Here is a 144,179-nt window from a genome sequence, read left to right on the forward strand (position 1 = left end):
TATATATATATATATACACATATATATGTATATATATATATATATAATCCAAATGAGGATTTTTAGGAAATCATTTATAATGTTTGTTGAGGAGGATTATGACATGCTTTTCTGAAGGGTGGGAAGAGTTTGATAACCCTGATGGTGCAGTTATTTGTGACTTAGCTAGTTTCCCTCTCCAGGAAACCACAGAGGAAGAGTGCAGTGTCAGGGAACTTGGGTATCTCCCAGGAAGAACTTGGCAAAAACTTCTATTGTAACAATTTTAACACAAAACTTAAAAAAACAAATGCAAATATTTCAGTTTCCATTAACATCTCCCTTTCTGAAGATCCCTGATTCTCTGAAAAATGTCTTTTTGCAAATAAATATATTAATAAATGTTTTGGGAATTTTAATTGGTGCACTGTTCAATTTCCATCTGAACCTGAAAGTTTAAAATAGTAAAATTATTTCATGACTTCTGGACCAGAAAAACATTTTTAACATCTATTTCCTTAAGTAAATAATACAGATGTTAACAAATTCAGAGTATAAAAGGATTTACAGTGAAAGTAAGTCTCCTTTCCACTCACGACTCACCATCCTCAAGTCCTTCCCCAGACCCTTCCTGTAAAGGATAAAGAGTCCTCCTGTGTCTACTCCTGATACCCTCTGAATCCTCTGCTTTACTTCTGACACTTCTAGTCACCAAAAGTCATTGAGGGTGGTGGGGATTGGGATGGTTCCCTCCCATCAAGCAATTTTCAGATTCTCCAGACACCAGCTGGGTGTTCTATAATTTAATTCAATTGTGACACTATCTACTTGGAGATAGCATCAGATCGTACAGGTTAGGGGCTCAGCTCCACAAGACCGGTTCCCTAAGCCCTCACTTCAGATCCAATCACAAGTCCAGGTTGTTACTGTTACCAAACAAAATTTGGGTCCACATGCCCGCAGTGCAACAAAGCCAATCTACTGACACCAGGTTGTGGTGAAGGAAAGTACAGCATTTATTTGCAGGGTGCCAAGCAAGGAGAACAGGCAGCTCATGCTTAAAAGACCCAAACTCCCTGATGGCTTCCAGGAAGGTTTTTAAAAGCAACATCTGGGTTGAGGGTTGCAGCTCGTGAACTTTAATCTGACTGGTGGTGAGGTAACAGGATGATGTTTCAGGAATCTTATTCATCAACCTTCTGGTTGCAACGAGTCTGAGGTTCACTGCTTGTGGTCAGCATGTAGTCACCATTTTCCACCTGGGTGAGGGTCTTAGTTTCTGCAGAACAACTCAAAGATATGCATCAGATGGTTATGTGTATCCCTTGAGTATGAAATATGACTCTGTTTTATCATTGAACTATTTGCTTTTCCTTTGTTTCTGTATTCCCTCACTTCCCTAATTAGTAATTGCTTGAGTCTACAAAGTGGAACTCAGAGAAGGCCGGGAGACTAAAGCCTTTTTCTATAAACAAGGAACAGGGGCACAGAGAGGCTTTTGTACCCAGGAGGGCCTCATTGGGTTAGGTGTTAAATCTAGGTTTGGTATCATGGGCTTTAGCATAAGTGACACTGTTTGGGGCCTGTGGTTTTTCCCTTTAACAGCAACAAGTTCAATATTATTTTTAAAACACCAAATAGGCTAACACAAGCCAAACAAAACAGGTCAGGGGGATGAATTTAGACCAATGGTGGCATTTTGATTACACAATATTCTGCCCCTTTATTCTCATGTGATACTATATATTGGAAATTGTTCCTTATCAGGACAAAGAGATCTAACTCATAGATTTTCATGGCTAGTATGAATATAATTTATTTAACTATTTCTATTTCTGGCTATTTTTCTTATTAAATTAATTAACAGAAAGGTCATTAGACAAGATGGTTCTAATGTCTTGGCAGTGTCGAGGAGGAAGAAATTTTCCTCTACCCTTCTAGGTTCTTCTGTCTGGCCTTGAAATGGAGCAGGACGCTGTGGGGCGCTCCTTGTACAAAAGCCTTTCTATATCCCCCATTTCTTGTTTGTAGGAAAAAAACTTCAGCCTCCTAGACCTCCTGAGTTCCAAGTGGCAGATTCAAACAGTTTCTAATTAGAGAAGGAAGGGAATGCAGAAACAAAGAAGGAGCAATCAAGAGACAAGAGTGCAGCCATAAAGCAAGGTCCTGGTTCCTCCTCAAGGGATATACATAACTTTGAGTTCTTCTGTAGAAACTAAGGCCCCCACTCAGGTGGAGAACGGTAATTACAGGCTGAGTACAAGATTCCTGGAACAGGGTCCTGTTACCTCACCACCAACCAATCAGAAAAAAGTCATATATCCTGCAGCCTTCATCCTAAATCTTGTTTATAAAACTTCTTCCTCCAAAACCATCTGGGAGTTTGGGTTTTCTGAGCACAAGCTGCCCATTCTCCTTTCATGGCCCTTTCAAGAAACCTTTCTCTACTCCAAACCTCTAGGTTTGTTTGGCATCACTGTGTGTTGGGCACGTGAACTTGTGCTCAGCAATAGTCTAATAATTAAGTTGACATGAGACAATCAAACAAAAGTTTAATAACATGTATACATGGGAGAGACCCGGAAAAACTGTGAATCGCCAAAATGACTGAAGCCTTACCTTAAATATCAGTACCATCCTCAGCTAAAGACAAAAGAAGATGTTGGGGATAGGGGCTTGGGACTTCAAAGGGGAGAAAGGAAATTCACATGGAATTGGAAAAGTAAATATTTCCTAAATAAATGCTGGGCCATTCAGAGACAATTGGATGGAGAGTGGATTCTGATCACTAAGAGTTTTCCCCCACTGCACTTAGTCCATATCTTTTACAGATATCTCTGGTGATAGCTCTGTTCCTACAACAGGGCCTCTGTCTAAATTCCTTAGGCAGCTAAGGGGGAGGTAAAAAGAAACACTTCCTAAGTCTTCTGTTTCTTAAAAATAATCCACTTAAATTAACCTCATGCCAAAGAGAAACATTTTGTGATGGCAAATTTTGTTCCCCTATAGCAGCCTACTAAGCAAAACAAAACCTAAGCCTCAAGGTTAAGAAATCAAAACCTAAAACAACCAATCAGAAACAGCCAACTAGGCTTTCCCAAATAAGGTAACCACTTAAAGTACAGCCAACCAAATAATTTCCTTTCTTCACTTCTGTGTCTTCTCCATAAAAGTGTCAATGGATGGATCACTTCTAACCAATTCTAGCTTTGTTACCGAATCCAATCTCACTCTGCTCGCCACAGGACAGGCCAATAAATTGGGAGACGAGGTGTTGAGGCAAGGAATAACGACTTTATTCGGAAAGCTGGCAGGCTGAGAAGATGGCGGACTAGGGTCCCCAAAAACCATCTTATCGGGGTCTGGATGCCAGTCTCTTTTATAGAATCAGAGAGGGAGAGGCGGTGAGGAAGTAAAGTAAAAAGGGCCATGAGTCTTGCAAAACATCTCCCATGGCCTGCATTGAGGAGGGGATATGTTAATTTCTTCTTTCTGCAGCCATTCACAGGTGGGCAGGGTCAGATTGTCTCCCTGTGAGCTGAACAAAGAAAGGCACTTTAGTTTAACATTCAGGCAGAGGGGCAGGGTTCCCTGAGGCAGGCCATCATGTATGATTATAATAACAAAGGCAATGAAAAGCAAAGGTTAAAGTCAAAGAAACAGATCCAGCATGGAGTCAAAATTGGCTCTTCCCTGTTACAGCTCGGTACTGCTTGATTTGAATAATTTTTGATCAAGTAAACTCTTAAAATTTTTATTAAGTCAGTTTATCTTTTAATGATGTTGATTCCGATCTTTTGCTATTTCATACAATGCAGAAAGAAACAGCATGTATACATCTTTGCATGACTTGTAAGCAGATGAAGTAGAGGGCCTGGAGAAAGAAAACTACGTATGGCTTTCATGGCATTAGAGAAGGCATTTTGGGCCAAAGCCATTGTGTGAGCTCAGCCTGGCCACAATGCTTCCCCTCAGGTCTCAGTAATTAACGATCTTAAGGTAACAAAAGAATACAGAAACAAACAACTGTTATCAGGCAAGAGAAGCAACAGTAGCAAAGAGAATGTATCAGTTGTAAAGACTCCCAGTTCTGTTTCACTGGTAAAGATTAGCCTGAAGCCTCAACCACCAGATCAACTGGCACCTAAGGGATGATGATGTTGACCTTTTCTGACCTGTGTGACTCCAATCAACTCAAGCTTGGACTCTGTTGACGGCCCAACCCCTTCATGAACATGCACGTTCCCTTAGCTTGCAACTTCCCAAATTTTGCTGTTGGAGGAATCACTGCTTTGGGAGATTCCCAGTTTTCTCCTCACTTGCTGCAAGGAATAAATCCTTTCTTCTCCTGAACTTTGGCTTAGTTGTGTCTTTTGGCTTGACACGCACCAAGAGGAGAACCCAGTTTTTCGGAGAACAGATTCAGTAGGCTAAATGCCTAGAAGTAGAATCACAAAACAAGGACTTTGTAAGATGTAAAGATAACCCATATATGAAAGGAGTTGCCATTATTTGGTTTCCACTTTTTTTCCCATAAAACAACTGGAATTAACAGTAACAAAGGAATTTTTGCATAAATCTACAATCCTGGGAAACCTACATTTTGTACAGATCAGTATAGCAAGTTCCCATTTGTACTTGCCATTAAAACAGTCACCACACTAAATATAATAAAGAAAATCCCAGAGTCCTGCATTTGGGAAGTTTACTACCATAGGCTGGGTCTATATTTGGTGTTACTGTGAATGGATGCACACTGACTTATGAGTCTGATGATTACGGGGAAAGGAATTTTGTGTGTAGCATGTGCCGGGGGTGGAGTTCTTAAAATGAAGGGGGCATACCCGGCTCTCTGATATTGGGCCACTAATTGACTTCACTACCTTCCACAGGTCACATCCCTTGTATGGGCCCGTTTCCACATAAAACATAAAATGATAAGAGTTGGAATGGGAAAAGGGCATTTAAAGTCATAGAACTGACTTAGAGTACTTAGAGAGATAATGAAGACAGAGAAGAGAAGGGGTCCAGGATCTCAAGAGATCCTACGTTGAGAGGCTGGGAGGAGGAAATGGCAAAGGAGACGGGGGAGTAGCAGGTCCTTGAGAAAAGGTGAATGTGATGTCCTGAAAGCCAGGAGAGGGAAGCCGATTAAGGAGTGTGCTGAGATCCAATATTCTGAGCTGAACGCGGAGCGGTCCAGTGACCACTGGCAATATGGAGTTGTTGGAGGCTTTGACAACAGCAATTTCAACAAATTAGTGTGATTAAAAGCCAGATGAAAGCCGGTTAAGGAGTAAATGAACAAAATCATTTTTGACGCCTTTATAAACTGCACAAGCTTGTACCAAGCTCTTAGGTCTCCTAATTCATGACCCCTCTTAGATCTGACCTTCAGAGATTCTAAAGCATTTAACTTGTCCAGTACTTCTCCAGCCTCCGGAGATTGCTCTAAGGATATGAAAGTACTTCGTAAACAAAGAGGCCAAACAAAGGAGAAGGGCAAAGGGGCAGCCGTGGGTTTTCATTACTCTATTCTATTACTCTATCTGTGTACTGTATTCATTTTGTATTCCCTAGCCGCCTCTATGCTCCTGCAATACCAAATTTTCTAAAAGGTAGCCACCCAGTAAGAATTTATCACTCCGTATTTCTCGCCCTTCAGCCCCTGGCCCCGCACCTCGACCCCTCCCCTCCCCAAGTCTTTAACCAGAGAGGCACGAGTTCACCATGCCACTCTGGAAACAAAAAGGGAGGGGCGGGGCGGGGTGGGGAGAGGGGAGGGGAGGGGAAAATACTGTGGTTTCTACAGAGGCTTTGAGCGCATGCGTGAGTCCTCCCCCGGACCGTTTGTGCTGCCCTCCTAGGAAGGGGCGGGGGGTGAAGGTTTGCCGGACGGACCGAGTACGGGTGCCGAGCAGGCTCTCACGGAAGTCCATTCGCCATTGGGAGGTCCGCAGTGGGTGCTCTGTGCCCTTGTTGCCGAGGGCCTCTTCTTGGGTCATTCCTGGAGTAGGAGCCGGACTGGGGCTGAACCGGAGCTCCCCCCTGGCCGCCTCGGCGCCTGTGTGACCTCCTCGCCGGCGGGATGTGGCGACTACGCCGGGCTGCCGTGGCCTGGTAAGTGCGGGCTCCGACCTGGCCCCGTTATTTCTGGGGCCTCCAGAAAACGAGGTTGTCCCATCACTACATCCAGAATGTGCAGGTAACTCTCAGGCCAAGCAGAGAGCAGTTGGAGGATTCCGGGATATTTTTGAGGACCCGGAGTGACAAGAGCCCTGACTAGGCTTACCTAGGTGCTGGCCCCCGTACTGGCCCCTGTCCGTGTTCCTATGCCCCTCGGAAGATTCTGGGCGCTTTTCAGTCTTGGCCTTTTCTATGTCCTTTTGTGCCTGCCCCTTTCACCCTTCTATCCTCGCTGTTATCTCTGTCTCTGGTGGCTTCTTCTGTCCGGGCTCTATGACTCTAACCATGTGTCACCCTTGCCGCGTCTCTTAATTCTCACTGTCTTTTTCTTCTACCTGCACGCCAGCTTACATTGCTTTTGCAGGTACCTGAGCTCTTCTCTCGGGGTGAAGGGGACTCTGCCTCTTTCCTTAGTACGCTGAGTGAACATGATTTGGAGTCAGATCTGGAGCGGTGACGCATACATGTAGTGTCAGAGATGGTGATCAGAGATGGTGATTAGAGATATTCTCTTAATAGCAGCTCTTTTCAGTGTTTAGGAAGGGAGACTTGCTTTTTGGATGTGAGGTGGTGAATGTAGCACCATCTTTCTAATCACTGTGTTATTGTTGCCCTGGTCTGTGTTAATCCTAAACCGAAAATCATAGAAGTATTTACATTTCTATGGGTTACTATGTGCATTTTAATGAAATTAAATTTGACTTTAATCTTTACACGTAGCTGTGTTCTAGTATCCTTAGATATCTTCAGGTTTAACTCATTGTTGCAGGCATTTGATGAGAAGTAACATGCATCAAGCAAGGTTGGAAAAACTTGGTTTTCCTGAATTAACTCAGTCTCTAAACACCTGTCTTGAATTTTTTTCGGAATGTTTTAAGTGGTGTAATTTATAGTGTTTATAAGTGATGGGATCCATTTGTTTTATGAAGGTTAATTTGAGTCTAAATTTAGAACTGAATGGCATACAATAGTTGAAGTTTCAGTCCATTAGAATAATTGAATAAGTTACTTCTAATGTCATGGAATTTTAATTTCTGAGTAAATCCCCAGCCCTTGGTACTGAACTAAGTTATTTACAACCTTTTTATTTCTACTCAGTATTTACTGGGGAAATATATCTAATTTTCTTTAAATAAGAAAAGACTTTGCAGAAAATAGCGTACTTTGTTGGAGCAATTAAGATATGTAGGAAAAACTTTAAAAATTGAGTTTCCAATCGACTAATTATCAACTGATAATTGTTTATTCAATTGGATGCTGTCAGCTAAATTGTTTCTAAAGTTACTGTTGACTCTGTAGTCATGGCTTAAAATGTCTTATGTTGATAGCACAGTTTAGCTGCCTGCAGAAGTAGAGATGCGGACGGTCAGGTGCCCCAAGTTCTGGAGTTTGTCTTTTGATGTAGCTCCTATGCATGTTATGAAGGAGTACATTTAAATTCTTACTCTTTAATAAATAAACATTCTTTGACATATATATCTAAATATGTGCTCATAGACATGTCAGAAAACCAATGACCAACATTTATTTAGGTGCAATAAATATTTGCATAAAATTGTTGAAAAAATAATAACATGCTAGGAAACAGTACATAGGTTAAAAGCAGATGATGGATGAGTGTGAATAGATGATTTCTGGGGTTGGGGTCGGGGAGCCTTGTTTTGCATCACATTTGATTTTTAGTTTGGCCTAATATAGAAGTATATATTCAAATTCCTTTTCCACCATTCACTAGTCATTCTACCTTAGGCAAGACACAGTTAAAAAAAGCAAGTTGGTAAAATAAGGATACTTACCTTACTGGGTTTTTCTGAGAGTTAACAGTAGCATTTGTGTAAACATCTGACATAATGCCTGGCAGTTAGATACCCCTTTCCCCTCACTGTCGTTCGTCACAACATTATTTCAATGTTCCTTGATTCCTATTCCTTAAGATATTTCTACTCCCGTGTAATTAAATGAATTACAAATTTATTCTTTAGTATGGGGCCTGGCCCATAGTAAGCACTATGACTGTGTGTTGAATAAGATAATCAGGCGTATGTTTGTTGGTAGGAGACTTTCATTCTCTGCCAGGAAGGACAGGAGGAAAGAGCTCAGATAGTAACATGTGCATTTAGATTTTTTTCTCTTTGGGGTGTTTTCCCCCCCCCTTTCTTTCTTTCTTTTTCTGGGGAGCCATGAGGTGTTAATAATTTTTCCTTGATTTCCATTCCTGGACCGTCTCAGGATTGTGAAACATAGATGAGAGGGCAAAGAATAGATGTTATAAGCTACTGGAACTTTTGTGCTTAAAAGTAAAAGTTTACACGCCTTTTTTTGTATAGGTGCATCCATAATTCACATTTATTTTCATACCACCATTTTAGCCTAACATTACATGAAATCTTTTCGTACATCTACATGGTCTTCGTATTTATCACTTTAATGGCTATACACAGTATTCTCTTTTGTTTATGTACCATAGTTTATAAATTTATGTTCTTAATGTTAGATATTTAAGTGGTAACATTTTTTGCTATTACAGCACATCTTTTTTTAACAGTTTTATTGAGGTATAATTGACATACAGCACTGTATAGGTTTAAGGCGTACAGCATAGTGATTTGACTTATATGCATCATGAAATGATGACCACAGTAAGGTTAGTGAACAGCCATCGTCTCACATAGATACAAAATTAAAGAAATAGAAAAAAATATTTTTTATGATGCGAATTCTTAGGATTTACTGTCTTAACAACTTTCATATATAACATACAGCCTGTTAATTGTATTTATCATATTGTACATTACAGTCTTAGTATTTATTTCTCTTAGAACTCTAAATTTGTACCTTTTGACTGCCTTCATTCAATTCCCCCTTCTGCCACCCCCTTCCTCTGGTAACCACAAATCTGATCTTTTTTCTATGTGTGTTTGTTTGTTTGTTTGTTTGTGAAGTATAATTGACCTACAACACTGTGTTAGTTCCTATTACACAACATGGTGATTTGGTATTTCTGTACCATTTCAAAATGATTACCATGATGAGTTTAGTTCGGATATGTCACTCTACAAAGATATTTTGTTTTCAACTTTACTGACAGCAAATAGCTGTCAGTAGTTAATAAAATAAGTCTCTACCTTTTTTGTTTTCAGTTTTGATTTCTTGGACCAGGATCATAGCCCACATATAGTAAATTAGGGGACAGGCTCTGGAGTCCCACTGCCTAGGTTTGAATCCCTCCTTTACTCCTTATGTCAGTGGGGACTTCAGCAACTTACTTATGTCTGTCCGCCTTTTCCTCGTTGGTAAAATGGGGACGATACTAGTACTTTTATCATAGGATTATCAGCAGGATCAAATGAGTTAGTTCCTGCTGCAGGAGTGCCTGGCACACAGTAAATGGTTAGTAACTGTGGGCTATCGTAAGGCACAGTGTGATTGGTCATGTGTGCCTGTGTGTTTTCACTTTTGCATATTGCTCTTTTATATCGTTTCCTTTGCATTGTTTCCCCATCTGATCTTTCTCCCACACCTATTTTTCTTTCAGTGAGGTCTGCCAGTCCTTAGTGAAACACAGCTCTGGAACAAAAGGAAGCTTACCACTACAAAAACTGCATCTGGTTTCACGAAGTATTTATTATTCGCATCATCCTATCTTAAAGCTTCAAAGACCCCACTTCAGGACCTCATTTCAGCAGTTCTCCTCTCTAACTAACCTTCCTTTACGTAAACTGAAACTTTCTCCAATTAAATATGGTTACCAGCCCCGCAGAAATTTTTGGCCAGCGAGATTAGCTGCAAGACTCTTAAAACTTCGGTATCTCATACTCGGATCTGCTGTTGGGGGTGGCTATACCGCCAAAAAGGTGAGTTTAACTTTCCTACTGCTTTTCCAATTATTCCAGCATGATTGTTTTAAGGTTTCTTAGCATATGTCATTTTTCTTTAGTGCAGTAGAATGTAATTAGATGTTTAAACATTTATTGTGTGCCTCTATTATGTGCTAAATTGTTTTAATGGTGCTAATAGGAAAACGCTCTCTGAATCTTAGTTATTATAAGAGATGAAAATGGCCTAGTGGAAGGAGCACTGGTCTGGGAGTAAGAACACTTAGGTTTGATTTTCAGCTTTGCCATTTAGTAGCACAGGCAGGGAAGTAAGTGGCATGCTCATGCAACTACTTCGTAGCAGCTCTGGGACCAAAGGTGGGGTATCCTGATCCCTGGTCTGTCTTCCTTGTATTCCTCAGTGTTGTTTAAAGCCAAATCATGAAACCCATTTGAAATAGGAGTACATTTTGAATTTTTCCATTTTCTGTATTTAGTAGAGGAACATTTACATGTTTTATATGCTTGTCTGCTAATTTACTTTCAGAAGAGCAGAGACCACTTTGTTTCTAAAAATTTTGAACATAATACATTGCTCTTAGTAGCTTAGCATGTTTTAACAAAATAAATTTAAATAGTTTTTTTTATCTTTTATATGGCATTCAGATCATTTGATTGGCATACTTTCTTATCTTTCAGACTTTTGATCAGTGGAAAGATATGATACCTGACCTTAGTGACTATAAATGGATTGTGCCCGACATTGTATGGGAGATTGATGAGTATATCGATTTGGGTTTGTATCAACATTAAAATACTTTTCTTGGTTGTATCTTTAGGAAAGAGAAATAGTTGTACTGAGATAGCTCCTTAACTCTAAGTTTAAGATTGTGGCAGTTGTTTGTTTGTTTTTTTGACATCTTTATTGGAGTATAATTGCTTTACAATGGTGTGTTAGTTTCTGCTGTATAACAAAGTGAATCCTGTGTACGTATACATATATCCCCATATCTCCTCCCTCTTAAGTCTCCCTCCCACCCTCCCTATCCCACCCCTCCAGGTGGTCACAAAGCAGCGAGCTGATCTCCCTGTGCTATGCAGCTGCTTCCCACTAGCTATCTGTTTTACATTTGGTAGTGTATATATGTTAGTACTACTCTCTCACTTCGTCCCAGCGTACCATTCCCCCTCCCCGTGTCCTCAAGTCCATTCTCTACATCTGCGTCTTTATTCCTGTCCTGCCTCTAGGTTCATTAGAAGCTTTTTTTTTTTTTTTTTAGATTCCATATATATGTATTAGCATACAGTATTTGTTTTTCTCTTTCTGACTTACTTCACTGTGTATGACAGACTCTAGGTCCATCCACCTCACTACAAATAACTAGTTTCATTTCTTTTTATGGCTGAGTAATATTCCATTGTATATATGTGCCACATCTTCTTTATCCATTCATCTGTCGATGGACACTTAGGTTGCTTCCATGTCCTGGCTATTGTAAATAGAGCTGCAATGAACATTGTGGTACATGACTCTTTTTGAATTATGGTTTTCTCAGGGTATATGTCCAGTAGTGGGATTGCTGGGTCATATGGTAATTCTATTTTTAGTTTTTTAAGGAACCTCTATACTGTTCTCCATAGTGGCTGTATCAATTTACATTCCCACAAACAGTACAAGAGGGTTCCCTTTTCTCCACACCCTCTCCAGCATTTATTGTTTGTAGATTTTTTTTTTTTATACAGCAGGTTCTTATTAGTTATCCATTTTATACGCATTAGTGTATATATGTCAATCCCAATCTCCCAATTCATCACACCACCATGTTTGTAGATTTTTTGATGATGGCCTGTTGTAGCAGTTTTATTTTAATGATAAAAGTAATAGAATAGCAGAAAAAAAATAGGTAAGAAAAAAAATTATCCACTAGTTCATCAGTTTAACACAGCTGCCACGATCCTTAGGGATCAGTTTCTTTTAATTGTACCTATTTTGTGTATGTGGTTAATATTTTACTTTCCTTTTTAAGAATTATATAGTCATAGTGAACATACACTTTGCTATCTTGTCTTTTGCTACCTAACACATTTGTCAGCATTTTCTACTCTACTGAGCAGCCTTCTTGAATATCATTTTCAATGTTGTATGATGTTACCCAGAACAGATGCACTGTACTTCACCTAACTAGCTCCCTTTGATTGAGTACCTTGTTTACCTCTACTTTTTGTAACCAGGTTCCTTAAAAGCCTGCTAGTGTCCAGAGTAATTTCTCCTGTTAGTCTTTCATTGTTCCCTTTTTCAAATAATAGATGAGAAAAAAAGTATATTTGATAGTTATGATTGCCAGTAACTCATGGTGATCTTTAGAAAAAGATTTTTTCTGATGAAATTATTTTCCTCAGGTCTCTTTTTTTAAGACTTTGTGTAGACATTTTTTAGACTTTAGCTTAGGTGTATACGGGGGTGGATTTAATCTCTGCATGCACTATTCACAGCACTGTCTTAAAGATAAAATTGTTACATAGACAAAGATATTTACAGGAAAAGCACTCCTTCAAATTATTTTTCTAACGTTTATGAGAAGAGCTTTTAACGTTATGCATTCACTAGTCCCACGCTGTAGTGACTGCAAGCCTGGGTTCTGAAGCTAGACTGTCTAGGCTTAAACCTGACTCCCCCACTTTGCTGTATGTGCAGGTCCTGTTACTTAACCTCTGTGCCTCATTCCTTGTCTGTAAAATGGGGTTGATGAGAACTGTTTTGTAGCATTGACATGAAGATTAAACAAGTTAATGCTTTTATAGCACTTAGAATAAGACCTAATACATATTCTTATTTTGAGAAACTTTGTGTTTTATCTTCTCCAGAGAAAATTAGAAAAGCCCTTCCTAATTCAGAAGACACTGTAAAGTTGTACCAAACTTTGACAAAATTGTTGAGTATTTGTAAACAAAAATAAATACTTGATCACTTTATAAATAAAGCTAGCAATAATAAAGTAATGGCTTGTCTTGGGTTCAGAGACAGTTTTTTTGAAGTGGTAACAAGTGTAAGTCTTCTTAGGGAATACAAAAGGAGAGAGAAAAGTAATGGAATTCTGTTCTTAAACTTGAACTGGGATTTCATCACTTTTTTTTGAATTCAGGTCAGGTGCTACGAAAGATATTTTTTCTTTCTTCTTTGATTCATTGCCTTTCTGCTGTGACTTCCTCCCAAAAAATACTTCTAATTCCAATCCAGTGTTAACATTTATACAGTGCTTCTGTCTCAAGGCATTTAACTTATAAATCAAAGTTAACCCTCTAAACCATATGTTTGGTGAGTCTTTTTTAAAAATTTTCATGGCTTGTAGAAGATCATCAGAATAACACATTGTTTCAGATATACGTAGCAGTTGTAGTTGGAATAGGGAGAAAAATGGAAAAATATTTAAATTTAAGTTTATATATGATTTTTTAAATTGTATGAATGTTTCAATAGTCAAATTCTTATTTTGAGACTATTTCTTTTCTCTTCTCCAGAGAAAATTAGAAAAGCCCTTCCTGATTCAGAGGACCTTGCAAAATTGGCACCCGACTTTGACAAGATTGTTGAAAGCCTCAGCTTATTGAAGGACTTTTTCACCACAGGTAAGGAAGGACGTGTGTTTGATCTCGTTTAAAATGTCGGGAAACACAGAGGAAAAATACTTAAAATGTATTCATTTGTTTATTTCCATCTTTTGTTTATTTATTTATTATTTTAAATTAACATTTTTTAAAATAAATTTATTTATTTTGTTTATTTATTTTTGGCTGCGTTGGGTCTTCATTGCTGCACGCGGGCTTCCTCTAGTTGCGGCAAGCGGGGGCTACTCTTCCTTGCAGCAGGCGGGCTTTTCATTGCGCTGGCTTCTTTTGTTGCGGAGCACAGGCTCTAGGCACGCGGGCTTCAGTAGTTGTGGCACGTGGGCTCAGTAGTTGTGGCTCGCGGGCTCTAGAGCGTAGGCTCAGTAGTTGTGGCTCACGGGCTTAGTTGCTCCACGGCATGTGGGATCTTCCTGGATCAGGGCTTGAACCTGTGTCCCCTGCATTGGTAGGCAGATTCTCAGCCACTGCACCACCAGGGAAGTCCCTATTTCCATCTTTTAAATGAAGATATTTAGTACAAATAAAAGCCAGGTTTTTGATAAAAGGATAAACACGTTTTGTTGCTCTGTGGTTTTACTATTTTTTTAATTTATTTTTATTTTTTGGCCGCGCCATGCGGCACACGGGATCTTAGTTCCCTGACCAGGGATCGAACCTGTGCCCCCTGCAGTGGAAGCACAGAGTCTTAACCACTGGACCACCAGGGAAGTCCCCGTGGTTTTAATTTTTGTTTAGCCCAACAAAATGAAAATTTGCAAGAACTTAAACATGCTTGGCTTTAGTCAGTGAGGGAAAAATAAATCACTTGTTCTTGACAGGTAGATGATACTTCCTATGTGTTTGCTGTTCATAATTGCTTAGAGACGATTTGGTGATTTTAAAACATTTAATTATAACGGACCATAATGAGTAGAATTTACTAAGGTTAGTCCTGGTGTATTTGCCCAATTCTGCCCTATCATGATATAAATCTGAGGTCTCAGACATCTTTGTTTGCTCATTGTTAAATTTTACATTTCTATTTCCCCCTTTGCTGATTTTTCACAGGTCACAAATTGGTTAGTGAAGTCATAGAAGCTTCTGACCTACTTCTCTTGTTAGGTGTGTAAACAGATATTTTTGCTGATCTTAACATGCCTTTTAAATGCATCTAATAAACTAGCTGCAAATAAAATTGCAGACCAAATTTATAATATTGCTTATGCTGAATTTTAAAATGTCAGAATTATATTGGGCAAATTCATTATCCTTTAGGTGGAAATAATAAAATAATTTTTTGTGGTAAAACTAAAATTCCTAAATATGTATGTCTATATTATAAGATTAAAGCTATTAAAAAGAAAATTTGCTTAACCAAAATATTTTCTTGAACCTGATCTGATTGCTTCTGATAATTGAAACGAAAGTCATTTTAGTTTGTCTCATCTGTCTTGTCACAGTTGACATTTTTAATTTAATTTTTTTACTGTATATGGTCTGTAATGGCAGTAGTGTATGGCTGAACTGTAAGTACTCTCATGTAAAATAATCCTTATCAAAGACTGCCTTATTTTTTATTGTAATTTTCAGTGATATTTTAAAAAATCAGTTAAACATGTCCTATAATGGTTTTGAAAATTTTTTTCTTAGGTTACCACTGCATTCCTTAAAATAAGAATAGCTTCCCAAAAAGTGATTTTTGCTCTAAAAATCCTTTTATCTTTCAACCGACTAAACATAATTTGGAATTTAGTTTAGGCTATTGACTTCACTGGAGAATTTAAAGGACTGCATATTTATCTTTAAGGTTCACCTGGAGAAACGGCATTTAGAGCGACAGATCCCGGGTCTGAAAGTGACAAGCGTTATAGAAAGGTACGTATAAAGGAGCATTCTTCACATAGATAGTCTTGAAAGGTTTTTAAAAGTTTTTACCTACCCTGGAAGATCTGAAAATGGTAACATCCAAGAAGCAAACATAAAAGCATCCAGTGGAGGTACTGTTATTATTCTTGGTACAAAATGCAAGGTATTATTCAGCAGTTCTGGAAATATAATTGGAGAAGCCAGTTTCCCTCAAATATGTCTGTGAAATATTAGTTTCCAGGGTTGTCCCCAACAAAGGGTTTTGTTGTTAAATATGTGTGGGGGAAAGCTGGTATAAATAAAACAAGCAGGCTTCTTTTCTTTTCTCTAGGATTTCTCAGACCTTAATATATGCATGTGCATTGTGAATCTCTAAGAGAAGTCAAAGTGTGCAGGGTTTTCCAGATTTATTTAGCAACAAAACCCTTTTTCCATGAATACCTTTTAGGGACTAATGTTTCACGATATACAGTTAGGGGAAATATTAAGGGAATAGCAAGTTTGTTACTAAGGGATAAATAGACTTCTGTTACATTGATAGTCAACAGAATTACGTATGGGGTTATTTAGGATATGTTAATTTCAATTCATGCATTAAAACCCATATGAAACTTTTAGGAGAATTGCTGATGTAGAATAACATGCATTGTTGTGTATTTATATTCATATGTTAACCTGATATTGTCTTACTCTTCACTTTTTTCATCTTTTGAAATTAGTAAGATAACTGATTCCTTGGAAGTTTTTTTTTTTTTTAATAATAACCTAGATAAATAAATATCTGGAAGAAATACTCCATGAACATTTAAAAATTCAATATGAACATTTAAAAATTAAATGATGAAGGTTATTATGGTTTTAAATCATTGAGGTAAATAATTTTATGTTTTTTGGGGAAGCAGGAAGAAAGTAATTCCTATGTGTAGATTTCCATCTTGTTTCCTGTCCTTCAACTTTGAGCTTTTTACATGATATTCCAAGTTTTAATTATATTTCAAAAGATTTTTTTTCTTTTGTCTTTTAACTTGATCTTTTGGAGAAAACATTTTTCAAAATGTGTGTATATATGTGTGTGTGTGTTTGCCTTTTAACTTGATCATTTTTGATACCTTTTCCACTGGCATTATTTTAACCAAGAGATACCCTTGACTATACATGCTACTGGGAAGAAAAATTTGAATAGAAATTAGCCTATGATGCACAGCTTATTTTGAGCCAAGGCCTTGGCCCTTAATGCAGATAGACTTAATGTGCAGAGAAAAGCTAATCTAACTGGGGAGAAGGAACCCCTGTTACAAGTATGGTAGTATGGTTTTTGAGCGACAGGATATCTTGTTGCCTAGATTGGTTAGGGGAGGCTTGCATCTCTGTTCTTTTCTGATATGGCCTAGGATTGTTTTGGTAAATGAGAATCCTGTTTAGGACCTGACAGATAATTCCCTTAAAATCCTGTTAAGGTGATAAATGAGTAGTAACTGATAAATGATCAAGAGCTCTGCAGTATAGAAGAAACAAGAGAACTGATCTCTGGGAATTTATTTATATTTACAGATTTTATTTTATACAGTAGACATGAGAGCAAATTTATTGCTTTATTTTATAATTTACTTTGCTTGAAGACAAGTGCTGTTGTAGACTATTTCTTCTTAACTTTTCCATAATTTATGGTGATTATCTTGCCCATTAAAAACGCACCAATTATTTACAACTATTTGTTATAAATTAAGCCGTTTTCATTATAGGTTAAATCAGATAGTATTAAATGCTAGTCTAAATGTTTACTATACAGAAAAAGTATTTTCAACCTCAACTAGTGGTTTTAAATTTTATTAATATGCAGCATTATGTTTTCAAGGCTTGACTGTTACCTGTGATATTTGAAAATAATGAACTACTCAGACAAGACGCAGATAAACTGACTGTAAGAGGCTTGTCTGTAAATTGATGGTTGAATGTAAGCATGGAAAGGGAGACCTTAGCAGAAGCCTTTTTGAAATTATTCTAAAGCATCAAGTTTGAAAATTTGGGCAATAATCAGAGGTGGTAGGATGGCATCCAGAGTTCAGGTGATACCTTTTTGATTGGTTCAGTCTGGTGTCTGAGAGCCCCAAGATTTAAAATGGTGCTCATGCCTTAGCTTAATGATTGTTGGGTTTATACCAAAGTTTCTGGCTAGACTTCTATTAGAAATGTAAAAGTAAATGTGAATCAGATTTTTTTTTATGTGGTAATAAATTAAAAACATTTCGACTAGAAGTAAAAAGAAAAACTTGTTCTTTCTAATAAGAGAACACATCTGGAAAAGTGCTGGCAAGTAGAGGGACAATTAGGAACCTTTCTAAGTCAACTGAAGTGAAAGTGACAGGGAGTTGCAGGAACACAGATGCCAGATTGACTTGAGTCAGGCAGAATGAACCACACAATAGACATTACCTGCGGTTCGCAGTCTGGGGTCACTAGACTTTTAGGTGTTCTGGAAAGTTGTGATTGAGGTCTTCAAGAAGTCAAAAAGCATGTATTCCCACATAATGCTACACAGGCTAACTAAACATCAAGTTTCTTTGATTTTGCCTGGATTTATATCTGTTCAGTTTGTGGACAGTAGTTATGTTTATCAAAAGTTCTTGTACGTATTTTTGATAAATAAAAAAGGGAAAAATACTGAAACCACATTTTAGTAAATGCTTTTAGTTAATCAAAAATTTTTAAACTTGTGTTCACTATAGAAAAATATTAGAAAGAGCCCTTAGTGTGACCTGAATAATATTCTTGAGACCTGGAGACCTTTAGAACTACCTGAAGACAAATTCGGAATTGGAGTGGCAAGCCTTTTTTAGTGAATTAATGGACTCACCTGGTTTGTAAGTCAGTAGATTTCTGTATATCGGTCATAGTATATATAGGTGACAGGACCACTTAGTGTATCTCCTTTTTTTAGATTCAGTAGCATTGTTGTGTTCTAATGAAAATTAATTTGCTAAATGAGACATTATCTGTGCTTTTGTTCTATCATGTTTCTGATTTCTCATAAACTTCTCATAGAAGTAAGGAGTATGGTCATTCTGAAGGTTACAAGCCCATTTATAATTTATAGAAAATATTTGAAGTCCAAATCATAAAAAGTATTGTTACTCTTTAAAAATAATCATTAAATAGTAATGCTCTTCCTTTCCACGTTACTGTAATTCTTATTTGTGTGGCTTTACTTATTTTATACCTACCCTCTGAAATATCTCTCTTCCCTTTTCTCTGCCTAATTTCCACTCATCCTGAAAGCCCAGTTCAGTTGTCACCTTTGTGAAGCCTTCCATAACCATTTTAGTCCCAATAATTATTCTCTTAACAATTTAAAACATTTGACAGATGAAACAGTATTTACTTTGGCTTTCATTCTTACTGTTTAATAGGCTATTTCTATCACAAAATCTCTGTTCTCAGAGCACCTAGGATAATGCTGAACTCTTAACACAATTTGTCCGTTGATTTAACTCAGTAAAAGTCTAATTTAAAGTAAGCAAATTTGATTAATGCTAACAAGAGTGGGCCCAAAGATTTTATGTAATGTGTCTTTTTTGCTCTGATTACCTTTGAATTTCTCCTGGCCTTCAATATTTGACAACTGTTGAGGAGAGCAAGAATGTGAAGGTAGCACTTATACTCAGAATTCTGAGTTGTAACAAAGCAGTGTTGCTTAAGTAGGACTTACATTTCTGGGATTCCTCATGCAACAAATAATGTAAACTGTGGCAAAATGAAATTCTCACAACCAGCACCATGAAGTAGCCGCAGATTCAGGAAACTTAGGTTTCCTGAGCAACTAACAATTGGCAACTATACTTGGTTAGATACTTGTTTTATTCCTTAATAATAAGCATATTGCATTTTTATGTCATTTAAAAAACATTTAATATATACTGTGTACATAACATTGTTTTTAGGCAATAATTTAGAACAAAGGGGATTTGGTAGAAATTGTAATATCGCTAAAAACTATTGGTAATAGACTGATTTGTTCATCTCTTAAAATTATTATTTTTAGAAATTGTCCAAATAGTAAAATAGGATACGATATTTCTCAATTGGAGCAAATTAAACAATTCAAGTAGAAGGACATACTTCTTTCTGATATCCAATAATAAACATATTTTAGTTGGCTCTAAATATCTTGAGCTGAATTATATATTACTGGGAGGGAGAAAAATAGATCTTTTTAGCTAATGAAATAGAACTATTCAAACTTTGAAAAGTAGTTTAGTGCCTAGGAATTTTTTTTTTTTTTTTTTTTTTTTACACTTTAAGATTTATTTGTTGATTGATTGATTGCTATGTTGAGTCTTAGTTTCTGTGCGAGGGCTTTCTCTAGTTGCGGCAAGCGGGGGCCATTCTTCATCGCGGTGCGCGGACCCCTCACTATCGCGGCCTCTCTTATTGCGGAGCACAGGCTCCAGACGCGCAGGCTCAGTAGTTGTGGCGCACGGGATTAGTTGCTCCGTGGCATGTGGGATCTTCCCAGACCAGGGCTCGAACCTGTGTACCCTGCATTGGCAGGCAGACTCTCAACCACTGCGCCACCAGGGAAGCCCCATAGAAATATTTATTTTTTTTTAATTTTTTTAATTTTTTTTAAAATAGATTCCATCCTAATTGTGATTTTTTTTAAAAAATTTATTTATTTATTTATGGCTGTGTTGGGTCTTCGTTTCTGTGCGAGGGCTTTCTCTAGTTGCGGCAAGCGGGGGCCACTCTTCATCGCGGTGCGCGCAGGCCTCTCACTACCGCGGCCTCTCTTGTTGTGGAGCACAGGCTCCAGATGCGCAGGCTCAGTAATTGTGGCTCACGGGCCCAGTCGCTCCGCGGCATGTGGGATCCTCCCCGACCAGGGCTCAAACCCGTGTCCCCTGCATTGGCAGGCAGATTCTCAACCACTGTGCCACCAGGGAAGCCCAGAAATATTTTTTAAATGGAAGGGGAAAGAAGTCTTCACTTTCATGAAGTTCTTTTCTGGCCCCAAGTTACTTCTAAAACTAATAAAGCAGGAGTTGGCAAGCTTTTCCTTAGAGGCCAGATGGTAAATATTTTAGGTTTGCAAGCCCTATGGTCTCTAGGACTACTCAAGTAGCCCACTGTACTTTGTCAACTCCTTCTCTAAAGAGTAATTTACATTTGCCCTCCAAAATATTGTAGTTTTACCATTTTCCTCATTTAAATGTAAGTTGAACGTGAGGGATCAAAGGCACTTTGAAAATAGTGAGACTGTAGAGCTAACAGGTATCAGGTGCAGACTTTGGAGTCACACTGCCTGTATTCAGACTCTCTCCTTCCTATTTTCTGAGCTGTGTGACCTTGGATAAGTTCCTTAGCTTCTCTGAATTTCTGGTTTCCTCTTCAGTAATAGAGGGAACCCTACCTGATAAGGGTTATTGTGAGCATTTCGTAAAGCCCTTTAGCACAAGATCTTGGCACATGATAAAACTAAATAAATATTAATATGATGATAATAACAATGATGATTATTACCATCTAACACTTTGAATTATTCCATGAGTTAGCATATTAACATTATTTGATTAATTTCCTCCCCTTTTCTTAATTCCTGTTGAATCTGTTCTGGGAATTGTGATAAGTGGGAAAATGGACTGTAGGGTTGATGTGTAGCTTATTTACAGAATAGGCAATTTTTAGGAAACCCAATTTAGATTTTATGCTGTAAACTCTGTATGCATTTTTAGGTAAAATTAGGTTATCATTTAATTCATTCAAGCAGCAGACATGGGCCAAGCCCTATCCTAGATGCTGGCCGTAACACATCTAACGTGTCAGGCCTTATTCTGTGTGCTAGGTATAAAAACAAACAAGGTATGGACCCTTTAGAATACTGTTAAAAATATAGTATTGGGTTGGCCAAAAAGTTCGTTTGGGTTTTTCCATATCTTACAGAAAAACCCAAACAAACTTTTTGGCCAACCCAATATTTTATTTTATTTTATTTTATTTTATTTTATTTTATTTTATTTTATTTTTTTGGCCATGCCTCCCAGGTTGCGGGATCTTAGTTCCCCAACCAAGGATCGAACCCAGGGCCCCAGCAGTGAGAGCGCCAAGTGCCAACCACTGGACTGCCAGGGAATTCCCAAAAATATAGCATTTTAAATGTATTCACATAAGAATGAGTCATAATTTCAAGATTTAAAAAAATATTTTCTAACAAGCTTATCAACTTCTAGAGGTATTTGCAGCATTTTTAGTTGATATTTTGGTTTCTGGAGTTATCACTGATTTTCTTGGTCTGACATTATACTTTTTTAAAAACCCGAGAACACTGTACATGATATATGGGACTATGAGAGCTGCAGTGTCAAATTGACAGTAACCAGGAGATGTATAGAGAGTATTCATCTGTGGTTGTTTACAATAACTATTGTTAAAGACCACAATTAGTACATTTTTAATGTAATATATATCATTTAAAAAACAATTATGTGCTATTTCTTGAGAGAAGAATGTCTGAGCTTGGGAAAATATTCATTGAGTAAAAGTGTTCTGTTCATGTAAGGAGGCATGAACAAATGCCTCATCTTGCACAGGAGGCACACACATTTTTCCCTTCCTTATTCCACAAGCCTTAGCTTTAAAAGCTAATCCAGCTGTGCTTAGGGTGAGATTTGATGCCTAAAATTGGATAAAGGTAACCTTTTTTAGTATAGTGTATATAGCTTTTTCTGTGTCTAATTCTTGTTTTCTTCCTACTTTTTTCAGGAGGTAACAGTTAATTTCAACTACCTTCACATAAAAGTGCTTCAGTAACAGACATGGAAGGAAAGTGAGGTGTCACTAGAAAGAGAGGGTGTTTTTCTTGTAATAGATATTAGATATTTACCATACAATTTTTATGTACATATAAGCAGTGGATGAAGAGGGGTGTTTAAGCTATGAATAAACAAGAATCCTGTGCCTGATAGACCAGCACAGTTAAGAAATGTGGAATATTTTCTCACTGCTTTGGCATTTTATAACTTATACTACTGGATGTTATGTTAATTAAAGCACAGGTACACTAATGTGTAAGCCAACATGGGAAGCCTTCTTTAAAAGGGAACTGTTCTGAGAAGTCTAAACACTTGGATGAGGAGAAGAAGTGATTATGATAAATGACTAAATGAATAAAAATGAGTTGGATTACTTTTCTTTCTGCTTGATGAAAGGCAGTGATAAAAAAAATGAAAAAAAAGGACATAAAAAATTATGGGAATGATGAGGGTAGTGAGTTGGCATTGCATTTCTTTGATAGATTTATCAATGACCATAAAAGTATTTATTTAAAAGATAACCACAGATTTTTATAAATATATTTTGTACTATTGAATTTGGAAACAAGTGTTGACATTTCAGTTATGTTACTTGCCACTTTGATGTTCTCTTACTTTTCATGAAGAAATATCAACTAGTTTCATCCTTTGATTTATATAGTAAGTCAACCAGTTTCATTATGTTGGTATAACTTAATGTATTAAAACTAAGAATCAAACAAAATAAAAATCCCCCTAATTGTTTGCAAATATTTCCCTTAATTTAAAGTGCTTTACTGTAATACAGCTTTTCTATTTGTATTTATTTCTTTTCCGGTAAACTTTTTTATTTATATAAATCTTTGGATTATATAAACTAAGTTATTAAACCTCCAGGTGAGTCTACTAATTAAAATTTGAATGTAATGTTAACCAATATTTCATTTTAAGAAACTTTATAATTGTACTATACAAAATAAAATATTTTTGGCAGTTATTTTGTAAAGCTGTGAAGCTATTTGAAACTCCTAATTTAGATTATTTTAATGAGTATTAGTTTTCCTAATTCTTTTTATAATAATTTTTACAACTTGGTAAAAATTGTTCTCCCAGGTAAACTATTCTTGTGCAAGTTAAAGAGTGACCTCATTCATTGGAACTTTGCCTTTTTAGGGTTTCTAACTGAGAAAATATAAGGTTCCTGACATTGTCAATTCCTAGTTGTTTTTTCTCCTACATTTCTTGAGGTTGATTATCTAATAGACAGCAATTAAAAACACTGTACAGAAAATGACATGTATTTTAGTTTCATGTCACAAGTGAATATATTATATCAGATGAACATTTCATGATTATTAAATGGAATGAATTTTAAACATAGAAATGATGATTATTTTGTGCATAGGTCCAAACTGGGTTTTGTTTTATTTTTATTTTCATAGTAACTATATTATCTCCATATCTTAATTATGTTATTTTATTGAACTTGTGCTTTAGTAATTGATATATCCTTGGTTATATTCTCAGAGGCCATTTTTAATTAATGTCAAAACAGCTCATAAAAAGCGAAAATTCAGTCAGACTACTTATTTGATGTTGTATAAAGCTAAAACAGTACCTCAAAAAATTATTTTTTAATTTGCAAAAAAAAAAAAAAACCCTTAAATTTTAATCAAGTAAGATTCTGTGCGTAGACATGTAAAACTATGAATTCGTGTAAAACCTTGATTAACTTGATGCTCAAAACTACGTTTTGAAGGATCTTTATTTATTTACTTTTTGGCCATGCCACGTGGCATGTGGGATCTTAGTTCCCAGACCAGGGGTCAAACCCACGCCCCCTGCAGTGGGAGCTTGGAGTTTTAACTACTGGACCTCCAGGGAAGTCCCTTGAGGGGTCTTTAATTGAAGACATCAGATGTCAAGGAAAACTGAAGAATAATAATAAGTGATTAAGCTATTATGTATTCTCCATTTAGTCTTATGAAACTTATGGTTGAGAATTAGAAGATTCAGACCTTTGAAATCAACACTGTTCAAAAATCAGTTTTGTTTTTTCCCCCATATGTATCAAGTCAGGAGCATACACTAGTTCGTATTGGCAATTCAAAAATAAGGGTTGAAGTATTTGTTTTCTCAATTTTTCTGTTACTAGGACATTTAGTTAACTATAGTGCCACCTTCCTTGAGCATTCCAGTTAGTCTCGGTTTTATTGTATGTTGATATTATATATCTGGCTCGTTTTATTCAGCAAACAGTCACTTATTACATTTTCCTTTTCACTTATTAAACTATGCTGTTTTATATTTCTGAGACATAATTTTACTGAGGAGAAAAATGGAAATGTAGTACAGAACCCAGTTATATTGTGGCTCTAAAGGTGCATAACTGAGTTTCCATTTTTGTTATAAGCTATCCGTTCCTCTCTGACTTACATCTGTTCCTTTCTTGTGCCCTTTGGTTTAACATTGTTCTCCTCCCCAATTTTCCTCTTCTCCTCGTTGTAAACTCATGGCAGGGTCTGCTTGGTGAGCTCATTCTCTTACAACAGCAAATTCAAGAGCATGAAGAGGAAGCACGCAGAGCCGCAGGCCAATATAGCACGAGCCATGCCCAACAGAAGCGCAAGGTGATGGATGGTTTAAGGGGGCTACTGATATGTTCACACTAATCAGCCGTTTCTACCAGGATCATGTCACCTTAATCCATTCATGGACTCCAATTATGAGAAATTATTTTTGACAAAGTAAAAATATGAAAGATAAAAGAGATATGCAATTTTCCTAGAGTAGGTAAATCCAAAATATTAAACATAGGAATTTATTTTCTGAAAATTAGATTATCTGTGAGGGTTCATGGATTTGTACTTAGATAAGAATTATGAATTGTAGTTTCCTTGGTCCAGTTATTGAGTCACCTTAAATTTGTAGCCAACTTGTCTATTCTCCAAGTTTTCATTTGTAAAATGAAAAGGGTTACTGTGAATGACCATGTTAAATTAAAGAATGAAATGTATTTGTTTTAGTTAAAATGAATCAACAGAGAATTCTTATTTCTTACAGAAGGAAACTATTTTGACTTAACTTTGGGGCAAAGTTATTCTTAGATACTTTGATAAATTTGTATAAAGACTTTCCACATTTATTAATAAAGTCAGCACAAATTTTCACCTTGTCCACTGAAGGATTGAACATTGGAAATTTGATACAATTCTGGTCAATAAAACACAGATTCTGATAAAACTCAGCATAACAGTATACAAATGTTTGGTTATAGGTGCAACCAAGGAATCCTTAAAGATATACTTTTGGCTGTTAGATGATCCTATGGTATAGATCCCAAGGTTAATGTTCTAAAGAGACTAGAGTCAAATGAACTGTATGTAATGATTTAAAAATTATACTCTAAGATCTTGAAATCAGCTATTTGTGTTACATATATTAGATAAGAAAAGTTTTGGAGTTAGGTGCAAATCTTATTCAGGAAAAAAGATTCAGTCATATAACTAGCTTCCTGTAGGTTCTGATATTGAAATCAACCAATATTATAGATAATTAGTGCAATAATTCTGCTGGCTAACCCTGTCGCATTTGGTGGTGGTTAATACTTGAGAATACTCATCATAGTTTCATTTATTTTTTCAGTATCACTACCTGGCTTTTCTCAATTCCATGGCTGTGGAATCAACTCCTATATGTTGTTTAGCTTTCAGTGAATGAATAACATAGGTAGAAATAGAAAACAAGTTATTTTCCTACTTGTGTTAAACCAAGGGAGGACTTACTATTTTTTTTTTGGCTGCGTTGGGTCTTCGTTGCTGTGCGTGGGTTTTCTCTAGTTGTGGTGAGTGGAGGCTACTCTTCATTGCGGTGTGCAGGCTTCTCATTGCAGTGGCTTCTCCTGTTGCGGAGCACAGGCTCTATGTGCGCGGGCTCAGTAGTTGCAGCACCCGGGCCCTAGAGTGCATGGGCTTCAGTAGTTGCGGTGCGTGGGCTCAGTAGTTGTGGTGTGCGGGCTCTAGGGTGCGCAGGCTTCAGTAGTTGTGGCGCGTGGGCTCAGTAGTTGTGGCTCACAGGCTCTAGAGAGCAGGCTTAGTAGTTGTGGCACACGGACTTAGTTGCTCCGCAGCATGTGGAATCCTCCCAGACCAGGGATTGAACCTGTGTCCCCTGCATTGGCAGGCGGATTCTTAACCACTGTGCCACCAGGGAAGTCCCAAGGGAGGGCTTACTTTAAATGGTGCTTTAACATTCTCTGTTCCTCATGCTGTTGAGAGTACCATTTAAATATTGTAACAAGTTGGATGCTTAGGCTAAGCCCTCCGTTCCTTAGCTTTGTTACAGAAAGAAGGGGAGGGAGCTACTGTGTTTTGGTATGTTAGTTAGGATGATGAATATAGCTCTAGTTACTAGTAGTTCTTGTTTTTTTCATAATGGTAAAATAATTTGCAATGAGTCCTATAGATCTGCTATTTTAAGATTCTGAGATACAGTTTAAGATTATTGATGTGTTACTGAATCTGATGATTTAAGCAATATCAATAGTGAATATTGTTTATTTTCTACACTGCCAAGGGTTAATGTTCATTTGGGGCCTACTTTACTAGCCTTTTTTCAGGCTTAGGGTTATCCTTCCTATTCCTAATATTTATTGGATTATCCATGTAACCCTTTTATTCCTCACTTTACACATTTGTAAAAGAGCTACTGGCAGGACTATACCTCCATCTGTTTTGTTTATTAAGGCATACTAAGTAGAGCACGAAACAGGGCTTCTGCCCACTTTGCAGTTACCTTGTGTGAAAGTAAATGAGACTAAAAACAATTTATGCTCCTCTATAATAATATCATTCCTTTTACTGTCCTTAAAGATGGTTTCCTTACTGTATCTTCCCCTTTGTTCCCCCTATAGTTAGTACACAGATGACTTTTCAGCCCTACATTGTCATAATGACCAAAATCCTAATTTGATGAGATTTTTATCATTCCAAGCATTTGAGGTTTGCTTGAGGTACAAAGCCACAGCTACTTTTTGTTGCTTTTTGATCATTATTTCTTATTACACCTTGAAAATATAAGTAGGCCTTCATTATTTATATCTTATTAGTAGCAGCTAATAGATTTACCCTGTATCATCTGAGCAAAGGAGCTCATGCAGAGACAGTAGATTAAGACTGCCATTGATAGGTTTGCCTCCTGTGAATATGTACACATACATAAAAATTTTTATGAGTCTTATGCATTTCTGTATTTCAGAATGTCCACAATTGCTTAGTAGGAAGAAATATTTAAAATTTAAAAATCAGGCTTGTTTTTGTGAGGAGCTAGTAAAGGTTTTTCTCTTTCAGCTTTAGCTTGTTTCTGCAGAGGGTTCCGCTCTTTCTCCATCAATTTTACAGCCCTGGAATTGTAGAAAAGCTCTGGTTTCAAGACTATTGATACCCATTTCTGTCAGGGTGAGTTTTAAATTAATTTCATAATGAAAACTAAATATATTAAACAGCAGGACAAGAATTTACTGTAAGTAGCTGAGTTTTACCAGTAAAGTGCATCAAAATAAAATATACCCAGGTTGCTAGTTAAGACCTCAAATAAATGATAGACTAAAAATAGCATGTAGTATTCTCTTAAGAAAATATGTAAAAGTATCTTATCATTAATCTTTAATATTTATTTTGTGAACCTAAATGTTTTGATTTTGTTTCCTAGAAAATATTAGGTCTAATTCTTGATTCCACCATCACCTGTCTTTTATATAACAACATTAATCTTTTAATTTAACATTAAACTAAGCAGATAGGAAGTGTATTGGTAAAACTGTGCATGAGTTGTTCCTAACAGTCGTGCCAGAAGGGCACATGATAAATTTAAATATTCCTGAAAATCCAAATTTATGAAAATCTTAACAGTCATTGTTACTAAATACTAATATTAGCATAAAGATTGTATTTGTAATGTTCTAATAACCTTATATCATTTTAACTCTTTATATATCCTTTTTATTTTACCAAATTATCAAGGTAACCTTTTATAGTCCTTGGCTTATAGTAAACATTCTAACTTTGTGTAATTGTATTAGTTTCTTAATTACTGCCCCAGATATAGAGAAATGTCGGATTTTCTACTGTAATTTAGGATATATTGCATGAAATCATTAAATATTCACATCTAAAACTGAAACAGTTTACACTAATATTGTTTATACTTTTCATACTAATTTAACTGCAGTTGGATGAATAGTTAACAGAACAGAGTAAATCAGAGAAACTTTCAAAATGAATTGGGAATATAATTTGCATAACAAAATTTTTATGACCATACTATTACAGTATGATGGCATGCCATATGGTCAAAATATGGAATTATATATTTCTTCATTGGCCTTTAAAATTTTGTTCTTTGGGTTGTGGGCTCCTCCCCAACGTGCTTGTTTCCTCACATTTTAGGAGACGATTAATAATTCTTGTCCATTTTACACAAACACATAGTCAAATGAAAAACACTTCTATCCACAAGTCTCTGGCAAAGTTTGTTTTATATTATTGTTTTTCTAATTACCAAATCAAATTTAGAATTTTTAGACATAGACTTTTTAGGAAAAAATGATACATACCTATCATTTCTAGCAAGTATTGTCATTTTTATTTAAAAGAATTTTGAGGGAAATTTTGATAAATTATTTGGAAGTAGGAATTAAAATCTCAAAATGACTTTATTGCATGGATAAGAGTTATTAACGTCTACCTCAATAAGCAAATCATTTAGAATGTTTTCATATATATTTGCTACCATGATGTCTTGACTGCTTAAATAGCCAATGAATAAAGATGAATAAAGATTTACATGAATTTTAACTTGATTTTTGTCTCCTATGGAATAAAATCATCTCTAAAAATTTTGAGTGTCAGAAATTAGATAATTATTTTGAAAGACTGAGAATGGCAACTTCGGCATCTCACCAAGGAGTCAAAGTACAGTTACATGTATTTGTCATAAATGACATCATTTTAATTACAGTTGATTATTGTGTTTTATATTTGGAATTGTGACTACTTTAAAGCCTGTTATAGAATAAAGTTTTTTGTTGTTTTGAATATTTTATCTTAGAACTATTAGCATTAATAACAATTTGGAGTAGTTTCCCCAATACCTGTGGATTTTATCCTACTTTTGTTTTATGTTCAAATCAATTTTAGTTGCTTTACTCAACTTCATTGCTCCTGATGCACTCGCTTTATGGGTTTTTTTTTTTTTTTTATGGGTTAGCAGATCTTGCATTGGAACTGAATTTAAAAACAAGCATCTGGCTCCACTTAAAGCTCTGAAAATGCAAGTTGTTCTTTGCATTTATTAAACACTTTCCTACTTACAGAATAGAAATGGATAGTGTTTGCTTAAAGATACACTATGACCAATGAACTTTTCAGTAGCTGTAAATGATAACATGTGTCTGACTTCCCGAAACATTTCTGTAAGGATATCATTGCCTTATTTCTCCAAGCATCCAAGTCCCTGTGCTTGAGTACAAAATAACCTATCAAGAATATAGTAACCATATGTGTTGCTTTCTTATTTTTCTAACAAGCCAGCCATATATGACTAGAATGGCAGTAGGAAGATGGTTTCTTTTTAATGTTTTCACTTAATATAAAATTTTGATGAGCTTTTTTTAATTGATGAATAAGATTTTTTTACTTAAATAAGCATTTGATTTAAAATTTGCTTTGATTAAATATCCATATAAAGCCAGTAGTTTTCACTCTTAAAAATGCTTTTTTAAAAACATTAACTTACTGTATATTCTATATAAACCTAATTCTACTCAAATAAAATTATTTATTTTAAACATTTAGGTGTCAGACAAAGAGAAAATAGACCAACTTCAAGAAGAGCTTCTGCATACCCAGGTAATTCTGATGAGTGAAAAGAACCAGAAAGTTTTTCTTATACTCTAAGTTTGGTGATATGGAAATTTATCTTTTTAACAAAGCAAAATTTAGAGTGGTTTAATGATAGAACCTTATTATTATAAGTAGATGCCCCCCAAAATGCAAAAACTAATTGAGAAATAAGGAATAATGAAGGAACTTGATAAGTTTAATTAACTAATTTATGTGTAAAAACCTATTTTTTAGTGAATCTTATGCTTCTAATTTTAAAGAAAAACTACAGCAAAAACTGGAGAAAGTGACCTGTCCTTATATAAATCTAAGCTTGCAATTTTACATTGATAGGCTAATTAAGTAACAGTTAAAGAAATTGGAGTTGAGTTTACCACAGTTCTTCTCTGAAGCCCAAAGCCAATCAGATAATAACCTTTCCAAAGGTATTTATAACACTACTATGAAAAGCTATTCTCTTATAATTGATGATAACAATTATCATTAAAGACTTGTTCTGTGCAGTGTAATTGAGTAGGTAACAGTCTAGTGAAAAATTGCCCTATCACCCACTCTATCTTTAGTTATTCTATGTAGATACAATGATATGCAGTAATTAAGAATAAGTTTAAAAGACTTATTGGCTCTCTCTTTTTAGGGGAAAAAAATACAACAAGGACAATCTAGATGAAATTAGGAACTAGTATATTTTGAGTCCCAGGTTTTCTTAATATCTGTGCATTATTCTTACACTTGACTATACGTTAGAATTGCATGTGCTCTGAGCAGCACTGTATATATTTGTTATGGCTTCCCAGCCAGGTGATTACAATCTGCAGCCAGGGATTAAGAATCATTGGCCTCAGAATGTGGTCTCTGCAGCATTAGCATCAGTTATGTCCTTTGGGAACTTGTTGGAAATGCAGATTATTGGTCCCATCCCATCTGCACTGAGTGGGAAGCTCTGGGTGTAGAACTGAGCAATCTTTGTTCTTAAAAACCCTCAAGTGATTCTGATGAATTCTTAAGTTTGAGAATTACTGGTCTAGACGTCTTTGCAGGATGACCCAGCAGCACATCTCTGTAGGAAGACTGCAGATTGGCACCTGTACTAAAGAGTGTTTCCAGCCCCAGAAAATGTAGACCCCATAATTGACTCCATATTTACCAAGAAGTGAGCCAGTGGAAATCCTACCACCCCTGTATATACCTATTGATATCAACCCTTCAATTTGTACAGTTGTTGTCAGCTGCTAGGCATTGACACAAACACTCGATGGAGAGTTCATGATGTAATAATAGCGTTATCTATATCAGTAGTGTCCAGTAGAAATATAATGCAAGCCATGTACTTTAAAATTTTTACATTAAAATAAGGCTGAAAAGAAATAGATAGAATTTTGATGTTAATAATAAATTTAACCCAGCAGATCTAAAATAATATCATTTAAACATCTAATTAGTATAAAAAATATTCATGTGGTGTTTATGTATTTTTACTGAATTATAGAAATCTGGTGTGTATTTTATACTTAACTCATCTCCATTCAGACTAGCCACATTTCAGGTGCTCAGTACCTGCATGTGGCTAGTGGCTACCATCCATATTAGACAGCACAGATCTAATTCTTAGATAACTACCAGTATTTTGTTATATATACTATTATTACAGATAGATGAACAAATTCTGTAAAATACATTTATAATAGAATCTAGCTTGTAGTTCTACCTGTCTCATACTATATTGTTCAATTACATAATATTTTCTTTAATTTGGCTAAAGCTGGACGTTCTCTGAGGATAGAGCCATGATCTCTTGTTATTTACTGTATGCTTGGAAGATTATAACAACCTAACATATTTTCTAAGAAATATTTTCCATTATAAGAGTCATGTTATTGTAAGTTGGACATAAACATCCAGTTGGTTATAGGAAAGAGTAATTCTTAATAGTTTTCTGAACATTGTTAATGTTTAGAGAAGAAATAATAGTGTACAAACAGAGAAGGCCAATTAGAAAAGGATCACATTTATTTGAGAAGAACATTGTGTAGCCAAGCATCTACTTTGACAAAAAAGGCTGTCTAAATGTATTAGTTTTCTTTAAATTGTTCTTATATCAATATTTTAAAAATTAATGTGTAATTTCTGGCCACAGAAACTTACCAAAACTTGCAAGAGTTTGACCCCTCAACTCAGACCTGTATTCAAAACTCTGTGACCTTAGATAGGCTACCAAGCATCCCTGACCTCTGATTCCTAATCTGTATAACCTTTGCCTCACTTGAAGGCTTACGGGAGTTAATGCAGGTGAAACAGTCAGTAAAGGGCCTGTCACATACTGCATGGTCAGGTACTGTTAGCTTTTTTTATTTTGTATCATTTTTATAAAATAATATGGGGGATGGGAAGAGTTTGAGTTTTTGTCAAATGTCCCTTTAATGAAGACTTAAAATTTTGTTGTAATAGGAAATATTGCTTCATAGAGTATACTTAAGAACTTCCTTCTTCAACTCCTTTCATTTTTAGTATTTTTAATAATTTCTTCAACATAAACAGCAAAGACTTTTCCAAACAAAATGCCAATTGAAATAGAAAACTATAATGAAGTTCATTGTTTGAGATAATATTCATAATTTATTTGTTAAACATTTTCATAGATGACTTTTAAATGAAATAATTCATTTTAAGTAGACAGGAGATATTGCTTCAGGATCTTGGAAGATTTTAATTTACACTTAATGTTATTTTTTAACCCATCTCTTTCTTATAAAGTTATGTGTATTATTTTGTTGCAGTTAAAGTACCAGAGAATCTTGGAACGGCTAGAAAAGGAGAACAAAGAATTGAGAAAATTAGTATTACAGAAAGATGACAAAGGCATCCATCATAGAAAGCTTAAGGTACTTTAAGTTTGTCTTAATTTGTTCGCTCTCAGAACTTTAGCACTTCACATTGTGTGTTGATCAATACCGGTTTTTAAGGAACTGCAAAGGGTTCTATCATCCTTTTCTTTCTAACCTGATATGCTTAGGGGATAGGGAGGTCTCTTCCTGTGTTAAGACTTTTCACAAATTATAATCTCCAAACATTTATTTTATACTATATCCATAAATTTTCATACTTTCAAGAGTCATTTCTTGTGAATCAGTTTATTTTTTCTGAAATATTTAGTTTCTTGTGAATCAGTTTATTTCTTCTGTAATATTTAGTTTATCTCTAGGTTTACTTAATTTATACAGCTATAAAACCAGCAATGTAAGTTGATAGAAAGTTACATATGTCTTATTTTCATTGCCTTACTTGTATTGCCACTCAGTGAAGAGGCCACTTTCTCCAGTTTTACAATAGTTAATGTTTTCTTCTGGAAGGTTCCTTAGACATTTTAAAGTATTTTTGAAAAAGCATGCTGGTATTGTTATCATCAGCACATTGGTAATTACCATTATCAGTTAATTAAATCTTATTATTCCCCACTAAACCAACCTTTATGTGCTAAATGAAATTGAAGTAATTCTTTTAACTTAAATGTCATATAAGTAAACAGAATTTGTACGTAGCAAAACTGCAGTAAATCATGGCACATTCATTTTGTAGCCACGGTCCAAAGATATATAGCCCTGGTTTAACCAACATGTATTAATAGTTCTGACTCCAAATTACGACTGCATAAAACAAATAAATAGCATGACTTTATTTATAAGTCAACACATGGCAGTTGGGAAAAACCACATCCAAGTGTTAATATATATTGAGAATTGTATATGTTAACACTGAGAAATTGTATTTTCTCTCATAAAATGAAATGGTAATGAAAATTCGAAAAGTTTTTTGTTTATTTTTAGGTGGAGGGGATAACAGTTGCTTTCCTTTTAATTATTTCTAGGTGTTGAGAGATGAAAGGAAGTGTAGACCCTCATTTTTTTCCTACTTTGGCATTAAAACTTACCTTTAATTATTAAATGCTTGATAGTAACCTTTTTCCCAGGCCTGTGTATATGTTCAATCATTCCTCAAATACTTGAAGCTTATAATTTTCCCGGCACCGTGTTTGATACTGGTTTTACTGAGACAGCAGGACAGGATGTCTGCCCCTGGTGCTCTCACATTTTGGCCTGCCCAGTTATCAGTGTACACTAATCATTCATACTGATTTAACAATACTCTTGGTGATTCTTTCTCTACTTTACCCTTTCTTCAGTCTCTCTTTCTCTCCCACTCTGACGCATACACCAAACATTCCTTTCCGTTGGTCACCTGACCCCTTATTGGGCGTTTTTGGTATTAATGGTCTTCCTTTGTTGAGCACTTAATGTTAGCTCTTCAATATTAAACAATAACCTCCTTCTTTTACCATTTAATTAGAAGGTTCGGAAATCATGAATTAATATTCTGTGTTAAATCATTGTCTCTTTAAATAAGATAAATTGTATAAGAACATATGGAATTTTATTCTGTACTGTTTTACATTTACTAGGAATATTTATTTGCATAACTAGGAAAAGCAATACAATTATTATGGAAACATTTTGAATGTATCAGCTTTTTTATCTCGACACATCTGTGGTTTTTAAAAAATGTTTTCACTATTTTATATTATTAATGTTTTGAATTTTATAGAAATCTTTGATTGACATGTACTCTGAAGTTCTTGATGTTCTGTCCGATTATGATGCCAGTTATAATACACAAGATCATCTGCCAAGGGTAAGTGAAAAATTAGTACACAGTGAACTTGCCCGTTAGCAAAAAAGCACTGTAGTTTTTTTAAAAGTTACATACATAATACATACACATATGTATAGACAAAGACATAAAATTTTCTGTATAATATTCATGTGTTCTAGGTGATGCCCTAAGCATTGAATATTGTTTGACTCTTTATTTTGGTCCATTGGTTTACTTATATTTATGCATAATAAAGTAAGACTTTCAGATATTTGGCATTATGTATTCATGATATCCATGATATTAAAATACCTGAATGGTGGATAAGATTAGGTACATGAGTGAAATTTAACCTTATAGAATTGAAAATGTCTTTGTAAAGAGTAAACTAGCTATGGAAAAGATTTGTGGAAAATTAGTGTTAATGTGGTTTTAAAACTAGTGGTTTAAATTAGCATAAGTCTTTAATAAAAATTTGGCTGTAAATAATGGATCCAGTTAATGTTTTGCTGTTTATATTTTCAGTACACATCCATGTATGAACCATCATTTTTTTCTGGATGATATTTTGAAATCATTTAATTGTGGATAATTTTTAAGACTAAAAATTCTCAGCAGCATTCCAAATCTATTAAATTTAAGTTGGTATCAAAAAATATGAATATGTGGTATTTATTTTGTCTTAAGGTTGTTGTGGTTGGAGATCAAAGTGCTGGAAAAACTAGTGTGTTGGAAATGATTGCTCAAGCACGAATATTCCCTAGAGGATCTGGGGAGATGATGACACGTTCTCCGGTTAAGGTAAGAAAATAGGCCCTCTGGATTAACAGACTTATTGTGGTGGTCATTTTGTAATGTATTTAAATGTTGAATCACTATGTTATACACCGAAACTAACATAATATTGTTTGTCAACTCTACTTCAGTTAAAAAGGAAAATAGGCCAAATGAAGTTCCTCAGGAAAGTAGTCACCTTAATGAAGTTTGTCCATTGTGTTAAAATGAAGAATTCTGACAAAAGAAATAATTGATATGTAGCATTTGGAATTATTGCTAGTGTAGAAATCAGTAGGTGGCATCCCTCAGGCATGAACAAAGATAAGGAGTTTTTCTTGCTGTAATGTAGACACAAGGATGTGTGTGTATGTTTTAACTCAGCTGATGGATGGAGTAGGTATAGAGTGATTGGAGAAATGGAAAATTGAAGTCACCAAGAATGTAGGCTAGATAGTGGTAGAAGGTGAGACAATGAGGCTGATGCTGAAGTCTTGCAGAACTGAGGTTTGTTTATAATTGCAACAGGCAGTCTAGTGTGATTCAGACAGTGCATTATTTGGGATCTGGCTGTGATTTCAACCATGTTGTGTAAAACTAGTTCCTTTTTCACTGCTTTGTGTTATTATGTGAATATACCACACTTTCCGTTTTATTGTTGATGGGCATTTGGAATATTACCAATTTAGGGGGAAAAGAATGAACTGACTATACTTTATATCATGCTCTGTAATCAACTGTAAAAATATTGTGAACCTACCTTGTACATTGTAACCACCACCCTAATTGTAGTGGCTGTGGCTGTGGCTGATACTATATTTTAGGAAGGAGTTCACTTTCTTCCAGCAGGCAGATATCATGGACAGATTTCCTTGAAACAGACAAGGCTGTTCTCTTTTCAGTTTGCCATTACTTCACTAGCATTTACCAGGACTTCTCCTTGATGGACTCTAAACTCCAGATTTTTGTCTCCCCTTGAAGAGTGAAATTGCCAAAATCTTGACTTAACATTTTAACCTCTTTAACAGCTTCTTTGTTCCTTAATGTACAAATGCCTTAAAGGGAAATTGTGCATAGAATGTAGGGCTCAGTTTTTGGAGATTTATTTCTGCTGTCCATTTTTCTCTGAGAGTTTGGCATCTTAAATTGTGGCTGCTTGATAACCCTGGAATCCGATTTTGTCTCTTCAACACAGTGAGACTGCTGCAAGTTTTAAACTTCTCTTTCAGGCCACCCTGTGTCACAAATCAGCAAATGCCCTGAGGGAAAATAGCTGCAGGAATATACCCATCCAAATTCCTTTGGGGTCTTGGACTCAGTCCAGGCTGCTATGGTTGCTCCTCTGATGTCTTCAAACAGCTAGGTTTTATTTGTTATCCTCTGTATGCTTAGCTAATCTTAGTAGACAGAATTGTATTTTAAAAGTGAAATCGGATCATTAGAAGCTTGAAAAGTTACAAGTGAAAAGTTAAGGAATGTGAAGTTTAGAAGTTCTCATGCAACCACTGACTGTTGACATATAAGTTGTTAAGAGAATTTCTTGCTCAAATGTCACTCCTTGGGTGAAGGCTGCCTTAGTTCCCCTTAGTACTGCTCTCCTCTGTGGCATCCTAGGTTTTGCTACACAGACCTATTCTCTCTGTATATTTCTCCCAGTATATTATGAGGCCTAAACCAGGGACAGTCAATTCTTCGAGTTCCCCCATCTACAAGGCCTGACACAATTGGCTCTCAATAAATAGATGCTGAATAAATGAATTGGCCTTTACCTAAATTTACCTTTGAAGTGAAATGCAGGATTTCCTTTTAGTTTTTCAAGTTTTGAGATTGATGGCTTTGTGCTCGGTACTCTGTATAATGTTGACTGGAAAATGAGAACCATGTAAGTGCTGTGGGAATTAATAAGAATTATAAATACAGTCTTCTCAATTTTCTGTTAATTTCAGGTGACTCTCAGTGAAGGCCCTCACCACGTGGCCTTGTTTAAAGATAGTTCTCGGGAGTTTGATCTTACCAAAGAGGAAGATGTAAGTAGTATTTGTATGAGGTTTATGTATGTAACTTTTTATAACGTGTAAACTTACAAAAGACAACTAAATGGAATATTTAACTGAAGATTTCCTTAGGATTTTGTTGCTTTCCATTGATAGCTTGCAGCATTAAGACATGAAATAGAACTCCGAATGAGAAAAAATGTGAAAGAAGGCTGTACTGTTAGCCCTGAGGTAAGTGTTGCAATTCATTTCAACAATGTTTTATGGAAATCCAGTGTTTATGGTTTGAAATCATGGTGTTAGCATTGATGTTTAGATTGCAGCTGTTCCAAGATACTTAGTCTTTTTTTTTTCTTTTAATATTCCAAAGAATGTATTGTTTTGTGGATAATTTTCTATGATAATTACTGTTACGGTCAGAAAAAGCATAATTTTTTTCTGAGCTGCATATCTGAATGGATGAGATACAGAATTTTCAAAATATGTGTCACCAAAAAATTCCTAACAAGCTGCCTCCCAAAATTAGTTTTTTGGTTTTGGATTTTTTTTTCCCTGCACAGACCATATCCTTAAATGTAAAGGGCCCTGGACTACAGAGGATGGTGCTTGTTGACCTACCAGGTGTGATTAATGTAAGTATCTACAAAATGTGTGTTTTATCTTATTCATATTGTGAAAGACATTTATAATGACATTTAAAACCTTTTTCTTCAAGACTGTGACATCAGGCATGGCTCCTGACACAAAAGAAATTATTTTCAGTATCAGCAAAGCTTATATGCAGAATCCTAATGCCATCATACTATGTATTCAAGGTAAGTCTTATTGAAAGATTTTAATTGCACTAATATTCTTCCTTACTTAGCAATCAAAGCTTTGTTCTACATATGCATGTTACATAAACATACAAAATAAATATGTTTTGTCCTTTCCTCTTACTTGTTCGTTTTATTAGTAAATAGAATTGAAGTTGGTGATATTTTGATAAATTTCACTGTATAGGCATCATAGACATTTTTATTGGCTAGAGTGTCTTTTCATAACTAAGATAAAATATTAAGAAAAATTTTCTTACTATAATGTAGACACAAGGATGTAGCTTGTTGAAGTTTTTAAAACCTACTTTGTAACCATTACAGTGTCTTATTTATTTATTTATTTATTTATTTATTTATTTATTCATGGCTGCGTTGGGTCTTTGTTGCTGCGCATGGGCTTTCTCTAGTGGCGAGTGTGGGCTACTCATCGTTGTGGTGCGCGGGCTTCTCAATGCAGTGGCTTCCCTTGTTGCAGAGCATGGGCTCTAGGCCTGTGGGCTTCAGTAGCTGTGACACATGGGCTCAGTAGTTGTGGCTCGCGGGCTCTAGAGTGCAGGCTCAGTAGTTGTGGCGCACGGGCTTAGTTGCTCCGCGGCATGTGGGATCTTCCCGGACCAGGGCTTGAACCTGTGTCCCCTGCACTGACAGGTGGATTCTTAACCACTGTGCCGCCATGGAAGCCCTACAGTGTCATTTTTCAATTTTTTTTCAGATGGATCTGTGGATGCTGAACGCAGCATTGTTACAGACTTGGTCAGTCAAATGGATCCTCATGGAAGAAGGACAATATTTGTTTTGACCAAAGTAGACCTGGCAGAGAAAAATGTGACTAGTCCCAGCAGGGTGAGGACAAGTTCTTTATACAAGCTCCAGTTATGACAGGGACTGGTTGGGGGAAAAAATAATTTCCTTGTGAAATACAAGTAGTAATGGGATTTTTCTTGGTTCTCATTAAAAACAAAGTATTGTATAGTTATAGTAAATTACTTAAGTGCAATATCGAGGTATAAGTGAAATTCCACAGTTGTAATCAGTTTGCTTCAAATACTTAAAACTGCTAATGTTGCTTACTCTAATTTAATTTAAATTTTGTATGTTGACAGAGAGTCATTAACCTCATTTGTAGTATTTTTTGTTATAGTTTAAACTTTGTTTTTAGTTGATGTTCATAAATTAATGTAAAACTAGTGACAGTTTAAATTCCTTTTGGGCCTTACTTATTTTATCCTGTTTTTTTAAAAAATATTATTATTTATTTATGTATTTTTTTCAGATAAACATTACCTTTCTTAACTGATCAAAGACTGTGTGGCAGATTTTCATAATAGAGAAGGCATTGTATGGGGTGTCGGGGCTCAGCATTCTTATCCATGCTCTACCACCAACCAGCTGCATGTCCTCGGGCAAATCTTGTGACTTTTCTGCATCCAGTCAATGCACCATCCAACATATTAGTCTAGTTGATCTCTAGGTCATTTTCATTTCTGAGACTCTGTGACTTCTCTTCATGATATTCAGTGTCCCTTCTCTCCTCCTCCCTTAACAAGGAAAGAATTTTATTTCAAGGTACGATTGTGTGCAAGGTTTATTAGGACATGGCTCTCTACTTAATTATCAAGGCATAAGGTAAAAGTGGGTAAAAGTGCACAATCTGTAGCCAGGTTGCTTGGTTTCACATCTGCTCTACTGTTTGCTAGTTGTGTAACCTTAGGTAAGTTGTTTTACTTTTTCAGTGCTTCAGGCTTTCTCGTCTGTTGGAAATGAAGATATTAATGGTACTGTCTCATAGGTTATGAAAATTTATTGAGTTAAATATCCGTCATAAAGTGGTTGAAATAGTGCTTGGCAAAAAAGTGTTATGTAAATGGTGGCTGTCATCTGTTGTTATTATGTCTTCATCCCCCATGGAACAACTTCAGATATAAGTACCCATCCCTCGGGCCACTGCTTAGAATTTCTCTTTTTCCCATCCGAAACTCTGTAGGACTATGCCTCTGTGATGGGGTTCCCAAGACAGACCACCCTTAGGCTCCCTGATTCCGTAGAAGGACTCACAGGACTCAGTACATAGTCATACTTCCACCTAAGATTTTATTACAATGATAGGATGCAAAGCAAAATTACAAAAGGAGAAGGTGCAAAAGGTGATATCTGAAGGAAACCAAGCTCACGTTTCCAAGAGTTCTTTCCTAGTAGAGTCATACAGAAAATGCTTAATCCTGCCAGCAACAAGTTACTCATTAGAGATGCAGCACCTAGGGTTTTTATCGGGGGCTGTTCATGTAGCCACCCTCAAGTACCAAGATTCCAGACGTCCAAAGGAAAGCAGATGTTCAGCATAAACCACATGGATTACACAATGAGCCACTGTTATTTAGGGAAAGTTTTATATCAGTGTAGGGAATTGTTTACCAGTTAAGTTCCCAGATGCCAGCCAAGGACAAGCAGGCCTTTCTGAGGACAGCAGTCTCAGGCCTGCTGCGTTAACTCTTTTCTGTACAGCCTCCGTGACCTTAGCTTTGCCTTATTTTTAAGGGTAAGGCCTGCCCTTGGCAGTATTGGTCCTGATAGGGAGGAGGGGAGAAGTGAGGTAGAAGCAAATTTCTGTGCTTCCTTCCCATTTCCCATCATTCCTTTCATTTCTTTCTCCTCTTCTTTAGGATAAGGAGTTTGCATTTCCTTTGAATACAGTTGAAGCTTCTATCAGTCTTTTTTATACCAAAGATTCAGCATTAGCTTAGAAATGTAACATCTTAGAGGAGGGATTCTTATCTCAGTATTAATCTGAATGAGCTTCTGGGAGTAGGAACTCTTTTATGTTATGTGTGAATGATAGATCTCTGTGCAAATGTGCATTTTTCTGGAGACAGAGTCTGTAGTTTTTATTTCATTTAGAAAAGGAATTTTGACCCTAAAAGAGTTGAGAACCAATGGATCCAAATTCTTTTTTCTTACAGCGTTAAAAAAAGAAAAAGAAAAAAAAGACCGTCCAACTTTGTCAGAATTTAGTTATTGGGGAAATAATAATAGCAGCTACTATTATTGTGTGCTTCTGCATGCCTGGCACTGTGTTAAGTATCGTATAATCTTTTCAACTACCATTTTGAAAAAGTTAAGTAGCTTACTTAAGGCCACACACCTAGTAAGTGCCAGAGCGGAAATTCAAACTAAGGCCTGACTCCAAAGCTCTATATGTCATTCCAAGTTCTAATTTTGGTACTTACGTTTTAATAATACATTTTTAATATAACAAAATTAAATGTATTTAATTTTTTCCTCAAATAGCAATTGAAATGCATTTCAGTACTTTTGTACAGACATATATAGCAACTGAAATACATTTCAGTACTTTTGTACGGACATATATTTACCTAAACGTATACATATATAGCATTATTAAATTTGCTTTCTAAATAGCATGTTATGCTTTAAAAATTATGTAAACTTGCATCTGTTTATTTTTCCCACTTTTGAAAATAGATTCAGCAGATAATTGAAGGAAAACTCTTCCCAATGAAAGCTCTAGGTTATTTTGCTGTTGTAACAGGAAAAGGTATGCAAAGACAGATTATTATAGTTTTTTGTTGTTTTCAAATAATAAAAATGAATTTTCTTAGTGAAAACTTTACCATCATCTCTCCCTAGGAAACAGCTCTGAAAGCATTGAAGCTATAAGAGACTATGAAGAAGAATTTTTTCAGAATTCAAAACTCCTAAAGTAGGTATCTTGTTTAAATATTTAAAGAATTTATAGTGAGGGAGTAGCTTCAACTATTTTCATTTAAAAGTTTGTTTTATAGCTATCAGTTTAACATTGAATTTCCAGAATTGAATTCCCAAATAGCGATCTGTATTTAATAAGCAAGTCCTCAAGCTACTGTGACAGAATTGGGAGCAGTTTATCACACAGTACAGTACATGCTGTTGTAATAAACTGCCCCTTGGCATATGGGCATTGGAGACCACACTGACACCACTTAAGTTGTTTTACTTATAAGTTGATTTTTTAAAATCAACACTTACATGTTTAAATGCGTGTATACATTTCTCTTACAGTATTGGGGAAAGTTGGAGTGAGGGGTGGGAGTGTGAAAGGGGTGTCCTTAAATAGATATTGACAGAAATTAACAGAAAATAAGATACTGCAGAAAAGCAAAGAGGAAAAGCTAAAGGGCAACTGAATTTTAAAACATTATACATGTAGAGAGTCTCTTGAACTGGAAGAATGTGTTTGCCTCTATATTAGTATAGTAAGTAAGTCAAGGTAGTCTTTTCACATGTAGTCTTGAGAATTGTCTGTTGGGTTGGGATCTGGCATGTGGGTAGAACTATGCTATCCAATACAGTGGTCACTAGCCTTGTGTGCTTGTTTAAATTTATTTACTTATTTATTTTAAAATAAATTTATTTATTTATTTTTGGCTGTGTTGGTTCTTTGTTGGACGCGCGTGTTTTCTCTACTTTCAGCAAGCAGGGGCTTTGTTGCGGTGCGCAGGCTTCTCATTGCGGTGGCTTCTCTTGTTGCGGAGCACGGGCTCTAGGTGGCGTGGGCTTAGTAGTTGTGGCTTGCAGGCTCTGGAGCGCAGGCTCAGTAGTTGTGGCACACGGGCTTAGTTGCTCTGCGGCATGTGGGATCCTCCCGGACCAGGGCTCGAACCCATGTACCCTACACTGGCAGGCAGACTCTTAACCACTGTGCCACCAGGGAAGTCTCTAAATTTAAATTAGTTAACATTAAATAGAAGGAAAATTTGAGTTCCTCAGTCACACTAGCCACACATTTCAAGGGGTCAATAACCCCATGTAGCTACCATATTGGACAGCACGGGTATAGATTATTTTCCTCATCACAGAAAGTTCATTGGACCGCCCTAGTATAAAATGATTAAGTGGCTATTCTCATGTTATAACAAGCACATTCTCAAACTTGGTGATAGTGTTGTCCTTTCTGCCACTTTAATATACTTTAGCTCTGGTTATTGTTTTGTAGGACAAGCATGCTAAAGGCACACCAGGTGACTACAAGAAATCTAAGCCTTGCTGTATCGGACTGCTTTTGGAAAATGGTACGAGAGTCAGTTGAACAACAGGCCGACAGTTTCAAAGGTAAGTTGGGTTTTTAAAATAAACTCTCAAATTTAGATATTTTATTAGCTGGCAGTCTTGGGCATCCATCAGGTTCTTTACTTCCTTTTCTTTAACAGTTGCTTTTCATTCATTTACTGTAAGATAGTATGTAGGAAAAGGAAAAATACAAATCTTCAGTTGTATGAGAGCAGGATTTTTCCTTTCAGGGGAAACGGTGCTAGGAGCACATTACAAAATTTAAACAGAAAGTTTGCAGTAGTGTTTGGGAGAAAGAACCTAGTATAACTATAGAGAACTCAGATTCCGCCTTTTTAGAGGAAAGAGAGGAGATGTGTTGGGAAGCAGAGCAGCCAGTGTACTTTCAGCTACATTGTACTGGTTCCTGAATCCCACGCTTTCCTGTTCCATGGCTTTGCTTGCCTCCGTAGTTTCATTTGGTGAGAGTATATCCTCCTTCCCTTTTTTCATTAGGAAAGCCTACCTATTTATCCCATTAGTCCCTCAGCAACCTTGTAAGTATTAGTCTCATCTTACAGAAGAGCAAACTGAGGCAGAGAATAATTTACCTAAGTAACACACCCGGCATCAAACAGTAATAGATAATAGACCCAGGATTTGAATGGGGTTCAAAATCAGGATTGAGTTGGTGGTGTGACTTCAGAGTCCCATGCTCTTAGCAGCTGTACTAAATTGTGTCAGCTGTGAGCTTTGTGGATTGAAAATGGAGAAACTAAAGTCAAAGGGATTAGTTTGGAAAGCTGTTGCAATAATGCTATTCTGAGATATTGAGAGCCCAGAGTACTCAGGAGCTATCTGTGCACACTAAGAAATTCAGTTAATATAGCAGATATGTGAGAGATAGCCTTTAACCACTGCATCTGGAACTGAAGAGAATCCTCAAACTTGAGCATTTTTCCTTCTTCCTCAGCAACACGTTTTAACCTTGAAACTGAGTGGAAGAATAACTATCCTCGCCTGCGAGAACTTGACCGGGTAATATTTATGTACCTCATGTATTTTGTATATATCCAATTTAGTATTGTGCTCTAACAAAATTTATGTTGACGAGCAAAATCTGGTAAGCTAAATTGTTTTGGTTTTAACCATGATTACTAATTTAGAGTTGCAAGAATACATTTCCAGGAACAGTTGTCACTTTTGCAAATAATTTAAATTATTTATTACATAATAATAAAAATAATTAGGGATCATAGGATATCCAAACAAGTGTTCAAAATTTTTTTCTGGGAAGGTGAAGAATAGTCTTTCAAGGTCTTATAAATTAACATATTTATGTAATGTAAACTTAAAAATTATACATCAACTTTTTAACCTTTTCACTGTTTATACTCTAAGTTAATAGGTCTTAAGTATTGGTTTTCCTTGATTTTAAAATGCCATCAGTTGTAAAACACAGCATCAGATTACTGTTACTAATACACTAAATTAATGTGCGTTGATAACTTTCACATAACGTTTGTTACGTAAAAAACTTACCTGAACAAATGTTCCGTGAAAAACTGCATTCAGAGTTGAGTGAATAAGGTAGACGTGTGTCAGTTTCTTTGTCCTTATCTGGATATTGGCATTCCTAAAGAAAGAGACTAGAAGAGAAGAGCGTTACTTGCTGGTCAGGCATGCTTCAAACCTAAGCCCAGCCAGTAGCTTGTCAGAGGCCTTCCTTTTAGTTATCTCTGAAAATCATGGCAGGGCAAATTGACTATCTTATGAAAATCTTACTTACGTGTATCTATATTGCCTAGAACGAACTGTTTGAAAAAGCTAAAAATGAAATCCTTGATGAAGTTATCAGTCTGAGCCAGGTTACTCCAAAACACTGGTGAGTATTGGACCTTTTCTCAGACTTTACTATGTGAATTATAATGGAATACTAAAATTTAGATTGATAAAGCAGTGATTTATTGTAGCCTTAGCCTGCCCCCCCAAACACTTAGTAAATAGGCAAGGACATAAAAGTATTTTTTTTGCAAAATCTAACCACTATTCTAGTCTAACCAATTAAGTATTTTAAGTATAATGAATTATGTATTTATTATGTATCTCTGAGAAGAGATATTCTGAAAGATAGCTTTCTCCATGCTCTTTTGAAATCTTCATTCATCTTAGGTTTTTCCTTATCGTATACTTAATAAATACATAATTTTGATTTCTATAAAATCATTTAGGTAAAAGTTTTATCAAATTGTGCTTTAGCTAAGTATCAAACAGTCTATCAAAACTGGTTGCTCTTGTTGGATTACACATAGAGAACAAAACTACAGAGAAAATTGATTTGTAAACGGAGAAGAGTATATTACTTTCAAATTCTCACATCTGCATAAGAACACCGGTGCTTTTGTAATATGTGTCTGATATGTTTTGTACAAATCACATTTGAAATTGAATCCTATTTGAGATTTTTTTTTTAAATAGCAAGTAAATGCATTCTTTTGAAAAATACTCATGCAAATCGCTTTTAGGGCCAAGTGTCACCTTCAATTTATGTTTTATGTAAATATTGACACTCTTAAATATGTTGGAATGGCAGTAACCAAAATAGGTTCCATGTACCTCAAGCAAGCTATGTATAAATAGCTTAAATTTTAAATTTTTATAATCGTATTTTAATTAACAAATCCCTTGTATAAAAATTATCTTTATAATGAAGTCTGTAGTATTTTAAGAATTTATTATTCTTGGAGCAGAACTGCCATTTATTATGAATATTTTCTGTAACTCTTCTGTTTGCTCAGTTGAAGATTATCAAAATTTAACTTAGACAGTAGTGTCCAGTCCTTAAGTTTGTATTCAGTACTACTAGTTTCCTTATGTTGGTGCCCTTTCTTCCTCAGTAGTGAACCTTTTTCTCTCTTCAAGTAGTCAAAATTTGCCTATTTTTAATCTCTCTCCTTATCTAAAAAAGAATTCTGATTTTATCGTATTTGTTGATTGATTAATCATATATATATATATATACACACAAAAAACTTATCATTATTATTTGTATTTTAAGCCAGTTCTATGGCTTTCTATAAGTCATCCAGCTTTTGAAGTTTGCAAGAGATAGATATGTGTGTTATATATATGTATGTATGTGTATAGTATATACATATACACGTACACACAGAATGAATAGTACTACTTACCTTACTAGGTTGTATGAAGATAATGTTACAGAAAAAGTGATTTGTAAACTATAATAACTTATAATGCTATTTATGGGAGAAAAATGTGGTGCCTCTGTGAATTTCTGGCATCATCAAATGGAATGGTTAGTTTTGTTTGGACAGAGCAAGTCTGAAATCAAAGTGTACCTACACTTAAGCGAGCCTTGAAGATAAATCTAATTTACTTAACACATGGGTGATGAAGGGAATTTGTGAAGGGACAAGAAACCTATATTGCCAGATTGCCTATTGAGAAGGCAAGGGAGAGAACTAGGACATCTGGCTGCTAGAGATTTATTCTTTGAGCTGCTGGATCTTTTCATCACCACCCCCCCACCCCCGCCCCACAGTTTTTCCCCAGACGCTGTAGCTTAACACAAACATAGATCAAAATAGCAGGTCCTAATCTTAGCTGTTTGTGCCACATTGATTTCAACTGCATTGCACCCAAAATGTTTTATTTTTGTGACATAGTTGATGTTGTATCAGGTAGCGTCTTTTTGCTGCTTAATGCCTTATGTGACATTTTAGGATACACCTCCAAGATGTTTATAATTATTTAAGTCACAGGACTGTTTGATCTGTATTTGGTAATATGGAAACACTGTTACAAGCATTTTGTCATTCTATACTTCAGTCATATTTTAAGAAAGTTATTGGAGGTGTAGATTTGACATATGATTCATTAGAGTAAGATACAGGCTCTCAGCGCTTTCACACAATATACTTGATCTTTAGGAGTCGATTACGAACACTAAGCAGGAGATAGTTATTTTATCCTTATTTAGAAGGATAGCTGGCAGGATTTATAGAAATACACTTAAAAATGGTATCGCAGTATACATACAATTTTTGGTGAAAAGCATTAAGTTTATTTTGTTGAAGTTAAAAGAATGAAAGGAATATGAGAATGCACAGTTAAGTACCCTAACTCAGATGTAAGGAATCCAAAAAGATTTCTTATAATTTGAGATTTAAAGAGTGAATAGATGCTAGGTAAAGGCAGTGACCAGAATATTGCAGAGGCCAAGAGGTGAGAGCAAGAAAAGTGATACAGGTAATTGAAGACAGGTACCTATGGCTTTAGCATAGAAGGAGGCAAGAGGTGAAACGGTGGATATAAGCAAGATATAGATGATTAAGGGCCTTAGAAACCATGTTTAGAAGCTTGAAATTTATCCCACAACCAGTGAGGGCCAATGAAGAGGTTTAGGCAGATTTGCATTTTAGAAAGATTTTTGTAGTAGGGAAAGTGGAATACAGGTGGAGAAAACTGAGCAAGGAGACAGTTGACTGTTGAAATAATCTAGACCAGAAGAGATAGTGGCTTGAACTTGAATAGTGGTTGTGCAGGTGGAGAAGAGGAGACATTTTTGAGATATTTGAGAGGTTACCTAGAGGATAGAATTGACAGGATTTAGTGATTGGATGTGTAGGTAATGGAGAAGAGGAGTCAGTTAAACACTGAGTACATCTATATCCAATAATTACATTGCTAGGGCTCTATGGAAATGAAGATTTGTTTGTTTGTTTGTTTTTGTTTTTGTTTGTTTTTTTTAAGAAATCTCCATTTTAATTTTTATTTACTTATTTATGGTTGAGTTGGGTCTTTGTTTCTATGTGAGGGCTTTCTCTAGTTGCGGCAAGTGGGGGCCACTCTTCATCGCGGTGCACGGGCCTGTCACTATCGTGGCTCTCTCTTGTTGCGGAGCACAGGCTCCAGATGCGCAGGCTCAGTAGTTGTGGCTCACGGGCCCAGCTGCTCCGCGGCATGTGGGATCTTCCCAAACCAGGGCTCGAACCTGTGTCCCCTGCATTTGCAGGCAGATTCTCAACCACTGGGCCACCAGGGAAGCCCCTGAAGATATTTTTGATGAAGATGAATGAATAAGAATCTTCACCATGGTTTTGTTTATAAGTGTAAAAAATTGAAAACTTATGTTTTTATTTGGAATTACGTAATATTTGCTTTATCCATAGAGTGGATTACTATGCAGCCATTGAAAAATATAGGATGTCAACATGGAAAACTATGTATAATATACTTTAATATTATATTTTTTAAACAGTATGTGTAATATCACCTGTGTAAACACACACAAATAGTAATGTAGACATTGAATATTTTTAATGATAAATTAAGCTGTGAATAGTGGTCATTTAGTGAAAGAGAAATTATGGAGGACTTCTTACTTTTTCTGTATTGGTTTTAAATTATTATATGGAGTAAGTCCTCTGCTTTAAAAGAAGAAATTTCCATTTTGAAAAAAAATTTAATTAAAAGGGCATATAGGTAAAGTTCAGGAGATAAAGGGGGTGATAAATAGAACTATAATGGTAATTGTATTTTGTGTCTTAGTGGTATTTATCCCTGGACGATGGCAAAACTTAGAGAAGAAGTCTACAATCACCTAGAATATATACTGGGGGAACTGGTCGATGTGAGTAGAGGACTAATGGTCTGGAAGAGAGATTGTGGGGTAAGGAGAACATAGTTTCCACTTCCTGACTCTGAAGCACGCTCAGCTAATGAGCAGCTTCCAGGCAGCAGAATTTGAGGACAGTTACTGCCTGTAAGGGAGGGTGAGGAAAGGTTTGAAGATGCAAGGAAAAGGGAAAGAATGAGAATATAAAATGGTTTGTTTGTTATGGAACAAGGTATTGGAGGCACAATAAAAGTTATTGTGATGGAGGGGAGGAGGGGGAGTCTGGACAGAGGACAGCAGCTTAGTGATGAAAGGGCAAGTGAGCTGGGTAAGGATAAGTGACAGCAGCCACCTTTGGTGGATTGGGAAGCTGCAGCCTCCTTTGAGAAAGTTACCTAAGGCTTGTCAGAATTTGGTGGTCTGGAATTTTGTTATGATCTCCTCGAAAGGGTGTCTGGGTTGTAGAGTCCAGTCCCGTAGACTCCTAGGAAGAGATTAACAGACCATGTCTGTTCTGAGACAGGAGCAGCAAAAGACCTTCGTGATCAGAGGCTGTATCCTGATTTTCTGTTCATCTTTCAGATATCTTGAGTTTGTGTTTAAAATTGTCTGAGTAGATGGCCCTTCTACTTCTTTTCTTCCACCTTTCTCTTAAAATTCTCCCATTATCTGTCATTAATGCCGTGACTAAATGGACTTTGTCCTTTTGATCCTCAGTGATTTATTCTCTCCGCATACTCTTTCTCTCTCTTTCCTTCTTTCCTTCCTTTTGTTTGTATTGAAATATAGTTGACATACAATATTATGTTACTTTCAGTGCACTACATAGTGATTTTTTTTAACATCTTTATTAGAGTATAACTGCTTTACAATGGTATGTCAGTTTCTGCTTTATAACAAAGTGAATCAGTTATACATATACATATGTCCCCATATCTCTTCCCTCTTGCATCTCCCTCCCTCCCACCCTCCCTATCCCACCCCTCTAGGTGGTCACAGAGCACCGAGCTGATCTCCCTGTGCTATGCGGCTGCTTCCCACTAGCTATCAATTTTACATTTGGTAGTGTATATATGTCCATGCCACTCTCTCACTTTGTCCCAGCTTACCCTTCCCCCTCCCTGTATCCTCAAGTCCATTCTCTAGTAGGTCTGCATCTTTATTCCCGTCTTGCTCCTAGGTTCTTCTGACCATTTTCTTTTTGTTTTTCTCTTTCTGACTTACTTCACTCTGTATGACAGTTTCTAGATCCATCCACCTCGCTACAAATAACTCAGTTTCGTTCCCTTTTATGGCTGAGTAATATTCCATTGTATATATGTGCCACATCTTCTTTATCCATTCATCTGTTCATGGACACTTAGGTTGCTTCCATGTCCTGGATATTGTAAATAGAGCTGCACTGAACATTGTGGTACATGACTCTTTTTGAATTATGGTTTTCTCAGGGTATATGCCCAGTAGTGGGACTGCTGGGTCGTATGGTAGTTCTATTTTTAGTTTTTTGAGAAAATTCCATACTGTTCTCCAAAGTGGCTGTATCAGTTTACATTCCCACCAACAGTGCAAGAAGGTTCCCTTTTCTCCCCACCCTCTCCAACATTTATTGTTTGTAGATTTTTTGATGGTGGCCATTCTGACCGGTGTGAGATGATATCTCATTGTAGTTTTGATTTGCATTTCTCTAATGATTAATGATATTCAGCATACTTTCATGTGTTTGTTGGCAATCTGTATATCTTCTTTGGAGAAATGTCTGTTTAGGTCTTCTGCCCATTTTTGGATTGGGTTGTTTGTTTTTTTGATATTGAGCTGCATGAGCTGCTTGTAAATCTTGGAGATTAATCCTTTGTCAGTTGCTTCATTTGCAAATATTTTCTCCCATTCTGAAGGTTGTCTTTTCGTCTTGTTTATGGTTTCCTTTGCTGTGCAAAAGCTTCTAAGTTTCATTAGGTCCCATTTATTGATTTTTGTTATTATTTCCATTTCTCTAGGAGGTGGGTCAAAAAGGATCTTGCTGTGATTTATGTCATAGAGTGTTCTGCCTATGTTTTCCTATAAGAGTTTGATGGTGTCTGGCCTTACATTTAGGTCTTTAATCCACATTGAGTTTATTTGTGTGTGTGGTGTTAGGGAGTGTTCTAATTTTATTCTTTTACATGTAGCTGTCCAGTTTTCCCAGCACCGCTTATTGAAGAGGCTGTCTGTTCTCCACTGTATATTCTTGCCTCCTTTATCAAAGATAAGGTGACCATATGTGTGTGGGTTTATCTCTGGGGTTTCCATCCTGTTCCACTGAGCTATATTTCTGTTTCTGTGCCACTACCATACTGTCTTGATTACTGTAGCTTTGTAGTATAGTCTGAAGTCGGGGAGCCTGATACCTCCAGCTCCGTTTTTCTTTCTCAAGATTGCTTTGGCTATTCGGGGTCTTTTGTGTTTCCATACAAATTGTGAAATTTTTTGTTCTAGTTCTGTGAAAAATGCCAATGGTAATTTGATAGGGATTACATTGAATCTGTAGATTGCTTTGGGTCATATAGTCATTTTCACAATGTTGATTCTTCCAATCCAAGAACATGGTATATCTCTCCATCTATTTGTGTCATCTTTAATTTCTTTCATCAGTGTCTTATAATTTTCTGCATACAGGTCTTTTGTCTCCTTAGGTAGGTTTATTCCTAGATATTTTATTCTTTTTGTTGCAATGGTAAATGGGAATGTTTTCTTAATTTCACTTTCAGATTTTTCATCATTAGTGTGTAGGAATGCAAGAGATTTCTGTGCATTAATTTTGTATCCTGCTACTTTACCGAATTCATTGGTTAGCTCTAGTAGTTTTCTGGTAGCATCTTTAGGATTCTCTATGTATAGTATCATGTCATCTGCAAACAGTGACGGCTTTACTTCTTCTTTGCCATTTGTATTCCTTTTATTTCTTTTTCTTCTCTGATTGCTGTGGCTAACACTTCCAAAACTATGTTGAATAATAGTGGCGAGAGTGGGCAACCTTGTCTTGTTCCTGATCTTAGTGGAAATGGTTTCAGTTTTTCACCATTGAGGACAATGTTGGCTGTGGGTTTGTCATATATGGCCTTTATTATGTTGAGGAAAGTTCCCTCTATGCCTACTTTCTGGAGGGTTTTTATCAAATGGGTGTTGAATTTTGTCAAAAGCTTTCTCTACATCTATTGAGATTATCATATGGTTTTTCTCCTTCAATTTGTAAATAGGGTGTATCACGTTGATTGAATTGCATATATTGAAGAATCCTTGCATTCCTGGGATAAACCCCACTTGATCATGGTGTATGATCCTTTTAATGTGCTGTTGGATTGTGTTGGCTAGTATTTTGTTGAGGATTTTTGCATCTATGTTCATCAGTGATATTGGCCTGTAGTTTTCTTTCTTTGTGACATCTTCGTCTGGTTTTGGTATCAGAGTGATGGTGACCTCGTAGAATGAGTTTGGGAGTGTTCCTCCCTCTGCTATATTTGGAAGAGTTTGAGAAGGATAGGTGTTAGCTCTTCTCTAAATGTTTGATAGAATTCGCCTGTGAAGCCACCTGGTCCTGGGCTTTTGTTTGTTGGAAGATTTTTAATCACAGTTTCAGTGCTTGTGATTGGTCTGTTCATATTTTCTATTTCTTCCTGGTTCAGTCTTGGAAGGTTTTGCATTTTTAAGAATTTGTCCATTTCTTCCAGGTTGTCCATTTTATTGACATATTGTTGCTTATAGTAATCTCTCATGATCCTTTGTATTTCTACAGTGTCAGTTGTTACTTCTCCTTTTTCATTTCTAATTCTATTGATTTAAGTCTTCTCCCTTTTTTTCTTGCTAAGTCTGGCTAATGGTTTATCAATTTTGTTTATCTTCTCAAAGAACCAACTTTTAGTCTTATTGATCTTTGCTATCTTTTTCTGCATTTCTTTTTCATTTATTTCTGATCTGATCTTTATGATTTCTTTCCTTCTGCTAACTTTGGGGTTTTTTTTGTTCTTTCTCTAATTGCTTTAGGTGTAAGGTTAGGTTGTTTATTTGAGATGTTTCTTGTTTCTTGAGGTAGGCTTGTATAGCTATAAACTTCCCTCTTAGAACTGCTTTTGCTGCATCCCATAGGTTTTGGGTCGTTGTGTTTTCATTATCATTTGTTTCTAGGTATGCTTTGTTTTCCTCTTTGATTTCTTCAGTGATCTCTTGGTTATTAAGTAGTGTGTTGTTTAGCCTCCATTTGTTTGTATTTCTTACAGATTTTTTCCTGTAATTGATATGTAGTCTCATAGCGCTGTGGTCGGAAAAGATACTTGATACGATTTCAGTTTTCTTAAATTTACCAAGGCTTGACTTGTGACCCAAGATGTGATCTATCCTGGAGAATGTTCCATGAGCACTTGAGAAGAATGTGTATTCTGTTGTTTTTGGATGGAATGTCCTGTAAATATCAATTAAGTCCATCTTGTTTAATGTATCATTTAAAGCTTGTGTTTCCTTATTTATTTTCATTTTGGATGATCTGTGGATTGGTGAATGTGGGATTCACCTACTATGATTGTGTTGCTGTCGATTTCCCCTTTTATGGCTGTTAGTATTTGCCTTATGTATTGAGGTGCTCCTATGTTGGGTGCATAAATATTTACAATTGTTATATCTTCTTCTTGGATTGCTCCCTTGATCATTATGTAGTGTCCTTCTTTGTCTCTTGTAATAGTCTTTGTTTTAAAGTCTATTTTGTCTGATATGAGAATTGCTATTCCAGCTTTCTTTTGATTTCCATTTGTGTGGAATATCTTTTTCCATCCCCTCACTTTCAGTCTGTATGTGTCCCTAGGTCTGAAGTCGGTCTCTTGTAGACAGCATATATACGGGTCTTGTTTTTGTATCCATTCAGCCAGTGCATGTCTTTTGGTTGGAGCATTTAATCCATTTACATTTAAGGTAATTATCGATATGCATGTTCCTATTACCATTTTCTTAATTGTTTGGGGTTTATTATTGTAGGTCTTTTCCTTCTCTTGTGTTTCCTGCCTAGAGAAGTTCCTTTAGCATTTGTTTTAAAGCTGGTTTGGTGGTGCTGAATTCTCTTAGCTTTTGCTTGTCTGTAGAGCTTTTAATTTCTCCGTCAAATCTGAATGAGATCCTTGCTGGGTAGAGTAATCTTGGTTGTAGGTTTTTCTCTTTCATCACTTTAAATATGTCCTGCCACTCCCTTCTGGCTTGCAGAGTTTCAGTTGAAAGATCAGCTGTTAACCTTATGGGGATTCCCTTATGTGTTACTTGTTGTTTTTCCCTTGCTGCTTTTAATATTTGTTCCTTGTATTTAATTTTTGATAGTTTGATTAATATGTGTCTTGGCATGTTTCTCCTTGGATTTATCCTGTATGGGACTCTCTGTGCTTCCTGGGCTTGATTAACTATTTCCTTTCCCATATTAGGGAAGTTTTCAACTATAATCTCTTCAAATATTTTCTCAGTCCTTTTCTTTTTCTCTTCTTCTTCTGGGACCCCTACAATTCGAATGTTGGTGCATTTAATGTTGTCCCAGAGGTCTCTGAGACTGTCCTCAATTCTTTTCATTCTTTTTTTCTGCTCTGCAGTAGTTATTTCCACTATTTTATCTTCCAGGTCACTTATCCGTTCTTCTGCCTCAGTTATTCTGCTATCGATCCCTTCTAGAGAATTTTTAATTTCATTTATTGTGTTGTTCATCTCTGTTTGCTCTTTAGTTCTTCTAGGTCCTTGTTAAGCGTTTCTTGTATTTTCTCCATTCTATTTCCAAGATTTTGGATCATCTTTACTATCATTATTCTGAATTCTTTTTCAGGTAGACTGCCTATTTCCTCTTCATTTGTTTGTTCTGGTGGGTTTTTGCCTTGCTTCTTCATCTGCTGTGTGTTTCTCTGTCTTCTCATTTTGCTTAACTTACTGTGTTTGGGGTCTCCCTTTTGCAGTCTGCAAGTTCGTAGTTTCCATTGTTTTTGGTGTCTGTCCCCAGTGGCTAAGGTTGGTTCAGTGGGTTGTGTAGGCTTCCTGGTGGAGGGGACTAGTGCCTGTGTTCTGGTGGATGAGGCTTGATCTTGTCTTTCTGGTGGGCAGGTCCACGTCTGGTGGTGTGTTTTGGGGTGTCTGTAGCCTTGTTATGATTTTAGGCAGCCTCTGTGCTAATGGATGGGGTTGTGTTCCTGTCTTGCTAGTTGTTTGGCATAGGGTGTCCAGCACTGTAGCTTGCTGGTCGTTGAGTGGAGCTGGGTCTTGGCATTGAGATGGAGATCTCTGGGAGATTTTCACCATTTGATATGACATGGAGCTGGGAGGCCTCTTGTGGACCAGTGTCCTGAACTTGGCTCTGCCACCTCAGTGGCACAGCCCTGACGCCTGGCTGGAGCACCAAGAGCCTGTCCTCCACACAGCTCAGAATAAAGGGAGAAAAAAAAGAAAGACAGAAAGAAAGAAGATAAAATAAAGTTATTAAAATAAAAAATAATTACTAAGAAAAAAAATTTTTTTAAGTAATAAAAAAAAGAACGGACAGACAGAACACTAGGAGAAATGGTAAAAGCATAGCTATACAGACAAAATCACACACAGAAGCATACACATACACACTCACAAAAAGAGAAAAAGGGGGAAAATATATATATATATCGTTGCCCCCAAAGTCCACCTCCTCAATTTTGGATGATTTGTTGCCTATTCTGGTATTCCACAGATGCAGGGTACATCAAGTTGATTGTGGAGATTTAATCCACTGCTCCTGAGGCTGCTGGGAGAAATTTCCTTTTCTCTTCTTTGTTTGCATAGCTCCCGGGCTTCAGCTATGGATTTGGACCCGCCTCTGCGTGTAGGTCGCCTGAGGGCGTCTCTTCTTTGCTCAGGCAGGATGGGGTTAAAGGAGCAGCTGATTAGGGGGCTCTGACTCACTCAGGCCGGGGGGGGGGGGGGGGGGGGGGGAGGGAGGGGTATGGATGCGGGGCAAGCCTGCGGCAGCAGAGGCCAGCCTAACATTGCACCAGCCTGAGGCGCGCCATGTGTTCTCCCGGGGAAGTTGTCCCTGGATCATGGGACCCTGGCAGTGGCAGGCTGCACAGGCTCCTGGGAGGGGAGGTGTGGAGAGTGACCTGTGCTTGCACAGAGGCTTCTTGGTGGCTGCAGCAGCAGCCTTAGCGTCTCATGCCCATCTCTGGGGTTCACACTGATAGCCGCGGCTTGCGCCCGTCTCTGGACCTTGTTTAGGCAGCGCTCTGAATCCCCTCTCCTTGCGCACCAGGAAACAAAGAGGCAAGAAAAAGTCTCTTGTCTCTTCGGCAGCTCCAGACTATTTCCTGGACTCCCTCCCGGCTAGCTGTGGCGCACTAGCCCCCTTCAGGCTGTGTTCACGCAGCCAACCCCAGTCCTCTCCCTGCGATCCGACCTCTGACCTCCGAAGCCCGAGCCTCAGCTCCCAGCCCCCACCCGCCCCAGCAGGTGAGCAGCCAAGCCTCTCGGGCTGGTGAGTGCTGGTCGGCTCCGATCATCTGTGCGGGAGTCTCTCCACTTTGCCCTCCGCACCCCTGTTGCTGTGCTCTCCTCCGTGGCTCCGAAGCTTCCCCCCTCCGCCCCCCGCAGTCTCCACCCGCGAAGGGGCTTCCTAGTGTGTGGAAACCTTTCCTCCTTCGCAGCTCCCTCCCACTGGTGCAGGTCTCGTCCCTATTCTTTTGCCTCTGTTTTTTCTTTTTTCTTTTGCCCTACCCAGGTACGTGGGGAGTTTCTTGCCTTTTGGGAGGTCTGAGATCTTCTGCCAGCGTTCAGTAGGTGTTCTGTAGGAGTTGTTCCACATGTAGATGTATTTCTGATGTATTTGTGGGGAGGAAGGTGATCTCCGCATCTTACTCTTCCGCCATCTTGAAGCTCCTCCTCTACGTAGTGATTTGACATTTGCATACATTATGGAACAGTCATCATGATAAGTCTAGTAACCATCTGTCCCCATACAAAGTTATTACAATATTATTGGTCATGTTCTTCATGCTGTATATTACATCCGCATGACTTATTTATTTTACAACTGTATTTTTTTTTTGTTTTTAAAGTATTTGTTTTTATTTATTTATGGCTGTGTTGGGTCTTCGTTTCTGTGCGAGGGCTTTCTCTAGTTGTGGCAAGCGGGGGCCACTCTTCATCGCGGTGCGCGGGCCTCTCACTATCGCAGCCTCTCTTGTTGCGGAGCACAGGCTCCAGACGCACAGGCTCAGCAGTTGTGGCTCACGGGCCCAGCCGCTCCGCGGCATGTGGGATCTTCCCAGACCAGGGCTCAAACCCGTGTCCCCTGCATTGGCAGGCAGACTCTCAACCACTGCGCCACCAGGGAAGCCCTACAACTGTATGTTTTTACCTCTTTATCTTCTTCACGTGTTTTGTCCTCCTTCCCATACTCTTTTGTTTTCTGGTTGTAAGGGGAAAAAGACCTGAAAATTAGCAAGGGAAGACCTGCAGCTAAGTTCATTGACTCAGTAGACTTAATTTTACAGAAAATATTGAGTGAGTATGAGTCAACTTGCATGGCAGTAAGTGTTAGCTCTCCTCACCCAAGAAAAGTGAAGTTTGGCTTTTGGACAGAAGGGGGTGTTTCTGTTGCCCTGAGCTTTGTAACTGCATCCTAAAAGGTGAGGTTACTCCTAAGACTGATCATTTGATAAACAGAGTGTTTTTGTATATTTTAGCACTGTATAACAGTAAAGAATAGTTTGGGAGAAGCCAAATAAGTATTTTCTAGAGATTTCTAATTTTTTCTTGATTGAAGTAGTTTTCTTTTTTCTATTTAGAGAACCGTATTCTTGTAAGATGTCTTTTAAAAGGTAGAATTTTCAACTTGATTATTCATCCTTTATATTATCATAAAATGTTGAACAATTTTACCTAGCAATATCCCATAATGTCTCTGTGCTTTGTGCTGTGGTCTGATAAATTGTTAAAATCATACCAAGAAGTTTACAGTCTTGGACTGTACTTCACAGTCAACACATATAAAGTATGTATTAATATTAGGTAAATGAACACATAAAAAGACACTTGGAATTATTAGTCATTAGGGAAATGCAAATTAAGACCATAATGAGATACCACTGTAAACCTGTTACAGTGACAAAAATGAAAATGACTAATCATACCAAATGTTGGCAAGATGTAGAGGATCTAGAGCTCTCATACTCCTCTGATGGGAATGTCAAATGGTTCAACTGATCTGGAAAACATTTTGGCAGTATCTTATAAAGTTAAATATATAATTACCATATCATCCAGGCATTCCACTCCTAGATATTTGCCCAAGAGGAACAAGAGCATATGTCATACAAAGACTTGTACATGAATGCTCATAGCAGCTTTATTTGTGATAGCCAACAACTGGAAACAGCCCAAATGTCCGTCAGCAGGTGAATAAGTAAACAGATTTATGCAATGGAATATTACTCAGCAAAAAAGGAAGTGAAATATTAATATACACAACAACATGGATGAATCTCTAATTATGCTGATGAAAGAAGACAGAGAAAATAAGAGTACATGCTACATGACTGCATTTATATTAAATTGTAGAAAATATAAACTAAGCTGCAGTGACAGAAAGTAGATCCAGTGGTTACAACTTTTGAGGATGATGAATAAGTTCATTATCTTGATTGCGGTGATACATAGGCATGTACATATGTCAAAACTTTAAATATGTGCAATTTATTGTAAGTTGATACTTCAATAAAGCTGTTTATAAAAACAGTATTATATTTGAATTTGGTGTTCTTGGAACTTTTTTTTTTTAATTTCAGGGAGGAAATCCTTCAGCAGTCTTTGTGGGAAAGAGTATCAACTCATGTGATTGAAAACATCTATCTTCCAGCTGCACAGACCATGAATTCTGGAACTTTTAATACGACAGTGGATATCAAGCTTAAACAGTGGACTGATAAGCAGCTTCCTAATAAAGCAGTCGAGGTTAGGATATAATTTAATTAAATGGGTAAGAAGCATTATCTGAAGGGATTAGGAGCTGTGAATTTTAGGTTTTATTCCTATCACAGCCACTATCTTTCTCTTTGGTCCTTATGCTCCTTTATTCTTTATTCCTAATCTCTGTATTGGGATTAACCTTAATGCTCCTACCAGTGACTACTGTCAAAAAAATTTACTAATTGGTATGGTGTTGGTCTGAGGGTATTGGTTTTCCTTCCAAAGGTAGCACTTAACAAAACCGGCAAAATTTGTTCGAATGTGAAATATTTTTAACTTCTGTGGTTAGAGATTCCATAAGGAAAATGTTTAATGGATGAAACATTTTATTTGTTGATTTTCTGCAGGGCTCAATTTTACTTAAATAATTATTTCCTTAGTTAGGACCCTGCCAGAAGGTTAGACTAGGAATTGTAAGAAAGTGCCTTAGAGAATGCATTTCTGATACCCATGTATCTTGGCTCTACCACTTTGTAGCTATGCGATCCTTGGGCTGTTTGCTTAATAACCTTCCTGTTTTCTCATCTATAAAATAAGGATGAAAGTGTTGCCTACGTCACAAATTGTTGTACGGAGTCAAGGAGTTAACATATGTAGAATACTTAGACAAAATCTGGTCCATAGTAACCATTTGGTAAATGCCAGCTGCTATTATGATGATTATGATCATCATCCTAGATGATCTTGCCAGGCACATTACTCTGAAGAATGATTGTTGTAGATAAGAGCCAGTGTGTCCTTTGCTTCAGTGTGAAGTTGCTCACAAAATTAGAATCCGTGTTAAAAATTTTGTGTTTTAAAACCAACCTTAGAAACAAAATGTCAGTGTCTAATTATTCAGGTGTATTTTACCCCTTTCCTATCTTTCCAGTCCTTGCTTCTTTTTTTTTTTTTTTTTTTAAGACACCAATTGTACTTGAACATTTGTTACCTTTTTTTTTGGCTGTGTTGGGTCTTCATTTCTGTGCGAGGGCTTTCTCTAGTTGTGGCAAGCGGAGGCCACTCTTCATTGCGGTGCGCGGGCCTCTCACTATTGTGGCCTCTCTTGTGGAGCACAGGCTCCAGACATGCAGGCTCAGTAGCTGTGGCTCATGGGCCTAGTTGCTCCGCGGCCTGTGGGATCTTCCCAGACCAGGGCTCGAGCTCGTGTCCCCTGCATTAGCAGGCAGACTCTCAACCACTGCGCCACCAAGGAAGCCCCCAGTCCTTGCTTCTTTATCTCTGTTCTCAATTTCCTCAAGTCTCTTTTTCTAAGAACTCTTACAGCCACTCTATCTAAGCTCCATGTTGCTGACCCCTGGTCTCGACACATTTCCCCCTAAAGTAATTAGAGAGCTGCTGCCACTTCTTCTCCTCACTACTGGCTCTAACATTTTTCTGGACCCTGTCCCATGAAAGCACATTTTCATATCCTAAGGTTCAAGCAGCAGAAGTGATCGTAAAAATGGCAAGTGATTCTGTCTTTTGCTGCTTTCTCCCTTCACACATAGGTGTGGTAGAAAGACGTGAACCTGCTGAAGGTCAGGAAACAGATTTTAATACCTCACTCTATATTCTTGGACAGTCACCTTTCTTCTTTTTTTAAAAAAAAATTTATTTATTTATTTATGACTGTGTTAGGTCTTCGTTTCCGTGCGAGGGCTTTCTCCAGTTGCGGCAAGTGGGGGCCGCTGTTCATCACGGTGCGCGGGCCTCTCACTATCGCGGCCTCTCTTGTTGCGGAGCACAGGCTCCAGACGTGCAGGCTCAGTAATTGTGGCTCACGGGCCCAGTTGCTCCACAGCATGTGGGATCTTCCCAGACCAGGGCTCGAACCCGTGTCCCCTGCATTGGCAGGCAGATTCTCAACCACTGCGCCACCAGGGAAGCCCCAACAGTCACCTTTCTTTATGCCATAATTTCTTAATGTTTAAAACGAAGAGGGCTAGATATAAAATACAATATTAACTAGCCCACTTAGTCGTAAGTAGGTTTAGTTCTTAATTGCTTTTGACACTGTGCTGTCCTTTCACTGTTCAGATAATTGGGAATTAGCAATAGTACAAGGCTGAATAATATCTGTGTTCGAAAGTATTGACACATTGCCTCATGTATTTGCATAAGGGCAAAGATGTGAAAAAACTAAATCATTAAGAAATTTTAAACTTTTTACAGTATGGAAGAGGCAGGCAAACTCAGATGTTGTAGAGAGTGAAGTAAATAAGTAACTGAACCGAGTCTGGTGGCTGATGTGGCCTGTGTGCCTTCTCTGAAGGGACAGGCAGCTCCTGTTCAGCTCCAGCGGGCGAAGGTGTGCAAGAACGTGGGCCCATTGTTGCCAGGTGGTTCAAGTGAGGCTGGAAGCGTGGATTTTATAGGAAGTCTCTTAAGTTTTTAAATGTTGGTTACTAATTTTTTAAAATTTGAGATGCTGTGTACGTGTAGCGAAACATGTCAGGAGGCCAAGTCTATTCCACCAGCTACCAGTATGAGCTCTTGAGGGCAGAGTTTATATTTGCTATACCTTTTTTAAAAAATGTGATTTCATATGTATTTTCTGATAAACTGATTTATCACATCTACTTGGCTTAAATTCATGTGTTTATTTTTCTTGTTACACGTTAAATGAAAGTATGCAATATAGATGCAGCTTTTTTCTTTTAAATCATTCTAGGTTGCTTGGGAGACCCTACAAGAAGAATTTTCCCGCTTCATGACAGAACCGAAAGGAAAAGAGCATGATGACATATTTGATAAACTTAAAGAGGCTGTTAAGGAAGAAACTATTAAACGCCACAAGTGGAATGATTTTGCAGAGGACAGCTTGGTATGTCGTTTGTATATTAGGGTGCCAGCCTCATATTTTTATATAATTTCTCAAATTGATATTCTTTTATAGAATATTTTTATATGACTATTTAAATTAGGTTCTGAATTGAAAATAATGACGGAAAGAAATAGATTTACGAAATATAATCGGCCTTTTGACGTTTTTCTGCCCTTCTAAAATCGCCCTCTGCTATTTCTTTCTTGGCTGTCATTTCAGAAGAAAATCAAACCTTGCAGTAAACAGGTTTCTATCAACTTCCACAGAATTTACATGGGCCTGAACTACGGATAGCTGCTTCTCATTTTACCCTCAGTGGTAAAAGGGATTAGATGCATTGGTTTTCAGTGGAGTTGAGTCAAAATGTTAGATTCCTAAAATCATAATGCTAACTACCATGTGTTGGATGCTTAGGAGGTACCAGAAACTCTATGTATTTTGTAAGCATGATTTTAGTTTGTTCTTAAGCAGTTCTATTGTTGTCACTGGCAAAGCTGGGATACGAGCCCCATTGTGTCTTAATTGTAAAGCCTGGCTCCTGACCTTCATCACCTGATAAATCTTTTGTTCCGTAGAATGTTCTCATCACCTAATCAAACCTTTTTTAACCACCCACTCTGTTCAGACAGTTATGGGAGGAACTGTTGAAAGATAAGATTGAGCAGTTTTCTAAAAATGCATATTTCACTGTGGGCTGATCGTAATTATAGGGTTTTTTTTTTTAAGAAATGTTTGTCTTCATATTTGAAAACCATATTCATTCTTGTTAAATGCCTTAATAAGATTGGCTTACTGAGAGAGAGTGGTGCCGTTTTCATTCATTCATTAATTCAAAAGCTATAAGACTTGGAAACCAATTTTCTTAAAATAAATAACTAACATTTACTTATGATTGTCTAGACCTCTTAAGCTTCCTTCCATTACATTTTCCATTGGTGTTAACAGTGAGATAATGGTTATTGCTTTTTTTTTTCTCCTCTCCTTTTTGAAAATGCTAACACATAGGTCATATGGCATAAAGAAGCAGTAGAGATGATCTGAATCATTAGCTCCTGAATACCAGGGTTCTAGGGTGTAATTTTATGTAGTTAAATATGTAATTCTCTACCCACCCCCCAACCCCCAACTATCTTCTCGATGGTGAACTCATTTAATTTGGGCTAGGAGAAAATCTCCACTGTTTTATTTTTTAGACAGAAAGCTGACAAATAAGCAGGCAGGTAATAGGACCCTCTGCATTTATGTGGGAGGGACATACTTTTATGTTGTAGATACATCTGCTAGTTTGGATATTTGCTGAGCTGTCAGTTAGAATTAAAATTACTAAAATGACAAGATATACATCAAAATAGCTTTTTTTCTTTCCTTGTTATTTCAGAGGGTTATTCAGCACAATGCTTTAGAAGATCGGTCCATATCTGATAAACAGCAGTGGGATGCAGCTATTTATTTTATGGAAGAGGCTCTTCAGGCTCGTCTCAAGGACAGTAAGTAGGGACATGGGTTTTTGAGTTTTGAGTATTCTCAGTGGATAAAGAGTCATCTAACTTTAGTGAACATTGGTTTAAAAAAAAACAAACTAACATCTCAAGTTCTTTGTCAGTACTGTTCTAGTTGAATATTATTTGTGCAATTCTTTGGTCAACTGCTTGTAACTATTAAAAATGTTAAATTGGACACATGATATTTTTATGTACTTATATTCTAAAAAGCTGTAATTCAGACTGTTTTAGTGTTTGCTACTATACTTATGGGAACTTTATAAGCAATTATACTTTTCATAGATTCTAAACATATGTAATTAAATTCTTTCTTATATATGTACCCTATCAATTATATAGTTTTATTCTTTATTTCAACTGACTTCATATTGACACAGTGTTTTGAAGTGGTTAAGAAAGCAAGATAGTATTAGTTATAATTTATGTACCTGGTAAGTGATAAAATTCCTGATAAATTAAAAAAAATTTTTTTTAATTTTTCTAGCTGAAAATGCAATTGAAAATATGGTAGGTCCAGATTGGAAAAAGAGGTGGTTATACTGGAAGAATCGAACCCAAGAACAGGTAAAAACAAACAAATCTTTGGCATTTTAATTCAGGCATTAAAATATAACCTCTGAATGCCTCTAAGCCAAGCTTAATAATTTCAAATATTTTATATTGGCCTTTCTAAAAGACAATAAATCTTTAGAAAAAACAGTAAACTACAAAAGAAAGTTTAAAAAAAAAATGAGGTAGCTTTTTTTATTAAAAAGAGTGGTTGATTACTTTGTTCAAGTGCCTATTTGAGGTAAAATGAAGATTAAATTTATAAACAAGAAAAAATGACAAGGACTTCAGAGGATGTAGAATGAATGTGATTAGAATAAAAGGTATAATGACTTTTTAAAAAACCTTATTCTATTAATATTATCACTGGATTTTTCTGTTGTCTATTTAAATTATTTTATTCTTTTGCATTTTTTGCTCCTGTGTTCACAAAATAAGCATAAAAATTCAGACAGGAAGTAGAATTATAGAATTCATATTATAAACATTTAATGATCATTTTAAAAGAACAAAATGGTAAAGGCAAGTATAAATAACTTTAGAAATGAATAAATAGAGGGAAAATGTGTAATCATTAAAATCCTCCCCCCCTTTCCCCCACCCATTTTTATTCTTTCCTTGCTGTTATGGCTTCTTTTCCTATTAGCATTGAGTCTTACACCACCATCTCCTTCTTATGTTAATTCCTTAAATAAAAGATTGTAAATAGAATATAGAATCAAAATACATAGATGAAGGAAGTAATGAATAAGAAAAAGAGGTGGCATCCAATTTACTTTCCTTTCTTCCTTCCTTGAATCCATGTAATTAGAGAAATGAGACCATCAGATGTGTGTATATTGAGAGAGCAGATAAAGAGAATGAAAAATTACCAAATGACATATCATTCCTATTTTCTTCTTTTTTTATTTTTTTGTTTTTATTTTAAATACAGAGTTAATTATATAATCAACACCCTATTTTTTTCTGGTTTTATGCATTTCTTGTTTCATAAGATATCTATCAGATATAAGTCCCAGTTTGTCTTAAAATAGTGAGGGGACAGTCTTCCTCTTCTCTTTTTTTTCTGATATGATTTTTGTGGGAAAATGAGTCACTCAGAGACTGAAAAGAAGCTGAAGAAATGGACAGAGTTAGTGGTTGGGTCATGCATGTATTCAGAGTGCATCAGTTATCTCTGCTGTACAGATGGGCTGTGAGGAGGCGGTCTTTCAGAAAAGAATTCCTAGGGGATTCATCAGAGGTTTCTGACTTTGAGACAGGTAGAGGCATTGATTAGAAAGAACTGGTGTAAGGCAGATAAACTCCAAAGAAAAACAGTGTCTGACCTTTAAGGCTTAGTGAAATTAGGCCTAATTAGGTCTAGAACAATCAATGATGGCAGAACTTGCCTCAGCAACTAGTAGTAAATATGCTTTGGCTAAACATTCTCAGAGAGGAATGATTCCTGGTTGTAAGTTACTTTCTCAGGAACTTGAACCCATAGGGAATCCCTTCAAGAGAAGCAGAGGAATTAGTTTTACTGCCAATGCAAGGATCTGTAGCCTAGAAGAGGAATTTGGAAACCCTTCAGAGAAGAGCTTCTCCTAGGGTTTCAGGGCAGCATGTGTAAGACTCAGTCAGACTGTAGAACAAACAGAGGCCATAGTTTGGAGTGTAGAGGGGAGGGACAGGAGAACCGCTGGGGAGGTGTTTGTATACGCAGGTTTTGTTTTCTCTGTCAAAGCAAAGCGTCATGTCAGACTCACCAACTCAAGCTCTCCTCTAACCTCTCTAACCCTCCCACTCCCAGTTGAAAACCACTGGTCTAGACTTCATACCTGGAGTTTTCAGTGAGAAACAGATTCTAGAAGTTGAGAATATCCCTGGGTCCCACACTGCAAGTTTAGATAGCTGTGTAACAGTTCCTTTTCTTTTTGAGTTGGCAGGATTTAGCAGGAAAAGAAACTTAAGATTGTCCTTTGCTAAAGATGAGAAATCCATGTTCTGAAAACTATGTTTTGCTTTTATATTGTTACTTTTTCCTAATCTTCTGGGGAAAAACCATTCCTTTGAAACATTTTCACTTTGAGCTAAACTAACGGAAATCTCGGTCAGGATAGATGGGAGAGTGGTGTTCTCCTGAACAGCCAGCGTGGTGGGAACAGGTGGCAGTGAAACAGGACAGGAAGAGTGGGAGAATATAGTCGGAGTTTTCCTTCCTGTCTCAGACCAAATAGCAGAAGTTTAAGGAAACAGTGAAATTTCTCTTTATTAAATTTCTTCTAATGTTTTCAGAGAATATTATTTAGTAGTTCCATTTACGAGCCATTTATTTGTGTTTCAGTGTTATTTTTATATAAATACTCAGATTCCATAGTTTGGTACAGTTTGGGGCAAAGTGCTATGGTAGTAACTTGTTTAGAGTAATTAGTGAAATTGAAGCTAGTTTCCTGTACCATGCAGTTTTGAAAGAATGATGGAAAAAATGAAAAGATAAAGTTAATTTGACACCGTACTGAGTCTTGCTGTCAGACTTACCACTAGTGTGTATGCTTTCCTCATTTGGTGAAGAGATTGTAAACAATTATAGAGAAGAGACTGGAAGTGAATTTAAGAATGTTGGGCACCTCACAGAAGCAATCTAAGAATGATTTTAATGAAAAGACTTTTTAAAAAAATCAGACTATGAATTTTGTGTTTATCAGAAAAGGGGCATGTCAACAGGCACAGGGCCTTACAGTCATCCAGTTCTTAGATATGAGGCATTTATAGAACATTATCTCTTCCCATGTATATAGGGCACTTTCTCCTAGATTGAAATCATACCCTAAGGTCAAGAAAGGAAGTACATAGTAAGGTGCCTGATCCTATAACTTGGACAGTAAAACATCTCAGCCAAAGTATCGATAAAGTATAGCAAATAGGGCTAATCCCCTTCCCCCCTTGCCCCCTCATACGTCCAGGTTGTTTTGCATTCATAAGCAGGGGTACTCTGGTTTTCCTTGTTTGTTGTGGTTGAGCTTGTGTCACCAATCGTGCAAAAGTAATATATTTATTAAAATTGGGACTCTGTTTTTATAATTATGCCAAATCATGAACCATCTAAACACAGTCCTCTTTTAAACATTTCAAAGTGTGTTCACAATGAAACCAAGAATGAACTGGAGAAGATGTTGAAATGTAATGAGGAGCACCCAGCTTATCTTGCAAGTGATGAGATAACTACAGTCCGAAAGAACCTTGAATCCCGAGGAGTAGAAGTAGACCCAAGCTTGGTAATAAACTGCTGAAAAGCATGAATTTGCTTCCTTAGTCTTTGTTTCTTGTAGTAAAATGTTACTACTTCTAATGTATTACTTAGATATTTAAGTGCTTAATTGCACTTTGATCGTGTGTACTTTTGCTGACAAAAAGAACTTGGTCATTTTGAGTGTGGAAACAGTTGAAATTTTATTCTCAGTATTGCTTTAAGTATAATGCTTTAATTTGTAAATGGGGAACTTGAGACTTAGAAAAGGGAAGTTGTCTGGGCAAATTCAGCAGTAAGTTCTGGCAAAAGGGGAGGGACCCCACCCAGATCCCTGCACTATGTTACACTGTTTCAGATTACAGAATGAAATTTTTGCTTAAATGTGGCTCACTTATATGTATGTTTTTTCAGTCAAATGTATCTTAATCAGGTATGAGTAAATTGGATAACGCCTTTGGGGTCTGTCTCATTTTCTTTCTTCATAATAAATATGAAGATATATAATTATAGTTTAGACTACTTTTGCTTACCTTCATGATGCTTATTTGGAGAAAATTTTTAAAAAACAATTGTGTTTCTGGGCCTGTGTTCCCTAGTTAGTTAGGGTGTAAGGGATCAAAACTTCATGTTAACATTAGCTTAAATTAGCTTAAGTGAACCCCATTTAGAAAAGTAATTCTAGTGAGGAAAACAGTCATTTAAGAAGTTTCAGGGCCATGCATAGATTCTTTTAAAGATTTATTTGCTATTTATATTTCTGCACTTGAGAAATGAGTATTCTTAATTTAAAATCCACCAGAGGTCAGAACAAGAAAAGAAAACTGATGAGAAGAAACAGTTAAAGCTGCTATACATCTCATTGTTTATAAATTGAAAATAAAATTAAAACTAATGATTACATGAAATTATTAGTTGAATATAGATTTCATTTATCCACATTGGTCCTAGCTCTTACTAACAGTAAGTTCTGTTCGGTTGGATACTTTTGAACTTTATAAGTGGTTAATACAATAGGAGGGACTTTATCTATATCTTAGGATATGGATTGGCTGTATATCTTAATTACTTTCTGTGAGTGAGAAAATATCAGGTTTTTTCCAAGAGAAACTGTGTTCACTGCATTTTATGAAGCTATAAAATAAGTAGCAAAGTACTGTGATAAGAAAAGTGGATGGATTAGATGTCAGGAGATGTGAATTCCAGTACACTTCCATTCCATTAGCTAGTAATATTGCCTTTAGTTATTGGTATAATCTCAGCCCCCTTTTCTCATCTCTCAAATGGTGTTGATGATGCTTGTTCTACTTTCTCAACATTATTTTTGTCGTGCTCGAAAAAAGACAATGGTGTGGAAGACCTCTGAACACCCTAACAGACTATATAATAAAGTGGTGGGGGTCATATTGCTGAGGGAACAATGAAATTTCATAATGAGAAAGGAAATGTTGTTGGGTTGATGGACATGGTCTGAGACCAGCTTCCTAGTCTGACTCTGACCTCAGACAAGGCTCACAACCTCTTTTTGCCTTGGACACCTTACCTCTAACTAGAGGAAGATAATCTCCACCCTCTCTACTCTACAAGATGATTAATAATAATGCTTGTTAGAAACACTGCAAATGTTGAAGTATATAGACTGGTAAGGAGTCAGAGTACTAGTGATCTAATCTTTATCTTGAAAAAAAAATTTTTAATGGATATAAAAGTTTGATAGAATAACAACATTGCCATTGGTTTTAATTAACTTTTTTATAAGTAAACTTTGTATATGACTTTTCAGAATGTGCTTGATCAACCTGGAGAGCATACAGTAACTCTTTGGTCTGTTTTCTTTTTATTATTTTAGATCAAGGATACTTGGCACCAAGTTTATAGAAGACATTTCTTAAAAACAGCTCTAAACCATTGTAACCTTTGTCGAAGAGGCTTCTATTACTACCAGAGGCATTTTGTAGATTCTGAGGTAAGGTTTCCAAAAACAAAGAGAAATGTATTTTAGTGATAGTTGTTTAATTGCTTAAAAGTAAGCTTGAGGTTTAGCATTAACTTTAAGTCTTCTGATCTTCTGAAAAAAAGTATGTGTAATTTACAGAGTGATCTAACTCTTATTTTTTCAAAGATATTTACCACTTTTGTAGTAATTACATTTTACATACATATCATCCCAGTGCATATTAGATCGTGTGCATATAATAGGCACTACACTACTTTTTAAAGATTTTTTTAAGAATTAAATTTATGTTAGAAAATAATACTTTCCCATTATAGAAAGTAAATGGAATAAATAAATGTTAAAAAAAAAACATGCAAAAGGAAACAGTATTTTATAATCCCCTGACCTAGAAGTACTTTTAGTTAACATTTTTATGTATATCCATTCACCTCTTTCTATACATGTCGTATGTATATGTGTGTAGATATATAACATAACCATTTATTTGCATAATGGAAATAATAATGCACTACATTTTTTATCATGCTTTTCCCCCCCATATTATAATTCTTTCTTTATATAATGAAAATCTTTTTTTTGTTTTTGAATTTTATCCTATTTATTTTTTTTATACAGCACGTTCTTATTAGTTATCTATTTTATACATAATAGTGTATATATGTCAATCCCAATCTCCCAATTCATCCCACCACCACCACCCCTCTCCCTGCTTTCCCCCCTTGGTGTCCATATGTTTGTTCACTACATCTGTGTCTCTATTTCTTCCTTGCAAACCAGTTCATCTGTACCATTTTTCTAGATTCCACATATCTGCATTAATATACAACATTTGTTTTTCTCTTTCTGACTTACTTCACTCTGTTTGACAGTCTCTAGGTCTATCCATGTCTCTACAAATGACCCAGTTTCGTTCCTTTTTATGGCTGAGTAATATTCCATTGTATATATGTCCCACATCTTCTTTATCCATTCGTCTTTCGATGGGCATTTAGATTGCTTCCATAGCTGGCTATTGTAAATAGTGCTGCAGTGAACATTGGGGTGCATGTGTCTTTTTGAATTATGGTTTTCTCTGTGTATATGCCCAGTAGTGGGATTGCTGGGTCATATGGTAATTCTGTTTTTAGTTTTTTAAGGAACCTCCATACTATTCTTCATAGTGACTGTATCAATTTACATTCCCACCAACAGTGCAAGAGGGTTCCCTTTTCTCCACACCCTCTCCAGCATTTGTTGTTTGTAGATTTTCTGATGATGCCCATTCTAACCGGTGTGAGGTGATACCTCATTGTAGTTTTGATTTCCATTTCTCTAATAATTAGTGATCTTGAGCAGCTTTTCATGTGCCTCTTGGCCATCTGTATGTCTTCTTTGGAGAAATGTCTATTTAGGTCTTCTGCCCATTTTTGGATTGGGTTGTTTGTTTTTTTACTATTGAGCTGCATGAGCTGTTAATATATTTTGGAGATTAATGCTTTGTCCATTGATTCATTTGCAAATGTTTTCTCCCATTCTGAGGGTTGTCTTTTTGTCTTGTTTATAGTTTCCTTGCTGTGCAAAAGCTTTTAAGTTTCATTAGGTCCCATTTCTTTATTTTTGTTTTTATTTCCACTACTCTAGGTGGTGGGTCAAAAAAGATCTCGCTGTGATTTATGTCAAAGAGTGTTCTTCCTAGGTTTTCCTGTAAGAGTTTTATAGTGTCTGGTCTTACATTTAGGTCTTTAATCCATTTTGAGTTTATTTTTGTGTATGGTGTTAGGGAGTGTTCTAATTTCATTCTTTTACATGTAGCTGTCCAGTTTTCCCAGCACCACTTATTGAAGAGACTGTCTTTTCTCCATTGTATATCCTTGCCTCCTTTGTCATAGATTAGTTGACCATAGGTGCGTTGGTTTATCTCTGGGCTTTCTATCCTGTTCCATTGATCTATATTTCTGTTTTTGTGCCAGTACCATATTGTCTTGATTACTGTAACTTTGTAGTATAGTCCGAAGTCAGGGAGTCTGATTCCTCCAGCTCCGTTTTTTCCCTCAGGATTGCTTTCGCTATTCGGGGTCTTTTGTGTCTCCATACAAATTTTAATATTTTTTTTTGTTCTAGTTCTGTAAAAAATGCCATTTGTAATTTCATAGGGATTGCATTGAATCTGTAGATTGCTTTAGGTAGTACAGTCATTTTCACAATATTGATTCTTCCAATCCAAGAACATGGTATATGTCTCCATCTGTTTGTGTCATCTTTAATTTCTTTCATCAGTGTCTTATAGTTTTCTGAGTACAGGTCTTTTACCTCCTTAGGTAGGTTTATTCCCAGGTATTTTATTCTTTTTGTTTCAGTGGTGAATGGGATTGTTTCCTTAATTTCTCTTTCTGATCTTTCGTTGTTAGTGTATAGGAATGCAAGAGATTTCTGTGCATTAATTTTGTAGCCTGCAACTTTACCAAATTCATTGATTAGCTCTAGTAGTTTTCTGGTGGCATCTTTAGGATTCTCTATGTATAGTATCATGTCATCTGCAAACAGGGACAGTTTTACTTCTTCTTTTCCAATTTGTATTCCTTTTATTTCTTTTTCTTCTCTGATTGCTGTGGCTAGGACTTCCAAAACTATGTGGAATAATAATGGCGAGAATGGACATCCTTGTCTTGTTCCTGATCTTAGAGGAAATGCTTTCAGTTTTTCACCACTGAGAATGATGTTTGCTGTGGGTTTGTCATACATGGCCTCTATAATGTTGAGATAGGTTCCCTCTATGCCCACTTTCTGGAGAGTTTTCATCATGAATGGGTGTTGAATTTTGTCAAAAGCTTTTTCTGCATCTAGTGAGATGATCATATGGTTTTTATTCTTCAGTTTGTTAATATGGTGTATCACATTGATTGATTTGCGTATTTTGAAGAATCCTTGCATCCCTGGGATAAATCACACTTCATCATGGTGTATGATCCTTTCAGTGTGTTGCTGGATTCTGTCTGCTAGGATTTTGTTGAGAATTTTTGCATCTAAATTCATCAGTGATATTGGTCTGTAATTTTCTTTTTTTGTAGTATCTTTGTCTGGTTTTGGTATCAGGGTAATGGTGGCCTTGTAGAATGAGTTTGGGAGTGTTCCTTCCTCTACAATTTTTTGGAAGAGTTTGAGCAGGATGGGTGTTAGCTCTTCTCTAAATGTTTGATAGAAATAGCCTGTGAAGCCATCTGGTCCTGGGCTTTTATTTGTTGGGAGATTTTTCATCACAGTTTCATTACTTGTAATTGGTCTGTTCATATTTTCTGTTTCTTCCTGGTTCAGTCTTGGAAGCTTATACCTTTCTGAGAATTTGTCCATTTCTTCCAGGTTGTCCATTTTATTGGCATACAGTTGCTTGTAGTAGTCTCTTAGGATGCTTTGTATTTCTGCGATGTCCGTTGTAACTTCTCCTTTTTCATTTCTAATTTTACTGATTTGAGTCCTCTCCCTCTTTTTCTTGATGCATCTGGCTAAAGGTTTATCAATTTTGTTTATCTTCTCAAAGAACCAGCTTTTAGTTTTATTGATCTTTGCTATTGTTTTCTTGTTTTTATTTCATTTATTTCTGCTCTGATCTTTATTATTTCTTTCCTTCTACTAACTTTGGGTTTTGTTTGTTCTTCTTTCTCTAGTTCCTTTAGGTGTAACTTTAGGTTGTTTGTTTGAGATTTTTCTTGTTTCGTGAGGTAGGTTTGTGTTGCTATAAACTTCCCTCTTAGAGCTGCTTTCGCTGCATCTCATAGGTTTTGGTTTGTCATATTTTCATTGTCATTTGTCTCTAGGTATTTTTTGATTTCCTCTTTGATTTCTTCAGTGATCTCTTGATTATTTAGTAACATATTTTTTAGCCTCCATGTGTGTGTGTTTTTTACGTTTTTTTCCCTGTAATTGATTTCTAATCTCATAGTGTTGTGGTCAGAAAAAATGCTTGATATGATTTCAGTTTTTTTGAATTTACCAAGGCTTGATTTGAGACCCAAGATGTGATCTATCCTGGAGAATGTTCCATGTGCACTTGAGAAGAAAGTGTAATCTGCTGTTTTTGGATGGAATGTCCTATAAATATCAATTAAATCTATCTGGTCTATTGTGTCATTTAAAGCTTGTGTTTCCTTATTAATTTTCTGTTTGGATGATGTGTCCATTGGTGTAAGTGAGGTGTTAAAGTCCCCCACTATTGTGTTACTGTTGATTTTCTCTTTTATAACTGTTAGCATTTGCCTTATGTATTGAGGTGCTCCTATGTTGGTTGCATATATATTTATAATTGTTATATCTTCTTCTTGGATTGATCCCTTGATCATATGTAGTGTCCTTCCTTGTCTCTTGTAACATTCTTTATTTTAAAGTCTATTTTATCTGTTAAGAGTATTGCTACTCCAGCTTTCTTTTGATTTCCATTTACATGGAGTGTCTTTTTCCATCCCCTCACTTTCAGTCTGTATGTGTCCCTAGTCTGAAGTGGGTCTCTTGTAGACAGCATATATATGGGTCTTGTTTTTGTATCCATTCAGTGAGCCTGTGTCTTTTGGTTGGAGCATTTAATCCATTCACATTTAAGGTAATTATCAATCAATATGTATGTTCCTATTACCATTATGTTAATTGTTTTGGGTTTGTTTTTACAGGTCCTTCTCTTGTGTTTCCCACTTAGAGAAGTTCCTTTGGCATTTGTTGTAGAGCTGGTTTGGTGGTTCTGAATTCTCTTAGCTTTTGCTTGTCTAAAGCTTTTGATTTCTGTGTCAAATCTGAGTGAGATCCCTGCTGGGTAGAGTGATCTTGGTTGTAGGTTCTTCCCTTGCATCACTTTAAATATATCGTGCCACTCCCTTCTGGCCTACAGAGTTTCTGCTGAGAAACCAGCTGACAACCTTATGGGAATTCCCTTGTATGTTATTTGTTGCTTTTCCCTTGTTGCATTTAATATTTTTTCATTATCTTTAACTTTTATCAACTTGATTACTACGTGTCTTGCATGTTATCCTGCCTGGGACTCTGAGCTTCCTGAACTTAGGTGACTATTTCCTTTCCCATGTTAGGGAAGTTTTCAGCAATTATCTCTTCAAATATTTTCTCAGGCCCTTTCTTTCTCTCTTCTCCTTCTGGCACCCTATGATGCGAATGTTGATGTGTTTAATGTTGCCCCAGAGGTCTCTTAGGCCATCTTCATTTCTTTTCATTCTTTTTTCTTCCTTGTGTTCCACGGCAGTGAATTCCACTATTTTGTCTTCCAGGTCACTTATCCGTTTTTGTACCTCAGTTATTCTGCTATTGATTCCTTCTAGGGTATTATTCATTTCAGTTATTGTATTGTTCATCTCTGTTTGTTTGTTCTTTAATTCTTCTAGGTCCTTGTTAAACATTTCTTGCATCTTCTTGATCTTTGCCTCCATTCTTTTTCCGAGGTCCTGGATCATCTTCACTATCATTATTCTGAATTCTTTTTCTGGAAGGTTGCCTATCTCCACTTCATTTAATTGTTTTTTGCGGTTTTATTTTGTTCCTTCATCTGGTACGTAGTCCTCTGCCTTTTCATTTTGTCTGTCTTTCTGTGAATGTGGTTTACGTTCCACAGGGTGCAGGATTATAGTTCTTGTTCCTGGTGTCTGCCCTTTGGTGGATGAGGCTATCTAAGAGGCTTGTGCAAGCTTCCTCCCTGAAAATCTTGCTTTAAATAATTCTTTAAAAGAACTGTATAAAGTTCTTAGAATGAACAACCGCACTTTCATGTCACATTTTACAAAGTAACCCCTAGGTGGCGGTAAACTAATGTATTTTGAGCTTTTTCATACAAGCAGAAGTGCTTTTTAAAGTGTCCTTCTGAAAGAGCTCTGTTAATCAGCGATCTTATTTGAGACCCCTAAAATGTTTTTCTTTTGCATTTTCAGCAGCTTAAAAGAAATTTGTGTTTAAATGTGCCTATGTAAAAATTGGCAAGTTGTTTGCATAATTTTCATTGTTAGTAAGACCTCTCTATTGAATAAGCTTGCTTTCTTTTCTTTCTTTCTCTTTCTTTCTTTCTTGCTTTCTTGCTTTCTTTCTCCCTTTCTTGCTTTTGAAAAGGAATATGCTATTTTTTTTTTTGAAGTATAGTTGATTTACTATTTTATATTAGTTTCAGGTATACAATATAGTGATTCAATATTTTTATAGATTATACTCCATTTAAAATTATTATAAAATATTGGCTATATTTCCCTGTGCTGTACAATATATCCTTGTAGCTTATTTATTTTATACATAGTTGTTTGTACTACTTAATCTCCTACCCCTGTTTTACTCCTCACCCAGAGGATAAGCTTTTTTAAAATATCATTAATGTATTTTCATATGCAGCTGAATTTCAAAAATGGCTTGAGTGAACACTCAAAGAAAAGAGGTTAGCCTAAGGACATATTTAAGATAACATGATTGTTAGTTGAACTAAATGCTAAGTAAGGATATATTCTATGAACTTCTGCTTGTATATAACATAATGAAATTCTCTACTTCCCAAGTTTACTTGCTTTGTCATTGGAATCAAAACAAAGCTATGTAGCTGTGGTGCAAATAAAACCCAAATCATGTAGAACTTTGTGGTTCCCGTGCAGAAAAAATGCAGTAGGTCCTATCTACAAGAGGAATATATGTATTAGGTAAATCTGAATATTGTTTATTAAAGCAGAGGCTGTAGGTACTGACTTCAGGAATTTTATGTGTTCATGATTGTGGTTTCCATTTTTAAGTTTGCATCTGGTAATCTTTATTACCTAATATTTCAGTTGGAATGCAATGACGTTGTCCTGTTTTGGCGAATACAGCGAATGCTTGCTATCACCGCAAATACTTTAAGACAGCAACTTACAAACACTGAAGGTAAGCCACAGAAGGACCACTTTCTAATTTGACATGAAAAATAACAGTAATAACATTCCAGTTTAAATAGATGGATGCCAAAATATTTCCTGAATATTAGATTTATTAGAAAACCAGAAATTATAATTTGCCTTTAAAATATTAATGAAAATAAACCATAATTGAAAAAGATGGGAGATAAACATACCAGGAGTCTTTCTTCATTACACAAAAACTCTGTTAGGAAAGGACTCCTAAGCATCACTTAGGTTTTTTGGGGAATCTGTACTTCCATTAAAGTGTTAAGGCTTAAGAATAGGACTTTCTCTGAGGATATGTATTAGTTTCATGTTGATAAAAGTACTGCATAACAGGTAGATATTCTCCCTATAACTGTGAGAAGCCTGAACTTAACAATAGATTTATCGTGATGAGAAAAATAAGAACTTGCTCTCCATATATTGTTAATTTTATCATCCTTGTGCATTCATAAAAATCATGCTTCTCATGTTTCTTTATTTGCTTTAAACAGTCAGGCGATTAGAGAAAAATGTTAAAGAGGTACTGGAAGATTTTGCTGAAGATAGTGAGAAGAAGGTAAAATTGCTTACTGGTAAACGAGTTCAACTGGCTGAAGACCTCAGTAAGTAATCCTTCCTGCCCTCCATCTCACTGCCTTTTTACCTTCCTCATGTCCATTTATTTCTCCATCTCATTTTAAACTTACAGAAAAGTATGTACAAAGAGCTTTTTCCCCCTGAACTGTTTGAAAGTTGCTGACCTGAAGCTCCATCAGTTCCAAGTACTTTAACGTGTGTTTTTTTAGAAACAAGAATTTTCTCCTAGCAACCATCAAAATCGGGATGTTAATAACACTGATAAGTTACTACATCTAATTTTCAGACTCCATGCAAGTTTCACCTGTTGTCCTAATATTGTCCTTCCACACAAGATGTTCCATATTCATCTTGTGCTTTCCCTGACCGAGCTTCCCTTTTTGGAGAATGATATTTAGAAATTAAGAACTAGGAACCAGATATGTTCATCATTATTGAAATATCACTGTTCCCAGACCCACTCGGTGGAGCGAGGGAACAAATACCATGTGTGTGCGTGCGCATATATACGCATATTTACATCTGTATTTCTAATCATATGTATATATCTGTATTGAAAACCATAAGTTGACACCAGTGCTTTCCATTTTAATCTAATAATACCGAGTTCATTCTAATTTTTTCCTTTTCCTTATTTGCAATTCCTTTTTCTGACAATGAGAAATCTGGCTCTAAGTATCTTTAATATATTTACTTATTTTGATCAGTCCTCTTATCTGTAACCAAACTTGCCACTGTCCCCTTCATTGCACAAATGTCCTTCTCACCCAGCTCGGTTCTTATCACCCAACTCCAGGCCACCACCACAATACCTTACCCTGTGTTGACACCCTTTCCACCTCATCTAGGCTCTGACATTCTGTGCCAGGTTGCCCTTCCTCACGGAGTCCTTTTTACTGAGCTCATGCTCTGACACTGCCAGGCATCTCTCTCTCTCATTCTTCCTACCCCCTGCCCGGCTGCACAAGGACTCTTCCTCACCTGAAGCCCAACCGTGCTTTTGTAGAGATACTGTTTTCATCCTGCTTGTGCTTTGGCCGCCTGCACTGACTCTCCTCCTACACGGATCCTCTCCTCACTACTGGGCAGGTCACCAACACCCCCATACGAACACCTTCTTACACCTGGTCTGGCTTTAACACCTATATACCAGGGTGATATGGCTCCCCACCGTCAGCCCCCAACCTAGCTGGGCCCTGTTAGTCACTTTGTCACTTGGTTTTGGGGGGCTTTGGCAGGGCACGGAGGGACATTTGCTTCTTCTTTGAATGCTAGTGAATTCCTAGCTTTAAGATGTTTGGATTGCCTATTAAGATTTACTTAGATACTTGAGAACCCAAGGAAATCAGTGAGAAGTTAATATTATTAAATAAAAATAAAAATACTAGTGGTTAGTGCTTCTGTTTGAGTTTACCTTGTTACAAGTTTCCCTTATTTCAGCTTCATGGAACAGTATTTTTTTCTTTAAATGTAAACTTAAATTTACTATCTATGAATTTTCTGATATCCAAAAGATAGCACATGCTCAACCAAAAGCAGTTCTTCAAATTTGAAAACAGTTTCTAAGCTGAATATTTAGCACTACAATACAATCCCTAGAACATGCAAGCGAAACCAAGCAGCGTTTTCCTGTCTTCTGCTGTGTGCCAGAGCAGCATGTTCTCCACTGCTTGTCCTCTCTTCCTCTCTCCTCCCTACTATCTCAGCTTCCTATTTCTTTCTCTTTTTTCCTTCTTTCTTTAGGTAATCTTTTTTTGAAACATATCTCACTTTAACTTTTATTTCCATCTTCTGTTGCTATTCTTTCAGTTTTTTCATGCTGCCTTGGTGGTGTAGTTAAGTCTGTGCTAACTCAGAAGGCCTGTGCTTAAATCTGAACTACCGTGCACTAGCTGTGTTATCTTAGGCAGGGTATCTCCCACAGCCTTAGCTTCTTTGTAAGAATGATACTATGATAGTTTTTTTTACAGGGTAGGGGAATTGGTTCAAAAAACATTTGGAAGTTTCTGGTTCATAATTTCATGCTCAATTAGTACTGTTACAGGAAGAGATGTGTCAGTATCACAGTGTATACAGATCTATTTCTTTTGTATCCCTCAAGACATAGTTATCAGACAGTGAAATACTTCCATGTGTTTTACCAGCATATACATTTTTAAGTGATTAGAAAGTGATGTGTCTTTTCTCATGTTTTATAATAGTCTTGTGTAACCCCATCATTTTCTACTCCCAATTTGAAACTTGATTGTTTAAGGAAAGTGTATTGCTAACACAAATTTGTGCACTGTCAAGCCACGTCTTACGTTTTCCTGAGAAAGTACTCATATGACTCCCTTGAAATGATTTACTACTTTTGTATATATATAATTATTGCCATGTTAATGTACCAAATAATGTCCTTGGAAGCAAGTGTTTGACCAGTGACTCAGCCTCATCCGTCACACTAAAGGAGATGAGCCATGACTTTGTCCATTAGTTGAAAAAAAGTCTTGAGAGTACCTTTTCTTTACTGTTTATGTTCAGTCTAACACTTGCGAATATGTTCATGGATACTTTCAGCCAGTAAACTTTCACAGTTTAATGGTTACTACTGTCTTACACAGATCAAAGTTCCTAGTATAGCATATTCAGTTAGAATATGTTAAGTCGGTTAATGAAATTTAGAGAAAGGGAGTCAGAGTTTTTGTTTGTTTGTTTTTACTACAGTTTCAGAATGGTACAGGGTAGATTATTGTAGAGATTGGTAGAAGTTTGATGCATCATATATTTTGCCAGTTTTAAGCTTGCCCAATTTCAAATCATTTCACCACTTTACTTTGGGGATTCGTCAACTGGTTGTCCTTAAGATGAGTACATAAGTAGTACAGTGTTCTCTCATATTCTGGAGAAAATACACCGTGTTCAGTATTGAAATGAAGCCACAAAGCTAGAGTTAGGAAAATGAAAGAAATGAAAGAAGAACTTGCCTCTTCTAGTCCTAGGAGGGTCATGAGATGAGGAGGCATACAAGGAAGCAGGACTCTGGAGATGCAGTGGATTCCATAGGTGGAGCAGGGGAAGGTCAGGAGGAACCTGGGACATCTTAGGATGTAGAAAGTAAGGAAGTAGTTGAAAGATGATAGGGACACGTCAACAAGATACAGAAGCCAACATGCAGAGGTTCCTGTTGGCCAAAACTAGGACAGTTTGGGCATCAATATAAATAAGGACAGTTATAAATTATAATCCATTGAATAAAACAGGAGTCCATAAATTGATAATTATATAAGTAAATGAATAAAATCAGTGATGAGGAATGGGGTGTTTGTATAATCACACAAACTATTTCCATGCAAAATTAAAAAGGAAAAAAGAGTAACTTTACAGTGGGAAGCCTGGTAATAACCACCTTAATCAAGTGCTCACAGTAATATTATCAGTAGTGGTCAAATCAGAACTGTGTGCCACCTTATAGAATGCAGTGAGAAGAACCCAGTGTCACTTCTATGATTTTCTTACCTTCAATGTATAACTTAAATTCAATCATAAGGATACATCAGAAAAATCCAAATTAAAGCGCAGTCTACAAAATAACTGGCTTGTAATCTTTAAAATGTATCAAGATCATGAGAGACAAGGCAAGACTGAGGAACTGTTCCAGGTTGAGGGAGACTAAAGAACAGGAAAACAAAATACAATGCGTGATCCTGAACTAGATCTTTTTGCTCTAAAGGACATTCATTGGACAGTTGGTGGGAATCTAAGGGTTACATGGTAGTAATACTTCACTGTTAATTTTTAAACTTTGTTAGATGGGGATTATTTAGGAAAATATCCTTATTTGTAGCTAATACACAGTAGAATATTTGGGTTTGTGGGGCATAATGACAGTAAATGATTCAGGAAAACTGTTCTTTGTAGTATTCTTACAACTGTTCCCTAAGTCTGAGAAAAGGGTAAAAAAGTATTTAATTTTGTTTTTATAGCTGATAATGGATCAAGGATCATATGAAAATAATTTAGAGATAATAAGACTTTTGAAAACATGACCTCTGAAGATGTTGAAAGACTGGGTTGCCTCATGGACAGTTTAGTAAAATACATAGCTAATCTTTCCACCTTATTCCTTTTTTGCATTGTCCAGTCATACTCAGAACTGTCTGGTGTTTAAATATGTTCGCTATGACCTTGATGAAATTCTTTTGATTTTATAGTGAATTTTATCTCAAAGGATTTTTTATAGATACTTAAATACAGCATTAATTTAGATAAAATCTATTTGGATTCCCAGCATAGTTTTTAATAATGTGTCCAGTGTATTTACTGAAACAGACTGCAATTTTAAAACGCTTTCTTTGGAGAGGAAAAAATTGGCATGTTACAGCTCAATTTAAAGTGTTTCTTTCTATAATGATCTGCTTATGATTTATAAGATATATTTTATGATTGTCATTATATAAAATAAGTAATAGTGCTAACATCTCACAGACTTTTTTTTGGAATTTATTCTCCATCCCAGCCTGGAAACTGAGTGTCTGGACACTGGTAACAACTGCTAGTAATGTTGCTAAACTGAGTTTCATCAGAACAGCATGGGATTCTTTTATTGTTTGTCTGTAAATATCGTATCAACAGTTAACTAGCTTATTGTGAGTTTTTGGACCTTGATATCAATTGCATGGGGTTTAGAGCTTAGGTTTCTTTTTTAACTCTTGTTCACTATTCCCTGTGTACATAATCAAAGAATCGCTGATACCCAGGAATTAAAGGGGTATTACCAATCATTTAGATTGTTCTCTTCTTATTTTACAATAAATTCCTTTTCATTTTTGTATCGAAACTTGAATCTATTTATGAATATAAATTAATATTTGAATAAATTTCCTGTGCCAGATATTAGGTTATGTGTTTAACATGCAGTCTCATAGGTACAGTCATTTTTCTCATGTTATAGAAAAAGAAACGTCAGCCTAAGAAACACACAGATAGTAACTGGTAAAGCGAAGATTTGAGCCCAGGTCTTTTAACTACTCTGCTGAACTAATTTGAGAAAAAAACCCCAAGGTGTTAGACAATATAATTATATAAAATGGTCTTTTATATTTGGAAGCTCCCATAGTTAACAGTGTCCTTTACGGAGAGGGTCAAAAAAGACATACATGCTAGTTATGACCGTGATAATCATCATGATCATTATCATCCTATGTACTTCCTACACTACAAAAACTTTGCAGCTTAAACTTTCAAACAATATGAAAACTTTGATAGCATTAGAACATCTGGGTAAGAGAACACAAAAGTGTAAATGAAGCCAGTAAACAGACTGAAGGAAGTTAATTTTCTTTATGTGACTTGTTAAATTGTCTTGAAGTACACTCAGTTGAATTCCGCCATAGGTAAGTAGTATCAAAGTTGCCCAAAATTCAGACACAGCTTTTCAGTGTAGTGTGTTTGTACTTAGAGACTTAAAATCCAGCTGTAACAGATCCAGAATCTTTACTTGAGCATAATGGCTGTTACTCTAAGTTGAGGCTTTTTGTCGAGCTTGTCTGGGAGTGTTGAAATGTTTTATAATAAGCCTCAGTGTATTTCTTCATATTTCTTGTACTTTACATGAAGAGAAGATATGCTTCAGTCAAAACCGAATGTTTCATATTTACATCTATCTCATTTACTAATGAAATGTGAAAACAGTCATAAACCTTTTTACTTGAGCTACCATTACACAGGCTTATTTTAATGATAATAGTTTGATGTCCTCAATGTTAAAAACAGTGTAGCTTAAAGAGGCTGGTAAATTAGAATTTTCCAATATCCGCAGCTTTTTTTCTCCCGTGGTTAATTTGCTCTGCTGACTCTCTACACGAGGTGGCAACAGCTGGCCTTTTTACTAGAGGTCCGGGGATTAGAGAAGCAGTTGCGGCAGCATGCTCGGCCTCTTGCCTCTGTTGACTGTTCTTTATTGTTTGATGCCTGAGCATCTCCCAGACAGCCGGCAATTGTTTCTTGAAACTAAAGTTTGTTTCTCTTGGCAATATACAATGCTGGTGGGGCTTGTCTTTGTGTCTCCTTACTTTCCCAGTCTCCTCTTATCCTCCATCCTATGCTTTCTCTTGATAATTAGAATGGAGTAAAGATACAAGCTTTCTATCTTAGTGTGCAGGAGATTCAGTTTTGATGCTAAAAACTTAGAAATATAGATGACAGATGGAAATTTCTTTTTTCTCTGAGCTACCAGGTAGTAACAAATTATTTTTATAATGAAAATTTTGTTTGTTCTTCATAATTAATGTACTAGTGAATTTTTTAAATTATGGTGATAAAAAGGGAGTAGCAGCAGAATGATCCAGTACTACCATTTTAAAAGCTAAGATTGGAAGAGAAATGCACCTTAGCTGCTTAAGTTTAAGAAGTACCTTCATTATCTCTGAAATATAATTCTAATTTATAAGAGAGTTAAGAAATGTCTTCATGCATGTTAAAACTTGGATAAAAAGTAGTCAGGAAATATCTAGATGGGAGAAGCTTCAGCAAGAATAATTTTGTTGTTCTTTATTTAGGAAAGAAAAATAGCAAGATACTCTTGAATTTAATTTTCATTGGCTCCTCCACATTCCTAAACTTCTGCCGTACTTGCGGAATCCTTGAGGGCCTTTATGGATGAAAACCGTGGCCGCGAAGTAGTGTGAGACTGAAAATCATCCTAGAAAGATTATTGTACTCAGAATCTGGAACTTAAAACTGTAGAAAAAGGAAGTCGTGTGTTTAAACTCTTTTTCCAGAGGTAGGGCTACGGCATGCATATTTTGCCAAGTCTCCACGGGTGATTGTTGCCACACGCCGCCACCACCCACTCTGCCCCCGCACCAGTACTCTGGAGAGTTCTTCATGTTTACAGCGGCACAGTCTGTTATTTTTATTAATGGGCATGAAATCGACATATATCTTCTTTTAGTAGAGTCTGATAAATCATGTGACTATTGAAAATTTGTTATTTGAACTATTATCTATAGTAGCATGTTCATTTTGTTTCTGTAGACATAACCAAAGAAAATGAATTTTAAAGGGATTTAAAGGAGGAGAGGGTAGCATTGAGTTGTAGAATTCCAGGTACCTAGGCAACTGTAAAAACCATAATCTCTGTGGCATCATTTATACCTACATACTGTGATTGTGGTTTTTGGGCCAGTAATTATAGGCACTCAGTACTGCTTTCTCATCTCTCCTGGCTTCTAGCACATTTCTAAGCAGTCTTTCCCTCTTTGTCTCTTTTTTTCTTATGTCTCTCACTGTGCCTTCTTATACATCATTATTATCTCTTGGTCCTGAGCTAGTGTTTCTCCTCCTCCCTGCTTATTTACCTTCCTTCAGTGGTTAAAAACCTTACTGAGGTACTGCCAGTGTTGTTTACTTGAGCAGAAGGCAGGCTTCCTACTATAGACAACTGCAGATCAACCAAAATAACCAATTGAAGAAGAAAAATGTTTCATGTCTATTATGATTGATCTATTCTGCCAAAGCCATTTGCTTCGTTCATAAATTCACCATATTTTGTATATCATATTGAATGTGTTTGCTGAATGTTGGATCATGACGTTTTAATACAGGCTCTTCATTACCCCCTTCTCTTAACTTAAAAAAGAGGGAGAAGAAAGCTTTTTTTCCACTCTGTCTCACCAGAAAACGGCCACCTCATTTCTCTTGTAGAGCAGCTCGCATTTGCTGCATTCACCCCTATACCCCACACATTCCTTTGCTAGCATCTTGCGACTTGCTTTCATCCCTAGCAGAACCACTTCTTACTTCTTTCTAGGTCGCCAGTGATGTCCTAATCCCCGATCCACCCAGTTCACCGAAACACTCATTTTTGTGTGTGTGTTTATTAGGAATTTTTAAGTCGATTGGAATATTTTTATTCTATCTGACATTTATGTACTTTCTGGAATGGTTAGAAGTGAGTATATTTGAAAAATGGAAAGATTGGAATGTTTCTTTTCTTCACTACAGAATAAATCGCTTCTTTCTGTTTTATGTTATCAGTGTTTGAGGTCTGTAAGGTATCTTCTCAGGGTTAAAGTGATTGAATTTTTAACTTCTGCCTTTGTGAAATATTTTTCCTAGTAAGGTGAAATTGACAAAGCAGCTAAGGAAGAGAGTGAAGGATTATTTTTACCTTGAGTCTGCAGAGATGAAGTAGAGTCTGCCTTTGTGTTGTAGTCCAAAAAAGGGAGAGAGAGTGAGTTGACACAAAGAATAAAGTAATCCTCAGGGAGAGTCCTGTGTGTTAGAGAAGCAGTTATTTACATGCACAATTCCACACGATGAGTCCGAATTGTGTGCTTTCCAGGTTATTGATGAGAAAATTCAGACTCAAAATGGGGCTTTTACAATCAAGCACATTTTTCATGCCCTAAGTCTGTCTTTTAAAGACAACATTGATGGATATTGATAAATTGGTACAAGATTAAAAGGATATTTACAGGCTATTGGTATTCAGTGCTTTACTAGCAAGTATATTCTTTTTTGCTTTAAACTCACATTTTAACTGATTAAAAGTGAGAATAAAGATAGGAAAGGGCTCTTCAGTAATTTATGGATTGAATTTTTTTGTTGATCATTTTAAAGTGGTTTCTATTTATGTGTAATGTATTATGTGCTTGTGTGTATATGATTATGTATAAAAAAGACAGCGTACATTTTTAAAGCTAGAAATGAGGCTGTTTTTCCCCATGTTATTAATGCTTACCACTCCCTCAGTGAGACTTTAGGATGAAATAATATCTACGTTTTGGATTAAACTTTGTTTTATTTTTTAATTATGTATTCTCTCCATTCTAAGATGGAAAAAAATGGAATCTAGTTATTGAAAACTAAATCGAATTGCAAAACAATCCATTGATCTGTGGAACAGTATATTAAAAAATAAAATTAAACAAGATATGAATAAATTTTTTAAAAAAGAGAGAACTGTCTTGAAGGACAAATTGATGCACACTGAACTGGTAACCTCTGTGAAAGAGGGTTCTCAGGATAGTTGCAGGAGGGGTTGAGGACAAAAGAAATTTTAATTTCTTTACCATTTTATACATTTCTAAACTGTTTCCAAATGAGCATAATTCAAAGTTACCTTAGAAATTTCATATTCTTAATTATCACATTCATAGAAATGATTAAGCTGATTCATGATATGATCAATTTTAAAAGTGACTGATATCTTCCCAAATAACCTCTTGGTAATTGTGACACCAAGAGACATTTCATGGGGCCACATAGTAATTGGCTGTCATCGTATCATCCTTTGTGGTTGGGGTTTCACTTTGAATTCTTCCTATTTCTAGTAACTGCCCTTCCTGGATCTGTCACCTGCGAATGAATTGAAATCTTTCTTGAACTGATGAAGTTTTCACGCTTGTACAGCCCATTAAAGATAATAGATTTTCTCTGCTTCGTCGTTACCTACTGTGTATGGAATTAGTCCATTTTAATTTCTCTTAGAAGAACTTTTTCAGTCTGTTCCTTAGTTTTAGTCTTTTGAGTTAGATCTTTTTTCTGGGCCAAGGAATTCAGGTCTTTTTTAGTCTCTCCTTTTATTGGTACCACTTCATATTCTGTGTCATGTGTACCTGTCTTCACCCAGTACAACTACCAGAATTTTAGGTGTTTTTGTTTTAATCTTTTTTATCACAAAACTAGTGCATATGCATTGTATAAAGTTAGAAGATATAGATGGCAGAATTTTTTAAACTATTGCCACTGCCGAGAGATAACCACTGTAACATTGTATTCTAACAAAATTTTTAATGTGATCTTAGGGACATAATTTCTGTTACACTTCTGGAACACATTTTTCATGAAGAAATCTTGGGTTGGCTTCCTCTTATACCCCAAATCTTCAATTTGTTGTCATTGCTCCTATTTCTGGTTTCTCATCTATCAGAGTAGGTTCAATTTCTCTTCCTTTTCTTCATACAAACTTATTTCAAAAAGATTCCCTGAGAGGAATAAGCAGCATTAGTAAAAATAAAACCTATAGTACCCATTGCTTTAAATAGGTCAGGGATTCCAGAGGCTATATAGTAACAAAACATGTACTAAGAATCACTCTGCTTTTAAAATTAATCTCCACCTGTATTCAGGACCCTGGCACTTCCTATATGTACTTGTACCTTCATTATGTCTCTCTTTCTTCAAAGATGCTGAAATCATTCCCATCTTAAAACTACTAGATTGATTCTTCTGTGCACTAGCTACGTTCGATCATGATTTTCTTTTACACAGGAAAACTTTTTTTTTCCTTAATAAATTTATTTATTTATTTATTTTTGGCTGCGTTGGGTCTTTGTTGCTGCTCACAGGCTTTTCTCTAGTTGCCACGAGTGTATGCTGCTCTTCGTTGCAGTGCGCGGGCTTCTCACTGCAGTGGCTTCTCTTGTTGCGGAGCACAGGCTCTAGGCGTGTGGGCTTCAGTAGTTGTGGCATGCGGGCTCAGTAGTTGTGGCACGCGGGCTCAGTAGTTATGGCTCGCAGGCTCTAGAGCGCAGGCTCAGTAGTTGTGGCGCATGGGCTTAGTTGCTCCGCGGCATGTGGGATCGAACCCGTGTCCCCTTCATTGGCAGGTGGATTCTTAACCACTGCGCCACCTGGGAAGTCTACAGGAAAACTTCTGAATGTTTGGCTGCTGTCTCTACTTTAAACCATCCACTCTCTTCTTAACTTTGTAATCTTTTATTCTCACTTCTACTGAGATTGCTGACAATCAGGAAAGCAATGAGCCAGGCAAGCATTAGGAATAGAAAGTATTCTCATGTAACTGCATCATTTGGTACTTTGGAATCCAAATTAAATCCTGTTTGGAACTCTATATATGTGCTTTAAGTTTGTATAGAGCTTTGCACTTTACACAGTGTGTTATGTTTGTCTTCTAAAGGCGTATAAGGCTTGTAAGTTATTATCCCCATTGTTCAGATGGGGAAATTGATGTTCACTGAGGGAAATGATTTAGCCAGTTACATAAATATTTATGGCAAAGTTGGGGCTAACAACATGTGTCAGAGATAGTATCTTTTTAGATTTGTTTTGGGATTCTGTTCATTTTTAGTCTGGGTTTGTGCTAGTGGTGACTGTAGATAACCAAGTTCATATAGTTTGGCTTCCTTTTTTATATTATTTTCAGTGTGTTATTTTTAGAGCCTACTCTCCTAGTTCAACTAATCATTAACTCGAGAACAATGAATTTGTCTCCTAAAGAAATGTGTAATGGTTTCATTCTTCAAAAAAGATAACCCAGGCTTATCCATCTATGCATTCTTATTGCTATTTCAATTTTATTCCTTTTCTGTAGAAAAAAAGAAATTGTGACTTATAATTTAAAGGTGATTTTCTAAATTACTGAATGCATAAAATTAATTCTGAAGTTGCATTTATGTCTTTGAGCCTTATTCTGCCTTATGGAACCAATATCAGTAATGATACCAATTTATAAGGTTATAGTGAGAAATAACTGAAAACTTATGAAATCAACCTAAAACAACACAAATGCCTATCAGTTCTCCTTGTGATAAGATTAATAATACTTTGTCCTTATGTAGCATCTTATTTAAGAGATATAATTGTATTCCATTTTTGTTTTTCATCTCACTTAATTCATAACTTTATTAAAGTCTGCAAGTTTTAATTCCATACTTTTTTCTATATACTTTCAGTTTGGCTCATAAATCAGAATTACATTCTCCCTTCTTGTATTATTTTCTTTTACTTTTAAAATTATGTTAATGAGCTGACTGTTTAAGAATCATTCTCATGATTCATTCATCTGTTACACCTCCTTTTTAAAATTTCAGCACTGAAGGTCTTTTGACAAACCAATATTTATAACAGTTTGACAGCAGGATGAGGAACAGCGTTTGTCTTTGTAACAGCTTGAAGAAAGACCCTTTCCAGGACCCAGTCATGCAGTTACAATCTTGACCTCTTTCTTATGCTGGGAACATACATACAGCGGCACCTCCCATGTGTTTTCTTGTCCCATTGACTGTCCATTCACTTCCCATCTGTTTTGCAGTCTTAAAGGAACAGAAAGGGCCCTCTTCTTATAAATCTGTCTTTTCAGGTGATAAATGATGTCCTGTCTCTTTAAGGGCTGCCTGGGTGGTTTTCCTTCTCTTAAAATGTTTCAACTTCCCTCCTAACAAAATTCAGAGTAAAATATGCTTTTAAGAAGAGGAAAATAGAAAAGAAAAAAATGATGAGTTATTTTAAAACCTCAATTGTTTGGGACTGAATATTTTACTGGTCATTACGCTAACGCTTTTTTAACTTTCCCAGTTAATTACCTATATCATAGTTTTTAAATTGTAGTGATATTTAGGTTTTTTTATGGGGAGAAAAAGAAATGTATTCATTTTGAAATAGCGTATTTATTTAAACTTTTTTGAGAAAAAAAATGTATCATTAATGAGTTACCACATAAAATAACTTAAATATTTTTTCATCATAGTATGAGTTGATAGATGTAATGAATATGGAATATTTTATGTACTGGATACAGAATAAAATAATTCACAGGAGACAATTATAATCTTATGGTAGAATCTATCATTCACATTTAAAAAGACGATTATGAATCCCATAAAAATGTATGATTCTTTTCTGTTGCTGAAAATAATGACTTGAAATATAGATTTTTATATCATTGAGTTTTCTGAGAATTGAGCAGAAGTAAAAATACTTTATTTTTTTCTCTCGTGTAAGGATTATTCATAGAAGGTTAAATGTGACAAATATTGTCCTCCCAAAATATTCTTAAATTACTGATTTTAAAAGTATTACCAGTATAAAAAGATTATTTTTAGAATATTATAGTATATTATATGAATCAGCTACCTAGTGGTATATCTTCTACAAACTAGCTTGTTAGTTTATTAATTCCCTGCCTTATTCCCCAAACAGTTTGAGGCAGCTTATAAAGATCTACCCTGTGCAAAAAGTAAAAATACTTGAGTGGAAAAATTGGGTGGAAGGGAAGAGAAAATCCAGGCAAGTGAAATAATGCGAAATTTGGGCTAAGATTGGTGCTCAAGGGTTCTGCGTACTTTGCTATAAGCAAGCTGCATATCTGGCCCTGAGCTTCCTAGTAGTGTTACCAAACTGAACGCTGGTCCACTCGCCCTATGCACAGCAAAGCCAATCAACTGACACTGGGCTGTGGTGAAGGAAAGTACAGCATTTATTGTAGGACCCCAAGCAAGAGCAGGCAGCTCGTGCTCAAAAGACCTGAACTCCGTGCTGGCTTTCAGGAACGGTTTTTAAAGGCAACCGTTAAGTGTGAGGTTCACAGGGTGCCTGATCAGCTCGTGGACATTCTTCTGATTGGTTGGTGGTGAGGTAACAGGGTGATGTTTAGGTAATCTCAGTCATCCACTTTCCAGTTCCAAGCAGTCTGGGGTCTACTTGCTTGCTGACAGCATGTAGTCACCTTCCTCCACTGGGTGGGGGGTCTTAGTTTCCACAGAACAACTCGAAGATATGCGTCAGATTGTCATCTACGTCCCTTCAGGAGGAACTAGGAGTCCTGTGACTGTTCTAATCATTAACTGCTTTACTCTGCTCTTTGGAACTCAGGGAAGGTCAAACAAGAAGCAGGGGACATGGAGGGCCTTGTACCTGAGGAATGCTCCGCGAGGTCCTGCTCGGTTTCAGTCCCCTCTTTTCTTTGCTACTTCTCAATCTTCAGGGGGACAGGGACGGGACAAGAAAAGGGATAAAGTTTCGGGTACAGAGGTTAATCATAAGCCCTGCAGGGGAACTTAGTTTCAGGGGGAGTTGGTTTCAGTAGCTGATGCAAAATGGAAAGCAGAGTTGATCACATGATTTATGATAGCTCTCAGACAACAGCATAGCAGTTGCTTAGCTGAAGCATAGGTATATCTGGTACACACACCTGAGAGAAAAGTCACTAGTCCTCATAAGAGGAACACTGAGTTATATGATATACTGAATCAAATGACTGCACATAATCATGAATTTCATGGGGCTCTTTATTGTAATGTTCCTCAGTGTAGGCCAGTAACAAGCAATTCTGGACAAAATCAGAATGATGCCATCTAAATAAATAACTATTTGGTTTGGCTTATCTAAAGATGAAATATATAGCATCTAGAGAAATAGATGAATTATATGTCCCCCATACAATTTTCCATAAATGTAATTTCTTCTTGTAACTGAGCCTTTTAATAAGTATCAGGTAGCAGAGAAAGTTCAAGATTTTACACCGATCGACACTGACAAGCACCTGGAATGGTGTGACTCTATTGGTTAAGGGCAGGTCCATAAGAATTAATAGCTGAGATGAAATTAGGGTTGCCATCTATTTATGAAAGTGTAAGGGCCTAACCAATATAAAGGCCTGGGTATAAAGCTACTCTGTGTTCATCCATACTGAAGTCTTTTGGAGAATAGGCTTCAAAATTCAAGAAAGTATTTTTTAAGAGGTTTTGATTCTATTAGCCAAAAGGAGCCTGGTAGAAATGCTCAGTTAAAGTTGTTTTTAAAATTTAGGCTGAATTTATTCACAAGTCGCTTTGAGCTGTTTATACATTCAGCAGACATAAATTATAATTTACTTCACAGACTTTCTTTTCTTTTTTTTTTTTTTTTTTTAAGAAATTCACGTTCTTTTATTTATTTATTTATGACTGTGTCGAGTCTTCGTTTCTGTGTGAGGGCTTTCTCTAGTTGCGGCAAGTGGGGACCACTCTTCATCGCGGTGCGCGGGCCTCTCACCATCGCGGCCTCTCTTGTTGCGGAGCACAGGCTCCAGACGCGCAGGCTCAGTAATTGTGGCTCACGGGCCCAGTTGCTCCGTGGCATGTGGGATCTTCCCAGACCAGGGCTCGAACCCGTGTCCCCTGCATTGGCAGGCAGATTCTCAACCACTGCGCCACCAGGGAAGCCCCACAGACTTTCTTATGGCAGCTTTCTTTCTAAATCATACTGTTTTGGGGTCTGAAATAGCAAAATTTTAAAATAATCATCTTTAATGTTTGCATGAAGTATTGGTTAAGTCAGATCACTCACCAATAAATAAATGAATGAGCAATGAATGAATATTCATGGGCATCTATTACATAGCAAGTGCTGTAGCACTTGCTGAGTGATTTTAAATGACAGACTTTTTTGTTAAGTAGGTAATTCATACAAGCAGTCCCACATTGATTCCTGGGGGAAAAAAAAAACAGTATAAAACTGATCTTTCTAAAATGAATTCTGCAACCCTATGAGAATAATATTATCATTTGTGGTTGCATTTTTTACTAGGAGCTTAACATCAAATAAAAAGATACTAAAGAACAAAGAAAAGACCATTTACAAGTTTTAAAAGGTACAATTAAAACATGATCAGTTAGAATAGTACATTTCAGTCCTAAGTTTTAAAGTAATATGGACTTTTTTTAGACTGATTCCCTCATTTTAGAGATAAAGAAACTAGGACCATGATTTGTCTGCAGTCGTAAGATTAAAGGCAAAACCAGGACTAGAAACTTAGTTCCCCTGATCACGTTATCGTATACCTGTTAATACATTATGTTTTCATCTTGATAAAAATATGAAATAACTACTCCATTGATTGTTAGGGGCATTAGACCAGGGATTCCTAACATTTTTTTTTTCATCAAACACTCCTTTCATTATTGTATACTCTTGTGAAGTCCATGTTTTATAAGATTTGTTTACAATGCATATAGTTTTAATTTGAAACATAGGATTGCAATTATATCTTTAATCAGCCTAAATAACTAATTGTTACAAGAGTAGATGTAATTCTAGCCCAAACAAAGATTTCCATTTGAACTTTTGAAACAATGGAAATAACCCAGAGAACTCTATTTCCACCTCACAGACTCCTGGAAGTCTGGGACCCCACCCAGCTTTACAATTACTGTCCAAGTCTCAAACAGCTTTCCAGGACATAGGAAACGATGCCTCCTTCTTCTGTAACAAGCAGAAGTATACTGTTTGTCTTCATTAATGAGTCTGTTTAAAAATAATCATACCTATTTGTAGGGGAAAAAAACTACAGGGCCAAGATTCAAGAGATAAGTGTTAGATTTAGCTATACATCTTTCACTCTGTATCTCTTTGGCTCTTCCTTTCAGCTGTAAGAGGTGTACATCTTTTCTTGTGCTAAGTCTAAGATTACAGCTGTAGTTTTAAGACTCTTGAATTTGGTCTACTATTCACTTTTTGTTGTTGTTGGTTTTCTTGTTTCCCTAGATGATTCCTTTAAATACTGAATTTCTAAAGAGCCCTTACAGTGTAGTTGTCTAATGAAAAGCAAGCCTGTTTAGGAAGAACATATATAACACAATAAGAAGTGTTCCTTTAATTTTCAGTCTTTTAGTGAACCACTTTTTATAGCAAAATCTCACCTACAAGGTGTCCTCAAGCTTGGTACAAAATGTGTATGCAGTATGTTATAAAACAGTTCTGTTAAGGTACATTTGGATCTTTGGATGTGTGGTTTGTTTAAAATACACTGCATTAGTAAGTTTGCAGCTCGTTTCTTTATGCTTTCTCTAAAAACATCAAAAGCTGTAAAAGGTTTATTTCAGTTCATGTGGTAGTGTTTTGTGTGTGATTCTTTGTTCCTGTTCTAAACTGTTATTAACCACTGAAGTGAACCTTCTCCCGGGTCTGGCCTTTTGGTATTCACAGTGTATTCAAATCCTAATTACAGATTAGTCTATATTTGAGACTTTTAGAGCAAGTATCAGAAGTCTCAAAAAGAAAATGAGAGTAGCAGTATCATTTCATGTGGAGATAAAGAGGCCCAAAACATGAATGAGTGTCAAGTCATCCGAAGAAAAGAAAAAAGAGAAGGAACTTCATTCACTGAGACTGACGGTTTATGAGTTGGGGATTATGGGAATATTCATGACTCAATCAAGAAGCACAATGAATTGATGTTTGAAATTGTTCATCTTTTAAGTAAACATTGGACAAATGGCAAGTAGACTCAGTATTCACTACATGTGGAATTGGCTATTTCAGTGTAACAGAAATAGCAGTTTGTTAATCCCTTCCTGAGTTGGTTTAGTTGATCAAGTAAATCACAAATTTATAGGAATTCTCTAGCTATATAAATATTTATTGCAAATATGTAATAGAAAAAGGAGTTTGCTCTATAATTAGCCATGCTAATATATACACATTTTTCTGTGGGAAAGTAAATTCTAATGGTGAAAAAATTAAATACCATAATATTTGGGGATTTGAAAGCACTGTAATAGTGAGACATGAATTTGGAAGGATCAGAAAGTGTTAAGTGTTAGTTGCTAACATTCCAACTTGATTTTTACACATAACTGAGTTTTCTGTGCAGCCAGGAGGCATAGTTGGTGTACAAGACAGTGCTGGAACCTTACCTCAGAATTTAAAATGAATGAATTCAAATATGGAAAATAATGCTGCTATATTATTTGTAATATAGCTTCCTTGCAAAGCATGAAACGCTTGTGTGTGATTGTGTCGTCAGCATATTTTAGCCTTCTTAAGGTGCAATAATTAAGTTGTCCCCCACCCCACCCCCCATTTCCCCCCCTCCACCCCCGCAAAATGCTATTGTGTTCTAAGACCTGAGTATTCTCTGTTCTGTGGTGCTTTATGTGGTTCAGGTGACCCACCAGCTCTCCTTGTTCCTCACTGTCAGTGTATACCCTGCCTCCTGTTCTCAGACTTGCTCTAGCTCTTGTGATCCTGGCATAACATCCAGGAAGCATGTTAAGTGCTTTTTTTCCCTTCTTGATAACCTACAGCCCTCATTTTCCATGCCATACTTTTGGGAACTTCATTTATCAAATATTTATTGAGCATATATAGCGAGTCAGGCATTGTTGTAGACACTGAAGATGCTAAACTTTTTTGGGCCAGTTTCCTACTCTTATATTGTTCTCCAAGGGTCTCTCCAAGTGTGTATAGATCTAGTCTCCTCAAGAGGTAATAATATTCATCCGAGTATGGTAACATATTTTTTAGACATTTCTAGGCACAGAACTACTTAGGAGGTGCTCAGTAACTATCTCACTCCCTAATTTTTATCAAAATGTCTTATCTTACATAAAAGGTAAAACTTTCAACAAATACACTTGAAATAATAGCATTTGTTTTGTTACCATTTAGTGTCTGCATATGGTAGCAGATCTAGTATGTATTTCTTAATTGGAGGAGTGTGGACAAGGCTAACTCTCCAGGCTTAATGTCCTCATCTTTGGCAGTGAAACCTGCTAGGTTGTATGAGGACCAAATGAAATGTGGGATCTGACATCATGCAAAACATAGTAGACACTTACAGACTTAGACAGAGGTAGAAAGTAAGCAAGGAATTCTTTTCAAAGGCAGGGTATACTGTGTGTCCCCGTGTCACTCCATTAAGTACATTGTGTAAGTGAAGGAATGAATGAAGAAATGAGTTTTTCAATTTAGTATTAAAAGGATACATTTATCACAACTATTCTTTTTTCTTTTAACATTTACCTCCATCCTCTTCTCTCCTCTCCCTGCATTACTTCCTAGTAACTTACTAATGTTTTTTGTGTCATTCTTGAGGTTTCAGTACAGTGTCCTGATATTCCGATTGTAAAATATTTTGTAAAAAACTTTTTAAAGGGAAATTTGGTAATTTTTTATTCTGTGTTTTTCATATTTAAATTAATTAGTTTTTTTTTTTAACTTTCATTTACAAAAAACATCACTTATCTCTAATTTTAGAAGAATTTGAATTTGATTCAGATTCCACAATTAGGCACATGCATCAGAGTCGCTCTTGGCTTCTTTCAATACAAATAGATCTTGCTCTGAACAGTGTCTTGTGAGTGATGCTACTGTATCACCCACTCACAGATAGTCTGTCCAGCTGAACATAGAGGTCATTGACAGGGCAAAAGGATGGCTAGAGCTGGCCGTTCAGCTGCCTGATTGTACTCTGATCATGGAGCAGAGAGAATGATTTCCTTTCTTCATACAGTATAATTTTCCCAAGTAGAAATAGTTCTCAGTCTCTAATGTTAGAGAGCTGCTAAGGCTCTGAAAACTTGTTTTAGATTTCCCTGTTTTGTGCTATTTAAGCTAGATGATTTTTTAAAGACCCCATCCGTTTCCAAAATTCTGTGAGACAGTTTAGAAAACTTTTTTCCACCTGTTTCCCAACCCCCTTTAAAAATTTTTCAACTGATGACCTATAGTATCTGGAACTCTCTAAATGTTCAATGAAGAAAATAGGTGAACTGTTTCTAAGCAACTACATGAAATAATTTTTAAAATAAGAAATGTGGCCTTATTTTGAGAAAGGAAGTATGTTTACTGGTTTGACTGCTAGTTTAAAAACAAAAAAAAACAGACTACCAAAAAGTACAAACTAAACTTCCAAGAGTTTAATTTTTTATATATAAGGAGTTACTCCTGCCTTTGTGATAACTAAAATCATATTTTCTCAGTAAATAATGATTAAAACAGTAGGGGATCCCCCTCCCCTGGCTTTTTTTGGTGTGTGTTAGTCTCGGTCTAATACCAAGAATTAGAAGTGCTGAATTACTGGAAAAAGAAGATGAAGACATTACGTTCTTTATATGCAACCCTGGTAGGCTATGTTGAGTTCCTGCAATGCTAATAAGAATTTACAAAAAGGATAGTTCTTTTTATTGGCTACTCATCACAAATGCTGTCTCACTGTTAAAAAGGGATACTTATATCTTCAATTGCAGATTATTTATTTTTAAATGATACAGTTTGTATCTTTTAGAAGATACAAATGTTGTAAATCAACTATACTTCAATTTTTTAAAAAATCTGAAAAAAAAAGAATATAAACATCATGATAGTGAGAATATTGTCTTATTCAGGCTTTGCACTATGCAGCCATTTAGTGACTGCCAACAAATAAAGTATGCATGAAGTTCTGGGGGGAAAAATATAAATGTTGACTATTAATACCTCTTACATGTTTTTTTCTCTAAGATATGAAGTAGAATGCTTTGCAGTTTTGCCTCTAGATCAGCTTTGAACCAGTCATTTCACTTTAATTGATAATTCTCACCAACATGTTAAATTGTGTTAACAGGACAAAAATATTTGTTACCATGCTTACTATAACCTGTATTTTAAAATGGGAGCTGCATGATTAGGTTAGTGAAGTAGAATAAATCACGACTTCTGTTTTTAATATTAGGAGATTGGCGTGTCCTGTGAATAGTTTACATTTTGAAGGAAATTTTTATATTTCAGAGAGAAATTATAGATTTTATTTGAACATCTATAAACATGAAAACCTAAAATCAAATAAAATAATGTAAATCTGTCATCAGTGGCTCTGGTGTTTTTAAACTTTCCTCATTCACAGCAAGAAAAGTACGTTTTTATTTTTTAAAGTGTTATTTCCTTTTTCATGTTTGTTGAAAATATTTCCTACAATTTCTTTTGCCTTTCAATTTTAGGACATTTTGACATACAAAGGGTACATTTTAATGTCATAGTGGTTGATCTTTGTAACTCTCCCATTACTTCATACTTAGAAAGTAATTTCCCAGTTGAAGGCCAGTTATATACTCACCTGTATTCTCTTCTAATTTTAAAAAATGGTTTCATTATTTTATATTTTCCTCTGTTCCAGATAATGCTAACTCTGAGTCCTTGGTTAGACTCCAGAGAATCTGACAACTCCTTAAAATTCTATACGTAATGGTATATTTATCTATACTTGCATTTTTCTGTGTAAGGATCCACAGCTTGTATTAAATCCTCAAAGGGATCTGTCACAAACCCCCACGCTCCTCCCCTTCCAAAAATTTAGAAGCTCCTGCTATTACATAATCTGTTCGAACTTTATTTGGCTATAAGATGGCGTGTGGTGCTAAGGTAATTTTCCCTCCTTTTCCCAAGTCGTTAAAGTATCCCAAACCATTTATCTTCTATGATTTGTGATGCCTTTGAAAAATAAATTTGTTTTTAACTAATTTATTATCTCTTTTTATCTCCACAGAGAAAGTTAGAGAAATTCAAGAAAAACTTGATGCTTTTATTGAAGCTCTTCATCAGGAGAAATAAATTGTAATAAGTGAGTAAAAAACTTCTTACTGCATTGGTAATGACTAAACACAAAATTTATATTTTAGACTTATTTTAATAGTTTATCATCTATTTAACTATATCCAACTTGTTCCTTAATAATAATCTTAATGTAATTAAATAATTTTAAAAGGAGGCATTTCTGAAACTAGATTCTAAATTTTGTATGTATGATGTTCCTTTGAATAACTTGATTGCCTTGTGGCTAAACTAAAAATATCCTCTAGAACTCTTTGAACAGAAGAAAGGTGAATAAAGCTAAGATATTTAATAGTGTGCAGGTGGCTCATAGAGTTTCTGTATGTGAAGAATTGAGCTGTAGCTCTCATTGTTTTATTTCTCATTGTTCATATTCAATGGATAATTGTGTATATGATCACTTGCAAAGCTTTTTATTTGTCTTGACTAAAAATTTTAACAATTTTTCTTAATCTTATTCTCAATGTTTAAAAACATTTAAATAAACCATTTTTCAATTTAAAGTAACTTAGATAGCTGTAGAATTTAGGACTCTTCTGAATGTATGGGCTCTTGTTTAATTCTGTAGTCTGGCATTTTAAGCAGTTCCCAATAAAATATTGTATATTTGAAGACTTCCCATAGTAGCGGAGTTAACTGTTAATTATTGCTGAAGAATTATAATTAGTAAGTCTTTTATAGAAGAAGTTGAGAAAGGGAAAATGCTATAATTAAGACCTTATCATGAATTTGAAGTATTTAATTACTCACTTTATCTGTGAGCCTTACACTATAGGCAGCCTGCAGCACAGTCAGAAGTGAAAGGAGTAGAAATGTGAAAGATTCATTCTCTCCCTAGGTGCATTCTGTTCAGAAAAGGCCCTTAAATCAGACTACCTACTTTCTTGTAGTGTAGGGGCGATATATTTGAGAAAGCAAGCTAGGAAGGGAAGCACAGCTCAGACCAACATCATTCAGAACAGTATACCAGCAATGAATGAGAGAGGAAGGAGTTAAAAGCTTTAGAATAATGCTTTGTTACTTTGTTTGTTTGTCTCTTTCATAAGTTAAGACTGGTGTATGGATGTATACAAAAATATATCTAGAAACTAAATATCATTCATCTTTAACTCAGACCAAACATAATTCAGTGTTTTTAAGTGTCTTTGTTTGTAAATGTTTTATACAACCTCAGTGTATGAAAATGTTCTTTTAAAACCATAAAGTGTTACGATGTCTTCCTCATCATCATAATTACTATCAGTAGTTAATGTTAGAAACAGTTTGAGAGTCTTCTGGATTTGGAGATGCTCTTCATAAACACCAGTTTACTTGATGTCTTTGTTTACACATATGGTTTTTTGGGGGAAAAATTCACAGAAACCCCATTAAAAATATAAGGTATGTTTCTGTCTTTTCAATGAAATAAGGTAGCCCAAAGCCAACCAGTGTTTTACAGAACAGTCATTGTCACTTCCCTAAGCTGATCAGTGTGACATCTGGAGTTACTGTTGCTGCTGGGAACATGCCTTTTCCTGCCAGAGTGTCTGTCTCAATTGCAGGCCAGGGCAGTCCTATGAGGCCGGCTGTGTACAGGAAAATAGTCCCGACTTTCTTTGTTCCCTACTTGTCTCTACTCTCTATGCCCCGAACTGTTACATGTATCTGTGAATTGGACAGATGATCTATTTTGTATCCTGCAAATCCATTTAAAAGAACAAATCTGGCAAAATTGTAGCCTTGCTTCATTCTGACCGTTTAATAAAAGTTACCAAGCATCTTAAGGAATACTTTTGCAATGACAGTTTTAAGATGCATGGAGTTACTCAGCCTGATCATTTTGAGTAACCTATTCTGATACTTGCTGAAGATGAAGTCCAATATTTGATTCATACATCATGTTTGATAAAATTATTTTATATTGTTCTGGTGGTGGATATTTTAAATTTAATAAAACTAGCAAACTTAGGCAGTTAAGCTTCAACATTTTTATGATCATGCAGTAGTAAAATTTACTTAGAAATTTTACATTTGTCTCCCTAGACCTAAATTTATCAATGAAAATTCTGTTTATTTTTACAGACCTCCTACTCATAATATAATCACCTCTGCACACATCTGAAGAAAGAAAACTCCAGAGCCTTTTGTCCTGCCTTTTTTTTTCTTCTGCTATTCCACCTTTCTAAACATAAAATAAAGTCATGGAATAAAAATAATTTATGCGTGTTAGAGGCACTTTAACCATCAGCTGCCTTTTCAATGGAAACACAGTGGAAATGGCATTAACATTCTATTTTTTTGTATTCAAGTGACAAATTGGGTTAATTTAACTTGGTATGGCCAGTAGGCTCAGTCCTTGAAGATAAGAAACTCGCTCTCCTGCTTGTTGTCTCACTTGTAGTGGCACTAGTTCAACTAACTCATTAGCTGATGTTACTCCATGTCGGTTTCTTTTCCAGAAAAAGAATGCTAGGTGTTTTGAAATAAAACTGATGGCAATTTTCTAAAGGCTATCAATTGTGTATAAATTGATGGTAACCTGCTGAGTTGTTGTCTGTTTCTGTAATGTTCTGTATCCAGAAACTATTTGACCATGATAATTCAGTTTATATTCTTCACATGAAAGAAAGCGAGTTAATAGAAAAACCCCTCAAATAGGTTAATTTGTATTACAATTCCATGTACATTCAGTGAAAGATTTCAACCCTTCATTGACAGCTTAGAAGTTGCCTTAGAAGCTAAGTGAGCAGCAGCTTACCTATTTGATTCAGTTGATGTTTTTGTACTCTCTCTACCCATTTGAAATTCATTCATTTTGGATGTTGTATACTTGAGCTAGGCTTTCTTGTTAACAGTTTTTTTTACCATTTGACAGAGCTGTTGGTTTGTGACACAGGATAGGGAAGATTAAGAATAATCAATTGACTAATTTCATTTAGACTAATTTCAGCTATTGTCAAACATTTCAGCTAGGCCTCAGGAAAAAAGCCTTCTTTCATAAGACTGTATTTTAAATAGAAATTATTTCAACAATTAGAATAATGTTGACCATCCACCTCTTACTGAATGTTTAAAGAAACATATAGTTTAATTCATTACAGTTCAACTACAATAATATCCTCACATCATTTTCATTTTTTTATATAAATTTTTTTTATTGGCTAAAGGACTTTAAAGCAAAGAAATAGGCCATTTTTTATTTTAAATGTCTTTCTCATTTAACTCTGCTCTTTGCTGCCATTTCATTAAGCCTTTATTATTCTAATGAAAATGCCCATTGTGTGACAGTTTTTATTTTACAGTTTACTTAATTTTACAGTTTTTTGGAATTATGTTTTGGTAACAGTTTCCTTGCCACCTCACTTTTTTTTTTTTTTTTTTAATTTAACATCAGTACATTCTTTATTGTGATCTCTATCAAGATCTGACACTTAATATGCAAGGTTAAAGGATACCACAAAGTATTTCCGAAATTGCGAATTCAGGAAATATTTGTTTTAAACTGGTTGGTAAGAAAAGTAGATCCAGTTTTAAGCAGCTAGTAGCAGTATACTTTATTTGTTGGCTGAGTAGTCAAGGACGTTTCTGTATCCTTCAGACCTAGGGATAGTGGGTGAATGGAAAGGGAGTAGAGCTCCCCAGTGTCCTGTACAAAGGTTAGGAGATGACCTTACCGGTTAACTCCCTCTAACCAGTGTTGGCCAGTGGGTAAACACCCTCACGGAAGCAAACATCATGCAATTATTAATTAATATTTTTGCAGTTGTAAAACACGACCACTTTATAACTACAAATCTATTTCTAAAGAAAAAAAGAAATAGGACCATGTCTATCTCTGTGAGCTATGGATAGGGAAGAATGCCCTCAGCTGTATTTCTACAGATTTCGCCCAAGCAAAAAGGCTGATGTTAAGTCATTACTACTATTGCGTCTCTTTGTATAAATTTAAGAAAGGTGTGGGGGAGGGAGGATGGATGTCTCCATTTCTTTGAGATCAGTATTTGTAATTTAAATATATAAATAGATAATAAAAATATTATTAAAAATCCCACATTAGAGTCCAGATATTCCCCGTCCTCCTCAGTAATACAACTTCTTTCATGGATTATACATTTTTTTCCTTTATGGCTATTCTCACACTAAGCATGCTTCCCTCCCCACCCAAAAGCCAGGTATTTATTAAATGCAGATGTTATTAAAAGAAAAAAATAAAATTCAGATTCTCAACAGTAAACCCTGTGTATTGTGTCTGTAGTTCAGAAATTACAAATGATTCAAATATCAACAAATCACTATACAGAAGTATACAAATGTAACAAATAAAAACAAATTCAATATACAGAAGTTAAATTCTAACTAGACCAGGAATCATTTGTTTTTCATGTCAGAATTTGCAAAGAATAGAATGAACAAAGCTCTGTATGGAAGACTGAACAACTGTAAATAGATTATATCTAAAATTTACTCGGTCCGGGTATCAATTTAAAAAATCAAACTGTGTAGGCAAATCATGACAGGAAACGAGCGGTTCTTGCAGCTTCACGGTTGAATTATAGTTCAGCTGAGCTTTAGTTATAGGCGGAGCAATCAGCCTTTCTTAGCGGCTTAATTATATTCTCTTTTCTTTGTATTATACCCCCTTTCCAGGCTTTACTCCAGCAGACTCCTTCCCACAAATTATTTAGCCTCCAGATGCAAATGAATAGTGTAAAAATAAGTAGGGAACATTGCAGAGAGTGGTGTTTCCTGACCTTATAATTTGGGAGTTTTACACATGATGATAAGATTCAGAGTGTAGCTTTAAAAGGTAAATCCCTTAACTAGTTAATAATTTTATTTTTTATTTATTTTAGAGGTATTTATCTGCAAAAAAAAATAATGGTGTTTTAGTTTACCAATAAAGGGGATCAAAGTAATTTTTTTAAAATTTCAGTTCTCTAAGCTGGTATATGCTGTGGTTTCAGGAACTTTAGCAGTATAGAAATGTGCTCATAAATATGCTTACCTTTTGAATAATCATGCTTTGTGTTTAAATATTTAAAACTTAACCTTGTTTTTACTTGCGCACTATGAATGAACTCTGTATTATTTTTAAAAACCTTCACACTATATGTAGATATTACTGAGATTTATATTTTGCCTGTGCTTGATCTAAGGTCATTTGTGTAGATGAGTAATTAAAGATACTGAAATCATGTTATAATTCTCTTATTGGAGAGCAGTTTTTAAGTTGTCTCTATTTTAATGAGGGAGAGAGAGAGAAACCTGTGCACCTAGGGCAATAATTTGACGCCACAGTATAACCAAATGCATGGTCTAACAAGCCTCTTAAATGTAGCTCTTCTTTGAATGCTTGAATTTCACATGCCTCACATTGCACAGTTGTATGTAATTCATGGTCTAACAATGCTCTTTTTCATGTCTTGATACTTGTCAATACATTTTGGTATTTTCTTTGGTAAAATATATTTTTAAAATGTTTTTAATTGCATTTTGCTGCCATGGCCACCATTTTCTGTCTTTTTTTGAAAAATTTATTTATTTTTGGCTGCATTGTGTCTTCATTGCTGCGCACGGGCTTTCTCTAGTTGTGGCGAGCAGGGGCTGCTTTTCATTGTGGTGCGCGGGCTTCTCATAGTGGTGGCTTCTGTTGTTGTGGAGCACAGGCTCTAGGCACAAGGGCTTCAGTAGTTGTGGCTCGTGGGCTCTAGAGCTCAGGCTCAGTAGTTGTGGTGCACGGGCTTCATTGCTCCGCAGCATGTGGGATCTTCCCAGACCAGGGATCGAACCCGTGTCTCCTGCATTGGCAGACAGATTCTTAACCACTGCACCACCAGGGAAGTCCATGGCCACCATTTTCATTAATGATGCTAACATGTTCAGTCATATATGAGGCTTACTAACAAGTCATCATTAAGTCTTAGAGCTGGAAGGAACCTCAAAGATCACTTAATTCCATCTACCACCTGATTATGAACTCCCATTTTTTATTTTATAATTCTTCCCAGAACTTTGCTCATAAATGGTGCTTATTAAAGATTTGGTGATCATTAGATGTGTAAAATAAGGCAGAGCATGGGTGTGTCTTCTCCAGGATTCATGTGGTTGGCTGAAATCAAAACCAGGAAAAGACTCTGTAAAGTCGCGATTGCTTCCATAAGTGGAAGACAGTAGCTGGAGTGTGGTATATTTCTGGTGAATAGGTGTCAAGACAATCTTTGACTTCCTTTAGAAGGTTTATAAGGAAGAACATATTTCAGTCATATGAGCAGTTATTTCACTTGTCAGCGTTAACAGACCAATCCTAGTTTGAGGCCCTGAAACTAGTTGCATTTTAAATTGTTTTCATCCTTTGTGCACTTCAAGTTCAAAATCTTCATAGGTCAAGAAAGTTTGAAGAATTTACTTCCTGAAGATTTAATAGGATAATTTATGTGTTTTCTTCTAATACTTTCAGCTGAAGAATTAGTATCTTTGTCAAAGTGAAGTAGCTACCATGTGCTTGTAAATAATACAGATGCATTATTTAATTATATTACAAAATGTGTTTTAAAATAATAATTATTGTTTCAATAAAATTTAAACAATAAAATACCCAATTTGTGATAACTAAGTCATAATTTCTGCACATATTAGACTAAGGTGATAGATGTAGAAAACTTAAGAGTTAAGACAGGTACTCCAAAAGTTGTCAAAGATTGCAAAGCAGAACAGTGTCAGGACAGTTTAAATGTGAGTGATCTTTAGCCCGAAGAAGACAGTTTTATAAAATAAGGGTAAGAAAAACATATATCATAAGGCATTGGGTTAAATATGTATCTTGAAATGAGAGTTGTTACCAGCTTGACAATGAGAGAGTGTATATGATCGCCCTCTGAAAGGGGACCCTCTTGTGTGTTTTGTTCACATTCTGTGGGATCAGTGTTAAGGTTCATTGGGGTCACGTCACTGATAGGGGGTAACTATAGCTTTTAAATGTTTTTAATGAGTTCCTTATTCTTTGTGGTAAAGGATTCTTATTATTTGTTTTGTTTTGTTTTTAACTAATTAACCCAGGTATAGCCTGGTTCCTATCCAAGTATTTGAGAAAATGCAAAAAGTCTTTAAAAAAAAAAAAAAAAAATGTAGGCCATTGACCTCACTGAAGATCCAGTGAAACTGTCAGCAGCCTCCACAGAGGCATATCTTATGGTTGTGTTAAGAATACAAGTTTCACCCCTTAGAGTTCAAAGCAGAATGTCCGTTCTGCTACTTACTCTTGAAGTAACTAAATCATAGCAACAACATGGAAATTAGAATTTTATCCACTGGTCAAAAAATATGTTCATGGCGTACGTGATCTAACACTTGCCAAAAGCTTGTGAGACCTCTAACATTTGGGAGAAAGTATGTAGGGAATAGGTTAACTCCATCTTCTTGCTTTGATAAAGTTTATCTGAGAATTAGGCCAAATCATCAGAAAGCAGTACTACGTGGACTACTTACCTTTACCGACTTCTTAATTTATCTAGTATTATGCCCTTGGCTTTCGCAGACAAATACTGTATGATGCACCTATTTGACAAAATACACAGTACCTTTTGCAATAGTAAAATCTAATGACATGTCTCTGTTATCACTTAAGTGCTTTAAAGTAAGGATTACTAGATAATTCAGTGCCAGCAGAGTTTCCCACTACAGACAAATGCATATGGTGCTTCCCTTCTGTCAAAGAGAACTCAAGACTTCACCTGTTTCTTTTTTTTTAATTTTATTTATTTATTTATTTATTTATTTATTTATTTATTTATTTATGGCTGTGTTGGGTCTTCGTTTCTCTGCGAGGGCTTTCTCTAGTTGCGGCAAGTGGGGGCCACTCTTCATCGCGGTGCGCGGGCCTCTCACTATTGCGGCCTCTCCTGTTGCGGAGCACAGACTCCAGACGCGCAGGCTCAGTAATTGTGGCTCACGGGCCTAGTCGTTCCGCGGCACGCGGGATCTTCCCAGACCAGGGCTCGAACCCGTGTCCCCTGCATTGGCAGGCAGATTCTCAACCACTGCACCACCAGGGAAGCCCTTCACCTGTTTCTTTGCTTCAGCTACCAGGAAATATTGAAATTAATATACCTCTTAAGGGATGAACCTATCCATTTCTCTGCTCCCTTAGTTTGTGTTCCATTTTTGTTTTTAATCTCTCTTTTCCATACATCTTAACACAGAAGTCGTCATGAGTCATTAACGAAATGCCATACTTACTATTTCTCCATTAAGAACTGTATTTGTCTAGAGGGCTTAAGTCAAAAGTCCTCACACTTGCAGTCAGTGATGCTCCAAGTGGTACACAACCAATTCCTCTGATCACAGGAGTTTTGACCTGCTCCGTTTCCAACCTGAGCCGGTTCACCCCTCCTTAGGCAACGTGGTGGTCCCCCACTCCCCGGGAGGTCACCATACAGATGCCGAACTTAGTGCGGACACCCGATTGGCACAGCGCACTACAGCCCGGAACTCATGGGATCAAGCGATCCTCCTGCCCTCAGCCTCCCAAGTAGCTGGGACTGCTGGCACGTGCCACCGCACCTGGCTCACAGCCAATCCCTCTGGATGCCGAATGTATATCATTTTTGTCTACCATCAATGTATATGTAGTGAAAACCAGGAGTCAACTATACCTTAACACAGCACAGCACCGCACACACCCAGTAATGATAGTGAACCCGACTCCCCACCGCCATGAGCAGCAATAATGCGAGGGGCGGTGTTTGATGTGTTTTGGAAGAAAAGGTGCACAGCCGCCTCAGTCACGGCCATTGCAGGGGTGGCAGCACACCCTGAGTGAGAGCCTGTATAAAGGTCTTAGCAGGACTCAGGACACAGTGTAGTGTCACCGGCCATGAGCCTTTGGGGAGCTATCTAGAGACCCCCCTGAAACCTTTTTAATGGTCAGTATCCTATCTTGCCAAGGATTAATCCTGTGAAACGTTTTTGACTTTCCTTTTAAACTCTGAAGAAAAGAACTTAAATCTAGAGCAAAGAACCAGTATGTCTTGTGTTATGCATCCATTATCATGGGCAGTATTATTTCCATTTTTATAGATGAGAAAATAAGCTCAGAAAAGTTAAGTAACCAAGGTCATTCCAGTGAATAGCAGAGTCTAAGTTGGAAAACAAATCTGGTTACAAGCCTACGCACTTATAAAACGTGCTCTCTCTCAAATATACTTCTAGGGAAATGAATTTATTTATAAAATTATGAGTATATTAGGGCACTGATACACCTAGAAAGTGCAAGTCGAGCTAACTTTACAGAAATGGCCTAGGATGGTTTTCCCTAATTATATGAGGCTTCTGTTGCACCACAAGAATAGAAACCCCTGCAGAGATGGTTTCCTCCGGGGCCCTGGGGGACAAGGTGATACTGAGATTCAGGGGGCTCTAATCTCAGGTCTACCCCAGACCTTAGGAGTGAAAATGAATACCCTGCAATTTTCCCTTAACGTGTTAATCATGTTAATTTTCCCATTTTACCTCTACAGATTCTCTAATTCTTTTTGAGTTAGCCCAACTGTTAAGATGCAGAATTATTTTTACCCCAGTTTTCAAAACGTTGATTGAATATTTTATTTTCCCAAATTTTGACTGCCTTTTGATTTCTAATAAATTTAGCTCTTGAAGGGAAAGCTATTAACAGAAGCCTTTACATTCTCTAAGTTTATTTTCAGGAATATCATTTATATTCTTTATTTAATTTTCTTGCCCTGAGAGTTTGTAGTTTCCCAGGACCATTAGGATAGGAATAGGTAATAAATACTTCCCTGCCAACATTCTCGTGAGTTCCTTAGTCCAGTATCAGATCCCCCCTAATATGAGTGCCTAATTGAATATCCCCGCCCTCTGCTGCCTCTGCCATACCGAAGGCTCTCAGCAGGAGCACGAAGCCACGCCCATTTTCATACATTCAGATTTCTCTTTTTAAATATCTGAGACACTTACGTTCTTACTAATTATACTAATTGCTGAATCAGGATCCTGAGACTGTGGGCCCATTCACGTCAAAAGCACTATGTTTTGTCACCGTAGCGGTGGACGGGGCATTAGGATCTCGTTCTCTGGGACAGGCGCCCGGGTTGGTGCGGTTCGCCAGCTGTGTACCCTATGATTGGCTGGGCTTTTGATGTGCAGATACTACAAGTTGGTCACCAACTTGTGTACAATGGGCCTGTTCTGGTTCATGTGAAAATCAACATCCTTTTTTTGTGTTCCCGGGTGACAGGATGCTACAATACTATTAGCATTTGCAAAGAGTGCGCTCTGTCCAAGGGTGTAACCACAGATCGTGTGCTGCTCAGTTTGTGTTTCTCTATTATGTGAGAGACACAAAGAAGCTGAAGGCTGGCAAAGGCCTGTCAGATCTTGTAATGTAGCGCTCGACCCCCAAACTCCACTTGGCCTCCGAGGGGCTCTTGTTCCCGGTCCCACCCCTTCCCCTGAATGGGCTCTGAGGTAGGTAAATGAATTCAGGGGCCTGGTAGGCGGGGGATTCCTTTCTGACCTCATTCCTGTACCATTTGTTTGTGGGCTTGTAGGGGGAGAGGAGGACATTTTGGAATCCTTTGTGTCAAATAATTTTTTTGCAGGTTGGGGAGTTAATGGTAACTTTGTCTGAAGCCACTGGAGCAGAAAGCCTCCACGGCCGAGGCGTGGCATGCTCACCCTCAAAACTACACGATGAGAATGTGGAAATAGGGAAATTTCCACGGCAGATGGATACGCGGCACGTCTGCATGTTCAGCATCTGGTGGTGGGCAGCTTTCATCTTCCCGAGTACATGAGACAGAGCACTTTTTCCTTTAAAAATAGCTTCCTCTTTCTGAGTTACCATGGCTTTTATACAGATGCCTATAGTTTGGATAATCTTTTGTGTTACCAGTTATATATATACTGAAACATTTTTTAAAACCTTCTACCACCTGGCTGACTGTACAGAGTATGGTGTGATTTCTAGAGGAGTTATGTCATTTTTTTTACTGTCGGACTTGCTTTGCTTATCTAGAAAGTGAATTATAGTTTTAGAACAACGATAGCTCTTGTTTTGTTAAAAAAAAAAAAAAAAAAGGGAAGAAGAAGAAGAAAAGAGACCCAGAGAGAAGAAACAATTTGTTCAATCAGTGGTCGAGCTAGAACCCTTGCCTCCTGACTCCCAGGGAAGTATTGTTTCTGTTCCATGAAGATTTAAATCAGGGGCCACAAATGTAATGCCTCCAAAGTCAGTCATTTTGTAAAGGAAGTTGGGGATCCAAATAATCATATGAAACCTCCTGCCTTTTAAATGTTAGCAGCTGATTTTAAGAATCTTTTAAACAGTGTGTGAGTCAGACAGAAACATCTGTTAACACCCTGCCCACCCATGGGTCACCATTTGAAACCTCTGATTTAAACAGTAACTTTCTGCTCACCTCTGGCCTCCACGGATTTGAGTGACAGTATTACTAGGGCTTCTGAGAATAATATGATTTCTGCTCATTCTTAGAGATGCGTAGATTTTTAGCTTCATTTATATACCTAGAGCTCTAGCTTCACTGATGATGAGGCTGGACTGAAGGGAAAATTTTACCGTACGTAAACTCTGGCTCAGAGAGGCTGCCTGAAGTTCCGAGGCTGGCTTGTTGGCCAAGTCTTTCTGGGATTCCAGGAAGGTTTGAGTGCAGAGCCTGGAACAAAGGGCAGGTATTGGATGGGCCGGCCATGTGCTAACAGCCTCTTCCCTCACCTCCTCAACTCTCCTCGATGGCGGTTCCTTTTCATGTTGTGAGCTGCTTGGCAAAAATGTGGGTATGTTCATAAAGGGAGAACTGTATGCCCTACTTCCGGCACATCGGGCAAGTCCGCGCTAAGGGAAAACCCCAATTGAATGAGATGCACGTACTTACATAAAAGTCTTTTGCTCTAAACATCAAAGTTTTTCAAGTTCTGAAGGTCACCCTGGTGAACCTCAGCCAGGGAAAATGGCACTTGTCATGCTAGTTTTTCATAGTTTAAGTGAATTCTGAGTATTCAGAGCACATTTATTTTTAAGCTTTATTGAGGAAGAGGTAGCCCAGAATTTTAGTAATGATTTTGTATTTGTGGTGCAGCTTGAATAAAATCAGCTCACTAACTAAAGGGTGCTTTTTCAAAAAGGAGAGTCTATTGTCTAGTGTGTGTGTGTGTGTTTATTTATCCTGGATTTGTAACCAAGAATTCATCGCTGTTTCCAGAAAAAGAAATCTACTTGGAGAAACTGTACCAGGAAGAAGGCCACTGCTGAGAAGGGCAAGGCCCTGACAAGCACACACATACAGGGTTTGAAACCTATGTGTTTATCTACAGGAGAGCAAAGACAGGGCACAGGCCATGAAGCCAAAGAGCCGTGCTTCTAATCATGCTCTGCGTCCACGTGATGAGTGACCTTATCAGAGCCCCTTCCTCTTCCAGGATGGTCCCAAAGTTCCTACCACTGATTAAACTTGGCATCTAAAGATGTTCTCTCAACACTGAGGAAAAGTGTCTCTTGGTCCAACTAAGTCAAGCAGGACATTTTCCAGATTACATTCTCTTTTAAGTGAAAGGCATCATATTTGCCTCCAAACCGGGTACAAGGTGTTTCTCTCCTAAATCCTTCTAAATAATGATACCAACATTTATTGAGTGCTTATTATGTGTCAGGCAGTGTTGTAAGCACTTAACCTGTGTGTTGGTTTCCACAACCCTGAGAGATAGGTACTGGTATTTTCCCCTTTTACAGATGGGAAAAAAAAATGACATCTCTGAGTTGTTCAAGCTGTCAGTCTACTTAGCTTGTAAGTGGCAAAGCTGGGATTTCCACCCTGGCAATCTGTCCCCTCGTCTGTGCACTTAACCACTGCACGGTGCTGTAAACTGTTTCTCTACTAGAAATAGCCTGCGTTGCTTAGTAGGAAGCCTGAGGAAGAAGTTGCCGTCGGCAAAGGACGTCAGAGAAGTTTGAGAGGTTGTGACTTCAGAAGGCTGGCATCTGGGAGCTGTAGATAAGAGAGTTCCAGCCCCCTCGGGAATGTTTGCAAATAGAATATTTTTCTATTTCTAGGGCTCAGTGCCACACCTCACCACACCCAAATCCTTGGAAATCAGGCAGCCCAGTCTTGGGATGCTGCTGACTTCCAAGGAGACACCTCACACCCAGCAGCCCCTCCCTGCCGGAGGGAAGGGCAGGAGCTTAATTTGCACTGGAACAGGGGAGGACAAAGACCTGAAACCAAGTAGGTTTTTAAAAAGATTGTGGAGGAACTTCCCTGGCGGCGCAGGGTTAAGAATCCGCCTGCCGATGCAGGGGACACAGGTTCGAGCCCTGGTCTGGGAAGATCCCACATGCCTCGGAGCATCTGAGCCCGCGTGCCACAACTACTGAGCCTGTGCTCTAGAGCCCGTGAGCCACAACTACGGAGCCCGTGTGCCACAACTACTGAGCCTGTGCTCTAGAGCCCACAAGCCACAACTACTGAGCCCGTGTGCCACAACTACTGAAGCCCGTGTGCCTAGAGCCCATGCTCTGCAACAAGAGAAGCCACTGCAGTGAGAAGCCCACGCACCACAATGAAGAGTAGCCCCCGCTTGCGACAACTAGAGAAAGCCCACACGCAGCAACGAAGACCCAATGCAGCCAAAAAATAAATAAATAAATGAAAAAAATAAATTCAAAAAAATTAAAAAAAAATAGAGTATGGATGGGCTGCCTGAGAGGGCACAGTGAGAGTTTTGTGAATCCTTATGTTCATGGCGGGCAGCAAAGGGACTGGCTCACTGTCTCCTACTAGCCCTGCCACCAGGCCACGCTTTACCACGTGGGTATAAGGAAAGTTGGATTGTTGGCATCTTATTCAGTATGGTTGCTTACGTTAGCTATTTTTACGTTTTTCAATTTGAATGGGTTTTCCTTCGTCTTCATTTTATACCGCCACTTTACTGTCTTCTGGGTACTTCTGGGGAGAGTTATCTGGAAATAAAGCAAGTGAACTTTTAAAATGTCCTTGAATCCCAGGATCTAGAAGTAAATTGGTATCTTCGGTAAACCCTGTATATCTGTAAACTATGCACTCTCTTTCATTCTCAGCCAAGCGCCTTGGAAGAGAGATCACCCCGTACTCAATCTACAGCTCACTCCAAGCTGGCATTTCCTTTGCAGGCTGAGCCTCCCTCCCCACGTCCTTGCTGCTCCCACCTCTACCCCTCGGCCAACCACCCCTCTCGGAGGCCCCCAGTGACCTCTGTGTTGCTAATCCCCCCAAACGCTGCTATACTTACTTTGCTTGATCCATTAAGGTCATTTAATACTTTGTGACATCTGTTCTCTCTCTCTCTCAACTCTTATTTCTTTGACTTCTGTAATTTTGTGACCCCACTTTCTCCTGGTCTTCCTTATCACAAAATGGTTGCTGATTGTCAGGACTGTCCACAGACCTTCCCGAGTGTGGGCCTTTCCTGGAGTGCTCCCTCAGCACCCTCCTTTTCTGTCTCCTACTCCTCCTGGCTGGTTGACTCCCAGCCACATTTGCTTGTGACTCTCAAATGTCCAGCTCCATCCTGTTCCTGTCTCCACATTCCAAACCCCAGCTCCAGCTCCAGCTCCCTACTTGCGTGTCCCTAGGTGTCCTACACTCAACCTGTCCAAAGTGAAGCCACCCCTTTCTCCATTGTAAACCTCTCCCTTCTCCAGATCTCACTATTCTGGTGACAGGCACTGTAACAGCTGCCAAGAAAGACACCTAGGAGTCTCCCTGTCCCTGATACAAGCAACAAACCCAATCACCAATGTCTACAGTTTTGATCTTAGTATCTTTTGTGCTCATCGTCCTGTCTCTGCACACCTCACATGGCCCCGTGGCTCACCTCTCTTCCTGCTGCATGCCTTCATTTTCATTTCTATCTTAAGCATCCTTTACCCTCTTGCCAGAAAGAAGACTCTAAAATGCAAACGTGACCATTTTTGATTAAAACTGTCTCCAGACAACTTTCAAATAAAGTTCAAAATCTTTAGCACACAGCCCATTTCTCTGATAGCAATTCCAACCATCCCCTCAGCCCACATCCATATCAAGAGCCACAGACCTTCCTGCTCTGTCACAGCACCTTCCTGCACACACACTGCTCAGGATGGACTGTCCTCCTTGCTCTGATAACCTTCGTCCATCCATGGGGACCCTGATCCAGCACCACCTCCTCTGGGTAACTTTTGTGACCCCTCCCTTCCTTCCCGACTCCCACCTGAACTGGCTGCTTTTCCATTAGCGCCCCACGCATCTGCCTGTTCTAACACAGCATCGTGTCCTGGGAGTGCCGCTTTACATACATTTCTTCACAAGACTGAAAGGTCTTTAAGGGCAGACACTGGGTATCATAGATCTTCTTATCCCTAACATTTAGCACAGCATCTGGCACATAACAAATATTGAAAAACTGTTCAAATGAGTGAACTGTTCACGTCTGTAAAACATACAGTATATAGACGTTGAGTTACGTATAAGGTAATGCTCACTGCTGTATGTTTACTCAGGTTTGTGTGTTTGTGAGCGTGTGAGTGTCATCTCTTTTTTCATTTGCTATCTGGGATAAATAATTAACTTTTCACTTCAACTGGCAAAAAATTGGCCCAGGATTTGCTGTAATTTGGAAGGTCCTTTGCAACTTTAGTCTTAATTTCCTTGTTGATTAAATAAAAGGGTTTGATTGGCTGTTCACTAAAGGTCCTTCTAATGCTGACATTTGTAAAAACTTTGATTCTATTTTTTTATAATTAATTTTTATTGGAGTATAGTTAATTTACAACGTTGTGTTAGTTTTTGCTGTACAGCAAAGTGAATCAGTTATACATATACATATATCCACTCTTTTTTAGATTCTTTTCCCATATAGATCATTACAGAGTATTGAGTTCCCTGTGCTATACAGTAGGTCCTTATTAGTTATCTATTTTATATATAGTACTGTGTATATGTCAATCCCAATCTCCCAATTTATCTCTCCTGCCCCCCCTTGGTAACCATAAGTGATTCTATTTTTATATAAAACTGCCTTTTCTAAATAAAACTGCCCTGAATTGGCATACAGCTTTCAGAGCTATTATCTCATTTAATGTTTAAAATATATCAGTATGGTAGATAAGATAGTGTGATGAAATGAGTAGAATTCAGTTATTGGCTTATATTAAGCATTTATCTAACCTTAACCAAATAACTTGATTCTAAGCACTAAACTTCTGAAATATTTATCACATTATAAACACAGGATGCATTTCTAATTCCTTTAGCTCTCAGAGCTGTACTCAAAATAGATAACATTTTCAGAAAGAAATCCTTGCCTTTTCCTTTTTGGCATCCGGAGTCTCTTCGAGAATACCTGCCATCTTAGATGCCAAGTCTTCCTCTACACCAGCAGTTAGTTGGTAAGGGTGGGACCCCGGGGGGTACTCAAGACCCTGTCAGTACTCAACAAGGTCAAAATGATTTTATAATAACACTGATATTTTATTTCCCCTTTTCACTATGTTGACGTTCACTGGCTCTGCAAAAACAGCCGTGGGTAGCACTGCCTAGCATGAATCAAGACAGTGGCACAACCTGTGCTAACGAGTGTTGTGTCATCTTTACCACCAGGCACTCAGTTTAAAACAAACAAACTAGTTTTACTTAAAGAATGGCTTGATGAAACAGTAAAAATTATTCATTTATTTGATTAATTTGTATTGCCATGATATTAATGTATTTTATCGATTTTTAGTTTTATTAAACCTCAACCCTTAAGTACATGCTTTTTTAATAGTCTGACAAATTAGGAGTGTCACATAAAACCCTTTGTAACCCAAAATATCACAGTCATCTTGATAAAAAGTACTCGTGCAATTATTTGATGTATGACCTAAACTGTCATTTTTTTCAAGGAACACCATTTTGCTTAAAAGAATGACTAATCAACTATGGTAATTCAAACTGACTCATAAAGCAGACATTTTCTCAAAACTAAGCGTGAACCTGCAACTTGAAGGAAAACACCTCTGTTGTATTGGTTGCCAATGATAAAACTTACACATTTAAGCAAAAATGAGAATTTGGAAAAACAAAATGAGCTTGACAACTTCTCAGTATTTTTCTGATGAGATGGAAGATGGTATTCATGAATGTGATTTTTTCATATTGTAAAAAGAAATGTGTCGGTTGGAAGATCTGCATAACCAAGGAAACCAATATTTTCTGAACGGCTAGTGCATAATGGGTCCAGATCAGGCATGGGGAAAGGTCCTCTCCAAGCAGGAGGTAGACCAAGGGATTTTACGTCATAGAGGATAAGTTTACTGACGTGTCAAGTGTTTGTGTAGCATCAAAGAAGCTGCACAATTACCTGGAAAGGCTATTCCATTCTTCTTGTTTTTTCTCATCCCATTACTGCGTGAGACCAGGTTTTCTTCACCTCCTTAACCAAAACATATTGCAACAGATTGAATGCAGACAGAAGAATCCATCTGTCTTCTATCAAGCTGGACACTAAAGAGAATTGCAAAAAAAAATTTTAAAAAGCTACTCGTGGGATTCCCTGGTGGCACAGTGGTTGAGAGTCCACCTGCCAATGCAGGGGACACGGGTTCGATCCCTGGTCCGAGAGGATCCCACGTGCCACGGAGCAACTAAGCCCATGTGCCACAGCTGCTGAGCCTGCGCTCTAGAGCCCGTGAGCCACAACTACTGAGCCCGCGTGCCAAAACTACTGAAGCCCGCGTGCCTAGAGTCCGTGCTCCGCAACAAGAGAAGCCACCGCAATGAGAAGCCCATATGCAGCAACGAAGACCCAACACAGCCAAAAATAAATAAATTAAAAATAAATAAATTAAAAAAAAATAGCTACTCGTGTTGCTACATTCTTTTGTTTTTCATAAGAAATGTATTTTATATTAACATGGAATCATTTTATTTTAAAAATTTATTAATGAGTAAATATTTTAAATGTTTCTCAGTTTCAGTTTTGAATATATCAGTATCAACTATTATATCCAATATTAAATATCAATCGACATAAACCCATGTCAACAAAAACTTTGGGGTGTACGATACTTTTTAAGAGATTAAAACTTTGAAAATCATTGCTTTGTACTATGAGGCTTAGCGATAGGATCAGAGCCTTTGTTTAAAATATCTGCAGCAATGCAATCCCCATGAGAATTATTTCTTAGTTTCTTAGCCTGAATTCAGGATATATTTTAAATACAAGGGTTAGATGGGAGTCTAGTGAATGTCAGTTATCATTGCTGTGTGAGTTGCAAGTTCAACCATTTTAAAGCACAACTTAAGGAAACTGTTACATCAGAGATGATATTTTTAATGAAGTACCTAGTGTTTTTGTTTAATAGAGGACTCACCATTTCACCGTTCATGGGGGGCTTGGGCGGGGAGTCTCAGGCCTCAGTTTCAAGGAGAACTGTGCTTCCCTTGAGAGACTGGTATGCTCTGACCTTCTATCAACCATTTTTCTCCCTTTTCTTTGGCTTCTAGGAAGCCTGAAGCTAAATTCTCAGCTTAGCCTGGCTCGCAAATGGAAACTTACATGTCTTAACTTACCTTACCCTGCCTTGATTTCATTCTGCCACTCTCCCTGCACTTATCTTTGATTTCTTCGTCCGAATTTTCATGGGTATTTCCAAAAGCTACCTCCAATCCTTTTGCCAAACAAGGTAAAGTGTAAACATATAAGTGCCTGCAACTACCAGTGATGCAGGAAGTTTGTTCTCCTCTGGGTACTGAACCCAGCTCCTTTCTAAGCACAGGTTGCGTGTCTGTAACTTCTTTGCTGTTATTTCCTTTATTTCATCTATAAAATAGGGGCGTGGGTTCGCGATGGAAAGCAGCATAGCCAGGCCTTAGGAAAATCTGGAGAAGCCAGCTGGGCCCCAGAGGCTGTGGAGCGGAGAGGCAGAGGAATCTGCTTCTCTAATGAAAGGGCCCTTCTTTCCAGGGGATTATAAGAATATTCATGACCCTTGAGATCAGCAGGTGAGGCCCAGCCCTCCCCACTCATCCTTTGGGCAAATAGTCCAAAAAGCTGAGGTTGCCTGGATAAGAAAGGAACAGTGGGAGCTGGAAGATTTTCCCGCTTCTCTTGGCCCCCAGCCCCTGTATTTTCGGGGCGGTGGGGGCGGACTTGTCCTGAGGTGAAGCACGGACTGTGTCTTTCATTTCTAAAGAGCAGCCAGCAAGGCCAAGGCAGAAGTCCCGTGACATGACTTGAGACACAAAATGGAATCTTAGCATCGAAGACCCCCTTTGACAACAAGAAGAAAAGCCCTTTTCTTCCCAGCCCGGATTAAGCGAGAAGGGAATTCTCTGGAACATGTGTGCATTGTTTCGTGGAGGGCAGCAAGGCTGGCCCCGGGGCTTGCCTCCCAAAGTCAGCCCAAGGAAGCTTGTCCCCGTGTAATTAAAAGGGAAGGGAAACAGCAGGGCGTCTTGTTCCGCTGCTGCCCACCAAAGTGGGGTCCCCAGGGGACGCTGTGGCCCAGGAAACTGGCTAAATGAATGGCTACCGGAGGGCTCACTGAATGTGTGGGCCCTGGAGACAGAGAGAGGGCAGGGCACGGAGTCTCGGCAGAGCTCTTCTCATAAAACGGGAAGAAGAGAAACCCTGTCAGACAGCAGAGATGCCTGAGCTTCTTGCCACCTGACCGGACAGCAAGGCCGCCCTGGGGACGGGGCACCTGCTGCGAGGGGTCAGCTCCTCGTGGAGAGCAGAGCCCAAGGCCGTGTTGCCAGGCCCCCGTTTGTCCAGCTGACGCAGGCTGGCCCCTCGCTTTCTCCCGCTGACAGCAAGGCCGGGAGCCCGGAGGTCACAGGTCAGGGCCGGGACGCCGAGGCCCGGGGCTCACAAAGGGGAGCGGCGAGCTTCCCCTGGCAACACGAGTTTCTGGAAAGTGGTCTCGTATTTGTCAGTGGTAAAGTGTCTCACTCAGAAATGATTGGGAGCAGTAAAACCCTGAGCTAGAGGCTAGGATATTTGGCATTTATAGAGTTGAATCCAGTTAAGAAAAAAAAAAAAGTTCCTTTTCCTATAAAATAAGAAAACTTCCTCATGAAAAGCTTTCTAATGCCATTTCCCGAAATCTTCAGTTCAAGATGTAAACTTTCTGCTTCAGTTTCCCCAGCTCCCTCTGCCAATCTGGCAGGTTGGATTATAGAGGACTTGAGAGAATCTTGATCGGCAGTCTGGAAATTTGTGACTCCTGAACCCCAGGTCCACAGGGAAGATAAGAGTGACAACAGCCAAGCGGGTCGGTTTTCTAAGACCCCGCACATTCTGCCTAAGGTCACGCACGTCCCAAAGGCCTCAGCAGCGAGCCAGCAGGCCTGGGCGCTCTGCTTTCTCTGGTAAGTGATGAATCTAAGTCAATATCGTAAAGGCGACCTGGCCCTTCTGGCTCCGCAAATATTGGAACAAAGCCTTGAGCACAGCGATGCTGTTGACAGTTACGAGATGGCGGCATTGTTGTCTTTGTCACCATGAAGTGCAGCTCGGTGGAGGCTGGCCTAACACCCTGTGTACACAGGGGAGACAGTGCGCGCCGGAGGCCCGGCTGTTAGCTCTGACAACACGCGCGGGCGGCCGGCCCTCAGCCCCTCCCAGGGGCACAGCTGGGGCGCCGGACACACTGCCCTCTCCACCTACTGGGGGCTGCCCAGCACAGCGTCCGGGCCACATGCTTCCTTTCCTCTCTCTTTTCATTCATTTGTTAAAAATACATTCTTATTGAAATGTAACGTACACGTGTCACCTGCCCAGCTTGATGGAAACTGCCACACCCTCGTATCCATCAGGTCAAGAAGCTGAACGTTTCCGGCATCCCACAGCCCCCCTGTGCTCCCTCCCAGGAGCACCTCCTACAACAGTGACCACTCTCCTATTCGGACTTCTAACGTAAATTACTTTCCCCTGTTTTAAGCCTTTTGCATTTGAAACTTTCCCTTGGCATTTGAAGCCAAGGTACTGTGTGTTTGTCCAGCAAGGCGTGGTTACAATGCAGCGCTCACGCTGATCTCCCCTCCACCCTTGCTTGGGCAAGCCCCTCAGTCCTCTGGTATCAGGTTGGCCTTGCCAAAGGACAGAGTTGGTCTGAGTCTCGTGGGGCCCTTCCAGTGCCAGCGTGTGGTCCCAGGCTCCACTATGGGGGTGGATGGGCTGCGCACAGGAGGACTATAAGCCCATGTCCATGCACAGGCTTGGGAGTATGTTCTAAGAAGGAGGCGCTGCCCTGCCCATCATGCCGCACTGTACCTTCCATGCCGCCCTCCAGAAACATCAGAAGACAGGTCAGTTCAGGATTCTCTCCACACCACTGGAATACACCTGATTCGGTCCTGTCCTGAATCTGGTCCGTTCTCCTATCTGAAAACTGTCCCAGGCAGATGGAGAGAGGGAGGCTGGAAACTTCCCTCTAACTACACTCTGCTGAGTGATAGATATCCCACTCCTTTTTGCATTCCTAAAGCCTTTTCTGTGTGTGTGTGTGGAGTGGTAGTGGTGGGATAGGGTGGCAGGGAGTGGAAATGGTTTACAGAAAGCATGCCAGAGCTGGGGGTTCAACTTCTTCCCTCACAGGTGAAGAACCAAACTTGAGTCTGCCCGCCTGATGTGCAGCAACCCAGTCTACTTACACTGGGTTGTGGTGAAGGAAAGTACAGCATTTATTGCAGGGTCCCAATCAAGAACAGGCAGCTCATGCTCAGAAGACCTGAACTCCCCGATAGCTTTCAGAGAGGGTTTTTAAAGGCAACATTAGGGGTGAGGGTTGTAGGGTGCATGATCAGCTCGTGGACATTCTTCTGATTGGTTGGTGGTGAGGTAACAGCATGGTATTTCTGGAGTTAACATCATCAACCTGGTTCTGAGGTCCGCATGCCTGTGGTCAGCATAGTTAACTTCTTCCACCTGCTGGGGGTTTTATTTTATTTTGTTTTTATTAACATCTTTTTTGGAGTACAATTGCTTTACAATGTTGTGTTAGTTTCTGCTGTATAACAAAGTGAATCAGCTATACATATACATATATCCCCATATCCCCTCCCTCTTGCTCTGTTGGGGGTTTTAGTATCTGCAAAACAACTCAAGAATACGGCTCAGGATATTACCTATAGCCCTTGAGGAGGAACTAAAGGTCCTTGACTTTGTTTTATGGCTAAACTATTATTATTTGTCTTGCTTGACTGTTTTCCTTTGCTTTTGCATTTCCTCACTTCTCTGATTAAATTTGTTCTTTGGAACTCAGAGAGATCTAGGAGGCTCAAGCTTTTCTACAAACAGTTTGGTAGGGATTGAACATGAGAAGGAGAGTAATAATGCTGAATCACAGACAATAACTTTAGAGAACGAGCACTCCTAAAAGGGGCATGGAGTGCTGTGGGAAGACAGGCCAAAGAAAGCCCATCAACCTAGGTGGCCTTTTTGGAGGAGGTGGCATTTCAGCTGCACGGAAGGATATACTTCAAAAAGTGAACTGTCATATTTCACCTTTGGCGTAATAAGCTCTTAATTGTGATAATGGCTAAGAAACTTTACAGTGTATTGATGTCATACATTTTACTTCAACCTGTTATAAAGTCCCCAATACATTGCTATTATTTTTGCTTTAAACAGGCAATTACATTTTTAAAAATGATCTTTGAAAGGGACTTGTAATAAAAAAGATCATATACACTTACTCATGTAGTTACCATTCCTGGTACTCTCCAGTACTTTCCATAGATCCAGATTTCCATCTGGTATAATTTTTAATGGATTTCTGTTGCTATTTCTTATAGTATAGGCCTGCTGCTGCTGAGCTCTTTCAGCTTTTTATTTATTTAGTTTACTGAAGTATAGTTGATTTACAGTGTTGTGTTAGTTTCAGGTGTACAGCAAAGTGATTCATATATATATATATATATATATATATATATATATATATATATATTCCTTTTTAGATTCTTTTCCATTATAGGTTGTTACAAGATATTGAATATATAGTTCCCTGTGCTATACAGTAGGTCCTTGTTTTTTAATCTATTTTATATATAGTCATGTGTATCTGTTAATCCCAAACTCCTAATTTATCCCTCCCCACGCCCTGCCCCTTTGGTAACCATAAATTTGTTTTCTACGTCTGTGAGTCTGTTTTCATTTTGTTTTGTGTTGTTTGTTTGTTTTTCTGGTAGAAAGCATCCCTTTTTATTCCTTTTATAGCAATCTAAACCGACAAGAGAGGAACTTCCTAAAAGATTTATGAACACTAATTTAATGAAACAGTAACTTTTAAAAACCAAAGACAGAAAATGCAACACACATTATTTTTGTAAAAAACTGAGAAACAGAATATTAAGCCATTAGTATATTAAATAAAAACAACTTTTAGTCCCCCATACCTTGTTCCTATATCAACTAAAGATTCTGAAAATAATTTAAAGCACTTGGATGTCCTTGGAGGGTAATATTAAAATGCACAATAACATTTCTGTATTACATTTTCATAGATATGATTAGAAGGAATAGTAAATTGCATATTCTTTCATTCAAAATATGGAAATCTGAAATACTAAAACAAAATTGACAAAATAATAATCAGTTTGTGCTGGGTTTTACCTAGTTTTAACCCAAATAGTGATTTTTTTTACATAATACATACATTTGAGGGTATAAGAAATATATTTTTCTTGATTACCCAGAATGCTTAATTGTAAAATGCTTAAATACAGCTCTCTAGGAACATTTCCATGTTCTTATCAATGACCATAAAGTGAACAGAAGGCATTTTTCAAATTTTTGAGTGCGAGTTTAGGGGAAAGCAGGATGGAAGGTGACTGAGATCCAGAGTTTAGGTTACGTGGCAAGGCCATCCAATTAGCCGGCTGCAGAGTTATGGATGGGACCCAGGATTTTCTTGTCTAAAAATCCTGCAGATTAGTGTACTCAAGAAGAAGGGGAAGAGAATCTAATTACAACTGTAGAAACTTTTAATTTTTCAAAACTCAATTAGGTGTGTGTATGGTCCATTGGTGTCGAGCTTTAACACCTGCCTGTTGCCATAAGTGCCATGTTCCATCACCACCCCCAGCTTCGGCACACTTGCTGTTAGCAGCTAATTCTTTTTTACAGAGAGTCACAAATTGGGAATAAAGTTCTAACCCCTCTTCTTTTCCAGAGTTAGAGTGATACTGCGTGCCTCTTCCTTTTACTCTCCCCCCAAGGGTGGCTTGAGGGATGGTAAGAATGTTGCCAGATAGATCCAATATAGAGATGTGCTTGCCATTTTCTGTTTCACTTAATTTCACATTTAACAGTGTATTAACCATTTTGGGAAGAAGCTCTTTATCAGCTCCCTTGAAAAATCACACGTAGATCACTAATCCTCTCTGGACCTCCACCCACTGGGCCGCGGCGTCCCCCTCGGCGGGGCGTACTTGCAGCTGGGCGTGCAGGCACTGCTGCAGGACGGCCTGGGCCTGAGGTGGCCGGCCACTTTCAGCATGGCTCAAGCCCGCGCGGATATCCCACAGGTTGCCACCTCGCGCCGCACAAGCTCGCCCCCCGGGGCTCAGGGCTGTTTCCATTTTGTAAATAAGTTCATTTGTAACATTTTTTTTAGATTCCACATATAATTGATATTGTATGGTATGGAGGTTCATTTAAAAAACTAAAAATAGAGTCACCATGTGATCCAGGAATCCCACTCCTGGGCATATATCCAGAAAAGACAAAAACTCTAATTTGAAAAGATACATGCACCCGATGTTCATAGCAGTGCTGTTTATAATAGCCAAGACATGGAAGCAACCTGAGTGTCCTTTGACAGATGAATGGATAAAGAAGATGTGAGATATATATATATATATAATGGAATATTACTCAGCCATAAAAAATAAATTAAATATGGGAATTCCCTGGCGGTCCAGTGGCTGGGACTCAGTCCTTTCACTGCTGAGGGCCCGGATTTGATCCCTGGTTGGGGAACTAAGATCTCACAAGCCTCCTGGTGCAGCCAAAAAAAAAAAAAAAAAAAGAATGAAATAATGCCATTTACAGCAACACGGATGGACCTAGAGATTAACATACTAAGTGAAGTAAGTCTTCCAGCTTTTATATGTCTGAAGAAGTCTTTATTTCACCTTCATATTCAAAGTATTTTTTCTGCTGGGCAATGAATTCCTAAGTTGGTTTTCCTTTTCAGAACTTTAAAGATGCTTCTCCACTATCTTCTGAGCGGTGGTGTTTTCAGTGTGAAATCTGTTATGATTCTACTCTTTGTTCCTTTGTACATGCTGTGTCTCTTTTCTCTAATTGCTTTTAAAATTTTCTTTCTACCACTGGTTTTAAACAATTTGATTGGGATATGCCTTGTACTTTCCTTCCTGTTTCTTGTGTTTGGGGGGTTGTCAACCTTCTTGTATCTGTGAGTATACAGTTTGCTTGTTTGTTTTAATTAAGTTTAGAAAAACTTCAGCCATTATTTCTTCAATATTGTGCTCCTCGTCTGTGATCCCCATTACACATGCATTAGGTCACTTGGAGCTGTCCCACAGGTTACTGATGGTCTGTTCATTTTTTTTCCTGTTCTCTCTTTATCTCTTTGGCTTTCATTTTGTGTTTCTGTTGCTATGTCATCAAATTCACTGATCTTCTCTTCTGTAGTTACCTATCTGCTGTTAATCCCACACAGGGTATTTTTCATCTCAGACCCAGGGGAATGAGAACTTGGGGTGGTGGTGGAGAACCTATGCATGCAGCTGGGGGAATCAGAGAAGGTTTCATAGAAGAGGTGGCATTTGAGATCAGCCTCAAATGAAGGGGAGTGAAGGTATTTCAGAAGAAATAGATGCAGATAGAAAAAAAGAGTTCATCACTAGCTGAGGACAGCAGAAACAAAGCACAGAGATGAAGAAGGGCTCTGCTGGTGTGGGCACAATTTGAGTGGAGTATGGTAAAAGGACAGGGGATGAGCTGGAATGCAATTAAGGAGAGCCTTGAATGTCACAGCGAGTCTTTTACATTTTTAGAGGCAAAAACATTAGACCAGACTGAAATAAAAATCCTGAGATAGAGCTCAAAACCAAAAAAAATCAAACCCAGAAAATCTGTTAGAGGTGGTGTTACAGATTCATTGCTTCAAGATGTCCCTTCCTCTCCTTGGTAATCAGCTCTCACATATGAAATAACAGAGTTGAATATTGCTTCACCACTGTTTGGTATACATGATCTCTGAGGTCTCTTTCTACTCTCAATATGCTCCAAGAGTCAACTTAATTTCAGTAACACTGAGGAGTCATCAATTGTTTTTCAACAGAAGAGTGACATGCTTTTTAAGGAGATGAATATTTGAACATTTGTAAACAAGTCTGGTAAGTTCTCATTATAATAACAGTTAGCGAGACTTAGAGGGAAGGTATTATACCCATAGATGAGAGTGTGCATTTTCCCCCATTCACAGAAGAAATGAGGATGAAGAGAGGACCAGAGAGAGCATGAAGAATATGTTTTTGAAGGTCTATTTTGCAATCAAGTAAACGGCAAATGATGGCTTCAGGTATTAAATACAATCCAAAACTGTTCCAATGGGGAGTGCCAGCTGAGAGCTGGGACACATATGACCCAGCTAGCTCCTTCAAGCACTGTGGTAGAGTGGTAGCAAGAATTACAGCAGACTTGGGTTCAAATTTTTACTCTGTCACTAATGAGATTCTATAACCTATATGAGTCTTGGTTTCTTCATCTATAAAATACTAAGAATAATGCCATAACTCAAAGATTTTTGGTAAAATTTAAATGTGATTAGGGGGACGTCCCTGGTGGTGCAGTGGTTAAGAATCCACCTGCCAATGCAGGGGAAATGGGTTCAATCCCTGGTCTGGGAACATCCCACATGCCACAGAGCAACTAACCCCATGCACCACAACTACTGAGCCTGCACACCACAACTACTGAAGCCCATGTGCCTAGAGCCCATGCTCCACAACAAGAGAAGCCACTGCAATGAGAAGCCCGTGCACCGCAATGAAGAGCAGCCCCCACTCGCCTAGAGAGAAAGGCGAGAAAGCTCATGCACAGCAACAAAGATCCAATGCGGCCAAAAATAAATAAATAAAAAGAGTTTAAAAACTGTGATCAGCATGTAAGTAAGGATAGTTTCATCAATATCCCAGCACATTTTTTTAGTAGAAATTGACAAACTGATTCTAAAATCCACATGGCAGTAATTCAAAGGACCTAGAAAACCAAAACAGCTTTGCAAAATAAAATAAACCAGAACAAGATTAACAATACTTGATTTCAAAACTTACTGTAAAGGTAGATTAATAAGGACACTGTGATAGTGGCATAAAGACAGACAAATATATCAGTGGAACAGAATAGAGAGTACAGAAATAAACCCATGCACATATGGACACCTGATTTTTGACAAAATTTCAAATATTATTCAATAAAGAAAGGATTTTTTTCAACAAATGGTGCTGAAACAATTGGATATGCAAAAGAAATCTTCAACTCATGATAAACATAAATTATCATGAAATGGATTATAGACCTAAATGTAGAAACTGTAACTATAAAACTTCTAGAAGAAAACATTGGAGAGAAGTGTTGCAAGCTCAAGTTAGGCAAACACAACTAAAGCACCATCCATAAAAGAAGAAATTGATAAATAGGACATCATCAAAATTAAAAACTTATGTTCTATAAAAGACACTGTTAAGGGAATGAAAAGACAAGCCACAGACTGGAGAAAATATTCATGGATCTGAAAAAAGACTTGTACTCAGAAAATATTAAGAACTCTCAAAGGTCAATCATAAGACTCAAATAACCCAATTAAAAATACGGGCAACATATTTGAATAGACATTTCACCGAAGAAGATGTAGGATGGCAAATAAGCACATGAAAATATGAGGTACAAATATACACCTATTAGAATGACTAAAGTTGAAAACTGACCATGCCAAGTGTTGACAAGTATCTAGAGCAATTGAAACCTTCTTACATTATTGGTGGAAATGTAAAATGATACAACCACTTTGGAAAACAGTTGGCAGTTTCTTAAAAAGTTAAATATATAGCCCACCATATGATTTAGCCATCCCATTCCTAGGTGTCTACCCAAGAGAAATGAAAGCCTGTGTCTAAACAAATATTTGTACACAGATGTTCTTAGTGGCTTTATTTCTAACAGCCAGAAACTGGATATCACTCAAATGTCTACCAACAGAGAAATGGATAAGCACACTCTGGTATATCCACACAATAGAATACAACTCTGCAATTAAAAAGAATGGACATGCATGCAACACGGGTGAATCTCAGAATGCTGATGCTAAGTGAAAGAAGCCAGATTAAAAAAAAAATTAAAAGAGGACATATTGTATGATGCTAGGAATCACATTCTAGGAATTGCAAATTAATGTGATAGAAGATCTGTGGGTGGCTGGGGACAGGATGAAGGTATTATAAAGGGCGCAAGGGAACTTTTGGGCCGATGAGTATGTTGACTATCTTGATTTTGGTGATGGTTTCACATACGCAGAGACTTACCACTTGTACCGTTTAAATATGTGCAGTATATTGTATGTCGGTTATACCTCAATAAAGAAACAAAGAATAGAGGCTTCTCCATTGCACAGATGTGGATTCAAATCCTACATTTAAATCCTAGCTCACCACTTACAGGCTGTGGGAACTTTGGCAGGTTGCTTAACCTCTCTGAACCTCAAATTCTCATCTGCAAAATGAGAATGATAATATTCCTACCTTCCTTAAAAGATGATTATGAACATGGAATGAAACAATACAGATAAATTGCTTAACAGAATACCTGGGACATAGTAGGTGCTTAATAAATACTAATTGTTATTATATCTTGATAGTGCATTAAACCTCTCTATCCATTTGTGATCATTTGACATCATTTCTATATTATGCCTTTTAATAAATGGCTATGGTATGTCTATTTAAAAAAAAAAAAGTGCTTCCCACAGCACCTGGCATTTGGTAAATACTCAATAGAGTTTCACCCTTTTTCCACGCTTACCTTCCCCCAACTGAATTTTCTTTTTTCTGAATTTTCTGTGTTTGGTCTTGAAGAGTCTTGGCACCCTAGATCAAGAGGGGACACCAGCTATACCAGGCAGGAAAAGCCAGCTTCTGAGAGAGACAATTCAGCTGAGTCTAGGTCTCCCGTCTTGTCCCCAAGTGGGTGTGGCTGATGCTGACCCTACCTGGTGAGGCCTGGAGGTACCCTTCTCTCTGGGCTGTGACTTGGCCTACGAGGGGCCTGGCAGTGTGGAGGCCCAAGCTCTCCTTTTCTCCCAGGCCTCATGGAACTTTCCACATCTACAAGTGCTGGGCCGCCAGGCAGTCTGTGAGCCTCGGCTCTCCCTCCAGGGCGGAACAGGTTCTTTGGAGGAGGTGGCCTTATTGTCCAGGAAGATTCTTTGGCCACAAAGGCCCTGCCGAAGTCTCCACAACCCTGGAACAAAACTGGGACTAGAACTTTCACAAAAGAACAAGGCTTGCTCTGTGTGGCCGCAGCAGCTGAAACTTCAGCCAGGAAGGCTGAGAAGGCAACCCCACCACTAGTTTGTTCGGGCAACAAAGACGGTCCCCTTTCGGTTAACCTTTCAGTTCCTCCGAGTTCCCTGACAAAGGGCCATGAGGGAGCTGGGAGGTGTGGTCAGGATGGGGTGGTGGCCAGGACTAGCTAGCAGGTTTCAGATGTGGTGGAAATAAAGGGAGTTTGTTTAGCTTCTCCTGGAAGATTTGCCCGTTTGCCTGGTGGCAGCTGACAGTGCCAGTTTTGAGAATCAGATCGGACCCACAAATAAGCGCCAATGGGAAATGAGCTGAGCTCTGAAGCCCAAACCTCTTCAAAAGGAGATCTGCAGGGCTTCCCTGGTGGCGCAGTGGTTGAGAGTCTGCCTGCTAATGCAGGGGACACGGGTTCGAGCCCTGGTCTGGGAAGATCCCACATGCCGCGGAGCAACTGGGCCCGTGAGCCACAACTACTGAGCCTGCGTGTCTGGAGCCTGTGCTCTGCAACAAGAGAGGCCGCAATAGTGAGAGGCCTGCGCACCGCGATGAAGAGTGGCCCCCGCTTGCCGCAACTGGAGAAAGCCTTCGCACAGAAACGAAGACCCAACACAGCCAAAAATAATTAATTAATTAATTAATTAATTTAAAAAAAAAAAAAAAAAAAAGGAGATCTGCAAGCATTGTCTGCAGTCTGGGATTTGGGGAATGCTGGAAGGCAGGTGGCTTCCATACCCCTATGTTTACCAAACATTTTAACTTCACACCAAGCCCATCTGTTTCATGTTATTTCTGGATGAGGCAGTGGAGGCTCAGAGTGCATTTGAGCTTTGGAATCAGAAGAATCTTGTCCCAGTCGTTCATTCAACAAATACTCAAAATTGCAGTGTGGGCAGGACGTGGAGGATATGATAGCGAATAGAATGCAATCCCACCTTAAGGAGTTCACAGCATAGTACTTTGGGTGCGTTGGATCTCGTTGTGTGGTTTTGGGCAAGTCACTGAACTTTTTGAGCCCCAGCTCCTACATTTAATAAATGGGATTATAACGCTTTTAAAGGATTGTGATAAAGATGGAGTGGAATTAAATGAGATGATGCATGTCATTCCCCCAAGGCCTAGCACAGAGCAGATACTCGACAAATCTGGCCACGATGGCTTCAGTGATTGGCAGGCTTTCGGTCCTGGCTGGTCTCGTGGTCCCAGGGGACCTACATCAGATGGGAAGGGCCAAGGCAAAGTCTGAAGAGAGGCAGCTGGAAGTTTCCCAGAGCCTTATCCATCCTGGTGGGGAGGGGGAAGGTCCAGGGGGCCATGTTACTGAAAATGTAGCTCCCTCACAAAGCAGGAGTCCTAGCTTCACTAAGGACATAAAAGTGAGTCACTCTCATTCATTCCACACACATATGTATTAGCACCTTCCATGGGCCAGATGCTGGGCACAAGATATTGCTATGACACCTGTTTCAAGGAAGGTATAGGCCAGTGTGGGAGATGGACAAGCCACAGACAGCTACAATGCCTTGCACGGATGGGGGTGCCCTGGGATGACAGATGACCCAGCCTTGGTGTCCTGGGGGCTTCCCCCTCCCCCTCCCCCCGCCCAGGCAGTGACCTGCAGAGTCCCCTTCCTGCAGTGTGGGTCTGAGTCTGCCTCTCTCCAGCATCTCCCTTCCCCGTCCAACGCGCCCTGCCACGCTGACCACACTTGGAGCTCACTGCACCCCGCTTCATGGCTCAAAGATCCTCAAGCGTTAGGGAGCCACTAACGTGCATGTGGGCCTCTACAGCCCCAGCCTTCATGTCCAAACGTACCTTGCACGTCCTCTTGGCTCCAGGAAAACCGGTCACCGTTTCACATTCAGACCTACCCAGGTCCCTTCCCTAATGTCCTCCCACCCCACTTCTGGCAGCAGGGCGACCATAATTTTATACATAGATTCTTTTTCTTTAAAAAAACAGTCTTTAATTTTGTTAATTCTCAAACCCATTTCTAAGTAGTGAGAGCAATGGCTTAAGGAATAACATTTCCCGGCACAGGAAAGCTTGCTTTGCAGTCGTTTGTATGATAAATGCTCTTACAAAGTGCTCTTCACAGACATTCTCTTCACAAACACTCGGAGAAGAAGGCGGGGTGGATGGTATGACTATTATTATGCCCATTTTACAGAGGAGGAAATAATATCGAGAGCTAATGTGACCTGGCCCAGTTAAAATGCAAATTCAAAGTCTGTGAACTCACATCCCATGTTCCCCACTCCCCACCCCCCCATGTTAAATTTAAGCCCAAATGAGCTCTTTTTCATTGGGAGATTGGTGTAATGAATACATGTTGATTGAACAAGTTGGCAGAAGAACCTTCCAGTCAGCACGGCTGGTATCCTGGTGAAGGCAGGGGTGGCCACCAGCCGGGCTAAGCCTGCTGGAGACTCAGCGTCACCTTCTGTCACCTGCAGTTCTGCTCAGACATGTTGGATACCTATTATGCGGCAGGCCAGTGGTGGTAGGGGGATTTTAGGGGCAACTCAAATCCCACCCCTGCCTTCAAGGAGCAAGCGGTCCTGGTCTTTGGTGGGTAAGCCACGTAGGCAAGTCGGCTCCGTGAGAAGAGAAGGGATAACACGGCATTGGCAGATATGGACCAGGGCTGCCGTAATGCTGAGGCAGCCGTCAGAGGGGCAGGGACAGAACCCCAAAATGCTCTGTGGAGGCAGTGGGACTCCCGAGAGCTGAGGGAGGGAACCACAGATTCAAGGAAGGGGCAGAAGGAGCAAAAGAAAGGATGAGGATAGGATGGATGGAGGTGGAGGGGGGAAGTGGGGGACCCGTTCCAGAGAAGCCTGTCGCTCTCTTCCTTCTAACTCTCTGCACTCCTTCTAACTGAATTTTCTTTCTTTCCAAACTAGGCCTAAGTCCCGTTTGATCCCATAGCTTCAGATTTAAAATAGACATCTTGTATTAAGTTTCATGCCTTTAATTTTATTATCAGATAAATGGAGAGTTTAGGATTTTTTAAAACAGAAAATACTAGATGATTTTGAATGCACATGATCCCTGATGGATCCCTAATAGGAAAAATCCCCAAACAAACCATTTCCTTGCTCCTGCTATAAACTGGCCTACACTCGGAATGAACCCTCTTTGCAGCCACATAAAAGGCCAGCAACGCCAGCGGCCTGCTTTCTGCATTCCCCAGGCACTGGCGGGCTGCTTGTGTCTGGCGTGGACGCCCCTGTTGCCGGGAGCGCCACCCACTCCTCCAGAGGAGCCCATCTGGCTGGGTGCGGCCGGAAGGAGCAGCTGGAGAGAGACCTGCAGTGTGGAGAGGGGAGTCGCTCTGAGTGCCACAGTGACCGTCCTCACAGGCAGTCAGGGGACAAAGCCCTGGAAGGAGATATTGAGATTTAATTGTGCAAACCCACGTGGCTGATGGGAAGGACACGGGAGGTTCTCTCGGGGGCTTCTTTCTCCTTTCTTCCCTTTCTTTCCTCTTTCTCACTTTTTTCCCCGACTGATGGAATAAAAAGAAACGATGCGTCTGTCTGTTGTGGCCTGGGGACCTTCTTAGGGTCCTCTGTGTGGGGTTATTTGAAAAAAGATAAAACTCCCAAACAAAACACAGTTGTATTAGCACAAAAGTCCAACGCCACGGTTGAACTCTCCCTTTCCATTCCCAGGGACGGGTTTCCCAAATGAACCCCAGCTCATCCGCGCAGACAATGGGGTCCCCAGGGAGCTGCACGTGATCAGAGCAGTGAGCGAGGGGCCAGGCGGGTCAGTGGGAGGGGAGACTCTCCTGCCTGCCAGCAGGGTCTCTGTGACCTGCCCCCCAGCCCTGTGAACAGGGCGTATGAGTTTCCTACTTTCAGCCTGTGTCTCCTGTGTTCAAATGTGATCCCGAATGCCCAAAGGTCAAGGCACGGGGCGCGTCCTGACGTCGCTTTCTGTTTGTGTGTCTTGTCTGCATCCCCCGTGAGACTGCAGCCTGGCACCCAGGGCAGGGCCTGCGCTGAGGGTACTGGACGCATTTTGCTGAAGAGATGTGTATGCTTACCTATGCATCTTCTCATGTCTTTTTTAAAGTTTATGAAGATCCTAATTTATCTTCATAAGTTAGGAGTTTGGAATTAACAGATACACACTACTGTATTTAAAATAGATAAAAAAACAAGGACCTACTGTACAGCACAGGGAACCATACTCAATATCTTGTAATTGCCTATAATGGAAAAGAATCTGAAAAATTATATATCTGAATCACTTTGTCATACACTTGAAACTAACACAACATTGTAAATTATACTTCAATTTAAAAAAAGGGGGGGGGGGAAACGTTTATGAAGATCCTTTACAAAATAACAAAAAACAAAAAAGATATTCCTCAGATGCTGGACTCTGGGTAACCGTGAAACCTGGCACCAGAACCTAAAATGGGAGCTTTCAGACCTGGAGCAATCTATGGGGGTGCTCCAGGCAAAGCTTTGGTTGAATTTAAGGAAAGAGGTAAGAACTCTTACCTATATTATTATATTAAATAACCATGTAACTGAATGTAGCTGAATTTGGGGCTGTCACAGATAGACAGAATATTTTCTTATTTTTGATGCTGAGAAACCCTTGGTAAGCAGTGGCCTCTCTCTGTGATAAAATCTCGTGTGTGTCCACCGGGAGCTACTGCGTCTGGGAACGGACATAGCCTTTCAGAAGTGAAGGTGTGGGGTTTCCAGAATCATAGGAGAGCAGAACTGGAGAGACTGGAAAGTTCCTTCCGTCCCTTATTCTGCAGATGCGGAAACGAAGGCCCCAAGAGAAACCCTACTTAGAAGGAAGCTGGATTGGAATCCTCTCCTGCACCTTCTCAGCCCAGGAGGAGTTTACCTGGGGGAGCTTCCAGCTCCCACCTCAGACTCTTAGGTTGTCCAGTGTGCTGATATTTTAAGTTGGGAAGTTTAGCCTGCTGGGCAGGTACTTTGCCCGTTCTCAGGCTGGCCCAGGGCTTTCAGCCACTTGAGAAATGCTCCAGAGGAGAACAGGTCCCATTTGGGGTCCCCATCAGCCACAGTGTAAGGTGGCACCCTCAGGGGCGCCTCCTTACCCAGGGTCCCTTGGTGCTGGTTGAGGCCACATCCCCCACATGACCTCTGGTCCACCTTGGGCAGTGGGCACCCTCCAGAGCAATGCCAGGGTGGAGGCTGCAGAGTAGAGTCCCAGCTAGCAGGAAGGGGATGCCCACACCAGCCTCGCCTCGCTTTCCTAGATGCCGAGGGCCTGAGCCCGGGGGGGCCCGGTGTAAGCATGGGGACCGCCTGGGGGCTGGTGTTCCCTTTCTCTCTCTCTCTATTATAAACGATGTTGCTGAGTGAGGCTGCCATGGCGACGGCGGTCCATGACTTTGCCTCCTTCGTCTGGCAGCTCCCCTGCCCTTCTTCAAAGTACAGCTCAAGGGCTCTAAAGCTCTTGTGTGGCCTCGGGGTGGGCACTGCGGGCCCAGGGCAGACCTGACCATCTGTATCCTCTTCTTCAGTTGCATCATGGAGCCTCATTAGCCGACCTCTGTTAAGCCTTGAGCAGCGTGACCGTTCACAGCCATCAGGAGGACCTTGGCTTTACTCTCAATCAGACCCTGAGAATCAGCCTGGACGATCTGGGGCTTTCACAGGATGAACAAGACCCGTGTTCGTATTTGCCGCTGCTGCCGCCTGGGCTTCCAATAGTTTTCTGTTCTGTCACACTTTCCTTTAACTTTTCTTCTCCTAAAAGAAGGCTTCTCTTCCCCATGGTAGCGAAAGATGGTAGATTGAAGAGGGCAGAGGAACTGGTTTAGGAACAAAGACAGGAGGAAAGGATGAAGCTGCGAAGGGGCCAGTGGGACCAGAAAGAACATGCAATGAGGAGCTGGGAGAGCTGGGTGTCAGCCTGCCTCTGCACTTAGGTGAGTCTCCCCTGTCTTTGCCTCACTGTCCTCATACGTAAAATGGGGATTGAATAGACCTCCTCTTTGGGTTTATTGTAAAACTGAATAAAATAATGAATATGATGGAGGTTTGCATACTCACATGGCGCAGGTCTGCAAACTTCCATTGACCCACAGAAACTTCTCTGGCAGAGCGAAGCTAGCGGACAAGGTGAGCATTCTCTCCTTGCGAATGAAATGGTTACATAATACTATTCCAAGCCTCCGCAGGTGTTGTGGGTGCAGAGAGGAAATCTGATTCCCCCTCATGGTTGGGTAGGGAACAGGTGCAGTGGGCGGGGCTGGGCGGGGCAGGGCGGGGCCATCACCCCAGGATAAGAGGAGGACCTCAGTGGGACCCTTGGAGTGTCCTGAAAGGGAAGATGACTTGCGATTGCCCTGATGTGCATGCATTAAGTTTTGCATGAGAGATGTTTGGCCAACTCTTGGGAGTTTGGGGAATTTTTTAAATGACAGATCCAAGAATTCCCATCAATTCTGGATCCCGAGCTTCATTTAAAAAATGACCTAAATCACCCCTTGTGGCCAGTGAGTTTCCTTTGGTCAAGCTCTGGGACTGACCCTCTCTGAGGCTGGATTAGCAGGTAGCTAGGAGATTTAATCAGCAGAGCCTCTGCACCTAAACTCTCTTCCATTACCTACCAGCCTGCCCTGCTGCCTAAAACCATGGAGGGGCGGGGCAATCACACAGAGGGAGGGGCCAATATCTGTCATCAGTCACTGAGCTGTCTCAGGGCTGAGCAGGGCAAATCCTATTTTTTTAAACACATATTGCTCTGCAGCTTGATCTTTTTCATTGAATATATCTTGGGTATCTTTCATTCTAGTATAGTAGGCTTCCTACATGCACATTTTAATTGCTGCATAGAGAAGGAAGGACCATCCAATAATCAGAGTTGTCCAGTAACAGTAGAAGAGCCTTGGAAAGTAACGAGCTTCCCGTCATTAGAAGTGGTTAAGTGGATATGAGCCGCACATAGTCATAGAGAGGATTCCTGCACTAGGTGCAGGGATAAGAATAAGCATTTGACACTTACTGAACGATTGCTGTGTCCTAAACACCATTCTAAATACAGTTGACCCTTGAACAATCATGGGTGTTAATCTGTGTATAATTTATAGTCTGCCCTCTGCATACACAGTTCCTCTACATCTGCGGATTCAACCAACCATGGACTGTGTAGTACTGTAGTATTTACTATTGAAAAAATCCATCTATAAGTGGACCCATGCAGCTTAAACCTGCAGTTGTTCAAGGGTCAACCATACTTTTCATGAGTTCTCTCATGTAACATTCACAGAGCTCTACGAAGTAGGTAACATTATTATTCCCATTAGTACAGATGAGAACATGGAGGCCCGGGGAAATTAAGAAACATGCCCAAGGTCACAGAGCTGATAGGTGGCAGAGCCCAGACTCAAACCTGGGCAGGATGCCTCTAGAGGCCAGGGTCTCAATCTTATTTCCATAACACCTACCTTTATAGGAGATCTCCACGCAAGCACCCTTCTATCTCTGGGGTTCAATGACTCCCCAGTTTGCCAAAGAATGGCGCCATTGGTGTTCTTGTGAAGTTGGACCTAACTGGCTGGTACCTTCCCTTGTTCAGCCAGGCGGTAAGGCCAACGAGAGATGCATGTCTTTGAGGAATGAGAGGTCGCCCCTCGAGAAAGGAGACAGGAGTAATATCTACCCTGTTGCATGATTAGCCTAGGAGGGTCAGGGGGCCATCAGGGTGTGTCCTCCAGTTGGCATCCAGGGCCCAGTCCTGGGACCACAGAGGTTCCCCCCAGGGCTTTTGCAGTCCTGTAGGTGCTACATCGGCCGGCCCTTGGGCATTTTGACCTGGCACTCCGTCTGGTTTGTGTGCGCAAGGCTTCGCTTCAGGCCTGCAGGGAGATGAAACCAGGTCCTGGCACATCTTGACTTGGCAGCTGAGTGGAACTCAGCCGGTCCCAGAACTCCTGGCCCTCTGAGGACTGGCTCTTCCGTGGCCAGAACACCTAGCTCCGCGGGGACCCATGCCTGCTGATCGGATTTCCTCACAAGGGCTCCTAGGTGCCTTTTAAAGAAAGAGTAGGAACAATAGAAAACACATTCCCAGACACAGACTCTTCAGGCTACCATTTACTGAGCACCTACTATAACCCAAGCTACCATTTACTGAGCACCTGCTATAGCCCAAGCCTTTGACAAAATGCAGTTTCAACTGTTGCTTCTGGTGCTGCCTCTACTCATAGTAGGAAACATGGATGGAGCACGTGTGGCAGGCACTGGGCTGAACGGGAAATTGAGGGCGGTGGTTAGAAGCGAGCTGGCCCTGGCTTTTCCACTTACTGACTGTGTGACCTTGGGCAACTTATTGAACCTTTCTGTGCTGTGCTTTTTTCCATCTATGAAATGGGGATAAGAATAGTATGTTGTTCCATATAGGTGTTGAGATAAGATAAAAGATATATGAGAGACTGATACACTAGAGATTGAGATAAAACGTATAAAACACTTAACATAGTATCTAGCCCTTAATAAACATCATCTTTATTATTATTATTATTATTAGCATCTCACTTTTTTTTCTTTTTTTGGCTGTGCCATGTGGCATGCAGGATCTTAGTTCCCGGACCAGGGATCGAACCCATGCCCCCTGCAGTGGGAGCATGGAGTCTTAACCACTGGACCACCAGGGAAGTTCCAGCATCTCACTTGTTGTTAGCAATAATTTATTAGGTCAGTGTTGTTATTATCTCCATTTTATACATGAAAAAAGCGAGGCACAGAGAGGTCCAGTAAACTGCCCCAAATTATATAGCTCATGCATGGCAGAGCCAGAATTTAAACTCAGGTTTAAATTTCTGGCTCCAAAACACTCCCTCTTACCTGTCAACTGAAAGGTTAACATGAACTTTCAGGAGTGTTCCTCAAATTGCTTCTAGTCATTGACGTTACATGGAAATGTCAGCAATTCCCACTTACAGGCTGTTCATCTGGAGAAATTGCTTAAACTGGTCAAAAGGTCGAGGGCCTTCCACAAGGAATTTAAGTAGTAAATCTTCCAAAGAAAAAGCAGTGGCAGATGTGAATTGAAAGGTAATATAGTTTGTTGGAGAGACCGCTAGACTGGGTCAAGAGATCCATGGTCCCTTTTTGATCTGCCACTAATTTGCCACATGTACTTTATTGGCCTTCTCTGGGGTCATTTTCCTTATTTGTACAGTGAGGGTTGAGTCTCAGTGCCCTTCAAGGGGCCTTCTGATTCAAAGAATTTGTATGCTCATTCATGCAACAAATTTTATTGAGCACCTACTATGTCAGGAACCATTTTAGGAGCTGGAAGTGCAATAGCAAACAGCACTATGGGTGTGGGCCTTGCCTTCCCAGGGCTTGGAGGGAGACGGAAGCAGACAATGGCCGCAAACTGGTGGATGCCCTGAAAGTACAGGGCTGTGGCACCCACAGGAGGGCTCCGAATCCAGCTTGAGGGGCCAGGTGAGTTATCCTAGAAGAGGAGGTGTTCCAGTTGACACTCCAAAGATCCAGGAGGAGCTACATGGTGCAGGGAGGGGGAGAGGTTTCTGAAAGACACGTTTGTCAAAGTGAGTGATGTGTAGGGTGGCTGGGTCACAGAGGGTGAGGGGAGAGGAGGTGGCTGGAGAGGGGGCTGGACAGGCAGCAAGGCCCTGATATCGTGCCAGACTTTGGTCACCTGGTTAAGCATTTTGATTTTATCTTTAAATCATTCAGGAGCATCCCAAAAGTTCTGGGCCAACTTGTAATTCAGAAAGATCACTCCGACTCCACGGTGGAGACTCAGAGGAGGTAAGAACGGAAATGGACAGACCTGAAAGTAGCTAGTGCATCAGACTCTACCGCAGAGAGGCTAGCCCTGCCGCAGAGGGCGGGCCATGGGGAAGAACAAGACGGGAGGGAGTTTAGAAGGTGGAATAGGCAGAACTTGGTTTCCGGTGACTCAGTGTGTAGCAAGAGTGGAGGAGGGAATCAAGTAGCAGAGTGGCAGCAGAACTGTGCGACGGGGATTGGGTCGTAGCTGGGTGCTGACCTCCAGCGGGGCCACACCCGGGGCCCTGAGCCGGGGCTTCTGCTTTTTGCCCTCAGCCTTTGCTCTCAACACAGCCTCTCCAGATGATCACGCGCCCCTCTAGGCTCACAGCTCCAGCCCAGACCTCTTGTGCAGGTCCTGAGCTCCAGATCCATCCATCCAGTCTCCAAGTGGTCATTCCTTCTTGGCTGTCGCTGAGCACCTGACACCAAGGTGTCAAGCCAGAGCGATTCATCTCTCCCACCCTCAGCTTCCTCTCTTCCTTTTGGGACCCACATTTCTGCAGAGGGCCCCACGCTCCATCCGGCCCACTTTCAAACACAGGCTGTCCACAGCCACGGGGAGCAGTGTGGGCCTGCAGAATCACCGTGCATCGTTGAAACCTTGGGCCTGGCTTAGCAGGTGGCAGTGAGGGGCAGCGGGGAGAGAGCAATTATCGGCCTTCAAGACTCCGCCTGCGCTGTTGGCAGGAATGTTTCTTTCCTGGGTGTCAATACGAACCCAGGGTCATTTTTCAGCATTTGCCCACGGCTATAATTGCATAAGGCTGAGCGGCTCTCCAGAGAATCTCTGCCGTCCTCCTTTCTCTCTGCCTGGACAGTGCTGTATAGACACGCCCCAGGCCGTCGTGGATCATGTTTTTCACATAACCCGTTAATTACTAAATAAAACAACCCAGCTTTCAACCTGATTAGCCCAGATTAATGGCCAGCAGCGGGTTTCACGTGCCTGCAAAATTTATCACTGAAAAGAATTGTGTCTTTAATGATTTAGCTACCTGGCCTAGCAGGGCTGGCTCAGGGCCGCCGGCCCCCGAGAGGAGTTAATTGCTGTTCTTCGTTTCTGACCTGGAAAGGCCCAGGTGACAGTTCCCATTAGCCAGGCTTGGCCTGCTTGATGACAAAGGATGGCAGGAAGCCCTTCCCTCCTACTTTGTTCAGAAGATATATCGAGGTCAAATGTCCCCTAGCTGGAACAGGTTGAGTCAACCTGTAAATTTATATGCTTTTTTTCCCCTTCCCCCAACTCCTGTCTTTTCTTTCTTTCTTCCTCATTATGTTGAAAGAGTGAATGATTTTTAATTGTTAAATTTCACCAAGAATTCTAGGACCTTTCACAGAAACGAGAAAAAATTGTATATCCCCTATTTCCTTTTCTCTACATTTTGCATGATTTGGCCCTATTGTGGAGGAGATAGAGTGAAAAAATTTCTTTAATCATTTATCATTGAAAGATCCTTTGATTAATAGGCTATTCAAATATCAGAAGTGATCACCAGCATCTGACCCAATTCTTGTGTTTTCCAGACAAGGGCGCTGAGTCACAGGTCAGGGAAGCGAGCTATCCACGGTAACACAGAGAGTTAGTGGTAGCACTGAGGATCGCCAGGGCATCCCAACAGCCAACACGGCCGACTCCTTGTTTATGAATCATAAAGATACCACCACTTACTGAACACCTATTCTGTTCCAGGCATCATTTTATTTAATAGTCACAACAACCTGTGAGATGGAAACTATCCCAGCTTTTGAGGTGAGGAGACAGAGCCCTCATTTTGAGCTAGGGTGGTGTTGTCCAGTAGAACCTTCTACAGTGATGGGAATGTCCTATGTCTGTGCCATCCCATAGAATGGCCACTAGTCACACATGGCTGCTGAGTGATTGAATTAGGGCAACAGTGATTGAATTTTCAGATTGTTTATTGCTGTTAAATAGAAATACTATGTATGTTGATACAGTGTATGATGATTTTTGTATGTTGATCCTATGTCCTGTAATCTTGCTGAACTCATGAGTTCTAATAGTTCTCTTTTTTTAGTTAATAGAGTTTATTTTTTTAGAGCAGTTTTAAGTTTACAGAAAAATTGGGCAGAAAGTACAGCACATTCTCATTCACCCCCTTGTGACCCTTTCCCACCTTGCACAGTTTCCCCTATTAAAGTCTAACATCAGGTGGGGTCTGTTCCAATTAACCAGTAATGATACACTATTATTAGCTAAAGTCCTTAGTTTAGGGTTCACTCTTTGTGATGTCAGTGCTATGTGTTTTGAAAAGTGCATGTCACCTATCCATCATTAAAATATCATACAGAATAGTTTCACTGTCCTAAAAATTACCTGAGCTCCACTTATTCATACCTCCTTCCCTCCTGCATATACCTGATTTTTTTTTCTAACTGTCTTCAAAGTTTTGCCTTTTCCAGAAAGTCAGATATTTGGAATCATACTATATATAGCATTTTTAAACTGGCTTTTTCCACGTAGCAATACCTACTGAAGATTCCATCATGTCTTTTCACAGCTTGACAGCTCACTCTTTTTTATCAGTAAATAACATTCCATTGCACACAAAAAATTGGAGATACAACAGTTTGTTTATCCATTCACCTATTGAAGAACATCTTGGTTGCTTCCAAGTTTTGGCAACTATATATAGGACTGCTATAAACATTAGTGTGCAGGTTTTTGTGTGAACATAAAATTTTATTTATTTATTTATTTGTTTTAAAATCTTTTTAAAAAATTTTACTGGAGTATAGTTGATATATAATGTTGTGCTAGTTTCAGGTGTACAGCAAAGTGATTCAGTTACACATATACATATATTCATTCTTTCTGAGATTCTTTTCCCATAGGTTATTATAGAATATTGAGTAGAGTTCCCTGTGCTATCCAGTAGGTTCTTGTTGGTTACTTATTTTATATAGAGTAGTGTGTGTATGTTAATCCCAAGCTTTTAATTTATCCCTCCCCACACATTTCTGCTTTGGTAACTATAAATTTGTTTGTAAATAAAGTTTTAGCTTATTTGGCTAAATACCGAGGAGTGTGATTGCTGGATTGTATAGTAAAATTATGTTTAGCTTTGTAAGAAACTGCCAAACTACCTTCCAAAGTACCTGTACCATTTTGCATTCCCACCAGTAATAAATAAGAATTCCTGTTGCTCCACATCCTCACCAACATTTGCTGTTGTCAGTATTTTCAGTTTTCACCATCTGAGTAGATGTGAGATGGTATCTCACTGTTGTTTCAATTTGTAATTCCCTAATGACATATGGTGTCGTGTATCTTACCATATGCTTATTTGCTGTCTGTATATCTTATGTGGTGAGGTGTCTGTTAAGACCTTTTGCCCACTTTATATTTTTTTATTTATTTATATTAAAAAAAATTTTTTTTCATACTAGTCATCCATTTTATACACATCAGTGTATACATGTCAATCCCAATCTCCCAATTCATCACCCCCCGCCCCACCCCTGCCGCTTTCCCCCGTTGGTGTCCATACATTTTTTCTCTACTTCTGTGTCTCAATTTCTGCTCTGCAAACTGGTTCATCTGTACCATTTTCTAGGTTCCACATATATGTGTTAATATACGATATTTGCTTTTCTCTTTCTGACTTACTTCACTCTGTATGACAGTCTCTAGATCCATCCACGTCTCTACAAATGACCCAATTTTGTTCCTTTTTATGGCTGAGTAATATTCCATTGTATATATGTACCACATCTTCTTTATCCATTCGTCTGTTGATGGGCATTTAGGTTGCTTCCATGACCTGGCTATTGTAAATAGTGCTGCAATGAACATTGGGGTGCATGTGTCTTTTTGAATTATGGTTTTCTCTGGGTATATGCCCAGTAGTGGGATTGCTGGATCATATGGTAATTCTATTTTTAGTTCTTTAAGGAACCTCCATACTGTTCTCCATAGTGGCTGTATCAATTTACATTCCCACCAACAAGAGGGTTCCCTTTTCTCCACACTCTCTCCAGCATTTGTTGTTTGTAGATTTTCTGATGATGCCCATTCTAACTGGTGTGAGGTGATACCTCATTGTAGTTTTGATTTGCATTTCTCTAATAATTACTGATGCTGAGCAGCTTTTCATGTGCTTCTTGGCCATCTGTATGTCTTCTTTGGAGAAATGTCTATTTAGGTCTTCTGCCCAAGAAATGGCAGAAGACCTAAATAGACCTAAATGTCCATTTAGGTTTTTTTTGATTGGGTTGTTTGTTTTTCTAATATTGAGCTGCGTGAGCTCTTTATATATTTTGGAGATTAATCCTTTGTCTGATGATTCATTTGCAAATATTTTCTCCCATTCTGAGGGTTGTCTTTTCATCTTGTTTATGGTTTCCTTTGCTGTGCAAAAGCTTTTAAGTTTCATTAGATCCCATTTGTTTATTTTTGTTTTTATTTCCATTTCTCTAGGAGGTGGGTCAAAAAGGATCTTGCTGTGATTTATGTCAAAGAGTGTTCTTCCTATGTTTTCCTCTAAGAGTTTTATAGTGCCCGGTCTACATTTAAGTCTCTAATCCATTGTGAGTTTATTTTTGTGTATGGTGTTAGGGAATGTTGTAATTTCATTCTTCTACATGTAGCTGTCCAGTTTTCCCAGCACCACGTATTGAAGAGACTGTCTTTTCTCCATTGTATATCCTTCCTTCCTTTGTCATAGATTAGTTGACCATAGGTGCGTGGGTTTATCTCTGGGCTTTGTATCCTGTTCCATTGATCTATATTTCTGTTTCTGTGCTAGTACCATATTGTCTTGATTACTGTAGCTTTGTAGTATAGTCTGAAGTCAGGGAGTCTGATTCCTCCAGCTCCGTTTTTTTCCCTCAAGGCTGCTTTGGCTATTTGGGGTCTTTTCTGTCTGTATACAAATTTTAAGATTTTTTTGTTCTAGCTCTGTAAAAAATGCCATTGGTAATTTGATAAGGATTGCATTGAATCTGTAGATTGCTTTGGGTAGTATAGTCATTTTCACAATATTGATTCTTCCAATCCAAGAACATGGTATATCTCTCCATCTGTTTGTGTCATCTTTAATTTCTTTCATCAGTGTCTTACAGTTTTCTGCATACAGGTCTTTTGCCTCCTTAGGTAAGTTTATTCCTAGGTATTTTATTCTTTTGGTTGCAATGGTAAATGGAGGTGTTACCTTAATTTCTCTTTCAGATTGTTCATCATTAGTGTATAGGAATGCAAAAGATTTCTGTGCATTAATCTTTTATCCTGCAACTTTACCAAATTCATTGATTAGCTCTAGTAGTTTTCTGGTGACATCTTTAGGATTCTCTATGCATAGTATCATGTCATCTGCAAACAGTGACAGTTTTACTTCTTCTTTTCCAATTTGTATTCCTTTTATTTCTTTTTCTTCTCTGATTGCTGTGGATAGAACTTCCAAAACTATGTTGAATAATAGTGGTGAGAGTGGACATCCTTGTCTTGTTTCTGATCTTAGAAGAAATGCATTCAGTTTTTCACCATTGAGAATGAGGTTGGCTGTGGGTTTGTCATATATGGCCTTTATTATGTTGAGGTAGGTTCCCTCTATGCTCACTTTCTGAAGAGTTTTTATCATAAATCGGTGTTGAATTTTGTCAAAAGCTTTTTCTGCATCTATTGAGATGATCATATTGTTTTTATTCTTCAGTTTGTTAATATGGTGTCTCACATTGATTGATTTGCGAATATTAAAGAATCCTTGCATCTCTGGGATAAATCCCACTTGATCATGGTGTATGATCCTTTTAATGTGTTGTTGGGTTCTGTTTGCTAGTATTTTGCTGAGGATTTTTGCATCTATAATCATCAGTGACATAGGTCTGTAATTTTCTTTTTTTGTATTATCTTTGTCTGGTTTTGGTATCAGGGTGATGGTGGCCTCATAGAATGAATTTGGGAGTTTTCCTTCCTCTGCAATTTTTGGGAAGAGTCTGAGAAGGATGGATGTTATCTCTTCTCTAAATGTTTGATAGAATTCACCTGTGAAGCCATCTGGTCCTGGACTTTTGTTTGCTGGAAGATTTTTAATCACAGTTTCAATTTCATTACTTGTGATTGGTCTGTTCATATTTTCTATTTCTTCCTGGTTCAGTCTTGGAAGGTTATACCTTTCTAAGAATTTGTCCATTTCTTCCAGGTTGTCCCTTTTATTGGCATAGAGTTGCTTGTGTAGTCTCTTAGGATGCTTTGTATTTCTGCATTGTCTGTTGTAACTTCTCCTTTTTCATTTCTAATTTTATTGATTTGAGTCCTCTCCCTCTTTTTCTTGATGAGTCTGGCTAATGATTTATCAATTTTGTTTATCTTCTCAAAGAACCAGCTTTTAGTTTTATTGATCTTTGCTATTGTTTTCTTTGTTTCTATTTCATTTATTTCTGCTCTGATCTTTATGATTTCTTTCCTTCTGCTAACTTTGGGTTTTGTTTGTCTCTTCTGTGGAGACAAATTCCAGTGAAGTCTGTGTCTAGATTCTGTTTTTTTTTTTTTTGCATGTGGATGTCCAGTGGTTCCAGTACTATTTATTGGGGTTTATCTTTTCTCCATTGTGTTGCCTTTGTTTCTTTGTCAAAGATAAGTTGACTATATTTATGGGGGTCTATTTCTGAGTCTCTGTTTTGTTCCATTGATCTATTTGTCTATTCTTTCATCAATACCATACTGTCTTAATTACTGTAACTTTGTAATAAGTCTTAGGGTAGTGTCAATCCTGATTTTGTTCTTCTCCTTCAATATTGTGCAGGGTCTTCTGCATCTTCTGCCTCTCCATATACACTTCAGAATCAATTTTTTGATATCCACAAAATAACTTCCTGGGACTTGATTGGGGTTGCACTGAATCAAGTTGGGAAGAACTGACATCTTGACAATATTGAGTCTTCCTATCCGTGGACATGAAATATCTCTCCATTTATTTAGTTTTTCTCTGATTTCTTTCATCAGAGTTTTGTCATTTTCTTCATATATATCTTGTACATATTTTGTTAGATTCATACCATATTTATATTTCATTTTGAGAGGGTGCTAATATGAATGTTATTATGTTTTAAATTTTGAATTCCAAATGTTCACTGCTAGTGTATATAGGAAAGCTATTGACTTTTGTATATTAACTTATATCCTGCAATTTTGCTGTTACTGCTTATTGGTTTCAGGAGTTGTTTTTGCTTTAGGGTTTTGTTT

General features: G+C 38.1%; 1 protein-coding gene and 1 pseudogene across 4 annotated transcripts; one reads left to right on the forward strand and one right to left on the reverse strand.

The window, feature by feature from the left end:
• Positions 1-5,900: 5,900 nt before the first annotated feature.
• OPA1 (OPA1 mitochondrial dynamin like GTPase) lies at positions 5,901-100,095 on the forward strand. 4 transcript variants are annotated; one of them, XM_059920784.1, is made up of 31 exons: positions 5,901-6,099; positions 9,701-10,019; positions 10,680-10,776; positions 13,500-13,607; positions 14,655-14,708; positions 15,394-15,461; positions 24,757-24,867; positions 30,091-30,144; positions 32,916-33,020; positions 34,738-34,824; positions 35,473-35,586; positions 37,506-37,586; positions 37,710-37,784; positions 38,114-38,185; positions 38,269-38,368; positions 39,084-39,214; positions 41,852-41,924; positions 42,017-42,089; positions 43,362-43,477; positions 44,388-44,452; positions 45,223-45,299; positions 58,850-59,015; positions 61,684-61,836; positions 63,215-63,323; positions 63,823-63,902; positions 67,004-67,144; positions 68,966-69,082; positions 75,844-75,937; positions 76,449-76,559; positions 97,544-97,618; positions 99,670-100,095. In XM_059920784.1, exons 1-30 carry the CDS (start codon positions 6,068-6,070, stop codon positions 97,606-97,608), a joined length of 3,048 nt encoding a protein of 1,015 aa, XP_059776767.1. In that variant the 5' UTR covers positions 5,901-6,067; the 3' UTR covers positions 97,609-97,618; positions 99,670-100,095. The 4 variants fall into 4 exon arrangements, with proteins under 4 accessions (XP_059776767.1, XP_059776769.1, XP_059776768.1 ...); XM_059920786.1 differs by lacking the exon at positions 24,757-24,867; XM_059920785.1 differs by lacking the exon at positions 14,655-14,708.
• Positions 100,096-121,609: 21,514 nt separating this feature from the next.
• LOC132364381 (D-aminoacyl-tRNA deacylase 2-like) lies at positions 121,610-122,198 on the reverse strand (annotated as a pseudogene).
• Between the last annotated feature and the right edge of the window lie 21,981 nt (positions 122,199-144,179).

Source organism: Balaenoptera ricei, chromosome 4 (genome assembly GCF_028023285.1).
Source record: "Balaenoptera ricei isolate mBalRic1 chromosome 4, mBalRic1.hap2, whole genome shotgun sequence".
Lineage (NCBI taxonomy): Eukaryota > Metazoa > Chordata > Mammalia > Artiodactyla > Balaenopteridae > Balaenoptera > Balaenoptera ricei.

Bases quoted from the DNA above. Each gene is read 5' to 3' on its own strand.
- OPA1 (XM_059920784.1), top strand. From the start codon at position 6,068: ATGTGGCGACTACGCCGGGCTGCCGTGGCCTG. The intron at 69,083-75,843 runs GTAAGGTTTCCA...CTAATATTTCAG, and splicing joins GGCATTTTGTAGATTCTGAG to TTGGAATGCAATGACGTTGT. The intron at 76,560-97,543 runs GTAAGTAATCCT...TTATCTCCACAG, and splicing joins TCAACTGGCTGAAGACCTCA to AGAAAGTTAGAGAAATTCAA.